A 121,896-nucleotide genomic window follows, 5' to 3' on the forward strand; every position below is an offset into this window, starting at 1 on the left:
TTCAGAGGTGGGTGGAAATTTGATCTTGTTTTTCTGGAGGCAGATCACTGACAACATCTTCATTCAAGTCGACAATCTCGCTCTTTGTTACTGGTTCCTTGGAGTCTTCTGGCTTCACTCTGCATGGACCACACTTGCGGAACAGACGACTGATGCTTAGCTGACCAAAATCTTCCCTTGGACCAATCACAGTGCAGATTGATAAGAATCCAAAGGTGGAATAAAGCCAGCTAAAAACCATGACCAACATCAGGAACTGACCAAGCTGAAAGTACGCCAATACTGTCGATGGCATCATCATCAATCCTGAATTAAACCAAAGTGATATTCATCAGATTATTGCATAAAATTTTTAGTTTGGATTTCACAATACACATGGAGTTGTGTGAGATGATTCTGTGTTGTCCTATTAAGCACTGCACTGTATGTGAAGAGCTTCTGATTGGCACACTCTTATGAAAAACAGTCAATTAGAAACACCACACATAAGGAATACTTTGATGGACTCTATTTGGTACCTGTAAGCTTCTTCCATGCATAAAAATTAATATCAGTTAAATTGTTCCTTAATTAAGATTGAAAAAAAATGCAATATTACTAAACAGTAAACCAGGGGGGGGGGGAAGCAACTTCCCATACATTCTCTTATATGAAATCTGAGCGATGCTCTCACAACTTGCAAAGCAATCATCGGGGCGGTAGTCAGCGGATGTCTCTAAGGCGCATGAGCAGCTCCTTTCTTTGTGAACTTGCCAAAACAATAACAACATGGGACCAGTGAGAGAGTTCGATTTTTTTATATATGTAGTAATAAAAAAGACTTTCTAAGTTTTGTCTTTAAAGCAGCGAAAATTTCTCAGGAAAGGTTTGGCGATGAATATTCCCGCTCTAGTCGGAGCTATTGTTCTTGCTCTATTGTTTCGAAGTTGTTTGTTGACTTGGTCTTTCTTTGTTTTACTTCATTTACAATCCCCATGTGGGCCAGTTGAAAATCGTGGTACAAACATTTGCATTTCAGCACTGAAAAGTAGCACGGCATCACAAAATTCTGCGTTCTTAAAACTACACGACGATGACGAAATTTTCGGATTTAAACAGATGCTTTTAGATTTTTAGTTAAGAGAATTGAACCCCTTTATAATAAGTGATTCCACGACATAGCAGCTTCCATTTCGCGGAAAAAGATTGCCTGTTGCATCATCGTCCAAAAACCGCTGACTACATCGTGAATTGATCGCTTTGCAAGTTGTGAGAGCATCGCTACTCGGTCCCAGACCTCGTTTCTTCCCCCCCCCCTGCAGTAAACTCTCTCTCAACAGACACCTATTAGATGGACACCTGGTGTTGGTCCCGTCCCTGCCATTTTTGAGTCATGTTACTGTAACTAAACACCCTATAAGACCGACACCTCTCTAAGATGGACTGTCGGTGTCCGTTTTAGAGAGAGTTGACTGTACACCCATTATTAACAATGTTGAAAAATTATTTTTTCCTTTTGCATTGCTCCGTGTTTCCACAGTTCAGACTCAAGATTACATGGATAAATAAACAAGTCCTTAATAGCTGATATTCCAAGGAAATACCAGTTAAACCTTCAGCATACCATAATAATTATTATCTTCTCTGCAAGAATGGTGACTTTTTATGTTAATCAGGTTTTAATGTCCCTGTTCCGTGATTGCTGTGTATCCTGACAGCTTGTTTGGTATGATATTAAAACGAATATTATTGCAGCCAAAAGACAAACAATAATAGAGAAAAGACGCACACATGTTTGGCGTAATGTGGGGGGACACATCCCTTCGGTTGGCATACCAAGCGACTTAGAGTTGCATGACCTTTTAAAGCCTCACTTATCTCCAGTGCAGCCCCGCACTGGAATCAGACAAGAGTATTGGCAGGTCAATATAAAAGCACGTGACCTCAAATACAATGACCTAATAAAGCCTCACTTATCTCCAGCACTACCGCACTGGCGACGGACAAGAGTATTGGCAGGTCAAATTGACGGTCAAACTGAACACGTGACCTTCTAAGCCTGACCTATCTCCCCGGCACTGGGTAAGCCAGCGCCGGATCGGACAAGATATTGGCAGGTGCACAAATGAAAGGGCAGAAACAATGCCCAAAGCTTGGGGGAAGTCGCTACCATTAGACTTAACCGCCAACCCCGAAGGAGGTGACCCCCAAGTTTATTGATAACCAAGCAACCTCCATAAAGGGAGGGAGGGTGGGAAAATTTTCTTTTCTACATTAAATGCTTACTGATTACAGCACACCATGAAGGGAAGTGCTTTTACATTGAATCATACTGCTTTTATAGCTAGACATGGCTATGGTTGCAACCAATAGAAAATTGCCATCTTGCAGATCATGCTGTGACAAGACTAGACAGTGTTGTGCAATATAGATTAAACAATAAGCTAATTCAAGGTACCCAACTAAACTAAGCAAGGAAACAAAGACATCGTGTTATTGCCGCCAAACATGTAACGTAATTAAATACAGTACCTAATAAACTGATTAATAGGGATTTGCACGTCATGCTCCATTAACTGCGTTTTACTGCTTGTGCCGTAAAACTTTCTTAATGTCCCTGTTCCGTGATTGCTGTGTATCCTGACAGCTTGTTTGGTATGATATTAAAACGAATATTATTGCAGCCAAAAGACAAACAATAATAGAGAAAAGACGCACACATGTTTGGCGTAATGTGGGGGGACACATCCCTGCGGTTGGCATACCAAGCGACTTAGAGTTGCATGACCTTTTAAAGCCTCACTTATCTCCAGTGCAGCCCCGCACTGGAATCAGACAAGAGTATTGGCAGGTCAATATAAAAGCACGTGACCTCAAATACAATGACCTAATAAAGCCTCACTTATCTCCAGCACTACCGCACTGGCGACGGACAAGAGTATTGGCAGGTCAAATTGACGGTCAAACTGAACACGTGACCTTCTAAGCCTCACCTATCTCCCCGGCACTGGGTAAGCCAGCGCCGGATCGGACAAGATATTGGCAGGTGCACAAATGAAAGGGCAGAAACAATGCCCAAAGCTTGGGGGAAGTCGCTACCATTAGACTTAACCGCCACAGATACATGCAAGGCATGTATCCCCCCAAGCAAACAACACACACTATAAAGCCCATACATATGTAGCTAGATAGATACCTTCGCGTAAATTATCTAGGAAATGTAACAAAGAGAAAATGGATATGGTTTCACTGTGAGACACTCAGTCACAGGAGTGCTCAATGCAACAATTTCTAGGTTAAATTTCAAAATAGTTTAAATATATGGCTATATCACCCCTATGAATACATGCAAGCAGGTTAACTCGAAGGAGTACAACATTGCTAGTAGCTAAAGTGGCTTAAAGGGGCTACATCACTAGGACTGTGCAGATAATTGTTTTCTAAACTGATGGCGGGACGCAAGACAAGTGAAAAACTTAAATCATTATCTTTAAACATCCAGTTCTAAGGAAAATCTTAATGTGGGGAAAGGAAGCGAACTACGGCTATAAATATAGTTTTGAAAATGCGCAGATACCACATGGAAGAAATAGCGTTGAAAAACTGTTAAGATCCGTGATGAAGCCCCTTTAGCAAATAAAACCTGCAGTGTGTTACAGCGGAAAATTACCCAGGGGTTGAAAGTAAGGTTTTTAACCGAGGCATCAATAGAAGCGGAATTAAACATTACTCTGTGTGACAGCAATACTGATGGGAGGACTTATTAACAAACCTCCAGATAGACAAAGTCCTTGATATAAAAACGATATTCCTCGCCCCAGGAATAGTAATCATATGGAAAAGGACCACAATAAAACGAAAGCCACGTTATAGCGAACAAATTTCGCCAGTCCCTTGGCCCTTTGTTATATGCCATGGAGAGATAAACGGATGAAAAACGGCACGTAAGAAACTGATATTGTTTTAAAGAACATGTGTGCTAAAGGTGCCGTTAGAAGCCTTGTTACGTTAGACTGGTTGTATCCTTAAAAACTTGCAGCAGGCTTTTATCTGTAGGATACATTTGAACTTAAATCGCAAAATGATCTGGCTAAGACATGTTTCATTGGCACACGAGCATCGAAAGAAAGAAAAATTACCTATAATTGGTTTGTTTTAGATAGAAAGCAGACATTTAGACTTTACTATAATCATCCTTTACATATGGTATAGCTGGTATAGGTTTGGTAATGACTGACGTGCGGCTGCCCGGTACGAAAACCCTTAAAAACCCTGTGGGAAAAATAGGGAACGTACTCTCCAAACCGAAGGCCGAGCGCACTACCCCTGGAGAAAGGGCCAGTCAAATACCAGATTATGTGTCAAGTCCACCATATGGTTTACGTGCGTATTAAAGTCCATAGAAGGTAATGTCCTCAGCTGCACTGCTGATTGAGCTACACCAAGGTGTGACAAAGGTAATCCAGTGACTGGTAGCAGGGTAGACAACTGAACATCTTCAAGATAGCTCACGCGTGCAAAACAGAAAATAACAAAACAATAGATAAGAAAAGGGGGAAGCAATGGTGTTGGGCCACTGGCACGGGAGATAGCCATATGACAAGAAACTTGAAATCTGTAACAACTTAATAGATATTACATGGCACTGAAAACACCTGTACAGTAAAATTGGTCACCCCTGTAAATCTAGCTGGAACGAGACGATCGCCATCTGATCAAACGTTAAATTAGTATTGCAGCCGACCCGTGTGAGAGTATGTGAAAGACAAATACTCCGGTTGTAAATGGAAGTCAAACGCAGTATAATAAAAAGAACTACCAAAGCGAAGAAAAACAACGTAACGCGAATGGAGACAAAATAAGGCGGCAATAACAAATAGGCACAATGTATAGCTGCGAGTATACATCGCTAAAATGCAGCGAAGCAAAGTTGATATCCATCTTTGCAAAAAGAGATAAGCTTGCTGAAAAAGGCATTTCTTGATTTGTTTACACAACTGTGCGCGAGAGTAATCTTTGTTAAAGTAACATTCGCATAAACAATTAACACGAGTGGAAAAAACAGTGACAAACAAGGGTAACTGACCGGGAGAAAAACGTCAATCCCGAACGGTAGAAATCGATACGACGTGACAAGAAAGCTGACGTCGAGTTGGGAAAATATGTAATGTACTTGTTCCAATACGGAAGTACGGACTAAAATAGGATAACAATTGGCAGCCTAAATAACAAGGAAACTCTTACAGACGGTTGTGCTGTGAGTCCCAATCACCTGATCTGAAGATGAGGCTAAAAACCCACGGTAAACAAACTCCCAGCCGAGCGGAGACAATTTCTTGGCATGACATGTGAGCTAAAGCTTTGATCTTTTGACACTGACCAAATAAGGTTAGACAAACACAACGAATGACAGGTTTTGACCGCGATTCCGGTGATCCGAGATAAACTCCTGCATAAACTATGTTGACGAGATCAAAATGGGAACGAAGCTTAACCCACACTGGACCGAAAAAAAGAAAGATAAAACGGGAACCGGGAAAAAGTATAATAGAGGACTGTAAAAACACAAGGGAGCAAAGCCACTTAATATTAAACTGTGAGGGCGGACGGGTCATGCACGTAAATGTGCGTGCGAAATACAAACGAAATAATAAGACAACTATTTCAAGAAAACAGGACAACTAAATATGTACTCGGACAATTTAAGCTAGACAACCTGAAATGTGTTATACAAACCTGCGATCGAGCGGACTAAACAATCCCCGAGACGAGAACAGCGGCGACGAGCCGTGGGGTCACGCGGGCTTGGAGAAGAAAGGCGTCTTTATCGGCGTACGTTGTTGTGGTCAAAGTTGCATGGAGGCTCATCCTCTTTACGCGATAGCAAAGGTGACTATTAAATAGCAGCCAGCTGCCGATGAAGATGTTCATTCTATTCTTAAAAACTTGTGATAGAAGACTCCAGAACTGTAGCTAAATATAAAATGTGCGTGATCGCTGATGGGTGACAAAACTTTCTTTTCGTTCGACCCCGTCGGGGTTTTAAAAGCGTTGTGTTCCTCACCGAACTATAGTTCCCTTCAACGGTGTACAACGGCGGAGGAAAAATGGCATCAAGTGGCAGCCTATTGAGACGAAGTTGAAAGAATCTCGCAGGAGAGAAAAGCACGTACTTGGCATGAACGAGGTAGACAAAGTTCTCTGTTGAGCAGCCACGAACGGCGACAAACATTCCTTGCGGGTGAAAAAATTTCCATCTTGCGTAGCGCTATAAAGGTGTTCTAACTAAAACTTGGATTATGACAATGTGCCAGTCAGTTCCAGCGAGGAAAATTTTCTTTTCTACATTAAATGCTTACTGATAACAGCACACCATGAAGGGAAGTGCTTTTACATTGAATCATACTGCTTTTATAGCTAGACATGGCTATGGTTGCAACCAATAGAAAATTGCCATCTTGCAGATCATGCTGTGACAAGACTAGACAGTGTTGTGCAATATAGATTAAACAATAAGCTAATTCAAGGTACCCAACTAAACTAAGCAAGGAAACAAAGACATCGTGTTATTGCCGCCAAACATGTAACGTAATTAAATACAGTACCTAATAAACTGATTAATAGGGATTTGCACGTCACGCTCCATTAACTGCGTTTTACTGCTTGTGCCGTAAAACTTTCTTAACATGCAACAAAGTTACCAAGCAGTGCCAAGTGTCATAGATATTTGCAGATTTCAAATTTAACCAGACATGTACAGGTACATTCAATAATGGTAAAATTTCAATTGAAGTTCCCTCACCTGTGAGAAATGTGGTTATTGCTGCCATGGTGATGGCAGATCCAATGTGCACCAGTGAGTAACGCACTCTGCTGACTCTCTGGCTTTTGTCTGGAGCAAGTCTGTAAGCCACACCATAATGCATGGTAAAGTCAATAGACAGCCCAACAGCCACAGACATCACAATAGACTCTAAAATATTCAGCTGCCATCCTGCTAGCACCAGAGATCCAATGGTTATCGCAATAATTCCAATGATGGTGATGATGGCATAGATACTTATGAAGATGTTCAGGGTTGTCAGTAACATGACTGCAAATGACACAACAACAGATATTCCCAAGGAAGAGTATGTTCCGTCAGACAGGCCAATTTGGAGAGCGTAGAAGTCAAGCCCCCAGCATCCTGCCCAGCCACTTTGCATTCCTTGTGGAGCCTTGGGCATTTCTGTGTCAACCCAAGAACTTACTTTCTTCCAGAAATCATCCATAGCATTAAAGCTAGTTGAGAATTGTTGATTCGTAATTATTACCATGCGAAAACCTTTTACATTCCCCAGACCATCAAATAAAACACCTGTTGTTACCAGTCTTGAAGCAAGTTTTACACAATTTTCAGTAACATTAGCTGGGAAAGGAAAGGTAGCATTGACTCCACAACAAGGAGTTTGTTCTGAGGTACATGTGTCAATGAATGTCTCTATGGGACATCGACCAAAACTGAAGGCTTGAAAAAAAGATTGTTTTTCAACAGATTGACACACAGAACGAAGAAATTTTTGGCTATCAGGAGTAAAAAGATCTTTAAAGTTGTTATCAAATTCAAGAGTTCCTTTGTCGTCTGGGTTTAAGTAGTTGCCATTATCTGTGGGTTTAATTCCCCAGATCAGCTCTACCCACAAGCCACGGGATTGTTGTTCAAATCTAAAATAGCTTTTGTAGTTTAAGTAGTAGTTTTCCAGTGGATGAGATGCAGCAAACACTTGGAAATCTTTGCTGTTCGGTAACTGCAGACCAGGTTTTACAAAATTAACACAAAGAAATCCAGCAGTAAGGCAAACTAACAAGGCTATCCACAGCCAGTACAACTTGATGACTGCTTTTGGTAACCAATCCTCGAAGATTTTTTTGCCAACTCTTCCGGTGAAGTTTGTTGCCGATTCTAAGAGAGAGCAAGGAAAGTCGATAACCTGCAGGATACAAAGGCTTGTTTCCTTTTGAGTGTTATCTCTCTTTACTGGTAAATCTGCTTCATTCCTGTTTTCTGACATGTCTTGCGCTGTTGGTGCAACCTGTTCAAGTTCGGTCCCCTCCTGATCAGCTTTCAATTCTGTTGGTGATACAACATCTAAGCTCTGACCACCGGTGTACTTCAAAACCCACTTCTCATGCAAAGCTACACAGGCTGGGAAATATGTTATCATTAGCAGGTAGTTAGTTAAGATGGATGTGCCAGCAAATATTCCAAACAGTCTGATGGGGGTTATAGTAGAAGAAACTCCTGCAAAGAATGCTGATGCTGTTGTCAAGCTTGTAACAAGCATGGAGACTGCAGCATAACGCAAGGTCTTCAATGTCAACTGCATGATGTTTGCATTAGGGTTAGCTGCCCGCGTCTGTCTCCATATGTCATAGTATACAAAGGCATCATCTGCCCCTATACCCACCAAAAACACCAATGTGGTAACATTCAGAAATGGAAAAAAGTCAAGTTGGAAAACTCTGGTGTAAAGAAAATATGACAGTCCAAAGGCATAAATAATGGTAAAAAGACCACAGAACGTAAGAATAAATGAACCCAAGAAAAACCACATAATGAAGAAAACAACAATCATGGCCAGAGCAGGATAGATAACCTCAGAAATAACCTTTTTGCCAAATAGGTCAAACTTGTAGCGAGAAAACTTGAAGGATGCAAACTCAACACCTTTTCTTGCAGGGATAGCTTCTTTTAACTGTGAATTATATAATTCATCGAATACAAAGTCTTCATCAAATGTACCTGCTGGAAGGGATGCCGCGTATTTCAAAAACATATCATTAGATGGGCTCATCTCGTTGTCTGTAAGATAATTGAATATGTTATACACTGCATTGTATTTGATACACTCTGCAGGGACATTGCTACAAGTGGAACTTGCATTCCCTCCTGAGGTTGACGGATCACAGTCACTTTTCAGAGATTGATCTAAAAAGTAGGATGAGCAGTTGAGTAACAAATTCTTCACCATTGAAACATCATCATCGGTTATATCCTGACATGATTTGTGGTTGTTTAGAAGTGCGACGTAATTTCCAAGAGAGGAGCTTGAGTAACATTGCTTTATTCCAGTAGTTCCATCAGTGATTCCATAGCAGAATTCTTTAAAAGCGGAACTAGCACTCAAAATGTCAGACTCCATGGCACAAGCTGTTTTAAGTTTGTCTGCATCAAACATGGTTTCCTCGGGATTAGATGATTCAAAAACAAATATCATGTTATTGTAGACTTGACCAGATAGGAGTGGAGGATCAAGAGAACCTTGAGTTGATCGGCGTTTCCGCTTGACAGAAGGCGACACTTGTTGCACTTGACCTCCTGATGAACCTTGGAATGGTTCGAACTGAAGAATGGTACCATCCTGAAGTTTGTCATAAAAGTTTTGCATCGTCACTATCTGATCACTTAGTTTTGTACCTCTTGGTTCAAAACCCTAGAAAAATATCAAGGGACAACATGAAGTGAGTTACCGGTATACTTGGTTCAACTTCACCTCCTGACCTGGTTAGGAGGTGAAATATAGGATCACCCTATTTCTGTGCTGTGATTTATCCCCCTCCTAGATTACTGCAAACACCTTAACAATTTAATGACCAGCTCCCAGTTGGCTTGTTAGCTCAATTGGTTAGAGTGCTACACCGGTATTGCAGAGGTCAGGGTTTGAGTCCCGGCAAGCTTGATTTTTTCAGGCTTGTGTTCATAACTGCGAAGATCTTCTCTTCATTCAACCTTCTCGACTTGTCTCTTGATGAACTGTCTTCTTAACCTCCTCCCCCTCTGCCAGATTTTAAATCAAAATTTATTCTTCTCCACAGAAAATGGCTACAATGGGCATTTATATCTGGAATAAGGAAGTTAAAACAAATCACTGTAAACAGTACCTGTCCAAAAGTAGCATTTCTTCAAGCAAGTTAGAAAAAGAGCCCTTTCATTTCATAAGCACTAAGAGCTTTGGTCATTAGTAAATGGATGACTCATTATGAGTGCATTACTAATATAATACCTTTACTGGATCTCCAAAGTCAGGCAATGGGGGTGCTCCTAATGACGGTAAAACCGAGACGAGTGTAAGGATGATAACAGTCACTGGAATAAGAATGGCCAGACACAGCGCTATCAGGTCATGCTTTGTAAACCTGCAGAAACACAAAAGAAAATCTTGTTAAACTAAAATACTGTGATGAGCACCTCACATCAGAAGCTAATAACCACTTGGACTTCGGACTCAAAACCCGAATCACGCCATGCAGTGATGACATCTGTACACTTCAACTGCAGGTCCTCTCATAGATCACCCCCAAGAAACCAATCACAGTTTCCAAAGTACATGGTATGGGGTGGGTTGCAGAAACTTTATTTAAAGCTTTGGAGAACAAACAAAACATCCCTAACAGGTTAAAGAATCTCGATGAGTAATTTCTTAGATATAGATTTTGTTATAAAACTTAACGCTATAAAATCACAACGTTTCGACCTCTCCGAGCTCATTTTCAAGTGCAAGTAAAATACAAAATTAGCATAAATATATTAAAATAGTAAAACAGGCAGAAATGTCACGAACGCTGAAATGTGATAAAATGTGTAAAAATAAGTGTCAAAATATTAATGAAGTAAAAAAAGTAAAAAAAAGGTTAAAAAGAAAGACTTAAAAATACGGAACAATTAGAGTAATTAAAACCAACCTAAACAAACCTAAAAAAGAAATATATAAAAATATAAATTTTGTTTTTTAAACGTGAAACATAATCGTCTTTTAATTTTTGCATGAACCTGAAAGAATTTGGCGATTGTATTTATCATGGTGAAAAGGCCTAATATTCAATTTTATATAATAACCTGAATTCTACGCGCATTTTGATTGGTTCTTACTTATGATCTATTAGAGTACAGACACATAGATGACGTCACGCGGTGGTGTGACTCGCGCGCGTGATCAGAGTTCATAGTCCAAATCAGAGTTGTCGGCAAAGAAACTTGCGGGGTCACAACAAAGCAAAAAAGTTCAGCTTAATTACAAATCTTCAGTGAGAAACAATATGCCAAGCATCGTTCACCTTTCGAAGCATTTAACTGGGCGAAACAAGCTTGAAGAAGACAGTGAATTATTCGAGAAATTATCCGAAATCTGTATGAAAGTTTGACCGATGTTGTACAGTTGGACAACGCCACAGGAAACAAACAAATTGCGGTTGAACGCTTCGGTTAATGCTTACAGATTTGAACAACTTTCCAAATCGGAATAAAGGTTAGTTTTTTCATTGACTTTCAATTGACCATTTTTCTGTTTATTCAATCGAATTAACAGTGCTTCGTGTTAACGAAAACTTAATAGTGAAATCAAAACAACTTAGCTCATCGGTACGGCAGCATTGCTCACACTGAAGTGTGCTTAAGTCTTGTGTTATTATATAAAACAAATAGATTCCATTTTGCCGTGGGTCTGTTCAGTTATAGATCACAGAAGACGTCAAAATGTGGTATGAACATCAGTGTCCCACTCGCCTTGGGCTCGTGGGCCACTTCTTTTGTTCATACCACATTTTGACGTCATCTGTGATCTATAACTGAACAGACGCACAGCAAAATGGAATCTATTTGTTAAATAGAAAGGGGACCCAATATACGTCTTCTCAAGTCACGAGTGAAGGAAGGCTAATTTACTGAGTTTAAAGACAAATTTTATTTGAGGGCTGATCGTCTTACTGAGGGCTATTAAACCGACTTCAAGTTGAGGGCTAACGGACTGAGGGATACGGTATCCGGTGGTTTAGCCCCAAGAAGATTACGCAATTTTAACCCATCGCAGGTTTGACATGTTATACAGTTGCTGAAGACAGCAGGATATTTATTGTATAAAAATAACATTTGTCAGCATTCACTGACTTATAATTACTGTCCACAAAGTCCACAGAAGAGGTTAAAAGATAACGCTATATGACTTAATGAATTCTGAATCTTACTTAAGCTTAAACGTAGCAACAAGATTAGAAACAGGAGTTGTTTTATTTTCTACGTCGTGATATCGGATTTCGTATATACAGCTCTTTTCAAAACTTTGTTAAAATATGCTTAGACTTGCCTTTTTATTTTAAAAGTGGATAGTACATTTTCAGTACAACATTTATATTAAATCCATAAACTAACTAAAAAAACTTTCGTGCAACAAACAAATCTCATTATACTGAACTCACAATGGCATGGAGAAGCAAGCTGTATCAACACAGATCAACAAGGTTTATATGTCGAAGTAAGATATCAACAAATTGAAGTAATTTACGTACCTTAAATTTGGCCAACAGTTGACGATTATTTTAGCCATTTTTCTTTCCCCTGGATCAAAATGTACGAGTAAATGTCACGTCGTATCTTGCCCACTTGTATATTTTTTCCGCATAGCTCAATTCAAATCACGTTCGCTAAATAAGCGATCCAATATCACAGTTTGCCTTGTCATGCAATGCGCGGCTGCAAAGGTCGACGGGAACCTCGCGAGGAGCACACAGGGCTACCATTCTGTAGACATGCCCAATTTCGGCGAATTTCGCCAAAAAGAACAGATTGACGACCACCTTTCGCAATTCTTTGAGTTAAACCAATATTCGAGATATGTTTGCAACCAAATGTTTGTTCTCGTGCAAATCAGTTTTACTTTTAAATAATGCGAAAACGATAAAGTGACATCTGTTTCGTCCTTTTTTAGAATCATCAGCGCGGTGTAGCAAATTAAAATAACGCCAGCGCAAGTGCCAGTGTAAATGAATTGCACATGACATTAGGGGGACAAGTGAGTTCAAAGTGCGGAACATGATATAGTGTAGAGGTCATATGCAATATATTTGCGATGGCACTTGCGCTGGCGTTTTATTTAAATTTACTACACCGTGCTGATGAGTCCATTAAAGGACGAAACAGCTGTCCTCGGTTGCAAACCTGCTCAGTTATCACTTTTACTTTCTTAAAACACTAATTTTTTTTTAAAAAAAAACCGTTTGGATGCAGGGAGCCACGCGACGAAGAAACAAACTGCTTGGCTTCTCTGCTGCCGGATCTCTTGTTCAAGAAATGCTCGTACCAAACGACACTCTAAGTGCTAATAAAACCAGATTGATTGCAAGGCCGGTACAACGGCAGGAGGGCAAGATTTATTGACCAATATTTCAAGTACTATATTATAGTACTGGCCCTAAAGAAGACTAGCTCTGCTAGTTGAAATATTGGTCAGAAGACTAGCTCTGCTAGTTGAAATATTGGCCAATAAATCTTGCCCTCCTGCCGTTGTACCAGCCTTGCAATAAACCTGGTTTTACTAAATTTTAACTTGCTTTTTCATGGGTAGGAGATTAATTTCAGCTTGTCATCTGAGTAGCTAAGTTAGGACCTGTTGGGCGGGGTACGAAATTGGATGGGTGATTTGGAACACCCCCACTCAGCAAGAGCAAGTGCAAGAATCGCAAAGATACTTGGAACCCAAATACGAAACTACAACTTTAATGCGTTCGAAAATGATCAAAACTACACAAGAAGTTTCCCATCTGGTAGACATCACTGGGTTAGGAAATATATTAAAAAACAGCATTTTATCTCAATGTCTGCCTCGTTCCCCAGCGAACCGTACGTATGACTGGCACTTGGTCAACAATTACAAAATTAAAGTGTTTTATTTTATTTTATGTAGAGATCTAGAGAATACGTGAATCAGTCTACAATACGTACGAAAAAGATTGCAGTACTCAAACTGATAGTGTTGTAGACATCGTCAGGTAATTGCTACAATGCATACACGGATTAGATTGTTAACAGCCATAGCACTAGTATGTAAAGCAGATCCAGTGGCTAAATTTATAAAACAATCATTCTTCCTCGTCCCTACCAAAGACCATTAATGAAATATTCATTTTACGTTTTACGGGTTTGACGTTATTTACTTTCCACGTGGTGTTCTTACATATCCAAGCCGGTGTTTGTATTCGTTACTTCACATTGAGAATTTTCGTGGTGGTTTAATAACTTCTTGAAGCAAAAAATCTTTTTGTATTCGCGTCGAAATGTTTGATTGAGGGCTCCGTATATAATAGGGTTCAGAGCGGAGCTTATTAGACCAATATTAGTGTAGAAGAAATAGACCCCGCGCGAAAGGGACCAATCACCAACACCCATTTCCACAAAATCAATTATAAGAACAGGAGTCCAGCAAATTAGATACGCAACAACAGTAACAAATAAAGTTCGTGTCAGTTTTATCTCTTCTGATGAGATCCTGCGTGTATTCTCATCTTTAGTGGCGAAAGACACTCGTAAATTTTTGACACGTCTTGCGTTCAGTCTCAGATGTCTGAAAACATTAAGATAACAAAATGAGAGAACAGCAAGGGAAATGCACATGCAAATATAAATAACATCAGCTGTAAAAGACGACTCTGCTTCGTAGAAGCAAAAAAACTTTCCCGGATGGAAGACGTATCTTCTTCCGCTGGCAAGGTAGGGGACTGGGTACATCATAGCCACGATCCAGACCAACGCGGTCATGAACCGTGCGCGTGGCATGGTGAACAAGATTCGATGTTTCATGGGACGAACAACGCGAAAATATCGATCAACAGACATGAGGGCCATGGTTTGCAATGCGGTGGCTACTGTTGTTATGACAACAAAGCCTTGAAACTGACATGCAGTGAAGCCCGAAGCCCAGCGTCCTGCGACGAGTGTTATTAAAGATGGCGGAGTCGCGAGAGAAGCCATGGCGATATCCGACAGAGCGAGGGATGCAACAAACAGCCCTGGTACGCTTCGAAGTCTCGGCGTTTTGTAAATGATGTATAGAACAAGGAGATTTCCGATAAATGCAGCAGCAGAGATGGAACCGTACGTCAAAAATTCCAGAACAACTTGAAATGTACTTCGAGCACGTAACGATTCCGCCAGACGAAGGGCGTGTCTGTCCACTGGGGAGTACTCGGAGACATTCATTTTAGTTCTATCTAAAAAGGGCAAAAGTAACGAAGCATTATTAAATTTGCTTAACTTTTTGTTGTTTTTCTTCTTACGTTTATCTGCCCTTATTTTCTAAAGGAATTTTTAACTGGGGCATCATTTTCAGCTTTCCTTATTTGTTTTATTAAATGGCCGTTTTTATACTAGAGACGTGTTACCCGTCCGGACGAGTTTCGGCAAGCATTTTCTTGTTCGTCTGGTTATTCGTCTTTAGTATAAAGACGGGTACAAGATGCGTAACACGTCTAGGCGAGCTTCTTTTTGTTATCCGTCTTTCAAGACGCATTTCCAAAAGAAGTTTGTCTAGACGGGTAACTCGTCTTGTGCCCGTCTTTATACTACAGACTAATAACCAGACGAACAACAAAATGTTTGCCGAAACTCGTCCGGACGGGTAACACGTCTTCAGTATAAAAACGTCCAATCAGTTACTATTGCATGTAAAGATAGATATTGGAAACTACCAATTTTCTTATTTCGGTTTATATACACATCTGCACAAAAAGCTAACAATATAAAGCCAAAAAAATTGTTTTCAGATCCATTATAATACATTAGGACGGACCATTATTTTTTTGGAGGGGGGGGGGGGGAGATGAAAAATATTGAAAAAAATTGTTTGCAGGGCCTGGAAAGACAAAACAAATTGTTTTCAAGCACGATATGTATAACAAAAAATAGTAAGAATTTCGAAAAAAAAAAAATGTTTGCAGAGGTGCATAAACTAAAAAAAAATTTGCAGAGTAAAATTTTTCATCCCCCCCCCCCCCTCCAAGAAAATAATGGTCCGTCCCTTACATGTCATTCATCTGAACAAGGGGAAAGAAAAAGAAAAGGAGGTTTCTACAGCAACACTGATTAAAAAATGATTGAGTTCTGGAAATAGAGTTATGATAATTTTTTTAATGGCTTCGATATTAAAAAAAAAATTGAAGTTTTAGTTGGGAAGTTATGATAATCTTTTAATACAATTTGTTTTGTTGTGATCAGTTTTCTTTTCTTTTTCTTGCACGGGGCATGTGTCAAAAAAAACAATTAAGGGCAACTGAGCTCCAGTCACCTGTGTACATTGAAATTTCAAAACTGCCGAGCATCAGCCATTTCACTCGTGCAATATCAACAGTAGCCTTTCTGTAGTGAATTGAATTTTGTCATTGTTGCTTCGTTTGAAGGCAAAACAAGGAAATTAAAAACCTGTATAAATTGTTATTGTTTTTGCCAAATTTGTTCCGGTTTAATATGAACATTATTTCTCAGCTGCCACACGTATTTACCAAGTCAACAAATGGGGTTTTTAATAAAATGTAAGTTATAAATTATAAATCAGTAATATTGACGCATAATTTTTGCTTAAAATCCTCAAAGACCCCAACTAAGCTTAGTGCCTGGTTACCGCTAAACAACATTAACTTCTTCGGTAACAAATACATTGTTATGATTCGCGGCAAGTTTAATATTGTTAAAGTTGTAAATCTTAGTTGTGAACTGTTATTTAAAGAACAGCTAAAAGAAATAATAGGCATCAAATTTTATTTTTTTAAGACTCTATGATAATGAAACTTGGTATTAAAACGCTACAAATCTGAAAATTTGGCAAGGAAACCTTCTTGTCGACATTCTGTGTAATCCTCTTCTCTATATTACTTGCATTCAAAATTAATTTAATTCGCTCAATATCTATCTGACCTAATTCTGAAGGTTTGCAAACAGTTGCCTTCGAATATTTACAATCGCGGCTTTACTTTAAGCTGACCGAAGACCTGATAAAATAGCACAGGCCGAGCATTAAAGTCACGTTTTCAACATGCTCCGATAATACATTGCCAAAAAAAGCTTGTAATTGAAGTCGAACTTTTAAATTGTAATTTACGTTAAGGTTAAACAATAAAACAGAAAAATAGAGAAATATATGAGACAAGTTTAACTAGGTTTCTTACCGAATTCTAAACTGTACACCTTACTTTCCGTAAGCTCTGGAAGGGTGGGCTAGTTGGTTCGAGTACAACTTTAACTTAAGCTCATAAAAATATAATTTTCGAAAGGTCCTTTCTCATTTAAACATATCAGTAAGTATCTTGATATCTCCCTTGTATAAAAAAAGCGAGCGTTTATACTTACGGATTAAGGAAATAATCAGCAAATCAAATGAGCCAGAATAAAACTGAGCTCAGATCGACGTTCGGAATCACCGCGGTTTTGTGGATTAAAAGTGGTTTTATCACGTTAAGACGTCGAACTAACGCAATAAAAAACACTTCAATCGACTCACGGCGGGCGAAATGAAATCCTGCTAATCAAAATGTCTAACAAAACAGACTGATTGGTCATCAGGTGGGTGATTATGCAGCAAAGAAAGGAAACCGACAGGACGTGTTTACACGGGCGGCTAACATTTCCAAGTGATTTGCAGTGGCGAAACAGGTGGAAAACTTGGGCTACGTTTACACGGGACCGGTCCGGAACCGTTCCGAACCGGACCGGACCGGATCGGCCTCTGTTTACACGGAACCGTTTGGAACCGATCCATGTGTTTACACGGGACCATTCTGGAACCGGTCCGGAAAGGATCCATAACTGGACCTGCAAAATATTGGATCCGTTCTGGACCGGTTCCAGAACGGTCCCGTGTAAACAGAAGGCCTATCCGGTCCGAAAATCGGACCCGATCCGTTCCGGACCGGTCCCGTGTAAACATAGCCTTGATCAGCAGGTTTTGATGAGTTTTATTGAAGGATGATTATTATTCGAAAACAGGACGGACGGGGCTACAATTCCAATTTGCGCAAATCATTATATTTTAATTATTTCAACTTAGAGTACTTCAAAATTAAATAATAATTGTGAGATATGGATTCAATATCGTCGTACTTAAAAAAAAGCCGCATTTGGTATGCTGCCTTTGCAATAACATCTGCAAATGGTTAGATATTCTAGTCTTCTCGGATAAGGACGATAAACCGTAGGCCCCGTCTCCTGCATCTTCAGTGTTATGGTCAGCAGAGGACGTAAAAGAACCCACACGCTTATCGTAAAGAGTAGGGCAAAGAGTTCCCGGTGTTGTGGTCTGGTCTTTGCCCCTTGTACTGTGCTTACTGTGAAATGCTCGGAGATATTAGCTGTATAAGCTACTCTTCAAATCCGAGGGTAAACAAAGTGATGATGATGATGATGATGATGGTCCTCATAACAGTGACCTCCAAATTGGCTTTACAATGCATTTCACTAAAACCTTTTTAATTTCTGGTGTTTGATTTACTAAAGCCCATGATATTAACCTCAGGGCAATTATGTTCGTAAATTTGCATTGCATAGAGTAACAAAGAAAAAACTATTTGAAATGTTGAAACAAAAGTACGTCGATAGGAAAGTCGACTGAAAAATCAAGTAATAGTTATATTGTCTTGTACAAAGGAAAGAACGTGACAATTGTATTTTTCTTTTATGGTTTGGCTTGCCATTTGTTTCGTTGTATCGCTTTGTCACACAGGCAGCCCAAGCGCTCGTTTGGAGCGGTCGGTAGGTATAAATTGGTGTTGCATAACACTAGACCGTTGAGAATATTATAAGGCTTTGTATGGGATTTGGGTCGATTTTGCCGTAATTATGCTTAAAATACTGTAAATATACAAAATAAACTTACTTTTGCCATTTGCTGTGTCCTCTTGCCTGTTTTGCGTCTAGAAGTGGTGTTTTAGTCGATTTTTCTCTTCCCTGTTCCTTCCTAAGACGGAGTCCGTCTGGGCTGCCTGTGTTTGTCATTGCCGCATTCTGCACTGGTTGGATGTTTGCAAGACCATTCGATGATGAAAAGTGGTATATTTGGCTGACTAACTGGGGCTTCCTCTTGCTTGTTCTTACATCAGTGTTCGACATCGTCTTTCAACGTGCTGTTTGAAATAAGCCAATTTAAACCGATACATGCCGTTGTTGGTGAAATGCAAGTGAGCAGACAAGGTCAGAAAGTCTGGTACCTTTGCTTAATTGTTGGTGACTTCTGAACAACTGTGCGAATCCTCTCGAAATGAGCAGCTCCGGTCAGAAGAGAACTGAGTCATGTTTGATCTGAGTGAGTTTCTCATAGCCGCGTGCGATCTCCAAAACCACCGTGTTTACGCTCAATTCTAATGCCTTGAGAATCATCTCTTGAAAATATTTTCGGCCCAGAAGCCTTGGTAGTCAACTTGAAAAATTCCCAATTTAGGTTGTCACATGATTTAGTGGTTTGCTTCACGTCAAAATCGAAATGCATCACAATCGATCTTTCAACAAGTGAGTTAACAACAAGAAAACAGAAAAGAGCATTTCAAACTGAAAAGTGAACTCATTTGACTTATTCTAAAGCCAAGTTATTATTATAATGTCAATTGTCTGGCCATATTGCATTCTGCACTACCCTTTTGAGTCTCTCAGTTCTTCTGTGCTAATTCTCGCTTCTTGTCAGTTTTCATCTTGGTTTGATAACTTCTTAAAGCAAAAAATCCTCTTGTATTCTCGGCGAAATGTTCGATTAAGAAGTCCATAGATAATGGGGTTAATAGAGGAGCTTATTAGGCCAATATTAGTGTAGAAGAAATAGACCCCGCGGGAAAGGGACCAATCACCAACACCCATTTCCACGAAATCAATTATAACAACAGGAGTCCAGCAAATCAGATATCCAAGAACAGTAACAAATAAAGTTCGTGTAAGCCTGATCTCTTCTACTGAGATATTAGCTGTATTGTCCTCTGTAGTGGCAAATGGTGCGCGCATTTTGTTAACACGTCTTGCGTTCAATCTCAGATGTCTGAAGACGTTAAGATAACAAAATGAGAGAATAAATAAGGAAATGCACAGACAAATATAAATAACGTCAGCTTCAAAAGACGACTCTGCTTCGTGGAAACAAAAAAATTTCCCCGGATGGAAAATATATTTTCTACCGCTGGCAACATAAGGGACTGGGTACAACAGAGATAATAACCAGACTGACGCGGTCATCAGCCGTGCGCGTTGCATGGTAAATAGGGTTCGATGTTTCGTGGGACGAACAACGCGAAAATATCGATCTATAGACATGACAGCCATGGTCTGGAGAGAAGCAGCTACCGTTGTTATGACGACATAGCCTTGAAGCTGACATAAAGCGAAACCCGAAATCCAGCGGCCTGCGATGAGTGCTGCAAATGACTGCGGAGTCACGAGGGTTGCCATGGCAATATCTGACAAGGCGAGTGAAACAACAAAGAGCCCTGGTACATTTCGAAGTCTCGGCGATTTGTAAACAACGTAGAGAACAAAGAGATTTCCAATTAATGCCGTTGATGAAATGGAGCCGTGGATTAAGCAATCCAGAACAACTTGAAATGTACTTCGAGAACGTAACGATTCCGCCAGACGAAGGGCGTGTCTGTCCACAGGGGAGAGGTCGGTGGCGTTCATGTTAGATGTCTCTAAAAATAAAGCAACAAAGAACATAAGGCACATAACAAGACGCCAACTTATTTAATAATAAAATGCTGGTGATGTAAATATTCGTCAGCTTTGTCCGTTCATGATCAGAACATAAAAAAAAATCTGAGGCTTATTTGTTGACAATTTTCTAAGATCTTAGTTTTTGGTAAGAAAAACATCATTGTCATCATGTTAAGGCTAAGATTATGTTCTGATTTCTTATTGCAGTACTCCGTAGAACTTTTTTAGCAGACAGGTGTGGCCATGTGGAAAATATAGAAATTCTTCAAGTAGAGAGGATTCTAGTTTGATATCAACAAATTCCCAGAAATAAACTATTGAAAAGCATGAAAATGAATAAAGAACAGTATTTTCTCAAAAAAATGTTTTCAGAAACATTTAAGAATAAAAATCAGCGATAAGAAAGTTGAACGACGTTTCAAAGTTGACACTTGACTTACTTGACTTATGGCCAAAGCCCTAAGTGGGCATAGGGCCGTATCAAAGTTGACACGGAGTCACCAAAACGTCGTTCAATTTTCTTATCGCTGATTTTTATTCTTAAATATTTACCGAAAGAAACAAAAAACCTTTTTTACTGTGATTTTATCGATTCATAGAAAACTCGTGAAAGTTTGGAGAACTCGAAAAAATCTCTGGAGCCAACCGCCATACGGCACGTGTTCCCACTGACAGCATTTCTCGAATCATTTCGCATTTCTGTTTCTATAGCTTCATAGCAACATTAGAAAAACAGAAAAAATTAAAAAAACAATTAAACAAACATGAACAATTTAAAATTAAAAGTTACCGAACGTCGAATTTTGGCTAGAAACGTCTGAAAACTTCCTCAGGGAAATATAAAATTTGACCATTCTTGAAGGAGCAACTAAATGCTTGAACAATGAAAGTAACGGGTTATCAATGAATCTTCCCCAACTCAATATGATTCAAATTAAGTCTTGTTGGGATATCACTGGCTGATGAGGTTTTGCTATTTTTTGTTTCGGCATATGTACGTGATAAAAGAAAATTAAAACCAATGTTTGCCTTCACCTGTGCAAACTAATATTATAAAATTGTCGAAGATAAGATTATGCAAAATGAAAAGTAGGCTTACTCAAATTTTTCCTCAATTGTTATTCAAATAACAGCTTAAAGAAAGCATAATTATCTATAAAGTTTCTAATTCACAGATGTCATTAAGGTAAAAAATTTGGCAAGGAAAGTTTTCCGCCGTTGACTGTCGTTCATGCGTCAATGTGATACAATTTCTATAACTAGTAGGACCGTTAGCTAACATTAAAAAACAGGATCATGATGTCTAGCTGTATTCCTGTTCTCATCATAAAACTATAGGAAACCTTTAACCATATTATCTTGATATCCTTCATTAAAAAAATGTTTATACTTACGGATTTTTGAAATAATCAGTGAAAAAAGGAGCGAGAATATCTGCTGAGATCGATCTCCAACTTCGTATAATCAATGGTTTGGTTGATTAAAATACTCTAATCATTTGAAGACACGCTGAACACACCTCGAACAAGCGGACGAATAAGTATCTTGTTATAGCTATGTCATATCGAGCAAATTGATTGGTCACAGGCACAGGTATCCAATAGGATGAACCATTATATCATTTTGATCATATAACGCGTACTCTGATTGGCTGTGAAGTCGTTTTGGCATAGGGCAATGTAAACACAGTTCTGAGGTGTCATTGCATTTTGTTTGGTTCGTTTCATATACACAGTGTGTAAAAGAATTAGGAAAAAGCGGCTTCTTGATGCCACATTTTTGTCCACAAATCGAGAAGAGTTCCCCCAAGGTTTCTCTCATGTCTCCCTCAGGCAATGTAAACACTCGCATTTTCTATTTGCTCAATGATGACACATTCACGGGGGCGGCTGACAGTTACGACAGTCCTTCCGTTAATGAAGTCATCGTTATAGACTTGTTTCAATATTTAAATACAAAGGGTTTTAAAAAACGACAATTCAAGTTTGTAAATTTTCAAAACATGTTTCGACAGAAACCTCTGTCATCTTCAGTTGAAGATATACAAAGCGTTGAAAGTTGAATAATAAGTAGACTGAAAATGCTTATAAAGAAAAATAGTGACAACAGAACGTGAAAATGCGAGAATTACAAAGGATTATTTTAGATTAACATGGTGTAATGGATGATTGAGGCAAGGTAGTTCTTTTTGTATATGAATAGCCTCCTTTATCTCTACCTGTACCAGCTTTTAACTCAGGATAAAGGAGGCTATTCATATTCAAAAAGAACTACCTTGCCTCAATACGTATGGTACAATTTAACACATTTAGTGTTTATCATCGTTATGTATTAAGTAACAGCTTAAAGAAAGCATAATTATCTATAAAGTTAATAATTCACAGATGACATTAGGACGAAATTTGGCATGGAAAGTTTTCGTTGACTGTCGTTCATGCGACATTGTGATACAATTTCTACATAACGTTAAAATGTGAGAAAAGGATACTTTTAGATTAACATGGTGTAATTGATGATTGAGTCAAGGTAGTTCTTTTTTAATACGAATAGCCTCCTTTATCTCTGCTAGCTTTCAATTCAAGATAAAGGAGGCTATTCATATTCAAAAAGAACTACCTTGCCTCAATAAGTTAGGTTAAATTTAACACTTTTAGTGTTAATCATCGTTATGTCTTTAGTAACAGCTTAACCCTGAGAAAGCATAATTATCTTTAAAGTTAATAATTCATAGATGACATTAACGCAGAAAATTTGGCATGGAAAGTTTTCGTTGTCGGATGAACGACTGCCAGTCGTTCATGCGACACTGCAATACAATTTCCCGGAAATCCCGTTAGCTAACATGAAAAACAGAATCTTGATGTCTAGCTGAGCTGTATTCTTCTTCCCATCGTAAAACTATAGGAAACCTTGAAAATGAAAAGTAGGCTTACTCAAATCGTTCCTCAATTGTTATTCAAATAACAGCTTTAAGAAAGCATAATTATCTTTTAAGTTATTCATTCACAGATGACATTAAGGTAGAAAATTTGGCAAGAAAAGTTTTCGGTGATAGTCGTTAATGCGACCTTTATATCAATGGCATTGCATCAATTTCTACTAGCTATCTAATAAAAATAAATTTTAAAAACAGTGACCTGTTATTTAGCTGAATTCTTTTTCTTATCATAAAGGTTATCTTGTAGGTAACCTTTAACCGTATTATCTTGATATCCTTTTTTATTAAAAAGAGTCATTAACTTTTAATACTTACGGATTTTTGAAATAATCAGTGAAAAAATGGAGCGAGAATATCTGCTGAGATCGATCTCCAACTTGGTATAATCAGTGGTGTGGTGATTATAAAAACTCTAATCAATTGAAAACGCTAAACACACCTCAAACAAGCGGACAAAGATGTACAGGTATCTTGTTATCGCTATGTCATATCGAGCAAATTGATTGGTTACATGCACGATCATTAAACCAATAAAGGTTTGATCATATAACGCGTACTCTGATTGGCTGTGAAGTCGTTTTGGCATAGGACCTTGTAAACACGGTTCTGACGTGTTGTTGCACTTTGTTGGCTTTGTTTCATAAAATATGAGGCAAGTTTATCGAGGTGTCAAGAACAAACTCTCCTATACTGCGCATAGTATAAGTAAAAGTTAAAAGTTATATATTTATAGTTTTTAAAAGTTGTAATTTACAATACGAACCAGGTAAAGTTGGTCTCCTGTACTTGTAATGTGCGTGTATTTCTGTACGTGTATGTAAACAATAGTGTGTATTGTAAGTTGTATTAAAGAAACTAAGAATATTAAAAAAAAAATATTAAAAAAAAAAATAGAAAATGGCCGCTTCTTGAATCCACAGTTTTTGTACAAGACGTCGAGAAAGCTTGGGCGTTCTTGAAAGCTCTCGTGTCTGCCTCAGGCAATGTAAACACTCGCATTTTCTATTTGCTCAATAATGACACATTCACGCGTTCGGCTGACAGTTACAACAGTCCTTGCACTAATGAAGTCGTTGGATTTTTATAGACTTGTTTCAATATTTAAATAAAAGAACGGTTTTAATTTTAAGGCGGCCAATAACACTTCAGATCTATCCTAATATTTGGTATTCTATCACAAACGGCACGAGGATGTTAACGAAGTACTTTAAATGTTAAGCTGTAAAGGATTTATTATTCGACACAATCAGAAGCGTATATAGTCAAACCAAAGCTTCTTTTCAAACACATTTGTATCTCGAAAACAGTCACTTTCCAAAGGTGCCCCCGAATTTTAAAGTAATAAGCAAAATGTGGGGGAGCAGGGATGGCGCAGAGCACTTGCCTTCCACCAGTGTGCCCAGGTTCAAATCCCGGACCCGGCGTCATATGTGGATTGAGTTCAGCCTAGTACCCAAGCGTTCCCTTCCCGCTTATCGATTTGGCGCGAAATTTCGTGACGTCACCGAATGACACTGAGTTCTCCGGCCGGCACGCCAACCCGTCCCCAGGCACTTACGTGGACCTCGCGCTCGCCCGAGAGAGGAGGAGAATGCCTAGGGACTAGGCTGGATTGAGTTTGTTGTTGGTTCTCATCCTTGCTCTGAGGATTTTTCTCAGACAAAAATATCACGATGGTGGCTTGTGTATGTTAGCAACAAATATTATAATGCGCACCGCAAAGAAAGATCAAAAGAAACGCACATACGCAGCACTTAGTTGTATATGAGCAACCTGCCAAGTTTCATCACTTTATCTGGTCGGCAAGGCCCTCAAACCCGACCAGAAGTAAGTGTGTACCTCTAGTTGTCACGCTTGGGCTAAATCTCGGCTTTTTGTAGGGCTTGGGGGCGTGGGGGGGGGGGGGGGGGGGGTGGACATTTGGATTTCTGGGCACCGCACAGAAATACCAAAAGAAACGCACACAAGCAGCACTTTATAGTGGATGTCTATGAGCAGCTGCATGCCAAGTTCATCACTCTATCTTGTCGGCAACGCTTTTAAACCCGACCAGTAAAGTTTAGTGATGGTAGATGATGCCCAGTGATAGTCATCATTTATTATATAGCCGCGAGTCTTTTACTGGAAAATAGACCACTCGTAAAATTCATACGAAACTGCATCCGGGACTGTAGTGGCGTATTTTCCATATCCTCACTAGTGAGGATATCGATGACGTCATTTCCCGCCTTTGCACGGTTGTTTGTGCAAAGCTGCCAACGCCGGTTAGAAATGGCGAGCTATCGAGATCGATTCGTGAAGTTCACTGAAGCCAAGTTTACTGAGGAGCGGGAAAATGCTAACACGAAGAAGAAAACTTCTTATGACTTGAAATTATTTAAAAGAGCTTTTTGCTTGTGGAAAGTCAGACGAAGAGAGGGAAAATCAAGAAATTCCAGCTGCCGAACTAAAAGACTTCGCAATCAGAAATCAGTAGAAAAGCGCGGTGAGTTTGAGCAGAAACAGATTTCAAAACGGCGAATTATTTATTGTCAGTGACATTGATGAAAGCTAATAAACAGACTGTTTTTACATTTACGTTATACATCTTCTGAAAGCTTCACCTTGCGAAATTTTGCCTTTCAGTTTCGCAATTTGCTCAATTTGGCCGTCGCTCGTGTTTAAGCTTTTGATTAATATAAATGTTTTAACTTTTACAGCAAGTATGTTTTTGGCTATATAATAAAAAGAAAATTACACGGTGGCTTAAAGATATGAATTTTATTTTCTCGTGGTAAAAGCAATATTTTACTCATTCGCTGCGCTCACTCCTAAATATTGCTTAACCACTCGAAAATAAAATTCTTATCTTCGCGCCGCCGTGTAATATCCTCTATTTATCGTATCCAGAGCCGCTTGTCCCTCTTAGCCGGTAGAGCATGTGGACGAGAAACAAGTGGCTCTGCATGGAGACACATCATTTGATTGGCTAGATTTTAACAAAGGAAGTTTCAAATTTCGCCAATCAAATAAACCGTGTTTAACTCTCCTATAACAAAGGGATTTTTATAAGGTTCATTTGATTTTCCTTTTGTTAAAATCCAGCCAATCAAATCGCGTGTCCCCGAGAGCCACTTGTTTCTCATGCACGGGCTCATTTTATCCTTGGATATAAACATTTGATACCAAAAAATTAAATATTCTGCAGCTAGACCTTGTTCTTTAATGGAAACAACAATAAAGAAATTTGGTTCTGGCAAACTTGCACTTAACTGAAAATATGAACGAATCATATTGACAGACGTAAGTTTGGGCAAACAAGTTCATGAAAATAGGCCTTATACAGTGGCGGATCCAAACCCTCAGGTAAATAGGGGGCCCGATCATCCAGACCCTGGAAAAAGAGGGGGGGGGAAGGGGGGGCGCTCTCGAAAATACTTTTTCTCCGCCTTACGGGCCTCAGTTTGGCCTAAAAATAAGGTGGGCCCCTCCCCCTAGATCCGCCACTCTTATAAATTGTATAGGTATGTCATTTGAAAAAAAATTCTCAGGTCTCTACCAGGCCTACTTGATATAAGTTTGCAAATAAAAGGCAAGGCATCGTATGAAATTAGCTGTTCTATTGTATGCTTCTTTGCAACTGAGATACTCCAACAAGGAGGATATCCAGTGACTAAGTCGATAAACCCTGTGTACCCTCTATAATAATTTCATTCAATACACTGACTTCATTGTAAGTTTTTAATATAATCATTTTTAATGTAATCATCACTGTAACATCAGACTTTTTGCCATGTAGTATTTTGTCACATTGAAAACCCGCGAGTAAGAACCTAATTTTAAAGAACCTGTTAGGCTAAAATTTGCCAGTTAGACACCGATTGTATAAGAACCTCTTTAGTCTCAAAATTTTAAACACCCAGGAACCTGTTTAGGCTAACTTGGGAAAATGCAGGTTCTTACTCGTGGATTTTTACTGTATAATACGTGAACATGTATTCATCACAGTAGAACATGATTTAAACAATACAAGATTCGTTCATGGACTGCCATGTCGTAATGGACCCATAATTATAACTTTTAATCATCCTTTATAAATTTTTATAATTCACTTTCAATTAAATTTTAGACATTTTAAATTTTAAACATTTTAGTGTATAATTTGCAGAGGTGAATATAAGAATCAAACATTCTTCATGTTCACCGCAGTATGTGGTAAATATACACTTAAAGGCTTGGTTCCTAAGTCATGACAGCTTTGTCATCCAGGCAAGTTATTATGGAGGACAACTGTTTAAGATTTTGGAATGAGATTTTTGCTCTTTAAGAAGAAATTAGTCCAAGACCAGATATTCGAAACATTGCCTGGAAGTTTGGAAAATGATGAAGAAGGCCTTTGGATCTAAAAGATCTTAAAGAATTAATGTAATATTTTAAGGGATCACAGACTAACCGGCAGTGGTTTCTTAGATCCCAGGACCATGACAAACTGTGTCAGACAAAGTGGCCAAAAATTTATTTGTCTTACGCCCGGAGCTAAAACAGTAAGTGCAATTGTCAGCTAGTCAACGATTAAACTTTCTTTTGTACATTAAGTTCTTGATATTCACCTCTGAAAATTTTCCGAAAACAGTTATTCACCTCAGGCTCAGTGAACATTATATACTTAATGCTGCTTAATGACTGGTCCTGAGGAAGACAGTTAATTTTGTTTCCCGAGAATGTCAACCTTTCCCGAGAGAAACAAAATTTACTAGTTTCCCAAGGGGCCAGTTATAAAGTGATTTGCTATATGGCACTGTTACCCCTGACTCACAGATTTTGCAACACATGTTGCAACGTTGCCCGCTCAGAGACTTTGGCGAGAAACGGTTTTATTGATAGATGTCATGTGTCCTCGAAGTAGCCAATATAAGCGCGTGCTTTTGGGGAAAATTTCCAGCTATATAACAATGGTGATTATTTGCTTCGGCCTCATCTCGGTAAATATTGACCAATGTTCACTGAGCCTTCGGCAATTGTCAAATAACGTGATTTTTTTTACCCATGCATTGTAAAATTGTTTTTTTTTCTTGAAGATTTAAATACTGATATCTGATCAGGTAAATATCCTTTAGTTTACCTTTATACTTATTTTAACTCCTGTTCTGTGATTTGATCAGAGTCTTAACATCACATCAGATAAATATTTTTATGTTCTGTCTTTCAACGTATTTATACTGGTTCGCTTTCTTAACACTTACTATATCGGCATTAATATCACCAACATATGTAAGGAACCTTTTAAGTTTATACAGTATATGGCCCTAATTTCATCCCAGCCACTTTTTCTTCCGCACTAAGTTTTCGATTGCAAAGCAAGTAACCATTCTTTTACCAAATTTACTGATATATGCTTTTTTATAGTTTTGGTGTGGGACATTATGATGCTACAATAACTATTCAAAGTGGCTATGAGCCACTAAACTCGGAAAATTTGTTATGAAACAAGAATCGAAAACAACAAACTGACAAATAGAGATTTGCTAAAACAAATGCTGTTAAACTTTCTAGCTGCTCATCGAGAGCAGGCCGAAAGGGCAAGAGATAGAGTTCCTAACGGTTGCAAATTGTTTTCTTTCTTTTTATTTTTCCTTTTTGTTTTTTGAAGGTTAGGCAAAATAATAATATCATTAGAGAAAGTACGTTTTGGTCTATTTCAAGAAAACTGACATTAATACAATATTTCGGCTGGTAGTTAAGCATGTATGTACCGTATTTATTCGGCTATAAGCCGAAACCCTAGTCTTTTAGTTTTTGGAACCAGTTAGACTCTGACAAAAAATAAACCCAAATCACTCGGCTATAAGCCGAGACCCAATTTTTCCTTCAAACTCAAAACAATCCACGTGCAGCGAATCAACATTTTCGTTAAATCACAACTATGTAATTGAAAAACAACAAATCACTGATAAAGAATGAATTTATTAATAGAACCGTACACAAGCGTGACAAAACATTCATCTGAGTTCAGAATCCCATCTCAAATCACGCATTCTTCTGCAGTTATCGATCATCATGCCAAAAGCTTCTGGTTTTCAAACAACGAAACCTTCAAATTAAAAGTTGTTGCCGAGGTAGAAACAGTTCAGAACAACTGCAAAATCGCCAGAGAATACGGGATGATTCCTGATGATTCAGTGAATCTTCAGTTCGTCGCAATTCGCCAAGTTGCTAGCGAAAAAATCAAGCAGATCAAGCGAGTGAACTTTAAATGTCATCAAAACGAAACATGTGCTGTTACCAGTATTTGTCGAGAATTCTCAATCCAATCAAACTCTTCTGAAGTGGTTTCTTTTAGCAGAGAAGTCGTGGTATTTTAAGTTTTCGCTTTTGAACAAAAATATTACATGCAGCCGATTTCTGTCAGATCGTGTTGCAATGTTTACCAAGCGCGTGGGAACAACTGCTTCTGATTGGCCAGTTTCTGGTGTCGCGACAACAAGTCAAATAGATCGCTTCCTTCTTGACCCTTCTTCTCTTGAAAAGTCACGTAAGCAGTGATTCTGCAAATTAACTAAACTTAAAGAAAGGAACAGAAGGAAAGGAACAGAAACAGACTCAGGCAGAAATAATTATTGTAGAAGAGATTGCGAGGAAATTGTTTAAGACATGCGGGATTTCGAATGCCTTCGTCAGTTCAAAAGACAATCACGTACGCCGACAAAACAAATAATACTCCAGAGCGAGCCGATGGAGGACGAGTTCCAGCCTAAATAGCGAAGAAAAGACGAATAAAACCTTCATTCCTAACGGTGTGTCATTAAACCAAATGGCTTTTTAGGAGCCGCCACTAAAATAAAAGGTAATGACCAAGAATAAATACAAACGCTTGTCAATTTTCGTTTGTTGATGACCGCTCGGCTTATAGGTGAATATTTCATTCAATTTGAACTATTTTCTAGTACCATCTAATTTTTTTTTGGAAATACTCGGCGGTAAATCGAACCCCCAATTTTGTTGAGTTTTAACCAGTTCTCGGTAAGATTTGGTGAAAATATATAGTCTTTGTGTACTTCATATATGCGCATGCGTTCAGCACAAAATTCCGTGTGCTTGGGTCTACGCCTGGAAGAATGCATACCACAAGGAGAACATTGGGTTTTCAGAAGCAAATATATAGCCTTTGTGTACTTCATATAAAGCAACACAGATAAAGCTGGCATTTTAGCCAACCCCCTACCCACTTCACAAGATTAATTAATTAATTCAATTTGATATTAATTAATTAATTCAATTAAAATGTTTACAGGAATCGAGGGAAGGAGTGAAGGAGGGAAGCAGTGAAATCGGCCCACTCACCAAAACTCGGAATTTTCCGAGTTAAAAAGGAGAATTTCAACCTACTGTCAAGGTAAGTGAAGTTTCTTTCATTGATACAAGTATATTTTGTACTTGATGAACGATTAGTACAATCTGATGCAATTTGATTGGTTGCTTCTGCAAGTTAACCCTTTCAAGTGGGCTTATCTGACTGCTGGATAGATATAAATTTCCAGTTGACCAATTAAGTTTCCTTCTTAAGCTCCGTTGACATTGGAGTCTGGTTGAAATTCGGGCCATATACTGTACATATAAATGGTGTTTAATTTTTTTCTTGCACAGTTCTGCTCAGGGAACCATCGCGTTCTGGTTGATAGTGTAGAACGTGATCGTGCGTTTTTTGTTTGTTTATCTGTTTGTTTTTTAAGCTCGTGAACAGAAAATGCGTTCGTCATGAGTATTAAGTCAAAGCATTAACAACGGGAAAAATTTAACTGTGATTCTGAAGTTTAAGCTTAATCTTGACTATGAAATGGTTTACTTTTCAGTATACTATTTGGATCTTGCGAAAAATTTCGGCTAGAGAAAATAGAACACCACTGTTTTTCTTTATGGCGGGATATTTTTTTTGCGATTTAAGGAATTAAAGATACTGTTAATTTTTTTAGGAATTATTCCATGTTTGGTTTGTTATGAAGTGATAACTGATCAACGAGCGCGTAAACGAGTTGGTTTTAATCATAATTCAACAAGCGCATATGGAATAATAAATAAACTCTCAGCTCTGTTATTGCCCTTCTAATGTTTTTAAAATGATGCAAACATCGCAGTTGTAATTTGAACGAAAGAGCTGTTTGAAAAGACGGTAGAATCTTTGGTCAGTTGATAGATTTTCCAATAAATTGCGTTTTCGATTTTTAACTTTAAACTATTTAGACTCTTCTGTGAAGTAGATGTGACTTTGATTTTGGCAGACAAAGTGTTCTATATAATTCAACAATTTGTTAAAAATACACCTCTCCCCACGAACAAAATTGTAAACGCACTGCCCTTCCAAATCTGATATTTAACAACTATTCACAAAGTGGAGGTGGCTAGGGGATATTTTTAATATCCTTCACTGGTCATCGACTCTGAGATGAATAGTTGTTTTAGTACATCCTAAAACAGTGAGATAATATAATCCGAAATGGGTGATTTTCAAGTCATTTATTTCTGTCAAACGATTTCAATTTTTGCCCCAAATGCTCGGGGTTGAATAGCAAAGGATATCTGGAGGTCGAGTTTCAAATCAGAGATTGCCATAAAAAACACTATGCACTGTCTTAGTATATACTAAAACGTGTAGTTCAGTTATTCGGCATTAAGTTTAAGTCAATGGCCGCTTTTATACTAGACATGTTACCCGTCTGGGCGAGCTTCGGCAAAAATTTTGTCGTTCGTCTGGTTATGCGTCTCCTGTATAAAGACGGGCATAAGGCGAGTTACCCGTCTAGTCGGGCTACTTTTCAAAATGCGTCTTGAAAGACGGATAAAGAAAGGAAGCTCGTCTAGACGCGTAACTCGTCTTATGCCTTTCTTTATGCCTTTCTTTATACTAGAGACGCATAACCAGACAAACAACGAATTTTTTGCCGAAGCTCGTCATGACGGGTAAAACGGCTCTAGTATAAAAACGGCCAAAAAGAAAATGCAACTACCGAAGTAGTATAGTAGGGGCCAGTTAGGCCGCTTTTTTGAGCAGAAATCTAATAAGTGTGAGCAGGAATTAATTAAGGACTTTTTATTATCGTATTGTCAGTTTATGAAATAGTTTGTTTAACTTTCCAAACCAAAACCGTTTTCATTTTTGTATCCTCCACCATTACCATCACCACCACCAAATTAATTTACTCCTGCTCGCGCTAATGAGATTCCTGCTCAAGAAAAAACGGCCTAACCGGTCCGTACTATACTACTAACCAATGTGAAGAATTAAAGACGGAATCTGCCAGGACTTTGAGTATTAATTGGACAAAATTGTGTACCAAAATAGTTTACATCTTATAGTTAACCTCTGTGTTACTCTTTCAGATATCTTATCAAAAAATATCTCTTACAACACCAATCATCGAAAACAAATTTCGAAATAACACTGAGTCGCAAGACGAGTTACCAAGCTACACGACAAATTTTACCCATTAGTTTGCATGGTTCTTGTGAATGTTGAATTCCATTTTCTTAGCCCCTGATAAGAAATTGTTGCTGGTGTTAGTACGGATAATTACTCACATCTTTAGCTTAAAAGATGATAGAAAATAACGCAATAGCATTTAAACTATTCTGGTACTCCATTTTGTCCAACTAGAATTAATATAATACGATTTCCTGATGGATTCCGTCTTAAATATTTATGTTAGTTAAACTCTTTATTGGAAGTTGCCTTCTTGGTTGTTTTGCGGTTGCCACTTGCTTCCTTGTGGTTTGAACGACATTTATCTAAAAAACAAGACAAGCTTCAGACTAAAAAACTCAAAATCGAGAAACACAGTACGTCATTTACTGATCAGTTGGTCAATGTCCAATTTTCTCGATACGACGTACTTGCAGGAAATCATGGTGGCTGGATTCAACACAACTTCCCCTTTACCATGCAACTGCAAGTAAAACTACAATGACTCCATGCAGGCATGTCTTACAAAGGGAACTGTGTACTCCACAATTCTCTTTATGTAAAGTTAGAGACTAAAGTTCGAGACTATTAAATTTATTGATCAGTTGGTTAATGGATTATTTCAATACTTTTTACTATTTGTGACTTCAATTACCCCCGTATTACCAGAAAAAGTAATAACACAAAATGCTATATGCACTTGTAGAGCAAAGGCTGCGTGTGCTCGTGCCTTTTACGAGGCTTTACACAAAGTTTAGTATAGGTAACAGTTACAAGTATGTGGATCTTAATAAATTGTTGGATTTAAGTTTTGAAAACGTTTAACGTTTGGGGAATTGGATAACGGAAGAAGAAAAGGGTAAAAGAGGGTAAAATACAGACAAATTCCTAATAAATAATACAAGTAAGTAAGTCGGGCAGTCAGTAAATAGAATGAATGAGAGCTGAAAGACTATTGCTCTTTAAAGTGGGCGATTTGTCACCAAGTTTTGTTCTCTGGACGTACGAATATTTTTTGTTGTATTTTCTTTCGATTATATTGTTTATTTTAGGGAGAAAAAGCTATCAAACGCACAGTATATTAACATTAAGACATTAAGAATCACCTTTTCGTTTGATAACATGGCGTAACCAAGCAGGACAAGCTGTAGAAAGAAGTAGAGAGGAAGAATTGATCATTTATTCAAGTTACTTTAAAATGCAATGCAGATAATGGAATTTGTTCATTTTTTAAGTGAATGTTTTACAATAAAAGTGCAAATTGAGCTTGTAATTTGTTCCGAATACGCTCTTTTATAGCAACAACGATCTCTCTTTTTTTTCATGATAAAACGGATAAGAAAAAACTCTTAGTTGCTTCACTCTTGCAAACGACTTAACGACTAAAAAGTCCCTTTTTGGTGTGTGTACAACTTATCCTTAACTTTAATACTATTTAACAAGAATTTTGTTGGGTGATTACAAATGTAAAAAGGACAAAATGCTGTTTATATACAACCGTTTCGATAAATAACAAAAGGCCAATCCATTATTATGACGTACGATGCAGTCCTAGTCTTATTGTTTTTAAGTCAAAATTGACGACATAGCTGTTTAAACCAGCATATTACTTGTTTTAATGTTTTTAATCTTTGACCGTTTTAATAACTATGTTAGTATTTTCAATAGTTAATCGTTTTAATATTTTATGACATTTTATCTTGTAAAGCGCTTTAGAATATTTTTATATAATTTTAGCGCTTTATAAGTTAAATTTTTATTATTATTATTACTATTATTATTAATATTATTATTAAAATGAGACTGGACAACGACCATGGAAGGTGTTTCTCCATTATTAAGAACTTATTTATTAAACGTACTTTTCTCTTCAATTTTCTCCAAATTTGGAACAAGGCTTTTGACGTCGTTTCCAGAATCCAGTCCATTTATCAATGCCTTCTTTAAAGCAGAGGGGAAAATGTGCGGATTTGAATGTATGATTCGCAATATATGATGCCTCGTTGTTGGGCACGTGCTGCAAGGATTTGCGGCACTATCCTTCCTGTGGAGTACAGAGGTGAAAAAGGTTATTTTTCATGGAATTAATTCACATCTCCCCTACTAAATGTGTAAAGTCTGGTTTCCAAAATATCGTGATTTAAATCCTTGGTAAGCAAAGCTTCGATTGCTAAGGACTCCACTTAAGCTCTGGACAAAAATTTTTGACCATATATTCTCAGTTCTTTTAATGATTTAAAGACAAGTAAATGCGAAGCTTGTTATATGTAATAACTAAAGGTTAGGAAGTACAGGCAAGATCGATGCAAGGTATCGGACACTTGTACGTGTCCCGTTGGTGTCCGTTGTTAACCCGGGTCCACTTAACAAAGTACAGTTCCGTCCGTCATTGGAATCCTATTGTAACTTAGGGTTTAACTCTAAGCCTAAGCCATAAGATATTAATAAATGAATAACTTACAAAAACCCATAGTAGTTGAAAAGGCCTTGGCCCCAAGTACACCATTGTCTCCATAAACTGCATTGCTGCCTCCTTTCTTCATCTGCTCTGACCTTCCCTCTTATCGCTTCGCTAATTAAAGCGATCAGACCAATCCCAATGACAATCAAAGCCCCTATACCAGTAGCTGCTGCTGCGGCACCTGCAACGCCAACAAAGGTGGCTATACCTGAAAACATACAAAAAAGAAAGTATTTATAAATTGTTTCAACATTATACAGGGTCGAAAAGGAGATGGGGAACGTTGGTTTGAATTTCTCTATATCGAAACGTGGGCTATTGAACAAATAAAGGAAATGAATAAGGAACATTTTTCACCACTTACCAAGAGCAGCTCCGATGCCAGCCGACGCCGCGAACAAAAAGTCGTCTGCTATTTTCCAATCATCCCTGGTGTCTGCTTTGAAATCCTGGTACAGGTCATAGATGCTTATACCAAAGAATATGCCGTCAGCAACAACTCCAAAAGCAGTAAAAATGCGTCCTATTGTTTTGGACGACGCCAAACGAGCCAGCCTGTTACTAGCTCTCTCCATGTTAGTCAGGTCCACACTAACTTCTGTTGCAAACTCTTGTTCAACTGTAACTAATTCCTGGGAATTTTTAACGTTGACGAAAGTCGAAGAAGGTTTGGGCGGCGCACGGAGTTTTTGTTTTATGATTTTCACTAAGTCGATGGCTGCCGAGACGGTGCCGTGAACAGATCCTATGCCACCGATAGCCGTTGCTACAACAGCCATGATATCTCTCGGGCTACCTTGACGAGCATTACTGTTTGGATCAATGACTTCTTTTAATACGCTGTACGTGGCACCAACTGTTCCCAGCACGTTAAACGTGTGTGACACACCAGCCACAAAACGGGGACTGTTGCGAATCCTGCGGCTGAGGAAATCGGATGAAAGCACTGCAAGGGAAGGGTCTGTGCTCTTCAGCTGGTCTGCGAATAGCTCACGTAGTCGATATATTTTAGGTTTCAACCCATTTATTATAGTAAATTCGTTCCAATTTCTCTCCCATGCTGCTAGGTTCGTTATTGGTTGCTTTGACAGCCTATTGAACAAAATGTTCCCTCTTGAACGATGTAGATATCTTGCTCTGTTAATTTCTCTAACGTCGTCTACATGTCCTTGAACAAAAATATCTAGAAACCTCTCCTTGAAATCGAGAGCGCGTTGGTCAACGGCCGCCAGGACGTCGAGCTTTCTCATGTCAAGGAAATTGGCAAAGATTCCAAGCTGCGTGCTTGTTATGGGGTAAAGAATGGCATTGAGTAGTTCCTTCATGAATTCTGTGAATGTAAGTTTGACTTCTTCTGCCACATCCGGTCCTTCATATATAGCCGAAATTGCCGCACTTAATGCCTCCCTTTGTTTTTCTATGTCCAGGGACTCTAGTATTGACCAAGGCTGTGTGAAAACAATACGAAATTTTAGTTTCAAAAATGCTTCTTTTCAAGAGCTCTGTAGTAACATCATTAAACCGCCTAATTAATCATAGCTACGCAAAACGTATTGGGTCATATATACAATGAGACGCCACATCAGCACAAGCTCGTTTTCATGCGGATCCTCGATCCATGTCCTATTGGAATTGAAAATGTTGGTTGTTTTTAAGAGGGAGAAAAACTGGAAAACCCGGAGAAAAACCATCGGAGCAAGGCGAGAACCAACAACAAACTCAATCCACATATGGTACCGACCCACATTAGTGGGAGGCGAGCGCTCTCGCCAGTGCGCCAACCCCGTTCCCCAACCCTTCCAGTGTCACAGAGAAAAGAAAAGGAAAAGTCTGACTTAAGAGCCTTGGATCCGTTTGTAATAGTGAAGGACTTTTACAGTAATAGTACAGTATAATACGAATGTGGTCTCTACTACTTGTCGCCTCGAGAAGTGAAATTTTGAAAAAATCGAATATTCTCAACTTGATGTGCTGGTTTAGTTGAACTATCTCAAAAAAAATTATTTAAGCTCGGTCAAATTTTAATCTTACGCGAACTGCGAAGATGTGTGTTTGAAAGCTCTTTGTAAGGCGTGAATGCAACACATGATTTAAATGTTTACCAAATATGAACAAAAAAGGCACAGTCAAAAAATTAGTATGTCATTGAAACGAGGATAAATTGCCAAACTGGTATATTGTTTTTTTTTGAATATTTTTGAGCTACCTAAGCGAAGAAACTCTTTACTGCGCTAAAAATCCTTACATTTAAAATCACGTGCCCCTTTTTTGAAACTATGGCCGATAAACTGAGCTCGTATGCATGTGCGTTTAGCGCTCTCAAATTTCGTTGTTTAAGTGGAAACGTTGCTTTTTGGTTGGGTTATATTTTGGTGCATCAGATAACAAGTCAAGTCGACTTTATCTAGGCAATGTGGCCCAATCAGCACTTGACTGGTATGAATAGGGGCCCTGCGTAAATTGTGACAACATTATAATTTCTTTTAAGAACTAATAAGGGACAAAAAGAGCGCTTAAAAATGCAAACGACTTGTAATTATTTAAACGTCCAAAGTGCGGTTTGAACTGTCAGTTTTGCCATCTTACGTATGGGAATACCGTTACACGGATTGGCGATATTTGAACTTGGTACAAAAGTTGCATCTCGCGCTGCCAGATTTTGATGTTTCAAGTAATATATCAAACACGAGAGACAGTGTTTCATAGGGATTACAAACACCGAGAAGAGAGTTGAAAATACGACGCGCAGCGGAGTGTTTTTGACGAAATTCGGGGTGTTTGGGTAGCTGATGAAACACTGTCTCGAGTGTTTGATATATCCTCTCAATCGAAAAAAAACTTCGGAGGAAACAGAGAAATAAAATCGTAGAAATCTATGCTAATTAAGATGGGGTGTCCAAACCTCCTTCACGGTTATGATTTTCTTTGTTTTAACTTGATGGATTATTAATGAGTTTGATAATGACCCCTCAACTGATTTAAGGAATGAGTCCCACTATTTTTTGGGGGGGGGGGTCTATTTTAATTTTTATCGAAGCTACTCTAAAAAATTTTTATGATATATTTTTTTTTTATATTATTTTTTTTTTTTTTTTTTTTTTTTTCCACTTTTTTTTTTTTTTTTTTTTTATATATAAATTTTTTTTTCTTTTTTTTTTTTTTTTTTTTTTTTTAAGAAGAAAAGGGAAAAAAAAAAAAAAAAAAAAAAAAAAAAAATATAAAAGAGGAAAGAAAGGAAAGAAATAAAAACCAGAAAGGTTTTCGAACAGATATGAAGAAGAGAGCAAATGGGCAAACTGCACAAACGAGAGCCAGTGGCGGATCTACGAGTCTAGGGTGAGGAAGAGCGAAAAACCTCTTCTCTTCGCTCCTCGATCTTATCCTCCCTAGGCCCGTCGGGGCTTCACCACTCTCTCGTACGCCTATGTTACCACAACTTAACCGCCAGCTACGCAGGCTAATAACGACGGGACGTGACCTAGAAGTTTTCTGCTCCCCCCCCCCCCAATTATGATTTTCACATACTCAAACCTTGATAAAACGTTATGGTAAATTTGCTGTTGTTAGCCTATAAACATAGAACTTTGTGGTCAGTATAGAACAAACCTTTGCAGTTATTTCTTTCGCCAGAAGGGCGCTCATGATGTCCTCTCTGACTGCTATTCCCAAGTCTGGTCGTATAAAGTCTAAAACTTTCAAATGTGAATCCAAAATAGGTTGTATAAACGTTTTGTCCTTGGTTAGTAGTTCTTCTAAAAATGCTCCACTTCTAAGTCTTGTGGCTATTAAGACAGCTATTCCACCGTATGCAGAATATCTATCGGACGCTTCCTCAAGAAAGCCTGGTGCCACCTCTTCACGTATATCAACAATTTGGTCATTCATCCACTTGGACTGCAAGACTCGAGTGAGTTTATCTTTAATTCTTTGAATACGGACTTTATCTTTCCAAAATGTTGTATTTGATAAGGCCACAGACGCTTCCAAATCGCCAAGTTGTTGCCAACTGGGTGTACCAAGCGATGGCCTAGTACGAGGACTTGCAGGTGGTGGCTCGGGGATGTATTCATTTATCTTGCGCACAATCGCTTCATGTATTTGTTGACCAATTTTGTTCAGTATGGTAACGTCAAAATGCACGGAAACGAATGGCTTAAACAATCCTTCTCCAAAACTGCCTGGGCCAACAGCCTTAATGATAACCTCTGTCAAAGATGCGAGCGAGTTAGGAGCTACATTTTTCACTGTGTCATCGTTAAACTGAAAGAGTGTTGATATTGCAGCACTCATCCCAGCTACTTTAAACGGCGGTGGAATCAGCCAAACAAATGAAGTCGGAGGATCGGGATATTCAAGACTTTCAAGACCACCAATTCGAGTAAGATTTTTGAACTCTCCTGAAGATGATGAGCCTGAAGGTGGAGTGTATGCAATACTGTAAAATAATCCTGAAGTCATTCTTCGTTGGGCATAGCTTCCCTCTTGATAAACGGTGCTAAATAAGACTTCAAGTCTGGCCCTTTGATCGTGTGGTAATCCCGCCAGAGGAAACGATCCCCCATTACCTCTGAAGACGAGTTTAGTTGAAGATGGGCTTCCGTTGTTTGATACAATAGCGGGTGTTACAGTAGTCTTAGCAAACTGAAGAAGGCCACCTCTCACTCCTGCCCGTGATGAGGGTGCTGCAAGCGAGATACCTTCGCCAAAATGAAGAAGGGAGTATTTGTTGCCTTGATAAACGTTTCTTGGTGAATTTGGAGGAGAGCTATCTGAAACTGGTATTGGACGCACTGGTGAAGGCTCCATGGTAATTATGAGACGCCAGGGGCCAAACCAGGATCCAAACCTTACTTTCGCATTCTCGATTTCTCTCTCTGTTGGAAGAGCAAGAATGGCTTGGTAATTACCAGGTTCAAATTCCTCTGTTTTAGGCCAAATTAAAATGCAGTCATTTGGGCCAATTTCACCAGACACAACTGAGAATCCACTGTTTCTCGGATCACAGGACCTTGTTTTGAATATCCAGAAGTTCAGTTGCTCAGCACGTTGATTTGCTTGTAGGGTTTGACAACTAAGCTTCACGTAGCTCCAGCCTTCCTCGTTTTGTGGATTGTTATCTGGCGTTTGAATGTTAATTCTCTCTCCACTCTGGATGGCAACTCCACTATTCAATGTAGTGATTCTAAATAAAAACCAAAACCAGTCATTGTCAGGCATGTTACTGCTGATGGGATTTGTTGCCACGAGACTGCTAGGGTTAACGTCTCTTACGTCTATGACGTAGCTATTCGAAGGCTGACCACTTTGTGGACGAAGTCGTCGTAAATATGGCTTTGCAGAGGCGTCAGTGTCCTTTCTAAGATATGCATAGTACGTAGCACCGTTATTCACTAGAACAGGACCAACAGGTTGCGCCGCTAATTCGTTGACCGAAATCGATGGTACACCGTTGGAACTGAGTGTAATATCAAGGAAAAGAATGGAAGCACCCGAAGTTGTACCGGCTGAAAGTAAGAGGTGGTTGTTCACAATCTTAGCAGAAAGTCGCGTATCGAGACTGCCGACGTCTTTCACAAGTAAAGAACCTGTACCCCCACTTTGAGTTGTAGCTGTTAATTGTCCTTGGGTACTAATTTCAAAGAAATGCCATTTAAAGCGTACGGCTCCCGAAGATTGGTCTTCCGGGAAACATTCTACTACGACCAGGCGATTTCGGCCTGAGTCCAGAGTTGCTGCTAAACAGCCCTTTTTTGCTTGACTCGATGCTATAATTCTTTGATTCCCTTGAAGCGGTGTAATGGTTCTTCTATCAGAACTAAGCGTAAACTTATTTGCTTCGACTTGACCTCCTCCTGTCGCACGAACTATGTAGATCTTTTGACCTCGAACAACTGCCTCCACAGGCAAGCCAGTCAATGGGGGATCATAATCCGCCAGAACCTTTAATTGGGATACAGACTGTGAATTTGAAATGACGTATAGAACTACGTTTATTTCGTCTGACTGTCTCAAGGACCAGAAACCAACAGAACCAGCAGCTGTAGGATTTGGTTGATTAATACTTCTATCGATTTGCGCCTTTGTTCTTTGAGTATTGAAGAGTTGAATATTGCTTATTTGGCCATTAAACCTCTCGAGTGTCCTTGAATGGGCATCGCTTTCGCCAAACACAAGTGTTCCGTCATGTGAGGCAGCTAGGACTGTAATACCATTCCATGTGGTTTTTTGACAAGCAGTATCTCCATTTACTTTTATTATTAGTGAGCTTCCGACCGTCCCAGTCACCGCTATGTGCTGAAATCTCAGAGCTCTTACTTTATTAGTTTCATCCGATACGTCTGTCGTGCAAGTCACTTTAGTTTCTCTATTTAGAATTATGGAGAATGCGAGAGAGCCATCTGAGTTCAAGTTTAAATTGATCGAACCAGATGATTCAGATGCTTTGTAAAACAAAGCCATCGGAGTTGTATCATCGTCAGGCAAACGCCGTGGCCTTACCCAGAATTCAATTGAAAAGCCAGGTGAACTGGTTGAACCGATTGTACTCATTTCTGAATAATGAGGAATTTCAATTTTGTCCCCAACTCCATCCAGATCAGCTACTCCGCTATAATCGTTATCTCCGTCGGGATTCAAAAGATCCAACTGCCCTGACGTCATCTGAACATATCGTCCGAACTTTAAGAGAGCGCCTTTTTGAACCTTGTCAGCTGTGGAAGAAAACTTGGTGTTTGGAGCGATATAGTGAAGACCAGTGAAGAAGGAGATTTTAATTGCCTGGCCACCCGCAGAAAGATCAACAATAGAGACTGCAGGATCATGCTCCTCTTTTACCTTGTTTAATAAAAAATACAAAGTAAAATTAATATCTATTATCATTTGTTACGTTTTATTTGAACACAACGAACTAAAGCAGGAGGAAACGAAACATTTTGCCTTAAAATAGCGACATTATTTATTGTTTTACTTTTGTATGTAGTTTTGTTAAATAGGCAATACCTGTCTTTCTATGGATGGAGAAGTCCCATAAGTCACCGTGTTTCCTAAGAAAAATAAGAGCCATGAATTACATCTCTGTTAAATTAAATGAATTACTGTCATTCAATTGTTGTACATGTATTATATGCCAGTGTTAAGTTTGCCTTCTTCACTTTCGCGTAAATGTATTTTAAGTTGCAAGATGATAACACGTTTGGTTCTGCGCATTGTGTAATTTGGTTTGATAACTCTCTGGCGGCTTGCATATTTACACGGACTTTACTTTTGGGTAGAGGTGCTTCGTAAGCTTGTAGCTTGGCCAAGTAAAGATTTTAGCAAGTGAGTAATAGTAATACCATGCTTGATCAGAATTCCCCACAAACCTTAAACCTTAACTGTAAAGAAGCTGTCAGAGGAAGTAAATGATAAACGAATGAAGTGTTCTGTTGTCCCTTTTTAACACGTCATACTTCTTCATAATACTTTTTCATGTAAAAGACCAGACATAATTTATACTCCTCTAAATTGAGGGTGAGAGAGTCATAATAGTCATTTCAAATTTGAAAAGGCAGGAAACGTATTTTAAGTGCATCGATCAATTCTTACCTGACGTTTTGCATGTAAATGCCCTCCTGTCAAATGGTGTGTCACTGTAAAGTCTTTGCTTTCTACAAGCCACGTCTATCCATTTTCCATCTGGTTTCATTGCACCACAGTCCTCATCTAGTGTAAACTGGTTTGGCTCTCCCACCGCCCAGTTCGTAAAATTTCCGTAAGGTGACCGATCGATCCATTTAAATGAATTTGATCGAACATTGTGATCAGTAAGTCCAATCCATTGTTCTTCTTGACTTGGGGATAGTGCCCTTATAAAGTCGTTTTCTCGCTGACTATGAATTGAAGTCAAATGAACAGTGTCTCCATGTTCTCGACAAACACCTTCGGCTGAATACCAGGAATTTGCGGCTGATTTCTCTAGATGGTTGTAGTAATGGCCGTTCCAGTAAGTCCAATTGCCTTTAAAATATAATAAAAATAGTAATAATAATATTATAAAGAATTGATGAGTTAATAATAAATGAATGTGCTATAATAAAATATATTACATAATGTAATAAAATTAATCTAATAAATATAATGAATATAATATGAATATGAATATAATGAATTAATAATATAATGAAATGATTAATAATGATAAGGTTCTATCTGCGCTTTTAAAATTTTCAATGCGCTTAAAACGCTTGAGAATACAAAATCACGCTTTTGAGTTTATTTACTTGTTGGACGTATTTCACATTTTCTGGTCAGTTATGAGCCATATTAAATCCATCCAACAAGAAGGAATGCTTTACTTTCCACTGGCGTTACATTTTATGACATTTTTGCTCAGGCATGCGCAAAAGTGAACTTCACAGGAGAAAAAAAATTTGGGGCAAGAAAGTCCCTGCTACTTAAGGCTTTTTGTTTTTATTTATTTATTTATTTACTTACTTATTAATTTAATTATTTATATTTATTTTTTTTTATTTTTATTCAACTTTCCACACGCTGTAGAGTCAAGCGTCTTGCAAACTGAACGTGCTTAGTCTGCTCTTGAAACTAAAATACGCCGTTGTCGAAAATATAAACATTTATCACCCCTTATATGGAAGGGGTCGTAGAAAATTTGCATGCAGGTTAGTTGTTACTAAAACGTTTATGGTTGTATGACAACAGTGCATGGGAATAGCCGGTGAAGGTTTCTTTTCATCCTGAATTCTCGTTTTTAAAGCTACTGTTATGTTTTGAATATGAGCTTTGGAATAGAAATTTTCATCTCACCTGGACCGGATGGCGTATCACTCTCTGGCGCTGAAAGAACAAGAGAGAAGATTACTGTAATTAGAAATGTCTACTTGATATTGGCATACAATCAAAACGCTGTTTCATTTTCAAAGGAAATTTACGAAGAAATGTGGGATTAGACGTGCAAGGCAGTTTTCTTCGTCCTATCGCTGTACAACTAATTAGCAACGCATTACAGTGCGGCTTCCTGAATCGAGCCCCTCAGAACAAGATTGATAATTAAACGACAAAGAAAGCAATCGCAAGCAAACGAACGAGCACTTTGACGAGTATAAATCATTATAATAATAACGATGATAATAATAATAATAATAATAATAATAATAATAATAATAATAATAATAATAATAATAATAATAATAATAATAATAATAATAATAATCTTCCAGTCCCAAGGGCCTGGATGAAGAGTGAAAAACAAGTCAAAAATGACATTACGTGATTTCATCCTACAGCATTTGAATTTTTCAATGCAGTAAAGTTCCTCGCAGCTGCTTTTGTAGATGCCGGTCATGTAATATCCCGCCCGTTGACATTCGCTCCAACCCCTATTGTCAAATGAAGTGGTAACATCTTCATCGTAACAGCCGTCATAACCATCTTCCGGTTGATTAAGTGGTCGGCAACACTGTCCTTCCTCAATGTTATACAACTTTTCTCCACCTGATTTATAGAGGCCGTTCAAGAAATAACCGTAAGGGCATAAAGCCCAGACGTGATTCCTGAAAAGAAAAAAAATCGCAAACGTACACGTAAGTGATCAATACAAAGAATTAAATCGGGGTTTTCCCTTAGAAACTCCCCATTCAAAGATGCGAATAAAATCATTTTATCTGACGTAGAAGTAGGGTATTCGTTTTGTCTGTTTTAGCAAAATAATCGTTGACAGCGAGCAGTCCCTCTTAACAGAGAGTGTAATTGTTTGAGCTTGTGTCTTGATACTCTTTGCTGACATTTAGATTCGAATGTGGGCGAACATACCCACCATAACGTAACAGAAGCGTCCCACACCCTCGGTTGGACGGTTGGATGGTTATTATTATTTTAACTGCTCACCCATCAAACGTACTCCACCATTGTGCATTTGTACAGGTTGCAGGCTGTTTAGCATAAGCTGGTTCGCTTGCGTGGCAGCATCTTCCATACTCGATACGTCCAACTCTTTCATCTCCCGATTTTCGGTCACTTCTGTACAGTCCCTTGAGGTACGTGTTGCTTTTGGGGCACACAGACCATCCTTGCCTGTCCAGGCTCGCCACCCAATCAGCTTGGTTACACTCTGGAAAGACGTTTACGAATGAAATGTTTTTAAGTGATGTTTTGTTTCTTTTTTCAGTTTTCGTGTTCTTATTCATTTCTTGGTACTATTTGTTTTCCTTTTCTGTACAAAACTTGAGGTGGGGCCCCTGCTCCATTACCTCCGCGGTCTCTGTCAGCTGGCAGAGTATTGAAATCTAAGGATGGGCCGATACTCGATACCAAATATACGATACATCGATATTTTGACAATTTTGAAAAGTATCGATACTTTCGAAAAATATTGCACTTTCGATACTACACACGTGACCTGAGCCTGCGGTCTTCTGGCCAGCACCTGAAGTTTAGAAATGCAATTTTGCTCTGACAAATATTGGTGTTCTTGTAAATATTTGATTTTTTCTTGCCTCGACATGATGTTCACACGTTGCTGTTGCAACAGTGAAACAAAAAGACCAAAAATCAACATTCATGTCTCAAATTTATAATGCCAGGACTATCGTTTGTATGGTCAGACAAATCACGTGGCATAACAATGACGTCAGGACGGAAATGACGTCATAATATCGATATCGATATCGAGAAAAAAGGCAAATATCGTATCGATATCGTATCGTTTTGAAAAACCTGTATCGGCCCATCCTTATCGAAATCGAATGTGTTTCAAATTCACCTTTTTCAGTCGCCGGCTTGGTTGCCAATGCCTGCGAGCCCACGTAAACAGCGGATTTTCGCCGAAGGCCAAAACCCAAAATGGCACAGAAAGCTGCAACCTCGTTCCCAGGGTCTCTCTCTCACCGCCCCCAAGAGCGCTCTTGGGGGCGGTGAGAGAGAGACCCTGGGAACGAGGTTGAGAAAGCTGTTAATTTTTAGTTCTGACATTTTTCCCAGAAGCTTTGGACGATGAATTTCTCCTATGAATTTTCCTCAATAAGGGTAAACAATAATAGTTGTATTTTAGTCTAGAATGATGTATGCTTTCAAAACGAGAATTCTAAGCTTGAAGTCCTGCTAGAAAGTCTAGAAAATGGTGATCAACAAGACCTGGTTCAAATATGCTCATTCCTTTACTCTGTCATGGTGAACTGATTTCTCCTCGGAACTTAAAGTTTGACATACAATCAAAAAACTAATATTAAATTTTAAAAGGAATTTCACTGTCACGTAAATGTTTTTGCCTTGTTTTTTGAAATCTCTTTGCTAAGCGTTCTTACACTAACTGAACGATGCCATGTCGGTTAAGATGTGTCTCGCATTTTTCTGTGTTCTGTCGCTGTACGTCAACTTATTTGCAATGCATTACAGGCGGGCCACGCAGAACAAAATTAAGAATTAAACGTTTATAGAAGGCAAGAACAGGAATCTCAAGCAAACGAACACTTAATAAAATAATACAAATAAAATAATAAAAATCCTACAATAAAGTTTTGGTTCACAACAGAGTTGCAGAAAGTTGGACCTCGCAGTAAACTTGATTCTGTTGATTGTTAGTTGCTATCTTATTACCGGGGCACAAGCACCGGTCATAAAATGCTGTCCGTTCCTTTCGTTTTTTCAACGTCTCGTTTCCAGGGCACCGCTTTCCGCTTTGACAAAATCGTTGTCATAGTAACTTTACTTGCTCAGATGTATCGCTGGCTCAGTTGAATTATTATTTGCCATTTTGCAAAAAGCAGGAGGGCATTCAAGACAAAGATTATAACTTTTGGGGGAACGGCAAGTTCCCCAATCTTAACGAGAGACTACTTCATGAGCGAAAACTTAAGAGTGGATATTCAATTGATTGAGCGCGCGCGAGTTAACAGATAGCACGAGAGCACATTGTGTTGACGTTTGTTGACGTAGTTAATGACTTAATTATCTCAAATTAGACTTGTTCCGTTTGTTCTACGTTAGCTCGGTTGTTTACTTCGGTTTACGAGGCAATAACGAGTGATTATCGATTACTATTACCCAGAGAAGAATACCGCAAAATACTTCGCGTACGCTGTCACGTATGAGAAACCTCAGTGTAAATTGGTTAGTATGACGTCATAATTTGCCTTATATGAAGCACTTACCCAAATTTTTTAACGTTATAGCATTGTGTCTGAGCTTCGCACTAGACACAAAAATCACGCCGGCCAAGGGCGCCTATGCTTTGTCGCATAAAAATTGGCATAAAATCTAAATTAAATCAAAAAGCTGATTCTTAACGATATCCAAAAGAAGTAAATTTAATTTTGTCATAGTTTACAATTTTTAAAAACGCGCGAATCAATGTAATGCAATTACGGTAAAAATCTTGCTTTGACTAATGATGCGACAAAACGGAATGTTTCAAATAACCTTTGTCGCGCAATATTTACGTTAGCCAGATTTTAAAATTCTCAACTGTTCAAAATGAGGGATTCCCTAACATTTTCTCTTTTCACATTATTCATTAACACGTTGTTTTTTTCTCTAAAGAATATTTGCGTTAAAATATATTTTCATATCGCGCGACAAACCTATTGATATAAACGACCCTTATGCATGCTAGTGTAAACGTGGGTTGCCAAGCCAAATGTGGCCCCGGTAAAATTCACGAAGTGATTCTAGTATTTTAAGAAGATTTCAACGATTTCGGTTTTTTGTAGAGAACAAAAAGAACATATTTGATCGAGAGTTGAACAATTTCAGCAAAAAAGATAGCTTTCCTTTGTACGTGATAAACGTTTTGATTCTCTAATTTTCTTCCAGCTACAAGTAAAAATAACATTACCTGATTTTATCAGGCAGCATTTAAATTTTTCAATGCAGTAAAGTTCCTCGCAGCTGCTTTTGTAGATGCCGGTCATGTAATATCCCGCCCGTTGACATTCGCTCCAACCCTTATTGTCGAATGAAATGGTAACATCTTCGTCGTAACAGTCGTCATAACTATTTTCCGGTCGATTTTGCGGTCGGCAACACTGTCCTTCTTCAATGTTGTACAGATTTTCTCCATCTGATTTCCTGAGGCCGTTCAAGAAATAACCACCGGGGCATAAAGCCCAGACATTATTCCTAGAAAGAAAAATAATCGGAAACGTTCACAAGCGATCATTACAAATGATCAAATCAGGTTTCTCCCACTAGAAACGCCTTTTTTGTTGTTCAAAAATTAACAAATGGTAAACGTCATAGCGTACACTATTGAGTTATGGATGTACGCGGGAGGCTGCTGAGCACGAAAGAAGCGTAAGAGTCGCACTCGGCTATCGCCTCGTGCGACTCTAGCTTCTTGAGTGCTTAGCAGGCCTCCCAAGTACATCCATAACTCAATAGTGTACGCTATGGCGTTTACTATTTGTTTTATAGCACAACGTTGAGCGATTTATTGCAGCTTTTTAAGGTAAAGTGCGCGCGCTTATTTAAATAATTGCGTGTAGTGCTCGCGTGAACGCTGACGAAAAGAAAAAAACAAGCAAACTTTTTGAGTATTTGATTTCAGACGTGCCTTATGCCTAAAAGTCTTTCAGCATTATGAAGAGATGGATTTTCTTATGTTTAGCTCTTCAAATTTACATGAAAATCGAGAAAATATGAATAACTCGTGAATTAGCAGCATTTTCTTCTGCTCTGTTGCATCAGATCAGCGCGAGCGCTCAGGTTGAAGGCATACGTCAGCGTACACCCATGCGCAAATAGTAGACGGTAAATTAACCAATCAGAGCGCGGGCTTTACATTAGTTGTGCTATAATACAGGTTAGGTCATCTTTATGGCGAAAAAGTATGGTATTTGTGTTCGTTTTCGCAATGCAATCATAGACCGCCAACAGTCTCTCTTTTGTTTTAAAATCTCTGGAGACAAATGCGAGCGTGGGCGAAGTACGAGTTGCGAAGCCGAGAGCATTGAGTAGTACACCCGTGCTACTCAACGTTTGTGGTTTTGCTTCTCGTGCGTCTCGCTCGCTCGCTTTCTTCCCCACGGATTTTAAAGCGGTGTTTTGTAATTCCGGTGCGATTTTTAGTTGGATTCTTGTAATCGCGGACAAAAAACGTAAAGCTTAGCTAAAAAGAAACGGCCTGTCATAAGTGAACTATTCTTTTAATTTTTCACCCTACAGGAATGAAATAAGAATGACTTGTTTAAAAAAATCTTAGCGTAGTTTTTCTTTAACATACAGTGTTATTGTTAGGACTTGGGCCTCGATTTTCTATCCTAGAATAGAGTAAGTTTTTACGAATGTTTCCGTCACATGCTTATCCTTAATTTACTTGACTTCCTCCCCCCCCCCCTAGAGGGAATGGATGGTGCGTTATTATTATTTTAACTGCTCACCCATCTAGCGTACTCCACCATTGTGCATTACTGCAGGTTGCAGGCTGATTAGCATAAGCTGGTTCACTTGCTGGGCAGCATCTTCCATTCTCGATACGTCCAACTCTGTCATCTCCCGAGGCTCGTTCACTTCTGTACAATCCCCTGAGGTAAGTGTTACGTTTTGGGCACACAGACCATCCTGCCCTGTCCAGACTTGTCACCCAATCAGCTTTGTCACACTGACTTTTGTCACTAGGAGCTAAAGGAAGATGTTATGAATGAACTATTTTCAGTGATTTTTTTCTTTATTTCAAATTTCGTGTCTTCTTGGTAAACTGGTGTCGCATAAGAACTTGAACTGGTTTGACATATAATCAAACAAATAATGAAACATTTTTAAAAGAAATTCACTATCATGTAAATGTTTTGGCAATGTTTAATGGAATCTCTTTAACAAGCATCCAAATAAACACTTAATGCACGAAGTAATGTCGAATAAGAAGTGTTGACAAGTTTTCTGTGTTCTGTCGCTATATAACAAATTTGAAATACATTACATTGCGGCTACCTCGACTGAGCCACTCAGAACAATATTAAGAATTGAATGTTTAAAGAAGACTGTGAGTGCAGCCGCAAGCAAACGAACGCTTTGAATAATATAATATGAAAACATCATGTAATAGAATTTTGGACCACAACAGAAACAGAGACAGTTGCGGACCTTGCATTTAACTTGATTGTTCAGTTGCTATCCTATGTCTCAAGAGATTTTCAAAGATTTAAGTTTAGCAGCCACAAAGATTTTTTGAGCCACATTTTGTTTTTGCCTTTAATCACTACAGATGCTTAAAAATTGTTGGAAAAAGGTTGGTTTAAGGGTTCAACAATGGCAGGAAAAGAAGTCGTTTTTCCAGCCCTTAAAGTGGCCTAATAAAGAGTTAACGATAATTGCAAATAATTACTTGTTCTCATCTTGCAGCATTTAAATTTTTCAATGCAGTAAAGTTCCTCGCAGCTGCTTTTGTAGATGCCGGTCATGTAATATCCCGTCCTTTGACAATCGCTCCAGCCGACATTGTCGAATTCAGTAGTAACATCTTCGTCGTAACAGCCGTCATAACCTTCTCCTGGTTCATTAACCGGTCGGCAACACTGTCCTTCTTCAATGTTATACAGTTTTTCTCCACCTGATTTATAGAGGCCGTTCAAGAAATAACCGTCGGGGCATAAAGCCCAGACATTATTCCTGTAAAGAACAAAAAATAATCGAAAACTTACACGTAAGTGATCAGTACAAAGGATCAATCAGGTTCTTCTCTCAGAAACTCCCTGTTCAAAAATTCAATTTACGTCATTTATTCCGATGTACAATTAAGTATTCGTTTTGATCCTTGACTGCGAGCAGTTTTTCTCAGCAAAGAGTATAATTTCAGGGTTAACAAATGTTTGAGGCACACGCCTATCCCTGAATTTACTGGAGTTCCTCCCCCACGAGAGTAGGGGGGCGGGGGGTGAGGAGGTTGGAGGGTTTATTACTATTTAGTTGCTCACCCATCTAGCGTGCTCCACCAGTTTGCATTAGTACAAACTGCAGGCTGGTTAGCAAAAACTCTTTCCCAGGGAGTGCAGCACCTTCCAAACTCGATGCGTCCAACTCTTTCATCTCCCGATTTTCGGACATTTCTCCACAATCCCTTAAGGTACGTGTTGTTTTGTGGGCACACAGACCATCCTTGCCTGTCCAGGCTCGCCTGCCAATCAGCTTCTTCACACAGGCTTTTGTCACCAGCTAATGGAAAGACATTCAGGAAAAATACGTTTTCAGTGCTCTGTTGTTTCTATATTTTACTTTTTGTGTCTGCAAAGTAACGAAGCCTAACCGAGAATTTTCCAAGTATTGTAAAGGTACGATGGGGTAGGTTGTTACATTTAGCGTCAGTTGTTGTTACATTTCGGTTGGTTTCACATTTAGCGGAAATACTAGGGTTTACTAGCTTCATTTAATTTTTCCCTTTAACCACTTGTGATGTTCATGATTTGCTGCAAAAGAAGCAGCTAGATTAAGAGTTGCAAAATTAAAGCAAAAAAAATCGTATTTCGTTTTACTTTCTTGAGGGAGCAGAGACGGTGCAGTGGTGAAAGCACTAGTCACTTGTAAGCAAGTCTACCATGAATGTGACCCGGGTTCGATTCCCAGACCGGGAGACATATGTGGGTTAAGTTTTTTGTTAGTTGTCGTCCTTGCTCCGAGGGTCTTCCTCTGGGCTTTCCGGTTTCCTTCCTCTTATTATTATTATTATTATTATTATTATTATTATTATTATTATTATTATTATTATTTTTGTTTTTATTATTATTATTATTTGATTATCTTTTTGATTAGCTAGTTTTCTTTTAACCCCTAAGTGGCCTAGTTAAAAAGTGAAAAACAAGTAAAATAACATTACGTGGTTTCATCCTGCAGCATTTGAGTTTTTCAATGCAGTAAATTTTATCGCAGTTGCTTTTGTAGAGGCCGGTCATGAAGTATCCTTCCCGTTGACATTGGTTCCAACCCCTATTGTCGAATGACATGGTAACATCTTCGTCGTAACAGTCGTAGTATTTGTTATCCGGTTGATTTACAGGTCGGCAACACTGTCCTTCTTCAATGTTATGTAGATCTCCTCCATCTGATTTCCTGAGGCCGTTCAAGTAAAAACCGGTGGGACATAAAGCCCAGACATTATTCCTGGAAAAATCATAATAATCGAAAACATTCACAAGTGATCAGCACAAAAGATCATATCAGGTATTTATAAACTCCTGATACAATACACGATATGCATACAAGTAGGCTATTCATTTTTTTGTTTTCACAGTGTAATTCTAGACTGCGAGTAGTCTTCGCTTGGTTTTCGAGTCTCTATATTGAAATAAGGTCAGGGGTAACTGCTTGTCCTGAATTTACGGAAGTGCCCCAATCCTCCCTCCCCCACCTCACGGGAGTGGGTAAAAGGGTTAAACGTAAACGCTGTAGAACAACAAGAATCGCCGACCTTTCACTTTATGTTACATTATATTGGACGGTTCTCAAATGTAGCACAACACAGGATACGCAAGCTTGTAAATAGATTTTGTTAGCCTATTGATATCAAACTTGTTTTTCAACTTTTAAAATTGAGACCCTTTTCAATGTAAAAGATTCTGTTCCTGATAGTCTCCGCACGCGTGTTGTATACAAATTTTCATGTGCAAGTTGTAATGCTTGTTACATCAATGAAACAAGCCGGCATTTTTTACGCGTGTGCGCGAGCACTTAACATTGGACAGATCTTCCTTTGTATTCAAACATCTACAGAGTTCAGAGACTTGTCTTGCCTCGTGTTCTACAGACTGCTTTGAGGTTTTAGACTCTGCATCAACTAGGTATCAAGTTAAGCTAAAAGACGCGATGTACATAAAATGGAAAAAGCCCGACCTGAATCAACAGGTCAAACACATTAACTTAACACTTTCTTTGTAGGCGCGCTGACCAAAGGTCTTTTGGCCAGGTGCACGCGCACTTTGTAGTTCCGTTGAAAGTGTAAATAAAATGTTTTCGCGTTAGTTATGAAACGTAATATAACGCTCACATTGTACGCTATATAATTCCACCTTGTAACAACAGCCGTTGCACTCGGTGAAGATGCCGAATGTAACCGTCGAAAACTCGACCATTTGAATCAGTTTTTATTATTATTATTATTATTATTATTATCATCATTATTATTATTATTATTATTATTATTATTATTATTATTATTATTATTATAACTGCTCACCCATCTAGCGTAGATACCCAGTTTGCATTACTACAGTATGAAGTCTCATTAGCATAAGCTGGTTCACTTGCTAGGCAGCATCTTCCATACTCAATACGTCCAACTCTTTCATCATCCGGGACTCGGTCACTTCTGTACAATCCCCTGAGGTACGTGTTGCTTTTTGGGCACCTTGACCAACCTGCCCTGTCCAGGCTCGCCTGCCAATCAGCTTGGGTACACTTACTGTTGTCAGCAAATTCTGCAAGGACGTTCAGGAATGAAATGTTTTCAGCGATGTTTTATTTCTTTATTTAATTTTCGAGTCGTTCTTATTTATCACTTGGTACCATGTCTTTTTCTTTCTACTGCGGGGGTGGGGGTGGGGTTTGTCTGACGAACTTAAGGCGGAAAAGCGAAGGAAAGTGAAAATAGATTTCGTTCGACCATTTTCAACTTCTCCTTTTTTTCTGTTTCGCGGTCGACAGCAAACGAAAAGCAATACTAGATGTAAAAGTAATTCTGCTTGTTATCTTCTCAATAAATAACAAAATGTACAGGAAATAACAAGAAGCCTAAACATAATACGCTTTAAGTGCCCTGTGCTATCCAATGTTCTCAAAACTTTCCTGAACCTAGCATTAAACCAGCCTTACGTACCGAACGGTTTGCACGGTGATGGCTTGAGAAGCTTTGTGCCTCCTTGGCGGAGGAAATCGGACCATTGATATACATTTGCTTCATTCCATTCATCCAGTACACACGATCTTGATGTCTCATTAATCGTTGTACTAGGAAGCACGCTATCCCAAACATTGACATCTGACAACATTCCTTGGAAGGAATCATCGGCCTGAAATCCACCACCGACCGAGTCTTGGTCTTGTCCCAACACCAGGGTACCGCTTTGGCTTATTGTGTGACCTCTCTTGAAAGTAGTGCCTTCCTTCACTTTTAAGCCGTCTTTGTAAAACTGCCATGATCCCGAACTGCTTGCCCACGATATACAGATCTGGTGCCATACACCGTCGTTTGCTGTTACGTAAATATCCCTATTAAAAGAAAATAGTTAGTCACATTTCAGCTCTGAAGTCTTTCGAATTCACCCTAAAAAGTTAAAAATAATTCAAGACTATTTTTAAAAAGGCACGCGGAAGAAAATTTAGTGGTGAACAATAAAGACGATTGAGTGTTTCTGTTACGGCACTATCGGTCTGATCATAGTTAGTATGGTCTGATTGAAAAATTTGCTAACTTGCTGTGCTAGCGCTTCTCGGTGTAATAGCGGAGCTCCAGTGCGCGAAGCGCCCAGCGGAGCACCAAAGGTAAGAAATTTTGGTAAACCCATGAAGTCGAGAAATTTTGGTAGTCACATGAGCATACGAGCGAGCGAGCGTCCGTACAGACTCTGGGGGAGGGTGGGGGGATTCACGGGGCAACTCGACACTGGGGAAAATATATGTCATCTTATGCCGCCTTACATCTTCCAGGATCGATATTGGACACCCATGCTGTGGTCAATATTGACAGCTGTCAAAACAAGGTACCGCTGACCAGTATCACATCATCAAATCACGGGCTCAGGTTTAGAGCTCATCGAGGTCACGTGTTATTTTGAAGTTGACCGCTGACCAGGTAGTGGTATGACCTTGAATTGCGGACTCAAGCCTTCCTTTTTTTGTCTTGGGTAACGACAGGAATTTGTCAGCGTAATTTCTGCCACTGGATTTGACGATTTATCTCGGCATGGAATATTTCTTGAGTAGTTGCGCATGCCAAGTGTATTCAATAGCCTTAATGACAGTATATATTTTCAATGAGAGAATTTTCACAAGTTATTAAAAGGCAGCAAAGCATGTATATGTGGAGCTCCGCTTTTAGGCTTGGCTTAATCTATATATTATCTGTTTTAGAAACATCAAATTTGCTTCTTCTTTTTTTCTTCTTCTTCTTCTTCTTCTTCTTATTATTATTATTATTATTATTATTAATTATATTATGTTTAATACCTGCTTTCGCCATTGATGTAGAATTGAAAACGTGTGTTGTAGGATATGAGAATCTCATTAGCCTGGCTTGATACAGCGTAACTGAAGAGACTCCCTTGACTGTTGGTAGAACTCATCCACAGACAAACCGTGAACGCAGTTAAACTGCGCTTGCCCGATAGCTTAACATAGTCATTTACTCCTTTGTTTGGAAAATTGAAAGCGTAGTCTGAAATGATAAAACAAATACAGATCAGCAAGAGAGTAACTCTTAAGGGTACATTTCTCTTCAGTTAATACCTTTTTGGGACACCTTTTCTTAACATCTCAAAGTACAGGTAGAAGCACTAGAGGGCGATTGGATGGTTCGTTCTTCCTATGCAAATTCCGCTTCCACTTTCAAACAGCCATACAAATATCTAGTTTTATAAACGCTCATTCTATTCTTAATGACTTTTCTTTTGCTTTAATGCCACTTCTGAGAAGTTGGTCACGCGTTCAAGTGTTTCAAAAGGCCTATTGTTAAGAGAGACACTATTCAGAAGAAGAAACAGCTGTTTCGAAAAAGATTGTCTAAAAAAATCACAAAAGTGCAATTGACAAGACCGAAAGGTAGTGTGGTAGATCAAGATCAGCCTTAACTTCCTTTACGAGGGTTTAGCGTACCCTTCTTCAGTCCTGTACTAAAAGCTAGAAGTGCAATAACAATATTATGCACTTAATGTATATATAATTTGTACTTTTTTTGGTTACTTAAGTAACATGAAGCTTAGAAACATGCATGTATAATAAACTGATCTGTTGAACCTGTATATAAAAATTATAACAGAGTCACCCACTCATTATCTGATACGGCTCACAGGGAGATGGCTTGAGTAGCTTTGCGCCCCCCTGACGGAGGAAATCGGTCCAATTGTAGACAGTAGCTTGATTCCATTCATCCACCTCACATGATACTGACATTTCTGTTATTTGTGCAACAGAAAGCACGCTATTCCATACGTTGACATTTGATAACATTCCTTGAAAGGAATCATCGGTCTGAAAGCCACCACCAACAGAGTCTTGGTCTTGTCCTAACACCAGGGTACCGCCTTGTTTTATCGAGTAACCTCTCTTGAAGTTTGTGCCTTCGTCGTTCAGGATGCAATCTTTGTAGAATTTCCATGCTCCCGAACTGTTTTCCCAGGTTACACAGATGTGGTGCCACACATCGTCGTTAGCTGTCACTGAGGTAACTCTTAAAAAAAAAAGAAATTGCACACAAATAATCAGGCTGCCGATTGCCGGCAGTAGTTTGTAATTATAAGGTGACCTCGGAAGATTTTTATGACAATGTCTCAGGGTCAGTTAAAGTGGTAGACATGTAAGAACCAACATCACGTTTGAAAGTAGGGTATGCTTGCCGTACAGTAATAGATATGGCGCCAAGTTTTCTGATTGGAAGCACAAAATAATACAGTAATAATCTAACGGTACTTTTATCTGCCACGATGAACAAAACTTGTTATTACAATTAACGTTACCTGAGTTACCTGACTATGCTGTCTATAAGCAACCTTAAATATCTGTTGTGCTCGTTTTTACTAATGAAGCACACAGAAATCATTACAGCACCACTACTTAACATTACTTCCAATAAAGTTCCATTTAATACTATTTCTATTACTAATGACACATTCACTTACAATGGCACAACTACTAAGACATCACACCTAGAGAATTGTCAACCATAGTGCCACTTAAGAGTGGTCTGTCCTAAGCCGAATTTAATTGGTAGTTTTAATGTAGTAAGCAAAGCAAAAGAATTCACTTCACTAACATAAAAATGCGAAAAATACTCGAAAACATTCAGTTAGGTGAATGACTGTCGGCGCTGACGAAGTAAATTTTAAAAGATGCACGATCAGCGCAGGCTGCCAAAGAGAAATTTGCAACGTCCACAAATTCCATGAATAACGTAAGTTGCAAGTTCTGGAACGTCTTGCTTGCCTCGAGAATATTTAATATTAGTATTTATACCATGCCATAGAAAATACAGCCAATCAGAATACAGGAAAGCCGTTGTATATTCGACGGTATTCAACTCAACCTTCCCATCGTGCGCTGCGATTGTATTCTCCGGACGAAATTTAGTAAGCGTATTTTCTATGGCATGGTATAAAATAGTTACGCAACACTTTCTCGTGGTATACTATGGAATATCCCACTTGTCACTTGTATTTTCTTGGTATACACACTCGCCTAAAGGCTCGTGTGCATACCGAGAAAATACAAGTGACTCGTGGGATATTCCATAGTATACCACTCGAAAGCGTTGCGTAACTAGTATATACCACACAAGTGAAAAGTGCTTGTCGCGCACGCTGATTGGTTAACTCGGAGGTGATTAGCAAAGTACTGTTCACCTCCGAGCAGCTAAAGAGAAACGAGCTCCCTTTTCGTGTTGCTTTGTTTACCAAAAGTGCTTTTAGGTCCTGCGAGTTATTCAACTTGTGTGGTATATACTAAAACAATTATTCACTTCAGTGTCGGTGAATGTGGTGCACTACATGTATTCACCTCCACTTTGGTGAATAATTGTTAATTATTTAAATGAACCGTTGAAAGCCAGCAATGAGTACGCAAAGAAATATCTATTTTTCCGATACCAGTCCACTCAAATGGATATGCCACTAAGGAGTAATTTAGAACAAGCTTAAAAATACTCAACGTAGTGATCATAACTAGCTCGTGTGTAACCTGATATTATGGCCTTCATCCGTACTTGTTTCAAAGGAAAGAAACGCCTGATCAAAGATTACTTCATACGTTATCTCCGTTACTTTCTTATATTTACAGTCATGTAATACCTGTTTTCGCCACCGATTTTTAACTGAAAATATCTGTTGTAGGATATGAGAAGCTCATCAGCCTGGCTTGATACAGCATAACTGACAAGACTCCCTTGACTATCAGTAGAACTCATCCACAGACACACCGTGAACGCAGTCAAACTGCGCATGCCTGAGACTTTTACAACTTCAGAGACTCCTTTTTGTGGAAAATTGAAAGCGTAGTCTGGAGAAGGAAGGAAAAAAGCATCAGTATGAAGAGCTCTAGTCACATCGATGTATACGTTAATAAGAAGCAGAATTCGAACTTTTCAGATTTATAAATACTTAATTAATTTTGTTTCCTATTAACAAATAATTTAAGTATAACTTAAGACTAATTAATTAATTCTTTTCTGTAATTATAATAAAACTTTGTTATTGATAGTTTGTGTAACGGAAAAACTTAATAACTAAGAAAGTAAAGTAAGAACAATCTCGTCCTCGACTGAATGATGGTTGTACTGTTTACCCAATAATACTACTATAGCTGGACTCAAGGAGATATAAAATATTGAGTTTTCATTCTTAAGAAAGTGAGGAACTGAAGCAAGACTCGCAGTTTCCTATGGCTTCAACACTTTGCTGTGTTACTGTTGATGTTTTTGTTGCTGTTGCATAGGGCTCCAATTTTATAAAGCAATGATCTTTTCATAACATCTGGTACACACAGAGGGCCAATGAAGTTTGAAGCTTGAGACAACTTTTACACTGATAAATTTTGCATCGTTTTTAAAAATGGTTCTGTTTAATAAAAAAAAAATTAATTCTGATTTGAAAGCGTTCCTTCTGGCCGTTTATTTATTTTTCAATAATATAGTAATGTTTCCTAACTTCCTCATTCAAGACGACGTGGCGCAGGGTTGAGTGGATGGATGGATGGATAATCTTTATTTAAAAACACGGTCAAATTCATCAGCTACAATACACAACAATCTAAATTCAATGTCGTCATTATCGTCGTGGTCGTAGTTGTAATAGTGGAACTAATGATTATATTTATCATACCTATTAGTTAGAAATTCTTTATTACCAGCAAATGGCGCGGATAATTTTATTTTAAAGAATAGCATGTTTGATGAGTTTTGCAATGTGTACATGTAGATGAATTAAAACTCATACCCTTTCCAAATGGTTCACACGAAGATGGTTCGATGAGCCTTGCCTCTCCCTCGCGAAGGAAATCGACCCATTTGTATACGTTTCCATAATCTACTCCATTTAGCAGGCATGATCCTGACATCTCCTTGATTTTTGCAGGGGTAAGCACTCGATCCCATACGTTGACATTTGATATCTGTCCTTGATAGGATTGAGCGGCCTGGTAGCCACCGCCGACCGAGTGTTGCCTTTGTCCTAGGACTAAAGTGCCACCTGCTCTTATCGTGTGACCCCTCTTAAAATTCGTGCCTTCATTAGTCGGTTCACCATCTTTATAGAATTTCCAAGATCCCGAACTCCTTTCCCACGATAAACAGATCTGGTGCCATTCGCTGTCATTGGCTACGACTAAAGTCGTCCTTAAAGAAAAACAATTCAAATTATTTAGCATCCGACTCTGGTATTTTGCGTTACTTGGGTGGCGGGAGCAGCCTGATGTAAGGCTTTCAAAGCTGAATAGGATAAATTTCGAGGAGAGGAGAGGGGGGGTGGAACGGGAAGGAAAGCGGATGAACGCGGTGACCATGACACCAGCGCGCCAAGAGAGCCGCACCGCACGGAGGAGACGTCGCCTGCCAACGAGGACAACCAGTGGAAGACAGAACACGAGCAGCCGACCGCCGACGAGAGAGCACAGTGCCGTCACGAGAGACAGCACGACACGCGCAGAGACGAGCGCCCGCGCCGCCGACGCGGGGCCGAGCCGACCCGCCCCGGCAAGGATCCGGGGACCACTGCACGGACTGGCCCGAGACCACACAACCGCAGACGAGACACCGAACACGGGAAGGTCACCCACACCACAGACGGAGAGCGACGACCGGAGCGGAGGACAGCCCCCGAGGAGAAGAGACGGAGGACACGACCGGGGGACGAACCGACCCCGGCCCGCGGGGACAGAGAGAGCGCAGGGAGCCGCAGCGGGGGCCGAGGGGACGCCATGCCGGCGCGGGAGAACGGGAGAACACGAGCCAGGAGGCACCACGAGTCCGATGGGAGCCGGACACGGCCCAGGCGCGCGAGGAGACCCGCGAACGCGGGCCGCCCCGCTTACCCTCACCGGATAAATTTCAGTAAAATTTATGTAGTTTAGAAATACCACTTACGAAACATTGCTGTTCTTATTACTGCTTCAGGCAGGTAAAAATCCCGTACGTCCCCCTGCAGCCGTCGCCCCCTTCTTTCCCCACTTAAAAAATTAGTAAGCTCAAAAGAACCCGTTGTATTTTGGACGCAAACGTACATATGACAGGAAGGATAAATACCTTCAAATACATCGATTAAATGTTTAAATGCTTTTGTTTTCCTACAGAAATTTAAACATTTTTTGCCCTCAAGAGGTTGCACGATGAATGAGAGAACTCCGAACACGCGTACATTAATTTGCAAAGAAATATATTTGTGAAAATTTGTTTACTAAATATTGTGCATTCTAAAATAAGAATAGAAGTTGATTAACTCATTGACAACGGTGCAGTGCGGATAGAAAGTTCATCAGTTGTCCGAAACTCATTGTCATTCGAACTCATCCACAGACACCCCGTAAACGCTATCAAAAGGGGCCTGCCAGTTGGTACACGCCTTTTTTGAAGAAAAAGAAAGAAAACAAAACGCCTTATCGCAGTTTAGTTCATGCGTTATCTCCGTTATTTACTTATCACTTATATATGCATTTAATACCTGCTTTCGCCATCGATGCTCAACGCAAAATACGTGTTGTAGGATATGAGAATCTCATTAGCCTGGCTTGATACAGCATAACTGAAGAGACTCCCTTGACTGTTAGAAGAATTCATCCACAGACACACTGTGAACGCCGTCAAACTGCGCATGCCCGAGAGGTCGACCACGTCACTGACTCCTTTGTTTGGAAAATTCAGGGCGTTGTCTGACGAAAAAACATTCCATCTCAAAGATTTTTATATATTTTGACAATACATTTTTTATTTTGACAAAATTGTTGATATTTTTTTGGTAAAACAAAAATTCTGTTTGGATTAGTTTACATACTAAATTAAGCCTTACACCGGAAATGCTTTTTAAGATACGTTGGATTGCGTTTAAGTTGCTTAAAGAAAAGTCTGCGTTTGAGCCTGGTGGCCCATCAGGCCGGAGCTTATCTTGGTTTCAGTAGCACGAAGCGACCAGGAGAATTTCTTAACCTCTCTGGATGGGACACAAGTCCATCGCAGGGTTACCCTAAGTAATCGTTTCGCCTGAGTGAAGAGTGACACTGTTAGAGTAAAGTGTCTTGCCCAAGAGCACAACGCTTTGAACTCAGCCAGGGCCCAAACATGGACTGCTTATTTTGGAGTCCAGCACACTTGTCAACCAGGCCTCCCAGACTGTGCATTACAACCCCACATAATGATAATACTTGTCATTGCATTACTTTTTAAATAAATTCCGACTTAATCGTAACTCAAAGGTAAAAAAGTAATAATTATATGACCGTTATAGCTTATTATGACGAATCAATAAATTTGGGAATTCGATTCAGGCTTAAATCGATATAGGCTGCGATCTGATTTTAAAAGAGCTGAATTCAATTTTCTTAAGTACGTGCTGAACTAAGTGCGAAATAACATGAAAAATATAAAGGCACTTGTGCTGAGGAAGTCAGATTGATACTGATCATGAGTTGTTATATTTAGTGATACTAAGAATATATAATTTACGCCTGTATTATATACCTTATTCAGCATAAAAAATGTATTTAAAAGCTTTTACTAACCAATCAACACAGGCTGACAGGGAGATGGATGGACAATTGTTACTCCAGGACCTCCTTGACGAAGAAAATCGAGCCATTTGTATACTTTGCTATCAGTAGCTTCATCTTGTAGACAGGTTTTTGAGAGCCTACTGATCTGTGTAGCATCTAAAGCGACATGCCATAGATTAACATTTGATAACATTCCTTGAAAGGACTCGACCGCCTCAAAACCACCACCGACGGAATCTTGATCCTGCCCAATAACCAGTGTGCCACCTTGTCTTATCGTGTGACTTCTCTTGAAGTTTGTCCCTTGCATTTTCAGGTCACCATCTTTATAGAATTTCCAAGATCCTGAACTGCTTTCCCACGATACACAAATTTGGTGCCATAAGCCATTAAAGGCGCGAACTGATATATCCCTGTGGATCATAAATGAACGTAAAACGAAGTAAATCGTATACACGTTCTAATAAATTACAACTAACCTTACTAAACTGCATAGTATTTGTTTTATCCGTTTTAAACGAGGTAATATGATACTGGTTGTTTTTGTGATAAAATTTGAGAAAAACAGCATCAATGTACGAAACTACCTTAGAACCTCCACAAACTAGACATTTAGTTGTCGACAACTATCTGATATCGATAACTAAATGTTATTGACAGCTAAACCTCATAGTGTGTGATATGTTTTGTCATCAAGTAAAATGCTTATATTTTAGTGGTCGACAACTAGACTGTTTTACTTTTCGAAAAGGAACACTGCTTTATAGTTGTAATTATAGAAATCATTGGTTTAGTTTCGATAACTATCGTAACTGCGTAATTATTCAGCGGTTGCGCATGCATAGTGAACGTTGGTTCCCAAGCTCTTGCGGTATGAACATGTTTCGTGAACGTTACTTTTCAAGCTTTTGCTGGCTTGAGTTAGTTATCGACAACTTACACTCCAGTGTGTGGAATCCTCGCATCGGACAGAATAAGTTGACGAAAACATTAATTTTCGATAACAAGTAGTTGTCGACAACTAAATGTGTAGCCTGTGGAGGCCTTTTAACTTGTTTAAACACACCTGTCAAAATATCCTTTGTTTACAACGACACATGGGCGAAATTAATGCACCTATCAATGGTTTGCCCCAGGATGGGGGGGGGGGGGGCAACCCACGGGAGTTTGACATCGTAAGTTCTCCCAGGGTAGGGATTTTGACATCTAAAATGGTCTGCTGGGTTAGAAATTTAAGAGGAGATATGTGAATTTTGACATTCACTACGTGCCCAGGGGTGGGGAATTCAACTCTTGATTCCAAAAAATTTCAAATTCCCCTGGGGTTGCCCGCCCCCCCCCCCCATCCTGGGGCAAATCATTGATAGGTGTATAATGAAAATCAACAGTGAGATTATTTACGTGAATAATTATTTATGTAAAAGTTATGACGAAATAAGGGTCTTTTTTTGTAAGTACTTCTTAGTATTACTGACCATAGGGGAAACTCGCCAGTTCTAATGTTTACGTAAGTCTTTTAATACTGAGCTATTCAAATCACCGTAGTTAACGATCATCTTATAATTCTTATTCCACTTGCTAGTTTAAATACAACTGACATTAACATACTGATAGGCATCCCAAAGTAATTGTTATATGTATTGTACTTATTCTATCCACGTTACATATCATGTTACTTATATTTACGTCTAATACCTTTTTTCGCCACCGATGTACAACTCAAAATTATTGTTATAGGATATGAACAGCTCATTACTCTGTCCTGATACAGCGTAACTGAAAAGACTTCCTCGAGTGTTACTTGAACTCATCCAAAGACACACGGTCAAGGCGGTTAAACTGCGCGGCATGTTGGCGATTTTGACAAAGTTAAGGATCTCTTTGTTTGGGAAATCGAAAGCATTGTCTGAAAAGTTAAGAAAAATGGAGGTATATTAGTTTAATGGATTTTTGCAGTATGTTTGTGATGACTCTAATTTCATGGAAGACATGGAACAAATATATTCTGTAAGCCTAATACTTTACTGTGACACCTGCCGTTAAATGTCGTTTTTCACTCCCCCACCCTCCCCTCGCCTTCTGATAAGAAGCACACCCTTTTATGGGCTAATCAATCCGCCAGCAAAAAGCTATTCTGGTAATTTATGACCACCCTCAACCTCCAAAAATACACCCTTCCCCATCCAGCTAATTGTCAAACATATTACATACACATTGCGCGCTATTCCGGTTCGAGCGATCTGGTTTGGAGTCCTGACCATGATCCTTACCTTGTCATGCTTCTTGGGAAAGACACTTGACTCTCACAGTGCCTCTCGCAATCCAGGTGTAGAAATGGGTACCATCGTATTTAATGCTGGGGGAAGGTAGGAGGGGAGAGGGGCGGGGCAGAACGTCCCATTTTAGAAGGGGAGGGAGAGTTAAAAAACAATAATCGCTTCATGCTAGTGAAATGGGATAAGCCCTGGCTCATGGGCCACTTAGCTTGATTGCAGTATTAACATACTTACTCACAAACGTCCTTACAGTAGACTGGTCTTCAAATAGAAATAGGCAGCAAATATGTTCCAATTTAATGCAGACTTAAAGGTTAATACCAACTGCCGAGCAAACAGTCCTCTTTTGGCAGCTTATTTCGAAACGGGGCTCTTATATTGGTTATAAGCGCCCCAGAATATAAGTACCCTTAGATTAAAGCGTTCAAAAATCTTCTTGCGAAGTAGTTAAACTAATATTCAGATAATTTAATATGGCTGTTTAGTAATCGATTGATAAAAAGTAAATATGTTCAGCCACATTTGCGAACAAGAAATGAGCTGTTGTAGTTAACCACATGGTGTTTCGGTAATGTAACGTTCTATTTCCTTTATTGCACTCCTTATACTATTTAAACATTTTTTCTAACAATCCTTAAAATAATTAAAAACAACTAAATAATTCCAACAGTCCTACGACTGAAAAAATGTGGCTCTTTGATTCCTAATGAGTTTAATCTTGCAATTTTTTGTTTTTATTGAAGGAGAAAAACCAGAAAACCCTCGGAGTAAGAACGAGAACAAACAGAAACTGAAGACGTGTGCTCTCACCCCTCTACTCCCTCATCCCTGCATCCCCACTCAACACCCCTTAAACCCATATTAAACTTTTGACTTAGCCCCAGCTGATTTGAATATAAATTAAGAGGGGGGAGGTACAGAATAGGGAGAAGGGAGAAATGGCCAAAAAAATTAGGGAGGAGGGAGAAATGTTTGCTCAAAAAGTAGGGAGGAGGGAGATTTACCCTCCTGTCCCTCCCCCCTCAATTAAACCTGGCTAACGTGTTATGTAACCTACCAGTGAGCAGCGGCTCACAGGTGGATTTTTGTAAGAGTTTTGTGTCGGATGCCCGGAGGAAATCGCGCCACTTGTATACATTTCCAGCATTCCACGGATCCAGCAGACATGACGTTGACATCTCTTCGATTTGTGAAGCAAGAAGCACTCTATTCCATAGGTTGACATTTGATAACATTCCTTTGAATGATGGATCAGCCTGAAAGCCACCACCGACAGAGCCCTGCTTTTGCCCCAGCACCAGCGTGCCACCTTGCCTTACCGTGAAACCTCTCTTGAAGTTATTGCCTTCCTTTTTTATCGCGCCATCTTTGTAGAATTTCCATGAACCCGAACTTCTTTCCCACGATACACAGATGTGGTGCCACACGCCGTCATTGGGGGATACTGAAATGTCCCTAGAAAAAAAGTTAAGATTGTTTCCACCGAACATTCGAGCAATACAGGCAAAAATAAAGTTACCAAAGAGATCTCATAGCATGGTAACAGTTTGAGCACAGCTAACAAAAACCTACCAAAACTTTAGCTCTCAAGTTGACCCCTTCAGAGAAAAATGGATTTGAAATTATTTACATTTCAGTTAAAACGGACGTTTCGCGCCAGTTTAAAACAAAATGGCGCGCGTTTTAAACATTTTTACAAGGTTTGACTTTAATTTTCTCGAGAACGCTTCAGAGTTTAATCATGGGGTCACTAACACAAATGAATTTTAGTGAGATGTTTCAAATAGTATATAAAATAAGTAGATTTTTGGTACTTAATTTATGCACTCATTGCTCGAACTTTCAGCGGAATCAATCTTAAATGTTCTGTGTTTGTGTTGTTCGTGTTTTGTTAGATTTAGTCAGGGAATAAGCCACTCGGTTCACATAGAGTGGCATATGAAATCTACGAGTGGTTAAGTTTCCAGAAAAACATTCTCCTTTACATAATTATTATTTATATTGACATTTAATACCTTTTTTCGCCACCAATGTAAAACTCAAAATTATTGTTGTAGAATATGAGAAGCTCATTAGCCTGACTTGATACAGCATAACTGAAAGGACTTCCTTGATTGTCACCCGAAATCATCCACAGACACACCGTGAAAGCCGTCAAACTACTACGCATGTTCGTTATTCTGACAAAGTCATCCACGCCTTTGTTTGGAAAAAGTAAAGCTTTTTCTGAAGTGACAAGAAGAAAACAAGAAATGCATCAGTTACAACTTTCCAGCGTGTTTTGAAGTTCGTATAATTGTAAAATGTACGCTCAATTTTCTGAACTCTCACAATTATAATATAATATCAGAAGTACATAATCACCTGGGCATGTATCTGCTGCGATAATAGACGCACTTTGACGAGTGTCAATCGTATCATCTGACAAGTGAAATACAGTACCGGTATGTAACCCAATGCAGTCCTTTCGTATCACATCAAAATCTGTTCTCTTTTCACTCCATATGTTTACATGAGAAATTTCTCCCACGAATGCTTTTGCCGCGACAAACTGTTTTTGGGGTTGTTGTCGTTGTCCAAGTACAAGGTATCCACCCCCCGCCAGTGATGATCGAGTGTAAGTCAAAGGACCAATAGTACGTGTTCCTTCACGAATGGTCAGGTGACCATTCGATGATTGCCATTCGATCCACAAGAAATGCCAGTTTCCGTCGTTTAAGTTCCAGGAACCTCCAGTGCCCTGTGAAGAACCCTTAAGGATCACACTCACTCTGGGGTGTGTCGTGATAACCAGTTCTTCTGCCTGACTTTGAGTTGCATAAGAAAGAGCTGTTCCTTCACTAGTCTGTTGAGTTTTCATCCAGAAAGAGACAGTCATTGCTGTCATCGCGGGAATGGCTGTCTCTACGGATACATTGGACGTTCTTCTGAGGAACAGCATGTAGTTGTGAATTTCTAAATTGGCAAAGAAAGGGCTTTACTACACCTCTTGAACAATGTTGGAGACAATCATTAATGTAATGCAAAGATCGCCTTTATCCCGCCTCCTTTATCATTACTAGCGGAGCTCCAGCACGCGATGCGCTCCAGCGGAGCACCATGGGTAAGGAAATTTGGTAAACCCAAGTTTTCAGTTTAAACTAGAAACTCATATGGTGCAGTAGCGCGAGAAACGTGCGAGTACAAATATCTCACGATCTTTGTACTCCACAAGGCCGGTTTAACAAGTTCCGTATTCTTCTTGACCACGCGCTTGATCAGTTCAAAACAAGTGGACAGTCAGTAGTTTGGGGGAAAAATATAGGGATGATAAATGAGTGTGATGTATTCCAGCACATTTTGCTCGTCTTTTGTTCGTTGACTCACCCTTTAAACTTGTGTCTGGCTGTTAGTTTTTAACTCAAAAGTAAAAAAAAATAATTATATTACCGTTACAGATTATTATGGCGAATCAATAAATCCGGGAATGTGATTGGCTAAAATCGATATAGGCTTAGTTTTTTGGGTAGCACACAGTGATAAGTTAAAACCAGCGTACAAGTTAATGTACAAACATTGTTAAGAGGAACTGTGTCACGGAATTTAGCCAAATTTAGGCATGGGAAATGACCATCAAATCGGGAGAAATATAAAAATAACCGCTTAAAACATTGAAGGAACATTTCAATAACATAGCAGATACAAAAGAAGGTACGGATGGCCAAAAGTGACGAAGATTGAAACGGATTGCAATATGGGTTTTTTCGAAATATTGTTGGGCTGAACAGTTTTCAAAGAAAGTCTTTCTTGCTTTTAACTTTAAATTATAACGCCCGGGAGACACATTTGGCCGCAATGAAGCTATGGTTTTGTCATTAGCTAGGAATCATAGAATTAATTTCTTTGCAAATATTTAGTTTCATAGCGAATATTTGACAAAATTTAATATCATAAAATTAACTTAGCCGTGACACAGTCTCTTCAAGATAAACTTGATGTCCACCACTTGGTTTGAATTACTTTGTGTAGAAGAAAAATCGGTTATAGTTTTGTCTCGTTGTTAACCTAACTATTTTAAAATAAATCATTTTGTCAATACAAATATTTTATCACTTACCACTATTTAAGCATTGGAAAACTGGACAACACTCATCATTTGCAGGGTAAAATGTACAATCGCTTGGTAGTGTAGACGGACAGGATGCAACCGAGTTACAAACGGATTCTCCATCGTTACAAGTGCAAAAACGGCAAGGCGTAGAGGATGGCCCATCTAAGAAGCGCTGTCCCGAAAGGTATTTGTTCTTCTTAAACAGACACTTGCCTGTAAAATGAGAAAGTATGTCATCGGGCTGTTGCAAACAGACAATTATAAGTTTAAGATCACAGTAGAAACTTTGTGAACACTACCAACTAGACTATCGTACACAAAAGAACAGTACAGTTTAAGAGAAGTCTTATGATGTCCATATTTTTCTCAAAAACTACATAACAGCTTATTTTGACATGATATTTCTCGCTTTTTATTTCATTTAAATTGTACGAAAGCCGAGGAGGGACATCACATTTCAGACTTCAATTTTCAGACTTCAGACTTCAGACTTCGGACTTCGGACTTCGGACTTCGGACTTCGGACTTCGGACTTCGGACTTCGGACTTCGGACTTCAGACTTCAGACTTCAGATTTCAGACTTCGGACTTCAGACTTCAGACTTCCGCCTTATTCAGAGACTTCCGCCTTTGCTTGATTTCCGACTTGACTTCCGAGTTGTTGAGTTGTTAGATCAGGCAGATCCACTATTTAAAGTCAGATTCGCTATCTATAAAAGGTTATAAAGTCAGATCCGGTTGTTAGTAATCGGCGGAACGCGGAACGGCAGAACGAGAATCGGCGAAACGAGATTTTTTTTATAACTTAATTAATTTATTGCTATGAACAAAATTAATTAATAAATTCTCACTTACCTGGAACCATTTTTTTTCTTTATTTCACACACAATAGGCCGCAATATCGTTATGGCTTATACATGATCTCTGGACTGTCACACGAGACAAAGGGTTATAAGAGTTATGCAAATAGAGAAAAAGAAATACCTGTTTTAAATGGATCTTTTGTACAATTTGGCACTTTCCTGCTAAAACTGGACTTAACTTTTATTAGCTGATTTACGCGCTCTTTCTGATACCACATGGAAAGCAACGGTTCTTGTCCGATCGCCGAAGTTAAGCCCTGTTGAGCGGAGTTAGTACTTGGATGGGTGACCAACTGAAAATACCCCTTGTTGTGGGCTTTTCATTTTCTTTCTTTCTTTTTCTTACGAAATCAGTAACTTTTCAGGCCGTTCTATTTTTTTCCAACGGCTTCATTGACTTGCTTCGACTTTGTACGTTTCATTGTCTCGATCGGGGCGAGGAAGTCCGAAGGGCAGTCGCGCTACTGAGCTTCTCCTTGAAATCCTCACTCGAAATAAAATCGAAATCCTGGCTCTAGATCGATCTAGAAGGATTAAGAAGATATGCATGCCCTTTATTTTGTGAAATATAAATACTGTATGTTTGTCCAGTTTTACGTAATTAAGTCAAGAGGTCATGTATAAGCCATAAACGATATTGCGGCCTATTGTGGGTGAAATAAAGAAAAAACTATGGTTCCAGGTACCGCTGTCTGCAGGTCTGCAAAGTGGGAATTTATTAATTTAATTTTGTTCATAGCAATAAATTAATTATGTTATTTAAAAAAAAAAAAAAAAAAAAAAAAAAATCTCGTTACGCCGATTCTCGTTTTGCCGTTACCCCGTTTCTCGTTACGCCATTACACCGTTTACTTACAACCGGATCTGACTTCATAGATCAGTAGCGGATCTGACTTTAAATAGTGGATCTGCAAAGCAATTTAACTTATTTTTATGAGAACACTAGTAATTATTTTAAACTTTTTAACTTTTTAGCTTTTTAGCGATATCTTTTTAAAGTAGTAAGTTTTTATAGATATATATATTTTATACATACTCTCTTTTATTTTTAATTTATTTTATTTTACACAGGGCCCCCGTTGATACCAGTCCTGCGACTGAAGGGGTCACCCTGTTAAAATATCGATTATATTATATGCCTGATCTAACAACTCAACAACTCGAAGGTCAGCGGAAACTGCAAGCGAAGGCAGAAGTCTGAAGTCTGAAGTTTGAAGTCTGAAGTCTGAAGTCTGAAGTCTGAAGTCTGAAGTTTGAAGTCTGAAATCTGATGTCCCTCCTCGGCTTTCGTAAAATTGTGATAAAAAATGAAAGTAAATAAATGTGCGAATTTGTCTTTATTTAAATGACCCAAGTCATTGTTGCTGTCATACCAGAAACGTTCAAACTTGTCAATGTAATATATTTTGCAGGGATAATGCAAAGTCGAAAACCTAGTTGAAGAGTTAGCTTAACAAAAAGTTGTAAATAAGCTGTAAACTTGGGCACCAACTGGTCTTAAAAATTGACAGAAAAACTCAAAATGAAATCACTAAAATCATGGCTTGTTATATTCACTTGTTAAGTTGTTGTACAGTAATTAGTTTGTTAAATTATCCTCCCCTCCCACCCTCATTTCTACGAGCTCAGTGGGTTGCAGTTATGATTTATCCAGGTGGGGGGAACCCCAAATGAAAGGGGCGGGGATGCTCGTCGGAACTTTGAAAAGAACCCCCTAAAAAGACCAATCTAGACGTGGCTCAAGCTTTTTTGGACCCCTAAAAGATACTAAAATACTAAGAAAATGGAATTTATATTTGTTTATTTCTTCGTGTGCAACCCTTAAAGAGACCTTGACGTCTAAAAATATTGGCATTTTGCCCAGAACACCCTAAGAGAGAGACCAAAATCTGAAATTTACACCCCTATAAAGCGAGACGATGAGCATCCCGTCTCTTGCATATGGGAGTCCCCCCGGTGATTCTTCAATGATTTGTTTGCAAATGGTTGCGGCCAAACGCGTTTTCCGAGTGAGTGTCTTTCTCTTGTTGTCAGAGTTGATCCATGATGTTTTGTTTTAATTTAAATGTTCTACTTATGCGGAATGAAACAATGATTAAATTGTCGATCTCGGTATAACATTTAATAAACTGAACTTACATTGTTTTCCTTTTTCCACGCCATATTCACAACACCTGGACTCTTCATCTTTGTATAGTTCCTTGTCTTTACAGCAGCTCCACGATTTTTTCTCGGTCAAAGGCAGAACATGTTTATTTTTACCACAAGAGTAACAAAAGCTTGTCCTGTTATTGAAACCTTGATCATCACAACATTCCAAAGCATCTTTGCTGTCCATCGCCAATGGGTAGAATGGTGTTAGAAAATCATTACAACAGATTCCGTGTGTTGATAAATAAGGTTCACTTCCACAACACTGCACTGTAGGATCGTCAGCATCCGTGTCTTGTCCAGGAAGGTCACGGACGTTTCCTAGAAGATATATCACACATTAACCTAGTAAATGGCCCAGCTCACCACGAGTCTCTCGTAGCTCAGTTGGTTAGAGCGCCCAACCGGTATCTGGGAGGCCATGGCTTCGATTCCCGTCGGGGACTCGTTTTTTTTCTTTGTCCCACCCTCGTGTCGTGTTGAAAAATTCATCTCCATTACAAAAAATCGTCTTAGGGAAATAAAATCAATCTGAACTCAGAATGGTTGAAATTATTAGAGATGTTCTGACGAATAACCTTTGGTTATCTTCGAAAATCCTCCTCCTTCTTTTTTCAACATTAAAATGAAATGTCGATCTCACTATTACACACACTCTTCAATTGTTTAACTGTTTATTCGTTTTCATTTGCCTGATAAATTTTTTAAAATGTAGAATGTTAGTTACAGTTACCTTGACAGCAAACATGCCTGTCAGGAAAGAAAGCAGCATTACTGCAACATCTGGCCTCCTTTGCACTTCTGCGCGTATTGTTGAAACCGCTGACACTACCACCGCAGCAAAGAGATGTTTCTGTATTGTAGGGCTTCTCTCCAGCACAACATTTCCATGTTTCGTGTTTAGGACGGATATAAGATTCAGAACCACATCTATCGCATACTTTATAACGGACATCATAATGCTTATTTCCACACTTGCCAATCATATCTGTAAATTAGAAATTTCCAGAAGTCATTTAAAGGTCGATTTAGACGGTACGATTTTGTAACATGTGACAAGCTTACGACAGCCTACGACAGTGGCAAGCAAGTTGTAAGTTTGATTGACAAGACACAATTCGTGTCGTAGGCCTGTCGTAAGCATGGTGCGACAAAATCGCACCGTGTAAATCAGCCTTAACACACTCACTATATCAAAATCTCTAAAGTCTTGTTACTTTCCGAATATAATTAATTTACTCTGTGACTTAAGATATTTTCGTTATGATATTTTTTTGCTCTCATTTTGATGAAATGTGTAATCTTTTTGACAAAGATCATTAGAAAGCTATCAACGACTCACCCTGACTTGGTAGAAATGTCTAACATTATTTATCGTGAGTCCAAAACGGTTTTCGTTAGTTTTTTACACCTACCTTTTTTGATCACCCAGTTCCCAGAGTAGTCAAGAAAAGGTGTTTCAGTGAGCATTGGAGAGTGTTCGCCCATATGTCTCTTTCCACTTCTAAGTGACGGATAGTTTGATTTCTTGACCAATTTTACTTGGTGTTCAATTCTAACGGGCTGTCCTGATGGAGTACCATTCTTAAGGCCCATAGTTCCAGTTACAACAAACTTGTTTTCATCGCATGAATGTTTGCTGTTCCACATCCAGTGGTTAAGATGTGGCAATCCCGGACAGGTTCCCAGTCCACAGCGCTTCCTTCCAGATTCACAACCCAACCACAAGCCGTCGCCATCGTCATTCAGCCTGTAAAAGAGAGCAACTTCGTCTCCGTAGTGGATAGGGTCACTTGTTGTCAACCTTCCCTTGCCGTAGATGTGAAACACTTTCTTGGCGTGGGTGTAAACATTTTCCGTTGTCTGACGTTTTGAGAAATTGCAGTCATTTTTGCTGCAAGCTAACCAAGATATTGGCGCAGTGCTTGCTTCGTTTACGGTGAAGAGGACAGCGTCGCCACTGAAAATGTGATCAGGATCTTCTTCTTGTTCTTCGATAAAAAAACAAAAACAAAAGAACTTGTATAAGCCTTTCTAGAACTTCAAAACAAAATTATATTCCAGTTATTTCTTTTAATGAGTTCCCATTTGTTTGTTTATTTTTCACCCTGTTTTGAAAACTACTTAACATAGTGCTAATCGATCATTTCATAGTTAAATATGATTCCATTAGAGGAAAAGCGCCCTGGGGACGAGGGGAGAATCTTTCCAAGAACTCCAATGAATAAGAATGCATAAGCTAAACTAAGCTGACAAAAAATAGACAATTAGTGCATCCTGGTGAGTTGTCACAAAATTTAAGAACATCATTTCGAAATAAGTAATATCGATGTGTAATGTTTAAGTTATTGTAAGGATTATACGTTTTGGGAATAAACGTAAAAGAACTAACCAAATTACCTGCATTCGTGTAACACAACAGCTCTGTAAATAAAAGGAGCGTCAGACATCCAAGGGATGCCAAATTCATCTTTGTTTCCAAACTAAGCTCTGCAACATTAATGAGGTACATTTTTAAAACTACTAAGCAGGCAGTGAGGAAGGCAGGCAGGCAGGCAGGTAGGTGGGTAGGTAGGTAAGTAGGTAGGTAGGTAGGTAGGTAGTGAGGTAGGTAGGTAGGTAGGTAAGTAGGTAGCTGGGTAGGAAGGTAGAAAGGTAGGTAGGTAGGTAGGTAGGTAGGTAGGTAGGTAGGCAGGAAGGTAGGTAGGTAAGTAGGTAGCTAGGTAGGTAGGTAGGTAGGAAGAAAGGAAGGAGTCTCTGAGTGACCTTGAAATTTGTTCTTTCAGTGTCAGCTTTAATCAAATATGCTTTTAGATAAAAAGGTAGTTTGCACTTTTATATGAGACGATTGAACTTAGAATGGCAAAATGTATCAAAAAGCATTGAAACGTATCGCACTTTTGACATAAGACAAACTTTTTAGCTTTACTTGTATCATGTTGTAAACGTACGCAGCACTTTTCTTCGCCATGATTACAGTAAAAACCCACCAGTAAGAACCTGCATTTTTCCATGTTAGCATAAACAGGTTTTTACATAAATGGTAACTGGCACAAATTTTGGCTATTTAGGTTCTTATTTTCTGACGAAGAATTTACCTTGTTGCTAATAGAATTTTTAGTTTTAGTGTATTCAGCCTTTTCCTTATATGAAATTTCCCTATACCAGATAACTGTTTATGTAAAAATGACTATAACAGAAAATAATTCAATTATTATTTCTAAAAGTAAACATTTTAAATTGATTTTTGAAAAAAAGATCCTGTTTTCATTCTAGGCTAAAGAGGTTCTTATATAAAGGGGGTCTAACTGACAAATTTTAGCCTAGAGGTTCTTAAATTTTAGGTTCTTACTTGCGGGTTTTTACTGTATCACCTAACCTTAAAAAATGCGTCAAAAATGATCGGAAAAATACAATGTACGTTACAAGTGCAAAACAGAGGTTTGGATTTTTGACAATCTACGGCAGGAACCAATGCACGCCGTCTCTTGCTTTAATTTTAAAAGAAAATTCTTTCTGGTTTTGATGTCAGGAAAACGCCTTCGTATTCCTAAAATCAGGGTAAGAATGTGAACAAACTTTAGGGCTGTGTTTAAATTAAAAAATTTGCCAAGCCTTGGTAGTCGAATTGCTAACAGAAGTAACGGGTGTTTGTTCACAAACTAGTGACCCAGGTTATGGTACCCGCCTAAGGTAAATGTCCCCTAACTGGTGCTCATCTTTAGTTCTTGCCTTTCGGCGGTGAAATCTCTTCCTTTTTAATTTACTTATATAAACTTATATTCTATCTTAAGCTTTTTAAATTACGGAAAGTTAGTAACAGAGGGACAGCAGAGTCACTTGGCCAATATGGTGGGTGCAGTGAATGGGAGTTTGATTTTTAATTTCTCTATTAAAGGGCCAAGACACCAGGCTTGAAACACAGGTCTTAATAGCACTTGCGACAATTACTCCTTGCTGATGGTTCATTTGTTCCGCCCAGTTATGGGAGTAACAAAGGGCAGTTAAGCCCAGTTATATACGTAGTTATACCGGCAACATTTTTATATTTTTTGGATTTAGGGGCGTGTCTACCAATTGTTGAAATCCTCACCAAAATATCTGACTCTTTCGGATGCCAGCTGATTGACATCCTAATTTACACCTCGGAAGTGATCTTTATACGCGATCTACCAAACCCAGTGACGAGTTTGATTGCCCCTTATATTTATGAACTGTTACATAAAGGGAGATGTAAGCATTAGCATAAGCATAGATGTTACATTAAGGGAGATGTAAGCATGTTAACAAGTATATCTTATTTTTTGAGAAAAAAGGTTAAATCTTATTGGCATATTTCGAACTGAAACTAAATAGGTTTAAAAAGTAACATCCTTGTGGGTTGGTAGATACCTAATAATGCAGCTTACATGATATGCGGTCGACGTTTTCCCTTTCGTCTTACCTTTAAAGACTTTCTTAGTCAAGAAACCCTCTTTTCAGATCAATAGTCATGGCAAGAATGCCAACTAAGTGAATAAGTCAAAAGGGTAACTACTAAATTTCAGCCTCGCCACGTCTCAGCAGTCAAACTTCTGACCGAAACAACAGGTGCTCGTTAACAAGCGATGTACTCAGGGCATAGTTAGCATCCTACGCAGACGTTCTTTGGGCTCGTCACCCGTTGTAGGGTATAGTACGCTCTTAAGATGTTTGAACAGGTGCTTGGCTAAAGTTCTACTTTTTGGGAGGCAAATCTGTGTTTACCGGCATAGCTTACATGGACATGTGTACATTCTTGTATCCAAACAAAAATGGACTTTCTTTCTTATCATTTTATTTGATGTAAAAAAGATGTAATATTGAGTCCATCTGTTATCATTTGTCGGGCACTTCATACCATGTGAATCTGTAGGCGGCATAAGTCCCGACAATACGGTTGATGGTTACATTGTTCGACAGAAATTTTTGTTTGCAATATATTATTTAAGTCCCTTATGGAATATATTATCGGTTCTACTGAGATGAAGAGGCAAAAGAAAACTACTATTACTCCCCTTTTCTTAAATGCGAGATAGCTTACACTTTATTGTTATTAGTATTAAAACAAAGATATTTGATAGAAAACCTGGATGGAAAAACTGAATCGTCTTTATTTTACGAGGGTAGCACTAACAATCTTTCGACTAACAAACCTGTGGCCCTCGGATTCCCGATCGAATTGGAATTTAGAAGTGTTGATTTTTGGGAGGGAGGAAAACCGGAGAACCCGGAGAAAAACCCTCGGAGCAAGGACGAGAACCAACAACAAACTCAACCCACATATGACGCCGGGACCGGGCCACATTGGTGGGAGTCGAGCGCTCTCATCACTGCGCAATCCCTGCTCCCCAAACGAGTTGGGTTGATCCTCTCTTGGTTGGACTGATGATTGTTTTCTTCTCTTTTCTTTTCCCCATCTCGGATCGGCCGATAAATCTTCTTTCTAGCGGAGTGAAGGTGTTGCTAAATATTTTGTTTAATCCTCAAATTTGGTTTCGGCACGCAAAATGTACTAACCTATTCTCTCTAATTATAATACAGTACTGTTTCAGTAATTAAGGCGGGGGTATACCCGAATTTGAATGGAATGTTAGGAGGTTTAGAGAAGGGGTTGAAGAAAGAATTTTTTTTTGAGACACCACCAGACAGTTGGCCCCCACGCAAGAGCACTCCAGGTTGTCAGGGGGACTGTCTGATGTCTGTCTACCAATTTTTAACTAAAAAATTCTAATTTTTAAATCACATTAAATCTCTAACTTTTCTTATTTCTCTGAATTTCCTCCCAAACATCCCCAAAAATTAACAAAACATCGCAAAAAAGCAAAGAGTTTTTGGATTGCTTGAAACGCAAACAAGATATTCGCATAAAACCCAAGTTAAGAGGTGGATAAACGGCCTTCAGGTGTTCTCACGCCACCGTTTAGAAAATAACATTTTCTAAACGGTGATTTAGACTACAACGCGTATCATGTCGTTTAAATCAATCTACGACATCATTACGACAGATGTAGGCTAGATTTCTACGAATCAATTCGTGTCGTAGGCCTGTCGTAAGCTTGTTGCATGCTAGGAAGTCGTACCGTGTAAATCGGCAGGCTCTGTCAACTAAACAAGTAATAATTATATAGTGTACGTTTATGTGTGGCATCTTTTGCTGCAGTGGATCTAAACTCCTTTCGAAATTTTCTTCAGTAAACCAGCATGAATCGCCCAGGATATTTATACAAACACAAGTGAATGTTGTTGAGGAATCAGGTACCATATCTTGCTTGGGTTTTTTATTTTCCTTTCACTTAGATTTCTTATTTTACAGCAGATTTACTTTAAGAAGCACTTTAGAAATAGCACTGACTTTCATAACAAAGCTGAAGTCATCTGTAAGATAATGTCTACAATTATCAGACCGCCGCCCGGTTAGCTCAGTTGATAGAGCGCCGGAGTGCTGTGCGGGAGGTCTTGGGTTGGAACCACAGACCGGACCAACACTCAGGGTCTTAAAATAACTGAGGAGAATGTGCTGCCTTTGTAATTACATCTGCAAATGGTTATACATTCTAGTCTTCTCCGAAAAGGCCGATAAACCGTACGTCCCGTCTCCTGTATCTTCAGTCTTATAACAGGGGACGTTAAAGAACCCACACACTATTTGCAAAGAGTAGGGCACGAAGCTCCCGGTGTTGTGGTCTGGCCTTTGTGTAGTAAATTACAGTATGTGTACAGCGCATTTGAACAAATACATATGAAAAATGCGCTATATAAATGCATTATCATTATCATTATCATTGTCATTATTTCAACTACGAGTAACAAATCTTCTCACAATCATTCCATTTCCTAAAAGAAGGGAGGTCAGATACTCTTGCTAGGGAAGATCACAATAATTGTTTCATCAGTAATTATCTATTTAACCAGTACATGATAAACAACATTGATTATCAATTACCACTGATTTGTCATCACTTGGCAAACACCTTATGTTTTCATTTAGCAACAGAGCAGTCGACAGCGATGATATGAGAAACCTGACCGAAGAAACACTTTGCAAGGAAGAAAAGGATATAATAATAGAGTCGGATAAACGTGTAGCCCTAAAGAGGTAAAAATAGTGTTACAGTTGCGCCTTCACGGTCAACAGGTGTTTAAATTGAAAAGCTTTTTCTTCCTTGGTGTCTTCTTTCAGTCTCGTGTACCCTTTGTTTCATGTTTTTAGTTGAAATCAGTTTCAATATTCTCCTCCTATAAAAGCTAAATTTATTCCAATTTACTTTTGTTACTTCTATTACTCATTTGAATAACGTAGTAGTATTCGTTTGTCATTACTCTATATCGCTCTATTCGTCCAAGGTTTTGAGAGGTTTTAACTTTAGCTTACTTACTTTTCACGAAGGATTCGAAAATTAAGAGCTAAGTCACGACCAGCGCATCTCGAGAGAACTGGCCATTTTTTCAAGTTCGTCAAGCCGTCAAGCGATCCTTAATTATTTGGTTATTCTCCATGTTTCTTTTGAGATTTGGATCCTTCAATTCAGTGTTTTTTTTTTACTGCCGGAAAAATGACTGAAAATATCGTGACATCGCTCTGTACTTTACTTCAACAAAACAGCCGGGTTTTATTTACAGATAATAAAGAAAATCTGAAAACTGAGATTGGGCAGAGGCAAACCTTTTGTCGTTCATCATTAATTACGTAGTGTAAAAAGCTGTAAATTAACGCAGTTTATACAAGGAAAAGCGATCTTAGTAACCAATGCAATGTTCAGCAAATCGCTTCACCATATGTGCACCCGCTATCAGTAGCCATTAATAAATTCACGAAACTACACCTTAAAAGAACTGCAGGGCATTTAGTCGACAAAATCATGATCCAAACTGACCTGAAGCGTAAGACAACTGGGTCACATTGAATCACTCCTGGATAGTTATGAACCAAACATCAAGGTGCTGTTTCTATGTTAAAAGGGTTACCCTCCTAGAAAGACTAAAATATTCACAGACGGGTGGAGTTACCCTTAAGCGGGGGTGGAAGTCATTCAAGGACAACCGACGATGGAAAAACGTTTCCAAAAAATCATTTTTTGATCTTTGCTCGCGTTTTTCCTGTCGATCTCAAACAAATTTCGCTCAGTTTCCAAAATTATGACCATTTGTCAATAGTTTCTTTTTGGTGTTTATTTGGTCTGGTTACAGGTCTAGATAGGTGCGTGGGACGTCCCACATGCAGACAATAAAACAACCGGTAAAGCAATGCGAGGACTATGTCTTCAACAGCCTATAAGTAAAAGTTGTTTTCTTATGTATTCTCATCAGTAGCAGATTATTAAGAAAGCACGTTTAAGCCAATTACAAATTAATCGTGTGCGTTCTGAAAGTTAAAAAGCAATTCAACCCATTAGCTTGTGAGATTACAGCATGTCCCATATAAATAGTTAATTTCCTCCCTAATCACTATTGTAAATATTTGAGCTTCCTAAAATCGGCTTTTTACTGCTGGGTATTTTAATGAAATTAAGTAGAAATATTTTTGCAATGTTTAAGTTTGTATTTATGCAGTTTTTTGGGCAATTTAAAGCACACGAGCACCGACTCGCGTATAGAATACATTCTGTCCTTTAAAGGTTGGCTCTCATATGATCGCCCCGATCGTTTCTATCGCATCGATCGTTTGCAAATACTGAGACGATCGTAGGCGATCGAAGCAATTGGAAGCGATCGGGGGTTAATCATATGATCGTCCCGATCACCTGGCATGAGCGAAGACCTACGAAAAACAATCATTTTAGCCCTATATCCAACACAATTGCAGCCTTCAATGAAAGAGCAAAACTCGTGGCCCTCTGTCCTCTCAGTTATTGTAGTTTTACGGCGAAGAAGGGAAAGAGGAGCTAGAAGAATAGAACACGGGCAATCCAATCAATCGCCCCAATCGCTGCAGTCGTTAGCGATCGTCTGTGTGATGTTCTCATATAATCGCCCCGATCGCAAGAAAACTTTTTGAAGTGACAGAGGCGATAGAAACGATCGGGGCGATTGAACCGGCTTTAAATGCTCATTGATACGCTGTTTAAGATCGCTGTTTGTTCTCTTTGCTGTTCTGTGGCTCGAGTAGAGCGAAGAACTAAAAATTTCTTGTCCTTATTTCCTCCCACGTTTCGAAAACTTGTTTTAATAACAATCTCATTACTGAACGACTTCCGCGAAACTTCACAGAGCGCTTCAACACGTCCACTGTGCGCATGGTTGGTGTAACTTGTTTACCGTGTTTCGGCGAATGAACCTCAATTCCCTTTTCGCCGCTTCGATTTCCTTTTCCGTTGAGGGAAGTTCCGTTGCAGGAAGCTCAGCCTGTTAATGTTCCTTTTCAAGCTCCTCATCGCGTAAAGCGAAGGCCATGTCCGTCACCAACACGTAGTTAAGTCCCAAGCCTGCAATAACAAACTAAGAGTGATTTGACTGTTTTATTTACTCGGGTTGACGGCCGATACCTAAGTGTTCGTCACATCACTGTGAACAGTGAACCTAGAATCAGTTCCTGATCGAAGGTTCTACAGCAAAAAGAAATAAATAAAGCGAAACTTACCCCTAGCTTCAAAGAGAAAATATAATCGACGGACGCAAGCGAACTTAGTACGTACAAGCACTATTCTTTAAACTATGAAAAAGAAACTACAGCGTAAATTTAGAATAAACTATATATTTATTTAATGGCGAGGCGTGTCCCTTAGGGCTGCACGAGGGCACGCCACAAATTACGTTAATTAAGTTCAAGTTCACCAAGCCAAGCCACGATCCAGATCGACGCGGTCATCAAGCGTGCGCGCGGCATGGTGAATAAGATTCGACGTTTTATGGGACGGACAACGCGAAAATATCGATTAACAGACATGAGGGCCATGGTCTGCAGGGACGCGGCAACTGTTGTTATGACAACAAAGCCTTGAAACTGACATGCAGCGATGCCCGAAGTCCAGTGCCCTGTGATGAGGGCTGCAAAAGATGGCGGAGTCGCGAGGGAAGCTATGCCGACATCTGAAAGAGCGAGCGAAGCAATAAACAATCCTGGCACGTTTCGAAGTCTCGGCGATTTGTAAATAATGTAGAGAACAAGGAGATTTTCCACAAATGCAGAAGCACAAATGGAACCATAGATCAATGTTTCCAGAACAATTTGAAATGTGCTTCTAGAACGGAACGATTCCGCCAGACGGAGGGCGTGTCTGTCCACAGGGGAGAGTTCGGTGGTGTTCATGTTGGTTTTCCCTGAAAAAAATAAAAAAACCCATAAACGCTATTTAACTAATCGATAATATATGGCATTTGATAATTCTGCTCGGATTCAGTGGCCTTTAAGAGAAGATCACACTTCATCTTCTTGTTTTTCTTTCTTAGCCATTTTCTTTGCCTTGACGTTCCGGATCAAAGCAACAACGTAAGGATCGCTTAACCTGTTAATTCCCCAAAACTACGAAGTTTGAATTTCTCATTACAATATTCAAAGGTGCCGAGAACAAGGAAAATTATCAACTAGAACCTAGATTCTGCATGCCTTGATATCTTTTAAAATCCTAGAAATAAACTACAGAAATGTATCTTAAAACTGCATGTAAAACTGAGAGGGTAAAGACATAAACATATAGATATACTTTATTTATTTATTGCAGCTAGCTTGGAAATTATATTGCACTTTTAAGGCTAGTCGCTGTTTAAATGCATTTGCACAATTCTCGGTAAATGCATGGCTACATCAGATTAAAATAAATGAATACTAAACTGCAATTAAGGAAGATTTAAAACAATTTAGCACCAAAATTGATATAAGAAATTTAAACTGAGCTAAATTTTTTTTCTGTACGTTGGATTTTGGGTGAAAATGTTTTAGTTAACGGTCTGGCATGAGAATGGATGATGTTAGGAAAAATACCATCTTCCTTCTTATTACTTGAAAAGAATTTAAAATTCGACCTCCCATAAAAGAGCAGCTTAATGACTGACCAATCAGGAGAGATTTTTGTTAGTCAAACTGACTCCATCCGCACTAAGTTGTATTTACATACCGTAAAATTCCGGTTATAAGCCCCCCCGCTTATAAGCCCTCCCAGTTATAGGCCCATCTACCTGGAAACAAAAAAATACATCCGATTATAAGCCCACCCGGATATAAGACCCCCCTCTACCAGATTGCAGTACTGAACAGGGCTAAATGTTGCTTTATTATGCGTTTTTAACATAACAGTATTTCGATCAACACTCCTTTGGCTCGTTTCGAAACGTTTATTTTATTCCACTTATAAGCCCTCCCGGATACAAGCCCCTCCGCTTATAAGCCCACCCAAAACCCCTTACAAAGTTGTATAAGCCCAGGGCTTATAACCAGAATTCTACGGTATTTTAATAACCACAAAACAATCAAAATGTCTATTACACTGTTCACTTATTTACGTTCAAACAACAAAGAAACTGTCACTTTTGCCTTGGTAATGATGTTAGCAACACCGAAACATCGGACAACATTTAGTTTTATTCTTCCTACTGAAGTTTTTTAGTAAACCTTTAATCATACGAAATCTTCCCTTAGCCCCCAAAAAATCAATTTCATATGGGGGAATAATTGGTTGATCAGGTTTTGCGATTTCGTGCCTTTTGCATTTTGTTGTTTACGTGACACAAGAAATTAAACCCAATATTGAACATCACCTGTGTAAATTGAATTACAAGACTTTTCCATTATGCATAATTGACCGTACGAAAGCTACCTTTGTTATTTCGTTTGAAAATACTCCAAGGAAAAGTTAAAACTGTAAAAATTGTTTCTGACTCCCAATTTTGCATAGTTTCCCAACTGTAAACATTATACTTTGTCATGTAAATGCTCGGAGATATTAGCTGTATAAGCTACTCTTCAAATCCGAGGGTAAACAAAGTGATGATGATGATGATACATAAGCAATATTGATAATGTGATAAACGATTTTCTTTTAAAACATGTACATTTTGTGTAATATATCAACTAAAGGCCTCACTTGAGATCGCTGAATGCTACGTGAGGTTATTGTTAGTTCAAGTCTTCTGTGCATCTCAGCTTGTAAACGTTTTGAAGTATTGTTTTTTTTGTTACTCAAACAGCAGCTGAAATAGACATAATAACGTTTTTAAAATTTTAGTTTTCCGGAGGACGCTAGCAAAGCCAAAAGTTGGCAAAGAAACTTTCTGGTGACTGTCATTAATCAAGCGTATTCTTTACTACTGGCCTTGAGATACAATTCCTACAACTGTTTAAACTTTGTCTAAAGTTTATAAGCAGAATTATTTGTGTTATTTACCATTTCATCCTTATAGAAACAAGCAGACCTTGCACTTAGGCACCACAGAAAAAACTTTTAATTTAAAAACTTTAAATTTTAAACTGCTTTTTTCCTTAAAAAAAAAAAATAAAACAAAATAGAGCTATAGTAGTTCGCCCTTCACTCCTCCTTAGGAGCATAGGCCATCAACAGTCTCTCACCATAGCCTCCTGTCCTGTGCTTCGAGCTATAGGTAGGTTTTAATCTCTCCTCTTATATAAAACAGACACTCATTTATCTTAATACTTACGGTGTGAAGAAGTCAATGAAAAACAGTAAGCGAGAATATCTGTGGAGTCTTGGCAAATCACACTGGTTTTGTTGATCAAAACTGCTTTAGTCTTTAAGGCTGGCTAAACACACCTCAAACGACTCATAAGCGCTAGCAGGCGGAGGAAAATCTTGTTCATTTTATTTCTACTCGACCAAGTTAATGGTCACGTGCATGATTATGCAACTAATAATGGTAACCAATTGGAAGAAGATATAACAACAACAACAACAACAACAACAAGCTTTATTTGCATGACTGTAAATTTGTTACAATATTGCAAAAGCGTAAACTTATTAAGTAATAATAATAATAAAAAAATAATAAAATAATAACATAGTAAAAAAACAAAAAAACAAAACAAAATGATTACATATAAAATTAATTACATTGATAGTATTTTGTTACGTAAATCAAAACAAGATGATATAAATTTAATCAATTGCATGGTCACAAATTAATCGGAAGAATTCATTATTCTACAATCAAGTCAGGCACTGGTAGCCGGCTGACATTTAAGATGATAGGCTCTATTTTCTTGTAAAAGTTATCTCTTATTGTTGTATATTTGGAACAATAAGAGAGAAAATGAATTTCATCTTCGGTTTTATTACAATCACAGACCGGGCAGAGCCTATTATGTCTGGGCGTATTGTTATATCTGCCTAGTTCGATCATTAACTTATGATTACTAATACGTAATTTAGCTAATGTTCTCCTACCAGAAACTCTCCTAGTTAACTCTAGATAATTGGAGGTAGCATATTCGTTCTTAAAAGATCTATAAAATTCTAGTTTTTGAGAATGCTGTAGAGTATGCTGCCAATACGAAATATATTCAACCACTAAGGAGGCAGGTGGATTTTGTATATGATCTAGTTTCAATATTTGAATTTTTGAAGTTCTTAATTTTTAGGCGGCTCGCAATTCTCTAAAATCTTTCCGTCTTTGGTATTATATCACAAATGGCCCTTTGCTGCCGACGTACGTTTTGTGTGAAGTTGTAAAGCATTTATCATTAGACACAATTACATGCTTATGTAATCGACAAAACAGCTACCAAACCTATTTTAAAATCTTGTCGAAGGGGTTCAGAGTGAATTCATTGAAAATGACCACTGTCTGTGTTATCAATTACGGTAAACAAAAACGTCACCATCGCGGCTTGTGCATGTTAGGAAATAAAATAGGAAATAAAGTGTTCCCTTGCGCTTGTGTTTGCGTCAGTTCACGTGATCGATTCCGCAGTGGCTTGAGCAATTTTTAAACTAATTCCTTATCTGCATGACGCCCTGTATGAAATCGGAAAAGATTAAATCGACAGGTTTTCGTCATCATATTAAATTGCAAATAAAAAACCTTTTTCTAAAAAATAAGTGGAACATGATTTCCAATTCTTTCTTCTTGTCATTTACACAAGTGTATACGAAAAAAAAGTGCTCTGGTGATCCCTTATTTTTATAGTCTTTGTAGCCCTGATGAAATAAGTAAGTTTATTTTTTACAGGTTTTGACTTAATTTGTAGTTTTATTTGGTTTAACCATTCCTTTTCGATTTAGTTTTGTATACGTGTAATTGGACAAGACATTCACCCAAACGTTTAAGTTATTCTGTCAAAGGGGTTCAGAGACAATGGCTCAGACAAAGATAACACGATGGTGGCTTGTGTATGTTAGCAACAAATTAAATATTATAATGCGCACCGCAAAGAAAGACCAAAAGAAATGCACACACGCAGCACTTAGTTGATGTATATGAGCAGCCTGCCAAGTTTCATCACTTTATCTGGTCGGCAAGGCCCTCAAACCCGACCAGAAGTAAATGTGTACCCCTAGTTGTCACGCTTGGGCTAAATCTCGGCTTTTGGTGGACTTGGGGTGGAACGTTTGGATGTCTATGAGCAGCCGCATGCCAAGTTTCATCACTCAAAGTAAATTAAGGCCTGGTTCTCAGACCTTTTTCATATTTTCTGACAACTTTTAGAAATCACATTTTGGTGCGCGGTAATGTAAATAAAAAATGCTCAAATGATTTAAGATAATCAAACAAGGATATTTTTAGTAAAAGATTTTGTTCACGTGATTGACCACGCCCTACAGTTCGAGAAAACCATTGTTAACGATTCCCACTACTTGTCGCACTAAAAGATAAAGTTTTATTGCATGAAAACAATTACCCTAAGAAGGGTTTAGGGAATCTGCTCGGAATGAAACGAAACGTTTTACTGGACAAAAGTTATTTCATATCTTTGACTAGTGCCAGTTCCTCTCAAATATTTAATAAATCTACTAACAAGACATTAAACAGTTTTCTCTCATTCCGACCGGCGTTTGAAAGTAAGTACTAGTAGCCATTACTCTGATATAACTTTGGCTCTTCATTTAATCTCTAAATAGTGGGAATTTCTTGTTGTGAAATTGTCACGCAATCATGCGTAGTTAGTCACGTGATTGAAATATGATATGCATTACACAAAAAAATTGGATGGTTTTTGGTCGTGATTAACTTTAAATTTCAATTTTACAGAAAGCTCTTATTGCTTTTAGTATAGACCACCCCCTCTCAAATATGACGAGAACCAGGCCTTAATCTACTTGAGATATGCACTTTATCTTGTCGGCAAGGCCCTGTAACCCGACCAATGATGTCTAGTGATAGTAGATGATGTCTAGTGATGGTAGATGATGTCTATTAACGGCAAATGATGACTAGTCATGGTGAATGATGTCTATTGATGGAAAATGATGTCAAGTGATGGAAAATGATGTCAAGTGATGGTAGATGATGTCTATTGATGGAAAATGATGTCAAGTGATGGTAGATGATGTCTGGGGATGGCAAATGATGAGGGTTGATTATGGGCAAGAATACAAAACGATGTATATTGATGTAAAGTGTCGTTTAGTAATTTAAGCTTACGTCTAATGATACTATATGTCGTTTAGTTTCATATATGGTGCTTAGATTTTTTATGAGGTTTCTCCATTTGGTGTATATAGAACACGAATTTATAGCCGGCATTATGGTAACCAAAGCCGCTTGTCCCTCTTAGCTGGTAGAGCATGTGGACGAGAAACAAGTGGCTCTGCATGGAGACACATGATTTGATTGGCTAGATTTTAACAAAGGAAGTTTTAAATTTCGCCAATCAAATCAACCGTGTTAAACTCTCCTATAACAAATGGATTTTTATAAGGTTCATTTGTCGTAAAGCTTTTCCTTTTGTTAAAATCCAGCCAATCAAATCACGTGTCCCCGAGAGCTACTTGTTTGCATTCACAGGCTCATTTTGTTCCTTGGAAGGAAACCTTATTCGGCAGAACCTGATTGATGAGTAAGAATAACAAGCATGGTGAATCGACTAAACACTGGTGTAATACAGTCAACACCATAAGTAAAAGAAAAGATAAAGGACGTACCCCTCAGCTCTCAAGAGTTAATAAATACTTTCAAAGAATTAACACTGATCCCAATTATACTGCTTCAGGTCTTACTGATGTTCCTGATGGGACAAAGCTCCCTGTAATCTACTAGTCTACCACTTTTAAATTCCTTTCCACCCAAAAAGGACTGCAGCAGGACCAGACGGTTTGCTACACTGGTTTTGGAGAGAACGAATCCTAATGACAGACGTAAAGTTAGACAAACAAGTTCATGAAAATAGGCCTTATTATTTAGAACAAGTGAAGAATCAAAAGCGTAGACGAGCTGTAGCTAAACTACGGTCGGGTAATCACAGTCTTCGAATCAAATCTGGGCGACATAGTATACCTAAATAACCCAAATCTCTTGGGATTTGTCAATATTGTCGCTCTAATCAAATAGAGAATGCAACCATTTCTTATTTCATTGTGATCGTTATAGAACTATTAGGCAACAAATAACAAGTGATATTGTACTTAAATATCCATCAGTTGATGTTTTGAACGATACTGATAAAATTATTTTCTTGTTAAATAATGTTGATTCTTTCATCTGTAAGAAACTAGGTTATTTTATCTATGAAGCACTACGTAAAACAGAAACTTGTAATCTTATTTAGTTTATTGTTAGAGCATGTAATTCCTTATATTGTTATCCTAGGTAATACCATTTTATATGGGAATACCAATAAACTGTTGTTGTTGTTGTTGACTTATAAATGGTATAGTTTGGTCATTTGAACAGAATTCTCAGGACACTACCAAGCCTACATGACGCCATTTCACATCAAAGGCAAGGCAGCGTGTGAAATGAGCTGTTCTATTGCATGCTTTTCTGCAACTGAGGTACTGCTAGCTACTTGTTTGTCACCTTGTTTGTCTGAAGATGATATAGAATTATATCGAAATATAACAAGTACAGCAACGTTTCCTTGCATTTGTTGTCCATATCATTGACACAATGCATTTACTCGGTATTACATTTATCCTTAATCTCTTAAAATTATCAGCGCGTAATGTTTTTTTGAGGTACTCCAACCAGAAGGATATCAGTCGATATAATGTGATGTGTAGCCTCTATCAATAGCGGATCCAGACCTTCAGCTAAGTGGGGGCCCGATCATCCAGGCCCTGGAATAAGGAGGGGCCCGCTCTCGAAAATAATTTTTCTCGGGCCCTGGGGCCTCTCTTTGGCCAAAAAAAAATGTGGGGGCCCGGAACCCAGGATCCCTCTCCTAGATCCGCCACTGTCTATAATAATTTCATTCAACACACTGACTACATTGTAACTTTTTAATATAATCACTTTTAATGTTTTCATCACTGTAACATCAGGCTTTTTGCCATGTAGTATTTTGTTACAGTAAAAACCCGCGAGTAAGTACCTAATTTTGAAGAACCTTTTAGGCTAAAATTTGCCAGTTAGACACCCTCTGTATTAGAACCTCTTTAGCCTTTAATTTTTAAACACCCAGGAGCCTAATCACTCCAGTTTCAATGTAAATGTCAATGTTGAAAGTCATAAAATATTGTTGATGTAGTCACATGAATATAAATAAAATGGTATGCAAATTCCGTTTAAGAGAAGAGCTAAATACTACCAAAAATTCTGTTAGCAACAATGTAAATTTTTCTACAGAGTATAAGAACCTATTAAGAACCTAATAGCCTAAATGTTTGCTAATTACCATTATGTAAGGACTTGGTTAGGTTAACTTGGGAAAATGCAGGTTCCTACGCGTGGATTTTTACTGTATAGCACATGAATATTTATGTATCACAGTATAACATGATTTAAACAATACAAGTTTCGTTCATGGACTGCCATGACGTATTGGGCTCATAATTAAAGCTTTTAATCATCCTTTATAATATTTTTTATAATTCATTTTCAATGAAATGTTATTACATTTAAGTGTATAATTTGCAGAGGTGAATATAAGAAACAAACATTCTTCATGTTCACCGCAGTATGTGGCGAATGTACACTTTAAGGCTTGGTTCCTACATCTTTGTCATCTAGGCAAGTAAATAGGGAGAACAATTGTTTAAGATTGTGGAATGAAATATTTGCTCTTTTGGAAGAAATTAGTCCAAGACCAGATATGCGAAATTGCCTGGAAGTTTGGAAATGATGAACAAGGCTTTTGGACCTAAAAGATCTTTAAGAATAATGTAATAAGAGATCGCAGACTCACTGGTAGTGGTTTCTTAGATCACGTGGCCATGACAAACTTTGTCAGACAAAGTAGCCAAAAATTTATTTTTCTTTAGCCCGGAGCTTAAACAGTAAGTGCAATTGTCTGCAAATCACCGACGATTTTAAAATTTTCTTTTGTACGTTAAGTTCTTGATATTCACCTCTGAAAATTTTCCGAAACAATTATTCACTTCAGGCTCAGTGAACATTATAATGTTCACATTAAGCAGCATTAAGTATATAAATATACTTAATGCTGCTTAATGACTGGTCCTGAGGTAGACAGTTAATTTTGTTTCCCGAGAATCTCAACGTTTTCCGAGGGAAACAAAATTATACCAGACCAGTTATAAAGTGATTTGTTATATGGCACTGTTACCCCTGACTCACAGATTTTGCAACACATGTTGCAACGTTGCCCGCTCAGAGACTTTGGCGAGAAGCGGTTTTATTGATAGATGTTATGTGTCCTCGAAGTAGCCAATATAGGCGCGTGCTTTTGGGGAAAATTTCCAGCTATATAACAATGGTGATTATTTGCTTTTGCCTCATCTCGGTAAATATTGACCAATGTTCACTGAGCCTTCGGAAATTGTCAAATAACGTGATTTTTTTACCCATGCATTGTAAATTTTTTTCTTGAAGATTTAAATACTGATATCTGATCAGGTAAATATCCTTGAGTTTACCTTTATACTTATTTTAACTCCTGTGCTGTGATTTGATCAGAGTCTTAACATCACATCAGATAAGTATTTTTATGTTTTGTCTTTCAACGTATTTGTACTGGTTCGCTTTCTTAACACTTACTATATCGGCATTAATATCACCAACATATGTAAGGAACCTTTTAAGTTTATACAGTATATGGCCCTAATTTCATCCCAGCTTCTTTTTGTTCCACCCTAAGTTTTCGTTTGCAAAGCAAGTAACCATTATTTTACCAAATTTACTGACATATCCTTTTTTATAGTTTTGGTGTGGGACATTATGATGCTACAAAAAGGAGAATTTCAACCTACTGTCAAGGTAAGTGAAGTTTCTTTCATTGATACAAGTATATTTTGTACTTGATAAACGATTAGTACAATCTGATGCAATTTGATTGGTTGCTTCTGCAAGTTAACCCTTTCAAGTGGGCTTATCTGACTGCTGGATAGATATAAATTTCCATTTGACCAATTAAGTTTCCTTCTTAAGCTTCGTTGACATTGGAGTCTGGTTAAAATTCGGGCCATATACTGTACATATAAATGGTGTTAAATTTGTTTTTTCTTGCACAGTTCTGCTCAGGCAACCTTCGCGTTCTGGTTGATAGTGTAGAACGTGATCGTGCGTTTTTTGTTTGTTTTTTAAGCTCGTGTTTGTTTTTTAAGCTAAGTCAAAGCATAACAACGGGAAAAATTTAACTGTGATTCTGAAGTTTAAGCTTAATCTTGACTATGAAATGGTTTACTTTTCAGTATGCTATTTGGATCTTGCGAAAAATTTCAGCTAGAGAAAATGGAACACTGTTTTTCTTTATGGCGGGATATTTTTTTTGCGATTTAAGGAATTAAGGATACTGTTAATTTTTTAGGAATTATTCCATGAGCGCGCTTTTGATATGAAGTGATAACTGGTTAACGAGCGCGTAAACGCGTTGGTTTTAATCATAATTCAACAAGCGCATATGGAATAATAAATAAACTCTCAGCTCTGTTATTGCCCTTCTTATGTTTTTAAAATGATGCAAACATCGCAGTTGTAATTTGAACGAAAGAGCTGTTTTAAAAGACGGTAGAATCTTTGGTCAGTTGATAGATTTTCCAATAAATTGCGTTTTCGATTTTTAGCTTTAAACTATTTAGACTCTTCTGTGAAGTAGATGTGACTTTGATTTTGGTAGGCAAGTGCTCTATATAGAGCGGTTTTCACTTGAGGGTCGAAAGTAATTTGCGTTTGCTTTGGTTTTGCATTACTACGCTCAGTGATTGGTTTAAAAATCTCGCGCCACTTTCTCGACCAATCAGAACTAAAACCAAAACCAATCGTGACTTGCTCGCGCACGCTCGCGCTCAATGTCGTTTCTGATTGGCCAGAGTAATTACTTTGGTTTTGGTTTTACGACACTCAATTGAAAACTGCTCTAATTCAACAATTTGTTAAAAATACACCTACAACACTGCACGACAAAATTTTATGGCGGCGGGGACGCGAAAACGGCCTTTTAACCTTTTGCCGATTTTCTCAAATATAAAAACCCTTTGAAAATTTTAAATGTCATTTTCGTAAATAGTTCACCAAAGGGTTTCTTTTGACTGAATATGAAGAAATGCGAATTAGGAGTTTTGAAAATTTTTTCTCGAAAATTCCAGTCGGTAGCTCTTAACCCCTGATAAGAAATTGTTGTTGGTGTTACAACGGATAATAACTTAAATCTTTAGCTTTTAGAATTGATAAAAAATAACGCAATAGCATTTAAACTATTCTGGTACTCGATTTTGTCCAACTAGAATTAATATAACACGATTTTCTGATGGATTCCGTCTTAAATATTTATGTTAGTTAAACTCTTTATTGAAAGTTGCCTTCTTGGTTGTTTTGCGGTTGCCACTTGCTTCCTTGTGGTTTGAACGACATTTATCTAAAAAACAAGACAAGCTTCAGACTAAAAAACTCAAAATCGAGAAACACAGTACGTCATTTACTGATCAGTTGGTCAATGCCCAATTTTCTCGATAAGACATACTTGCAGGAAATCATGGTGGCTAGATTCAACACAACTTCTCCTTTACCATGCAACTGCAAATAAAATTACAATGACTCCATGCAGGCATGTCTTATAGAGGGAACTGTGTACTCCACAATTCTCTTTATGTAAAGTAATAGACTAAAGCTCGAGACTATTAAATTTATTGATCAGTTGGTCAATTGATTATTTCAATACTTTTACTATTTGGGACTTCAATTACCCGCGTATTACCAGAAAAAGTAATAACACAAAATGCTGTCTGCACTTGTATAGCAAAGGCTACGTGTGCTCGTGCCTTTTTCGAGATTTTACATAAAGTTTAGTATAGGTAACAGTTACAAGTATGTGGATCTTAATAAATTGTTGCATTTATTATTATTAAAAGTTTTGAAAACGTGTTCCGTTTGGGAAATTGGATAACGGAAGAAGAAAAGGGTAAAAGAGGGTACAATACAGACAAATTCCTAATAAATAATACAAGTAAGTACAGTCGGGCAGTCAGTAAATAGAATGAATGGGACAACTGAAAGTCTATCGCTCTTTAAAGTGGGCGATTTGTCACCAAGTTTCGTTCTCTGGACGTACGAATATTTTTGTTGTATTTTCTTTCGATTATATCGTTTATTTAAGAGAAAAAAAGCTATCGAACGCGCAGTTTATTTACAGTAAGACATTAAGAATCACCTTTTCGTTTGATAACATGGCGTAACCAAGCAGGACAAGCTGTAGAAAGAAGTAGAGAGGAAGAATTAATCATTTATTCAAGTTACTTTAAAATGCAATGCAGATAATGGAATTTGTTTCCTTTTTCTAAGTGAATTTTTTGAAAAGTAAAAGTGCAAATTGAGCTTGTATATTGTTCCGAACACGCTCTTTTATAGCAACAACGTTCTGTCTTTTTTTATGATAAAACGGATAAGAAAAAACTCTTAGTTGCTTCACTCATGCAAACGACTTAAGGACTAGAAAATGCTTTTTTGGTGTGTGTACAACTTATCCTTCACTTTATAACTATTTAACGAGAATTTGGTTGGGTGACTACATATGTCAAAAGGACAAAATGGTGTTTCTTTTACAACCGTTTCGATAAATTACAAAACTCCAATTCATTGTTATGACATACGATGAGTCCGAGTCTTACTGTTTTTAAGTTAAAGTTGAAGACACCTTTTTTAACTAGCATATGACTTTTTTAATATTCAGTTGTCATCTTTGACCGTTTTGATGATTAGGTTAGTATTTTCAATAGTTAATCGTTTTAATATTTTATGACATTTTATCTTACTTGTAAAGCGCTTTAGAATATTTTTATATAATTTAAGCGCATTATAAGTTAAATTATTATTATTATTATTATTATTATTAAAATGAGACTGGACAACGACCATGGAAGGTGTTTCTCCATTATTAAGAACTAGTTTATTAAACTCACTTTTCTTTTCAATTTTCTCCAAATTTGGAACAAGGCTTTTGACGTCTTCTCCAGAATCCAGTCCATTCATCAATGCTTTCTTTAAGGCAGAGGGGAAAATGTGCGGATTTGAGTGTATGATTCGCATTATGTGATGCTTCGTTGTTGGGCACGTGCTGCAAGGATTTGCGGCACTATCCTTCCTGTAGAGTACAGAGGTGAAAAAGGTTAGGTTTAGGTAACAGTTGGAATTAATTTACATCTCGTCTAAATGACCTAAATGTGTGAAGTCTGGTTTCCAAAATATCACGATTTAAATCCTTGTAAGCAAAACTTTGATTGTTAAGGACTCCACTTAAGCTCTTGACAAAAATTTTGACCATTCTCAGTTCTTTTAATGATTTAAAGACAAGAAACCGTGAAGCTTGTAACAAGTAATAGTAAGGTTAGTAAGTGCAGACGAGATCGATGCAAGGTATCGGACACTTGAACGTGTCCCGTTGGTGTCCGTTATTAATCGGGGTCCACTTAACAAAGTATAGTTCCGTCCGTCATTGGAATCCTATTGTAACTTAGGGTTTAACTCTAAGCCTAAGCCATAAGACATTCATAAATGAATAACTTACAAAAACCCATAGTAGTTGAAAAGGCCTTTGCCCCAAGTACACCATTGTCTCCATAAACTGCATTGCTGTCTCCTTTCTTCATCTGCTCTGACCCGCCCTCTTATCGCTTCGCTAATTAAAGCAATCAAACCAATCCCAATGACAATCAATGCCCCTATACCAGTAGCTGCTGCTGCGGCACCTGCAACGCCAACAAAGGTGGCTATACCTGGAAGCATACAAAAAAGAAAGTATTTATAAATCGTATCAACATTATACAGGGTCGGAAAGGAGATGGGGAACGTTGGTTTAAATTTCTATATATCGAAACTTGGGCTTTTGAACATTACAAGGAAATGACTAAGAAGTATTTTTCTTCACTTACCAAGAGCAGCTCCAATGCCAGCAGACGCCGCGAACAAAAAGTCGTCTGCTATTTTCCAATCATCCCTGGTGTCTGCTTTGAAATCCTGGTACAGGTCATAGATGCTTATACCAAAGAATATGCCGTCAGCAACAACTCCAAAAGCAGTAAAAATGCGTCCTATTGTTTTGGACGACGCCAAACGAGCCAGCCTGTTACTAGCTCTCTCCATGTTAGTCAGGTCCACACTAACTTCTGTTGCAAACTCTTGTTCAACTGTAACTAATTCCTGGGAGCTTTTAGCGTTGACGAAAGTCGAAGAAGGTTTCGGCGGCGCACGGAGTTTTTGTTTTATGATTTTCACTAGGTCGATGGCTGCCGAGACGGTGCCATGAACAGATCCTATTCCACCGATAGCTGTTGCTACAACAGCCATGATATCTCTCGGGCTACCTTGACGAGCTTTACTGTTTGGATCGATGACTTCTTTTAATACGCTGTAGGTGGCACCAACTGTTCCCAGCACGTTAAACGTGTGTGACATACCAGCCACAAAACGGGGACTGTTGCGTATCCTGCGGCTGAGGAAATCAGATGAAAGCACTGCAAGGGAAGGGTCTGTGCTCTTCAGCTGCTCTGCGAATAGTTCGCGTAGTCGATATATTTTAGGTTTCAACCCATTTATTATAGTATATTCGTTCCAATTTCTCTCCCATGCTGCTAGGTTCGTTATTGGTTGCTTTGACAGCCTATTGATCAAAATGTTCCCTCTTGAACGATGTAGATATCTTGCTCTGTTAATTTCTCTAACGTCGTCTACATGTCCTTGAACGAAAATATCCAGAAACCTCTCCTTGAAATCGAGAGCGCGTTGGTCAACGGCCGCCAGGACGTCGAGCTTTCTCATGTCAAGGAAATTGGCAAAGATTCCAAGCTGAGTGCTTGTTATTGGATAAAGAATGGCATTGAGTAGTTCCTTCATGAATTCCGTGAATGTAAGTTTGACTTCTTCTGCTACATCCAGTCCTTCATATATAGCCGAAATTGCCGCACTTAATGCCTCCCTTTGTTTTTCTATGTCCAGGGACTCTAGTATTGACCAAGGCTGTGTGAAAACAATAATAATTATAGTTAAAAAATGCTTCTTTTCAAGAGCTTTTTAGTACCATGATTAAACCGCCTGATAAATCATAGCTACGCAAACCGTATTGGCCCATATATAAAATGAGACGCCACACCAGCACCAGCTGGTTTTCATGCGGTTCCTCTATCCATGTCCTATTGGAATTTGAAAATGTTGGTTGTTTTTAGGAGGGAGAAAGATCTAAAGAACTCGGAAAAAACCATCGGAGCAAGGTGAGAACCAACAACAAACTCAACCTACATATGGTACCGACCCACATTAGTGGGAGGCGAGCGCTCTCGCCAGTGCGCCAACCCTGTTCCCCAACCCTTCCAGTGTCACAGAGAAAAGAAAAGGAAAAGTCTGACTTAAAAGCCTTGGATCCGTTTGTAATAGTGAAGGACTTTTAAGTATACAGTAATAGTACAGTGTAATACGAATGTGGTCTCTACTACTTGTCGCCTCGAGAAGTGAAATTGTGAAAAAATCGAATATTCTCAACTTGATGTGCTGGTTTAGTTGAACTATCTCAAAAAAAAAATTATTTTAGCTCGGTCAAATTTTAATCTTACGCGAACTGCGAAGATGTGTGTTTGAAAGCTCTTTGTAAGGCGTGAATGCAACACATGATTTAAATATTTACCAAATATGAACAAAAAAAGGCACAGTCAAAAAATTAGTATGTCATTGAAACGAGGATAAATTGCCTAACTGGTATATTGTCTTTTTTGAATATTTTTTAGCTACCTAAGCGAAGAAACTCTTTACTGCGCTAAAAATCCTTACATTTAAAATCACGTGTCCCTTTTTCAAACGATGGCCGAGAAACTGAGCTCGTATGCATGTGCGTTTAGCGCTCTCAAATTTCGTTGTTTAAGTGGAAACGTTGCTTTTTGGTTGGGTATATTTTGGTTCATCAGATAACAAGTCGAGTCGACTTTATCTAGGCAATGTGGCCCAATCAGCACTTGACTGGTATGAATAGGGGCCCTGCGTAAATTGTGACTACATTATAATTTCTTTTAAGAACTAGAAAGGGACAAAAAGAGCGCTTAAAAATGCATACGACTTGTAATTATTGAAACGTCCAAAGTGCGATTTTGAACTGTCAGTTTTGCCATCTTACGTATGGGAATACCGTTACACGGATTGGCGATATTTGAACTTGGTACAAAAGTTGCATCTCGCGCTGCCAGATTTTGATGTTTCAAGTAATATATCAAACACGAGAGACAGTGTTTCATCGGGATTACAAACACCGAGAGGAGAGTTGAAAATACGACGCGCAGCGGAGTGTTTTTGACGAAACTCGGGAGGTTTGGGTAGCTGATGAAACACTGTCTCGAGTGTTTGATATATCCTCTCAATCGAAACAAAAACTTCGGAGGAAACAGAGAAATAAAATCGTAGAAATCTATGCTAATTAAGATGGGGTGTCCAAACCTCCTTCACGGTTATGATTTTCTCTGTTTTAACTTTATGGATTATTAATGAGTTTGATAATGACCCAGAAAGGTCTTTGAACAGATATGAAGAAGAGAGCAAATGGGCAAACTGCACAAACGAGAGCTAGTGGCGGATCTACGAGTCTAGGGTGAGGAAGAGCGAAAAACCTCTTCTCTTCGCTCCTTGATCTTCTCCTCCCTAGGCCCGTCGAGGCTTCACCACTCTCTCGTACGCCTATGTTACCACAACTTAACCGCCAGCTACGCAGGCTAATAACGACGGGATATGACCTAGAAGTGATTTTCACATACTCAAACCTTGATAAAACGTTATGGTAAATTTGCTGTTGTTAGCCTATAAACATAGAACTTTGTGATCAGTATAGAACAAACCTTCGCAGTTATTTCTTTCGCCAGAAGTGCGCTCATGATGTCCTCTCTGACTGCTATTCCCAAGTCTGGTCGTATAAAGTCTAAAACTTTCAAATGTGAATCCAAAATAGGTTGTATAAACGTTTTGTCCTTGGTTAGTAGTTCTTCTAAAAATGCTCCACTTCTAAGTCTTGTGGCTATTAAGACAGCTATTCCACCGTATGCAGAATACCTATCGGACGCTTCTTCAAGAAAGCCTGGTGCCACCTCTTCACGTATCTCAACAATTTGGTCATTCATCCACTTGGACTGCAAGACTCGAGTGAGTTTATCTTTAATTCTTTGTATTCGAACTTTATCTTTCCAAAATGTTGTATTTGATAAGGCCACAGACGCTTCCAAATCGCCAAGTTGTTGCCAACTGGGTGTACCAAGCGGTGGCCTAGTACGTGGACTTGCAGGTGGTGGCTCAGGAATGTATTCATTTATCTTGCGCGTAATCGCTTCATGTATTTGTTGACCAATTTTATTCAGTATGGTAACGTCAAAATGCACGGAAACGAATGGCTTAAACAATCCTTCTCCAAAACTGCCTGGGCCAACCGCCTTAATGATAACCTCTGTCAGAGATGCGAGCGAGTTAGGAGGTACATTTTTCACTGTGTCATCGTTAAACTGAAAGAGTGTTGATATTGCAGCACTCATCCCAGCTACTTTAAACGGCGGTGGAATCAGCCAAACAAATGAAGTCGGAGGATCGGGATATTCAAGACTTTCAAGACCACCAATTCGAGTAAGATTTTTGAACTCTCCTGAAGATGATGAGCCTGAAGGTGGAGTGTATGCAATACTGTAAAATAATCCTGAAGTCATTCTTCGTTGGGCATAGCTTCCCTCTCGATAAACGGTGCTAAATAAGACTTCAAGTCTGGCCCTTTGATCGTGTGGTAATCTTGCCAGAGGAAACGATCCCCCATTACCTCTGAAGATGAGTTTAGTTGAAGATGGGCTTCCGTTGTTTGATACAATAGCGGGTGTTACAGTAGTCTTAGCAAACTGAAGAAGGCCACCTCTCACTCCTGCCCGTGATGAGGGTGCTGCAAGCGAGATACCTTCACCAAAATGAAGAAGGGAGTATTTGTTGCCTTGATAAACGTTTCTTGGTGAATTTGGAGGAGAGCTATCTGAAACTGGTATTGGACGCACTGGTGAAGGCTCCATGGGAATTATGAGACGCCACGGGCCAAACCAGGATCCAAACCTTACTTTCGCATTCTCGATTTCTCTCTCTGTTGGAAGAGCAAGAATGGCTTGGTAATTACCAGGTTCAAATTCCTCTGTTTTTGGCCAAATTAAAATGCAGTCATTTGGGCCAATTTCACCAGACACAACTGAGAATCCACCGCTTCTCGGATCACAGGACCTTGTTTTGAATATCCAGAAGTTCAGTTGCTCAGCACGTTGATTTGCTTGTAGGGTTTGACAACTAAGCTTCACGTAACTCCAGCCTTCCTCGTTTTGTGGATTGTTATCTGGCGTTTGGATGTTAATTCTCTCTCCACTCTGGATGGCAACTCCACTATTTAATGTAGTGATTCTAAATAAAAACCAAAACCAGTCATTGTCAGGCATATTTCTGCTGATGGGATTTGTTGCCACGAGACTGCTAGGGTTAACGTCTCTTACGTCTATGACGTAGCTATTCGAAGGCTGACCACTTTGTGGACGAAGTCGTCGTAAAAAAGGCTTTGCAGAGGCGTCAGTATCCTTTCTTAGATATGCATAGTACGTAGCACCGTTATTAACTAGAACAGGACCAACAGCTTGCGCCGCTAATTCGTTGACTGATATCGATGGTACACCGTTGGAACTGAGTGTAATATCAAGGAAAAGAATGGAAGCACCCGAAGTTGTACCGGCTGAAAGTAAGAGGTGGTTGTTCGCAATCTTAGCAGAAAGTCGCGTATCGAGACTGCCGACGTCTTTCACAAGTAAAGAACCTGTACCCCCACTTTGAGTTGTAGCTGTTAATTGTCCTTGGGTACTAATTTCAAAGAAATGCCATTTAAAGCGTACGGCTCCGGGAGATTGGTCTTCCGGAAAGCATTCTACTACGATGAGGCGATTTCGGCCTGTGTCCAGAGTTGCTGCTAAACAGCCCTTTTTTGCTTGACTCGATGCAATAATTCTTTGATTCCCTGGAAGCGGTGTAATGGTTCTTCTATCAGAACTAAGTGTAAATTTATTTGCTTCGACTTGACCTCCTCCTGTCGCACGAACTATGTAGATCTTTTGGTTTCGAACAACTGCCGCCACTGGCAAGCCAGTCAATGGGGGATCATAATCCGCCAGAACCTTTAATTGGGATACAGATTGTGAATTTGAAATGACGTATAGAACTACGTTAATTTCGTCTGACTGTCTCAAGGACCAGAAACCAACAGAACCAGCAGCTGTTGGATTTGGTTGCCGAATGCTTCCATCGATTTGCGCCTTTGTTCTTTGAGTATTGAAGAGTTGAATATTGCTTATTTGGCCATTAAACCTCTCGAGTGTCCTTGAATGGGCATCGCTTTCGCCAAACACAAGTGTTCCGTCATGTGAGGCAGCTAGGACTGTAATACCATTCCATGTGGTTTTTTGACAGGCAGTATCTCCATTTACTTTTATTATTAGTGAGCTTCCGACAGTCCCAGTCACCGCTATGTGCTGAAATCGAAGAGCTCTTACTTTATTAGTTTCATCCGATACGTCTGTGGTGCAAGTCACTTTAGTTTCTCTATTTAGAATTATGGAGAATGTGAGAGAGCCATCTGAGTTCAAGTTTAAATTGATCGAACCAGATGATTCAGATGATTTGTAAAACAAAGCCATCGGAGTTGTATCATCGTCTGGCAAACGCCGTGGCCTTACCCAGAATTCAATTGAAAAGCCAGGTGATCTGGTTGAACCGATTGTGCTCATTTCTGAATAATGAGGAATTTCAATTTTGTCCCCAACTCCATCCAGATCAGCTACTCCGCTATAGTCGTTATCTCCGTCGGGATTCAAACGATCCAACTGCTCTGACGTCATCTGAACATATCGTCCGAATTTTAAGAGAGCGCCTTTTTGAACCTTGTCAGCTGTGGAAGAAAACTTGGTGTTTGGAGCGATATAGTGAAGACCAGTGAAGAAGGAGATTTTAATTGCCTGGCCACCCGCAGAAAGATCAACAACAGAGACTGCAGGATCATGCTCCTCTATTACCTTGTTTAATAAAAGATATAAAGTAAAATTAATATCTATTATCATTTCTCCCGTTTTATTTGAACACGACGAACTAAAGCAGGAGGTAACGAAACAGTTTGCCTTAAAACAGCGACATTATTTATTGTTTTATCTTGTATGTACTTTTGTTAAATAGACAATACCTCTCTTTTTGTCGATGGGGAGGTCCCATAAGTCACCGTGTTTCCTAAGAAAATAAGAGCAATTAATAACATCCCTACTAAATTAAATGAATTAACGTCATGCAGTTTTTGTACACGCATTATATGCCAGTGTTTAGATAGCATTCTTCACTCTCGCGTAAATGTATTTTAAGTTGCAAGATTATAACACCTTTTATTTCGGCGCATTGTGCAATACGGATTTATAAATTTCTGCATGGTGGCGTACATATTTAAAGCTGAGCTCCAGCGTGCGAAGCGCGCCAGCGGAGCACCATGGGTAAGAAATTTTGGTAAACCCAACAAGCCGACAAAATTTGGTAGTCACTTGAGCGTACGAGCGAGCGTCCGTACAGACTCTGGCGGGGGGGGGGGGGGGGGGGAGGAGGGGAGTCACTGTCAACACTGGGGAAGGGTAAGCTATCTTACTTGTTCCAGGATCGATATTGGACACCCATGTCGTGGCCAATTGACAGCTGTCAAAACAAGGTATCCGCTGACCAGTATCACATGGCCATATCGCGGGCTCAGGTTAAGAGCTCATCGAGGTCACGTGTTTTTTTGAAGTTGACCGCTGACCAAGTAGTGATTTTACCTTGGATCGCGGGCTCAAGTCTTATTTTTTCTGTCTTGGGTATACGGGTAACGAGAGGAATTTGTCAATGGAATTTTTGCGATTGGATTTGACGATTTATCTCGGCTATGGAATGTTTCTTGAGTAGCTGCGTACGCCATGTGCATTCAATAACTTCAGTGACAGTATATATTTTCAATACGAGTATTTTCACAAGTTATGTATATTAAGAAGCCGCAAAAGATGTATATGTCAAGCTCCGCATTTAGGCTTGACTAAATCTAAATATTATGGAATTTACTTTTGGGTGGAGGTGCTTCGTGTTGAATTCGAGCGCCGAAAAGTAGCTTGGCCGAGGAACGAGTTTAGCAAGTGAGTATTAGTAATACCATGCTCGATCGGAAATCCCTACAAACCTTGAACTTAAACTGTAAAGAAGCTATCAGAAGAAGTAAATGATAAATATCTGAAGTGTTCTGTTATCTTTTTTATACGACATTTATACTTCTTCATACTACTTTTTTATGTAAAACATCAGGCATAATTTATACTCCTCTAAATCGAGGATGTCATAAGAGTCATAATAGTCATTTCAAATTTGAAAAGACAGGAAACACGTTTTAGGTGTATCGATCAATCTTACCAGACGTTTTGCATGTAAATGCCCTCCTGTCAAACGGTGTATCACTGTAAAGTCTTTGCTTTCTACAAGCCACGTCTATCCATTTTCCATCTGGTTTCATTGCACCACAGTCCTCATCTAGTGTAAACTGGTTTGGCTCTCCCACCGCCCAGTTCGTATAATTTCCGTAAGGTGACCGATCGATCCATTTAAATGAATTCGATCGAACATTATGATCAGTAAGTCCAATCCATTGTTCTTCTTGACTTGGGGATAGTGCCCTTATAAAGTCGTTTTCTCGCTGACTATGAATTGAAGACAAATGAACAGAATCTCCATGTTCTCGACAAACACCTTCGGCTGAATACCAGGAATTTGCGACTGATTTCTCTAGATGGTTGTAGTAATGACCGTTCCAGTAAGTCCAGTTGCCTTTAAAATATAATAAAAATAGTAATAATAATAATATTATAAAGAATTGATGAGTTAATAATATAATGAATGTGATATAATAAAATATATCACGTAATATAATAAATATAATGAATATAATATGAATATGAATATAATGAATTAATAATATAATGAAATGATTAATAATGATAAGGTTCTATTTGCGCTTTTAAAATTTTCAATGCGCTTAAAACGCTTGAGAATACAAAATCACGCTTTTGAATTTATTTACTTGTTGGACATATTTCACAGTTTCTGGTCAGTTATGAGCCAAATTAAATCCATCCAACAAGAAGGAATGCTTTACTTTCCACTGGCGTTACATTTTATGACATTTTTGCTCAGGCATGTGAACTTCACAGGAGAAAAAAAAATTGGGGCAAGAAAGTCCCCTGCTACTTAAGGCTTTTTGTCTTTATTTATTTATTTATTTATTTATTTATTTATTTATTTATTTATTTATTTATATTTAACTTTCCACACGCTGTAGAGTCAAGCGTCTTGTAAACTGAACGTGCTTAGTCTGCTCATGAAACTAAAATACATCGTGACGAAAATATAAACATTTATCACCCCTTATACGGAAGGGCTCGTAGAAAATTTGCATGCAGGTTAGTTGGCACTAAAACGTTTATGGTTGTATGACAACAGTGCATGGGAATAGCCGGTGAAGGTTTCTTTTCATCCTGAATTCTCGTTTTTAAAGCTACTGTTATGTTTTGAATATGAGCTTTGGAATAGAAATTTTCATCTCACCTGGACCGGATGGCGTTTCACTCTCTGGAGCTGAAAGAACAAGAGAGAAGATTACTGTAATTAGAAATGTCTACTTGATATTGGCATACAATTAAAAGACTGTTACATTTTTAAAGGAAATTCACGAAGCAATGTCGGATAAGACGTGTTGGGCAGTTTGCTTCGTTCTCTAGTTGTACAACTAATTAGCAATGCATTGCAATGTGGCTATCTGAACCGAACCACTCAGAAGCAATCGCAAGCAAACGAACACTTTGAAGATAATAAAAACATCATACATAGTTATGGATTACAACAGAAGTGCAGAAAGTTGCAAACCTCGTAGTTAACTTGATTGGGAGTTGCTATCTTATATTTTAAGAAGATTTCAACAATTTAGAGTTGGTCACTACAAAGAGTTTTCAAGCTACAATTAATTTTGCCTTTCTTAAGTTGTGGTATAGACAACTTTTCAGAAAAAATGTTTGATTGACAGCTAAACAACAACAGTAAAAAGGCGCTTGCCTTCCCTTTTACTTGACTGACGTTTTGATTAGCTACTAGTAGTACTACCACTACTATTAATAACAATAATGGTCAAATAAAACCAAACAAAATAATGCCCCGATGTTTTGGCGACCTCATGTCGCCATTATCAAGGAATGACAGCTAATGTGTAGCTAACCCTCCATTTTGTAAATTTATAGGACTTGAACTCTTTTGAGCTCCCATTTAATTTTTTCTCATTCCTTGAATTGTTGGTAATGGCGTCATGAGGTCGCCGAAACGTCGGGACATTATTTTGTTTGTTTTTTTGTCCATGTTTCTCCAAATCATTACTAATATCAATGATAATAACAAATTCTCTTCCATCCTCGAAGTGGCCGAGATAAAGAGTGAAAAACAAGTCAAGTTAAAAATAACATTACGTGATTTCATCTTGCAGCATTTGAATTTTTCAATGCAGTAAAGTTTCTCGCAGCTGCTTTTGTAGAGGCCGGTCATGTAATATCTCGCCCGCTGACATTGGCTCCAACCCCTATTGTCGAATGAAATGGTAACATCTTCGTCGTAACAGTCATCATAACCATCCTCCTGTTGATTAAGTGGTCGGCAACACTGTGCTTCGTCAAGGTTATACAGATTTTGTCCATTTGATCTATAGAGGCCGTTCAAGAAATAACCGTAAGGGCATAAAGCCCAGACGTGATTCCTGAAAAGAAAAAAATACAAATGTACACGTAAGTGACGAGGCCCTATGCGCCAACTTGGCGCCAGGAGACAAGTGAAGTGAAGTGACACGTAAGTGACCAATACAAAGAATCAAATCTGGATTTTCCCTTAGAAACTCCCTGTTCAAAGATGCAATTTAAGTCATTTTTATCTGCAAACAAGTAGGGTATTCGTTTTGTCTTTTTGGCAGTGTAATCGTTGACAGCGAGCAGTCCCTCTTAACAGAAAGTGTATAATTGTTTGAGCTTGTGTCTTGATACTCTTTCCTGAAATATGTAAATTCGAATGTTTGGCGAACATACCCACCATAGCATAACGGAAGCGTCCCCACCCTTGGCTGTACGGTCGGATGGTTATTATTATTTTAACTGCTCACCCATCAAACGTGTTCCACCATTGTGCATTTGTACAGGTTGCAGGTTGATTAGCATAAGCTGGTTCACTTGCGTGGCAGCATCTTCCAAACTCGATGCGTCCAATTCTTTCATCTCCCAGTTTTCGGTCATGCCTCCACAGTCCCTTGAGGTACGTGTTGGTTTTGGGGCACCTAGACCATCCTTCCCTGTCCAGACTCGCCTGCCAATCAGCTTGGGTACACTCTGGCAAGACGTTTACGAATGAAATGTTTTCAGTGATGTTTTGTTTCTTTTTTCACTTTTCGTGTCCTTATCCATTACTTAGTATTATTTGTTTACCTTTTACTGTACAAAACTTCGGGTGGGGCTTAAGGCCCCAGCCCCTTCACCTGCGCGGTCCCTGTCAGCTAATAGACAATTGAGATCGAATGTGTTGTCGCCATATTTGATTTGAACTTCAGTAAGGGACCTGGGCGCCAGAGCCTGCGAGCCCACGTAAACAGTGGATTTTCGCCGAAGGCCAAAATCAAAATGGTACAGAAAGCTGCTAGTTTTTAGGTTTTTTAGGTTTTTAATTGTTAAGGGTCCACAATAATAGTCGTGTTTTATTCTAGAATGATATATGCTTTCAAAACGAGAATTCTAAGCTTGACGCCCTGCTGGAATATGGTGATCGACAAGACCTGGTTCAAATATGCTCATTTCTTTACTCTCTCATGGTGAACTGATGTCTCCTCGGAAGTTGAAGATGGTCATACAATCAAAAAACTAATATTTATTTTAAAAGGAATTTCACTGTCATGTAAATGTTCTTGCCTTGCTTTTTGAAATCTCTTTGCCAAGCGTTATTACACTAACTGAACGATGCCATGTCGGTTAAGATGTGTTTCGCAGTTTTCTGTGTTCTGTCGCTGTACGTCAACTTATTCGCAATACATTACAGGCGGGCCACGCAGAACAAAATTAAGAATTAAACGTTTTTAGAAGGCAAGGAGAGTAATCTCAAGCTAACGAACACTTAAAAAATACAATATCATCATACAATAAAATTTTGGTTCACAACAGAGTTGCAGAAAGTTGGACCTCTCAGCAAATTGGATTCTGTTGATTGTTAGTTGCTATCTTATATTTTAAGAAGATTTCAAACATGTTTTCAACGATTACGGTTTTGCCACCACACAGGGATCAAGCTACATTTTACTGGCTTTCTGCGACAAACAAAAAAACATCGTTGGATCGAGAGTTGAACAATTTTAGCAAATGAGATAGCCTTCCTTTGTACGTGATAAACGTTTTGATTCTCTATGTTCCTTTCAGCACCCAAGTGACCAAGTTAAAGTGTGAAAAACAAGTAAAAATAACATTACCTGATTTTATCAGGCAGCATTTAAATTTTTCAATGCAGTAAAGTTTCTCGCAGCTGCTTTTGTAGAGGCCGGTCATGTAATATCCCGCCCGTTGACATTCGCTCCAACCCTTATTGTCGAATGAAATGGTAACATCTTCGTCGTAACAGTCGTCATAACTATCTTCCGGTCGATTTTGTGGTCGGCAACACTGTCCTTCTTCAATGTTGTACAGATTTTCTCCATCTGATTTCCTGAGGCCGTTCAAGAAATAACCACCGGGGCATAAAGCCCAGACATTATTCCTAGAAAGAAAAATAATCGGAAACGTTCACAAGTGATCATTACAAATGATGAAATCAGGTTTTTCCCACTAGAAACGCCTTGTTTTTTGTTCAAAAACTAACAAATGATAAACGTCATAGCGTACACTATTGAGTTATGGATGTACGCGGGAGGCTGCTGAGCACGAAAGAAGCGTAAGAGTCGCACTCGGCTATCGCCTCGTGCGACTCTAGCTTCTTGAGTGCTTAGCAGGCCTCCCAAGTACATCCATAACTCAATAGTGTACGCTATGGCGTTTACTATTTGTTTTATAGCACAACTTTGGGCGATTTATTGCAGCTTTTTAAGGTAAAAGTGCGCGCGCTTATTTAAATAATTGCGTGTAGTGCTCACGTAAACGGTGACGAAAACTTAAAAGAAGAAACAAGCAAACTTTTTGAGTATTTGATTTCAGACGTGCCTTATGCCTAAAAGTCTTTCAGCATTATGAAAAGATAGATTTTCTTATGTTTAGCTCTTCAAATTCACAGGAAAATCGAGAAAATATGAATAAACTCGTGAATTAGCAGCATGTTGCATCAGATCAGCGCGAGCGGTCAGGTTGAAGGCATACGTCAGCGTACACCTAGTAGACGGTAAATTAAGGTGATTCCCTAGTATTGCATTGCGCATCCTTGCTGCGCAGAATTTTACGCGTAATTAGCGCGCATCATAAACAAAATGGCGGCTTTTTCCTACGCGGCTTGGCTCGCGTGAGAGAGAAATCATCGTTTTCTCGTAAACGAGTTCGGTGACCTATCATTTTTTTCTCTTAGTTCGAAAGTAGCGATCAAATTCTTTCTATAAAATGAATGCAGATCAATTTCTATGGCAGAATAATACATTATCACCGAAAATGTATACTGTCAGCGATACTCGCAAAGGAAATATAAGGAATTATATGGCAAATACAAGGTCTGCCTGCTCCTAAACGAATACGGTGATCCCCTTTTTTATTTCAAAATTTAACTTCCCTTGAGGTAAAAAACCAACTGGCAAAGTTTGGTTGGAAATCTATGAGCAGTTCTATTTCTAGGGAATTACCTTAACCAATCAGAGCGCGGGCTTTTCATTAGTTCTGCTACAATACAGGTTAGGTCATCTTTATGGCGTACAAGTAGGGTATTTGTGTTCGTTTTCGCAATGCAATCATAGACTGTGAACAGTCTCTCTTTTGTTTTAAAATCTCTGGAGACAAACGCGAGCGTGGGCAAAGTACACCCGCGCTACTCAACGTTTTTGGTCTTGCCTCTCGTGCATCTCGCTCGCTCGCTTTCGTCCCCACGGATTTTAAAGCGGTGTTTTGTAATTCCGGTGCTATTTTTAGTTGGATTCTTGTTAATCGCGGAGCAAAAACGTAAAGCTTAGCTAGAAAGATACGGCCTGTTATAAGTGAACTATTCTTTAAATTTTTCACCCTACAGGAATGAAATAAGAATGGCTTGCTCAAACAAATCTTAGCGTGGTTTTTCTTTAACATATAGTGTTATTGTTAGGACTTGGGCCTCGATTTTCTATCCTAAAATAGAGTAAGTTTTTACGAATGTCTCCGTCACATGCTTATCCTTAATTTACTTGACTTCCTTCCCCCCCCCCCTAGAGGGAATGAATGGTGAGTTGTTATTATTTTAACTGCTCACCCATCTAGCGTATTCCACCAGTTTGCATTACTGCAGGTTGAAGGCTGATTAGCATAAGCTGGTTCACTTGCTGGGCAGCATCTTCCATTCTCGATACGTCCAACTCTTTCATCTCCCGGGGTTCGGTCACTTCTGTACAATCCCCTGAGGTACGTGTTACGTTTTGGGCACACAGACCATCCTGCCCTGTCCAGACTTGTCACCCAATCAGCTTTGTCACACATACTTTTGTCACTAGGAGCTACAGGAAAATGTTTATGAATGAAATATTTTCAGTGATTTTTTTCTTTATTTCAAATTTCGTGTCTTCCTGGTAAACTGGTGTCGCCTAAGAACTTGAACTGGTTTGACATACAATCAAACAAATAATGAAACATTGTTAAAATAAATTCACTATCATGTAAACGTTTTGGCCATGTTTTATGGAATCTCTTTTACAAGCATCCAAATAATATGAAAACATCATGCAATAAAATTTTGGACCACAACAGAAACAGAAACAGATGCGGACCTTTCAATAAACTTGATTGTTCAGTTGCTATCCTATGTCTCAAGAGGTTTTCAAAGATTTAAGTTTTGCCGCCACAAAGAGTTTTTGAGCTACATTTTGTTTTTGCCTTAAATCACTACAGATGCTTACAAATTGTTGGAAAAAGGTTGGTTCAAGGGTTCAACAATGACAGGAAAAAAGTCGCTTTTCCAGCCTTCAAGTGGCCTAATAAAGAGTTAACGATAATTACAAATAATTACTTGTTCTCATCTTGCAGCATTTAAATTTTTCAATGCAGTAAAGTTCCTCGCAGCTGCTTTTGTAGATGCCGGTCATGTAATATCCCGTCCGTTGACAGTCGCTCCAACCCCTATTGTCGAATGAAGTGGTAACATCTTCGTCGTAACAGCCGTCATAACCTTCTCCCGGTTCATTAACCGGTCGGCAACACTGTCCTTCTTCAATGTTATACAGTTTTTCTCCACTCGTTTTATAGAGGCCGTTCAAGAAATAACCGGCGGGGCATAAAGCCCAGACATTATTCCTGTAAAGAACAAAAAAAGAATCGAAAACTTAAACGTAGCGATCAGTACCTGAAATAATTACCTGTTCAAAAATATAATTTACGTTTTTTATTCTGATGTACAAATTGGGTATTCGTTTTGTCCGTTTCTTTAATGTACGTAATCCTAGACTGCGAGCAGTTTGTCTTAACAAAGAGTATAATCAAAAATTAAACGAGCTTACCTGTAAGTGAAGTTTGATTGTGATTTTCCTGAGCCGTTGCGTAGGAACGAAGGGATCATGTGAGATGCAAGCTTGCTCGCGCAATCTCACGTGGTCCCGTAGTGACGTCAGCAACGGTGAGGGAGAATTCAGTGTTAGGGTTTGGGTCTCGATCCTCTATCCTGAAATAAGTTTCCTCCCCCAGGAGTGCCAATCCCCCTTCCGACGGGAGGGGAGTTGGAGGGTTTATTAATAGAGAGGTTAAGCATGACGTTTACGGCAAACAGCAAACGGCAAAAATGAAACTTTTGCCGTCTCTCTTCAGTTGTGTCTACAGTAGAGAACTCAAAATCAGAAGTTGTCTTTGCCGTTTTCCGTCTGCCGTGAACGTCATGCTTAACCTCTCCAAAATTTCAACTACTCACCCGTCTAGAGTAGTCCACCAGTTTGCACCAGTGCAAACTGAAGGCTGGTTAGCAAAAGCTCTTTCCCAGGGTGTGCAGCATCTTCCAAACTCGATGCGTCCAACTCTTTCATCTCCAATTTTTCGGTCATGTCTCCACAGTCCCTTGAGGTACGTGTTGTTTTGTGGGCACACAGACCATCCGCTCCTGTCCAGGCTTACCTGCCAATCAGCTGATTCACACAGGCTTTTGTCACCAGCTAATGGAAAGACATTCAGGAACAATACGTTTTCAGTGCTCTGTTGTTTCTTTATTTTACTTTTTGTGTCTGCAAAGTGACGAAGCCTAACCGAGAATTTCCCAAGTATTTTGAAGGTACGATGGAGTAGTTTGTTACATTTAGCGTCAGTTGTTATTACATTTACGGTTGGTATCACATTTAGCGGAAATACAAGGGTTTTCTAGCTTCATTTTATTTTTCCCTTTAACCATTTGTGATGTCCTCTGTCACTAAAGGGTAGCCAGTTTTTAGCTTGACAACACCCTCCTCAAAATATGCGCTGTACCCAGAAAGGTTATCTTTTGTAGTTGACTGATGCTTATTTGGCCCGGGAATCTTCCAAGATAACTCTCTAGTCCCTTTTTGATAGCTCCAATGATAACTGGTATCGTTTCCGTTCTCATGCCCCACATTCGGCTTGTTTCGATTTCCAAGTCCTTATATTTGGATAGTTTTTCAGTGACTTTCACGGATGTGTTTCTGTCTGATGGTACTGCCATGTCAATAAATTTACAGGTTTTCATTTTGTGGTCTTTATTATTATTATTATTATTATTATTATTATTATTATTATTATTGATCAGCTAGTTTTCGTTTAGTCCCTAAGTGGCCTAGTTAAAAAGTAAAAAAACAAGTAAAGTAACATTACGTGGTTTCATCCTGCAGCATTTGAGTTTTTCAATGCAGTAAATTTTATCGCAGTTGCTTTTGTAGAGACCGGTCATGAAGTATCCTTCACGTTGACATTGGTTCCAACCCTTATTATCGAATGACATGGTAACATCTTCGTCGTAACAGTCGTAGTATTTGTTATCCGGTTGATTTACAGGTCGGCAACACTGTCCTTCTTCAATGTTATGTAGATCTCCACCATCTGATTTCCTGAGGCCGTTCAAATAAAAACCGGTGGGACATAAAGCCCAGACATTATTCCTGGAAAAATCATAATAATCGAAAACATTCACAAGTGATCAGCACAAAAGATCATATCAGGTATTTAAAAACTCCTGATACAATACACGATATGCATACAAGTAGGCTATTCATTTTTCGACTTTTTTGCTTGTTTACAAGCAAAAGGAGGAGAATAGCGGTTAAGTGGGGTAATCTGAAACCACATTCTTGTTAACTCACAAGGGACTGTTTTAATTTCTCAAGGGAATACTTTCCGCTGTGGGTGTCACTCTATAGTTGTGCTTCAACACTTCCGTTTTTGTAGAAAAAACGTGACTTAATTGTCAAATTTACAAACGTTATATAACAATTAAAAACGTGAGTAGCCCACATCTTACGTGACATCACCAATTAAGAATGTGAGGGGTTCAGCGCTCGAAGGCAGCGAAGTTTAAAACGATTAAGAACGCAATTTGTACTGGTACAAGTCTTTAGGCGCTAATATTAATTTAACCTAAAACGATTAACAACGCAAATTTGTACTGGTACAAGTCTTTCACACACTAAAACGTTGCTAAAAGTTAACCAAAGGGAACTCATTTCGTGACAATTGATTATTTCTGCTGAGTTGCACAATTTAGAATTGCAACATTCAATGCAGGTGTGAAGTGATATTTACAAGTGTTTTTGTAGCCGGTTGTGAAATTACTTCCGGTGGAAGCAGTAAACACTAAAAGTTTTTGCTTCTGTTCAGAAGTTAATGCATCGCCATTAGAAAAAAAAACAGCAATTGTTTTACTGGAAATATAGTCGTTAGAAATGGCATGTGTAGCCGTAAGGTAAAGAATAACGCGAGGAGAATAGGCTTGTACCGAAAGTGCTCGTAAAAAAAGCATTAAATGCTAAAAGAAGTGCTCGTTTTTTTGCCAAAAAAGTGCTAAAATAATGCTAATTTTTTTAAAAAGTGCTCGTGGGTTACATAATAATGCTCACTTTTTCCGATTTTTTTAAACATAGAATATTACACTTTTCAGATTTTCAGTTAGATTTTTCAACAATAAAATATAACGATCAATGTTTGATGTCAGAGTACGCTCTCGAGCTATCTCTGCCTTGGCTGGTTGACTTCCATTGTTCCTTGATGACAACGTGGATGACGTCATCTTGGAAGGAGTGTGATGGACTGGGTTTCTAGAAGGCAATCACTGACGTATCAAACCGATCAAACCTATTCCCCAGGCCTCCTCGGCTCCTTTGACTAAAATGAGGGCATAATGCATCTTTGGACGCCATAAATGAAGTCAGATTGTGCTTTTTAACACAAAATTATACAAATAATCATTCGAAAATCCAAAATAATGCTTGCAGTGCTTTTTTGGATAAAATGTAAAAAAAAATGCTCGCGAAGCCAAATAATGCCAAAAAAAGTGCTAGCACTTTCGGTACAAGCCTAGAGGAGAAGCGGCTTTTGGTAATATCCAAACGAAAATTTACTTCTCAAAGTGGGGTTAAGATTGCGTGACGAGACAAAAGGTAACTCTGTCGTGCGTAACCTTTATCGGGAACCCTACATTAAGCCGAGTAGAAATCTTTCTAACTCGAAAGGAAACAACTATTTCGATTAAAGGCAAGCGTCAAAGTTTACCATTTTTAAACAAGCCAAAGTATATGAGTTGCAACGCGCCCAGCCGTCGCGACTGACAAATACAGCATTTCCTCCGCGAAAATAAAAAAAAAATGCTTGAACTGAAAGACGTTTGAATTCTTCCATGATATGTTCGAACAACAATGCCCAGGATAAACTTTCTACTCATACTAACTTCATGCAAAAAAGTCGATATCTCGAAGAGATCTTTGATTTTGTTTTCACAGTGTAATTCTAGACTGCGAGTAGTATTCGCTTGGTTTTCGAGTCTCTATATTGAAATAAGGTCAGGGGTAACTGCTTGTCCTGAATTTACGGGAGTGCTCCAATCCCCCTCCCCCACCTTACGGGAGTGGGTAAAAGGGTTAAACGTAAACGCTGTCGAACAACAAGAATCGCCGACCTTTCACTTGATGTTACATTATATTGGACGGTTCTCAAATGTAGCACAACACAGGATACGCAAGCTTGTAAATAGATTTTGTTAGCCTATTGATATCAAACTTGTTTTTCAACTTTTAAAATTGAGAACCTTTTCAATGTAAAAGATTCTGTTCCTGATAGTCTCCGCACGCGTGTTGTATACAAATTTTCATGTGCAAGTTGTAATGCTTGTTACATCAATGAAACAAGCCGGCATTTTTTACGCGTGTGCGCGAGCACTTAACATTGGACAGATCTTCCTTTGTATTCAAACATCTACAGAGTTCAGAGACTTGTCTTGCCTCGTGTTCTACAGACTGCTTTGAGGTTTTAGACTCTGCATCAACTAGGTATCAAGTTAAGCTAAAAGACGCGATGTACATAAAATGGAAAAAGCCCGACCTGAATCAACAGGTCAAACACATTAACTTAACACTTTCTTTGTAGGCGCGCTGACCAAAGGTCTTTTGGCCAGGTGCACGCGCACTTTGTAGTTCCGTTGAAAGTGTAAATAAAATGTTTTCGCGTTAGTTATGAAACGTAATATAACGCTCACATTGTACGCTAAATAATTCTACCTTGTAACAACAGCCGTTGCACTCGGTGAAGATGACGAATGTAACCGTCGAAAACTCGACCATTTGAATCAGTTATTACTATTATTATTATTATTATTATAACTGCTCACCCATCTAGCGTAGATACCCAGTTTGCATTACTACAGTATGAAGTCTCATTAGCATAAGCTGGTTCACTTGCTGGGCAGCATCTTCCATACTCAATACGTCCAACTCTTTCATCATCCGGGACTCGGACATTTCTGTACAATCCCCTGAGGTACGTGTTGCTTTTTGGGCACCTAGACCAACCTGCCCTGTCCAGGCTCGCCTCCCAATCAGCTCGGTCACACTTACTGTTGTCAGCAAATTCTGCAAGGACGTTCAGGAATGAAATGTTTTCAGCGATGTTTTATTTCTTTATTCAATTTTCGAGTCGTTCTTATTTATCACTTGGTACCATGTCTTTTTCTTTCTACTGCGGGGGTGGGGGTAGGGTTTGTCTGACGAACTTAAGGCGGAAAAACGAAGGAAAGTGAAAATAGATTTCGTTCGACCATTTTCAACTTCTCCTTTTTTTTTCTGTTTCGCGGTCGACAGCAAACGAAAAGCAATACTAGATGTAAAAGTAATTCTGCTTGTTATCTTGTCAATAAATAACAAAATGTACACGAAATAACAAGAAGCCTAAACATAATACGCTACAAGTGCCCTGTGCTATCCAATGTTCTCAAAACTTTTCTGAACCTAGCATTAAACCAGCCTTACGTACCGAACGGTTTACACGATGATGGCTTGAGAAGCTTTGTGCCTCCCTGGCGGAGGAAATCGGACCATTGATATACATTTGCTTCATTCCATTCATCCAGTACACACGATCTTGATGTCTCATTAATCGTTGTACCGGTTAGCACGCTATCCCAAACGTTGACATCTGACAACAATCCTTGAAAGGAATCATCGGCCTGAAATCCACCACCGACCGAGTCTTGGTCTTGTCCCAACACCAGGGTACCGCTTTGGCTTATTGTGTGACCTCTTTTGAAAGTACTGCCTTCCTTCACTTTTAAGCCGTCTTTGTAAAACTGCCATGATCCCGAACTGCTTGCCCACGATATACAGATCTGGTGCCACACACCGTCGTTTGCTGTTACGTAAATATCCCTATTAAAAGAAAATAGTTAGTCACATTTCAGCTCTCGAGTCTTTCGAATTCACCCTAAAAAGCTAAAAATAATTCAAGGCTGTGTTTAAAAAGGCACGCGGAAGAAAATTTAGTGGTGAACAATAAAGACGATAGAGTGTTTCTGTTACGGAACTATCGGTCTGATTGAAAAATTTGATGTTCTTTAAACTTGTTATGCTTCTCGGTATAATAGCGGAGCTCCAGTGCGCGAAGCGCGCCAGCGGAGCACCATGCGTGAGAAATTTTGGAAAACCCACGAGCCCGAGAAAATTCGGTAGTCACATGAGCGTACGAGCGAGCGAGCGTCTGTACAGACTTTGGGGGAGGGTGAGAGGATTCACAGAGCAACTCTACACTGGAGAAGAGTATGTCATCTTATGCCGTCTTACATCTTCCAGGATCGATATTGGACACCCATGCTGTGGTCAATTGACAGCCGTCAAAATAATGTATCCGCTGACCAGTATCACATGATCAAATCGCGGGCTCAGTTTTAGAGTGTGGTGTATTTAATACAGAAAACAGTGTGTAAACTCCGAGTTACAACACACACATGGCAAGAACTCAACTAACTCGATCGTACACGGCCTTCTTGTCACGTGACGACTCTACTAGTCCCAGGACTCCACATTCCTCCCCCCCCCAAGTTCTTAAACAAGCAAGAAAACAAATGTCAACGAGAAAAAAAAATTAACGCCTCTGCCCTAAAACTTAAAACTGTTCACGGGGGAGGGAATGAGTCCATTAGTAAAAACGCTGCGGGGGGTTTCTATTCCTCGCTGGGTATCGCCTGACAGGGGTAGTTGGCCCCGAGTCCCGAACCATTGTTGCACTGGGTGGTTCTCTGTCTCCATGGGCAACCTCGGGGTCATTTACATCAGGTACGGTTATCTCTGGATCCACACCTTCCTGCTGCAATGGGCTAGTAATTGGTAATGTGACACCAGGGTTGAAACTTTCTGTGGGTCGAGCTACTAGTTGATCGTGGTGTCTTCGAACCACAGTTCCATCTTCCAACTCAATTCTCGCAGACAAAGGACCAGTTTCCTGGATGATAGTTCCTGGAATCCACTTGGGGCCTCTGGAGTAGTTTTGAACATTCCCTGAATCGCCGACTTCCACTTGACGCATTCGGCTATGCTGATCATGCTGTATCTTCTGTCTTGACTGTGCTGCATGTACCCTTGCCGCTACATCTGGTCGCAGCAGATCGAGATGTGACCTCAGACTTCGTCCCCAGCGTAACTGAGCAGGAGACTCACCCATGGTGCTTTGGGGGGTAATACGATAACTTAATAGGAACCGAGCTAACTTGGTCTCGACAGCACCATCACCTTGCTTCTTCATCCCTTGCTTAAACGTCTGCACCGCTCGTTCTACGAGGCCATTTGATGATGGGTGATAAGGAGCAGAGGAAATGTGCTTGATGCCATTTTTCTGTAGAAATGACTTGAACTCGCTGCTAACAAAATTGGACCCATTGTCTGACACTACAATCTCTGGTAGGCCGTGTGAAGCGAAGGTTGTCCTCAGCTTTTCAATGGTTGCGCTGGAAGTGGCAGAATTCACACAATGGATATCCATCCATTTAGAATGCGCATCAATAATTAGGAGAAACATCTTGCCCATAAAAGGACCGGCATAATCTACATGTACTCGAGACCAAGGGCGGCCTGGCCATTCCCAAGGGTGCAACGGTGAACTGGGTGGCTTCTTTTGGTGGCTTTGGCAGGTAACACAGCTTTTCACCTTTTCCTCCAAACGTGAGTCCATTTTCGGCCACCACACATAGCTCCTAGCTAGGCTTTTCATTCTAACAATACCGGGGTGGGACTCATGAAGTATGTTCAACACTTCCTCTCTCCCCTGTGGGGGTATCACGACCCGAGATCCCCAAAGTAGGCAGCCAGCATGTACACTCAATTCCTCTCTTCTAGCAAAATAAGGCTTTAGGGCTTCTTCTTCGACTGCCATGGGCCATCCGTGAAGGACGAACTGCAGAACTTGAGAAAGTACTGGATCACGGGCTGTCCACAACTTCACTTTAGTGGCATCCACTGGGCTGGTGTTGATGGTCTCTAGAAGGTGTATAATTGTCCCCTGGGGTGGGCGTGGTCTCTGGAGCAACTGGAAGGGGTAGACGACTGAGGGCGTCTGCGTTTCCATTCTCTTCACCAGGGCGATAAATAAGCTCATACTCATACGCAAGCAAAGTCAATGCCCATCGCTGCATCCTACTTGAGGCCATTAGAGGTGTGGCTCGTTCAGGGTTAAGCAGCCCCAAAAGTGGTTTGTGATCTGTGTAGACCTTGAAATGACGTCCAAAAAGAAATTGATGGAACTTCTTCACGGCAAAAACTACAGCTAGTGCCTCTTTATCTAGGTGGCCATAGTTCCTCTCTGCTGTGGAGAGTGTTCGTGAGGCATATGCAACTGGTTTCTCTGAGCCATCTTTCATAACATGGGCCAGCACTGCCCCAATACCATAGGGTGAAGCATCACAAGATACCACCAACTCTTTCTCAGGATCATAATGTACGAGTACACCTGATGATTGAAGTCGATTCTTGGCCTTATCAAACGCCTCTTGTTGCTCTGTACCCCATTTCCAACAGATATCTTTCCTCAGAAGCTCGTGCAGTGGCTCCAAGGTGGACGATAGGTCGGGCATGAACTTGCCATAGAAGTTAAGCATCCCTAGAAAGGACTTCAGCTCAGAGGGATTGGTTGGGGTTGGAGCCTCCTTGATGGCCTTCACCTTTGCTTCAACTGGATGGAACCCTTCTGCGACAATGCGGTGCCCCAGGCACTCCAAAACGGGCTTCATAAATTGGCACTTTTCAGCTTTGAGCCGCAAGCCGGCATCAGAAAGGCGTCCCAAAACTTTCTCGATGTTGTCTAGGTGCTCTTTCGTGCTGGGCCCTGTGATAAGGATATTATCTAGCAAGACTCCTGTCGAAGGTATTCCTTGCAGCAAACCCTCCATGGTTCTCTGGAAGATGCCGGGCGCTGAAGAGACCCCATACGGAAGGCGGTTATATCTAAAAAGGCCTTTATGGGTGTTAATTGTCAAAAACTCCCTTGAGTTCTCATCCACAAGCATCTGCTCATAAGCATGGCTCAAGTCTAACTCAGTAAACGTTTGACCCCCAGCCAACTTTGTGTATAGATCATCGAGCTTGGGGAAAGGGTAGCCATCCAATTTCGAGACCTTATTGACGGTAAGCTTGTAATCTCCACAGACTCTTACTGTGCCATCACTTTTCATAACTGGGACAATGGGTGTGGCCCACTCGGAATATTGAACGGGTTCAATGGTTCCTGCCTTCTCAAGTCTTTCCAGGTCTTGCTCAATTTTCTCCCTGAGAGCATATGGCACTGGTCTGGCTTTATGGAAAATGGGGGTGGCTGTGGGGTCCACATGGATCTTGGCCTTTGTCCCCTGTAGGGTCCCCAGACCCTCCCCAAATAGCTGTGCATGTTTCTGCAAAATCTCTCCAAGTCGCTTGTCATGCGAAGTAAGTTGCTTAATCCTTGGCCAATTTAGCTTAATGTCTTCCAGCCAATTCCTCCCCAACAGAGCTGGGCCTTCTCCACTTACAACTAACAATGGCAAGGAGTATTCGCCCCTTTCATAATGTACATCAACTGTACACACCCCTTCGGGCTTGACCTCTTCCCCAGTGTATGTACGAAGGACAATTCCTGATTTCTCCAGTGGCGGTGCCCCGTTTTGTGAGACAAGGTGTTTGTAGGTGCCTTCACTTATCACTGACAATGAAGCCCCTGTGTCAACTTCCATTTCTAGTGCTTGCCCACCAACACTCAGCTGTACTTTGTATGGCAAAGGTCGTTTACCGCCAAGGGTAAACAAAGAATATGCACCCACACCCTGTTCTCTCCCCATTGCCTCCTCTCCCCCCTCTAGGAGATGGGTATCCTGTGGGGTGTCTGACTTCTTATTAGTACTAGGAGGTGGTAGTTTCCCTTTCTTTTTGTTCTGGCACACTCGAGATAGGTGACCCAACTTTCCACAAGCATAACATTTCGCATCCTTTAAATGACAGCTTTTGGGGTAGTGATTACCGCCACAGCGATAACAATTAACTTCGCCACCCTTTTCCACTTTAAAATCGACTTTGTTGAGCGAAGTATCCCCTTCCTGAGGGTCCCCCTTTTGTATCTCCGAGGCATCCTTATCCGCGGCCTCAATGGCGAGAGCCAGATCGAGCGCTCGCTTCAGGGTTAATTTCGGTTCGGCTAGTGAACGACGCTGTATTCTGATGTCGTGAACACCACACACAAGCCGATCACGTAGCATTTCATCTAATGTTGCCCCAAATTCACAGTGTTCGGTCAGGTGCCTCAACTCAGCTAAAAACATGGCAATTGTCTCACCTGGTTGTTGAGTGCGAGTGTTAAACTTGAATCGTTGTACAATAGCGGAAGGCTTTGGCATGAAATGTTCCTGGGCGAGTTTGGCTAAATCCTCATAGGTTTTGGTCTTCGGGTCCTCCGGAGCGACCAGACTTCGTATAAGCTTGTAGGTTTTTGCTCCCACGCTAACCAGGGAAATGGATCTTTTTTTGTCCGGATCGGTTATCTCGTTTGCTTCAAAAAAGTGATTTACACGCTCAGTGTAATGGCGCCAATCTTCCGTTTCGTTGTATTCGTCTAATTTCCCAAATGTAGGCATTTTCCGTGTAGACTTCGCTTCACTCTAGTCTACCTGGTCGTGGTATTCGATCACGTTCCTCGTCGCCAAAAATGTGGTGTATTTAATACAGAAAACAGTGTGTAAACTCCGAGTTACAACACACACATGGCAAGAACTCAACTAACTCGATCGTACACGGCCTTCTTGTCACGTGACGACTCTACTAGTCCCAGGACTCCACATAGAGCTCATCGAGGTCACGTGTTATTTTGATGTTGACCGCTGACCAGGTAGTGGTATGGCCTTGGATTCGATTGCAGGCTCAAGCCTTATTTTTTCTGTCTTGGGTAATAACAAGGAATTTGTTAGCGTAATTTCTGCCATTGGATTTGACGATTTATTTCGGCTATGGAATATTTCTTGAGTCGTTGACAGTGTATATTTTCAATGAGAGTATTTTTACAAGTTATTAAGAAGCAGCAAAGCATGAATATGTGGAGCTCCGCTTTTAGGCTTGGCTAAATCTTTATATTATCTTCTTCTTCTTCTTCTTCTTCTTCTTCTTCTTATAATTATTATATTATTATTATTATTACTAAAATTACGAGCAGTTCGTGCGTTATCCGACCTACGTGTCACATTAATTATATTTTGTGTAATACCTGCTTTCGCCATTGATGTACAATTGAAAACGTGTGTTGTAGGATATAAGAATCTCATTAGCCTGGCTTGATACGGCATAACTGAAGAGACTCCCTTGACTGTTGGTAGAACTCATCCACAGACAAACCGTGAACGCAGTCAAACTACGCTTTCCCGGTAGCTTAACATAGTTATTGACTCCTTTGTTTGGAAAATTGAAAGCGTAGTCTGAAATGACAAAACAAATACAGATCAGCAAGAGAGTAACTCTTGAGATCAGTTAATACCTTTTTGGAACAACATATCAAAGTACAGGGAGAAGCACTAGAGGACGATTGGATAGCTTGTTCTTCCTATGCAAATTCCGCTTCCACTTTCAAACGGCCATACAAATATCTAGTTTTATAAACGCTCTTTCTATTCTTAACGACTTTTCTTTCGCGTAAGTGACTTGCTTTTATGACACTTCTGAGAAGTTGGTCACGCGTTCAAGTGTTTCATTGTTGAGAGAGACACTATTCAGAAGAAGAAACAGGTGTTTCGAAAAAGATTGCCAAAAAAAATCACAAAAGTGCAAAAGTGGTAGATCAAGATCAGCCTTAAATTCCTTTCGAGGGCTAAGCGTACCCCACTTTTCCTGTACTAAAAGCTAGAAGTGCAATAACAATATTATGCACTTAATGTATATAATTTGTACTTTTTTGGCAATTTAGTAACCTGAAGCTTAGAAACATACGTGTATAATAAACTGTTCTGTTGAACCTGTATATAAAAATTATAACAGAGTCACCCACTCATTATCTGATACGGCTCACAGGGAGATGGCTTGACTAGCTTTGCGCCCCCCTGACGAAGGAAATCGGTCCAATTGTAAACAGTAGCTTGATTCCACTCATCCACGTCACATGATACTGAGATTTCTGTTATTTGTGCAACAGAAAGCACGCTATTCCATACGTTGACATTTGATAACATTCCTTGAAAGGAATCATCGGTCTGAAAGCCACCACCGACTGAGTCTTGGTCTTGTCCTAACACCAGGGTACCGCCTTGTCTTATTGAGTAATCTCTCTTGAAGTTTGTGCCTTGGTCGTTCAGGATGCAATCTTTGTAGAATTTCCATGCTCCTGAACTGTTTTCCCAGGTTACACAGATGTGGTGCCACACATCGTCGTTAGCTGTCACTGAGGTAGCTCTTTAAAAAAAGAAATCGCACACAAATCATCAGGCTGTCGATTGCCGGCAGCAGTTTATAATTTTAAGATGACCTCGGAAGATTAAGGTTGCTATGACAACCAGAGCCGTAACCAGACTTTTGGCATAGACGAGGCAAGATCTTGCTTGGAGGTTCTGGGGGTATTCCCTCCACAAACTTTGTAGAGCAAGAAGCTGTGAAACACTTTCTTTACCATTTTT

The 121,896-nt window shown here is 39.1% G+C and overlaps 6 protein-coding genes and 1 pseudogene across 9 annotated transcripts in view; all 7 read right to left on the minus strand.

Moving 5' to 3' along the window:
- The window catches only part of LOC144646735 (protein dispatched homolog 1-like), a 14,877-nt gene extending 2,411 nt beyond the window's left edge, over nt 1–12,466 (minus strand). For both annotated transcript variants that reach the window (XM_078506418.1, XM_078506417.1), the window contains exons 1-4: nt 12,301–12,466; nt 10,023–10,155; nt 6,782–9,452; nt 1–306 (exon numbers count right to left, since the gene is read on the minus strand). The exon at nt 1–306 is cut by the window's left edge. In XM_078506418.1, coding sequence (XP_078362544.1) covers nt 2–306; nt 6,782–9,452; nt 10,023–10,155; nt 12,301–12,338 — 3,147 coding nt within the window. In that variant the 5' untranslated portion in view covers nt 12,339–12,466 and the 3' untranslated portion in view covers nt 1. The remainder of the gene's footprint in view (nt 307–6,781; nt 9,453–10,022; nt 10,156–12,300) is intronic.
- Nucleotides 12,467–13,651: 1,185 nt separating this feature from the next.
- On the minus strand, nt 13,652–17,554 carry LOC144646771 (melatonin receptor type 1A-like). 2 transcript variants are annotated; one of them, XM_078506460.1, is made up of 2 exons: nt 16,948–17,554; nt 13,652–14,997 (listed from the first exon to the last, which is right to left on the minus strand). In XM_078506460.1, exon 2 carries the CDS (start codon nt 14,984–14,986, stop codon nt 13,961–13,963), a length of 1,026 nt encoding a protein of 341 aa, XP_078362586.1. In that variant the 5' UTR covers nt 14,987–14,997; nt 16,948–17,554; the 3' UTR covers nt 13,652–13,960. The 2 variants fall into 2 exon arrangements, with proteins under 2 accessions (XP_078362586.1, XP_078362584.1); XM_078506458.1 differs by having other exon boundaries at nt 17,129–17,399.
- A 1,213-nt stretch (nt 17,555–18,767) lies between these two features.
- LOC144646772 (neuromedin-K receptor-like) lies at nt 18,768–23,969 on the minus strand (annotated as a pseudogene). The gene is made up of 2 exons (XR_013569475.1): nt 23,718–23,969; nt 18,768–20,442 (listed from the first exon to the last, which is right to left on the minus strand). The product of XR_013569475.1 is annotated as a neuromedin-K receptor-like (transcript).
- A 9,053-nt stretch (nt 23,970–33,022) lies between these two features.
- LOC144646779 (uncharacterized) lies at nt 33,023–36,337 on the minus strand. Its single transcript, XM_078506465.1, has 5 exons — nt 35,661–36,337; nt 35,297–35,504; nt 34,698–34,879; nt 33,942–33,980; nt 33,023–33,161 (listed from the first exon to the last, which is right to left on the minus strand). The coding sequence occupies exons 1-5, from the start codon at nt 36,073–36,075 to the stop codon at nt 33,079–33,081; spliced, it is 927 nt and encodes a 308-aa protein (XP_078362591.1). The 5' UTR covers nt 36,076–36,337; the 3' UTR covers nt 33,023–33,078.
- On the minus strand, nt 36,305–121,343 carry LOC144647504 (uncharacterized). Its single transcript, XM_078507302.1, has 19 exons — nt 121,275–121,343; nt 120,501–120,708; nt 114,768–115,159; nt 114,127–114,367; nt 111,126–111,409; nt 110,218–110,455; nt 109,327–109,610; nt 51,199–51,436; nt 50,610–50,893; nt 49,666–49,906; nt 48,123–48,406; nt 45,179–45,401; nt 44,561–44,844; nt 44,099–44,128; nt 42,881–43,291; nt 42,296–42,339; nt 38,903–42,130; nt 36,451–36,744; nt 36,305–36,388 (listed from the first exon to the last, which is right to left on the minus strand). Exons 1-19 carry the CDS (start codon nt 121,276–121,278, stop codon nt 36,305–36,307), a joined length of 7,296 nt encoding a protein of 2,431 aa, XP_078363428.1. The 5' UTR covers nt 121,279–121,343.
- Nucleotides 51,644–66,991, minus strand: LOC144645854 (uncharacterized). The gene is made up of 14 exons (XM_078505388.1): nt 66,817–66,991; nt 66,468–66,678; nt 65,510–65,907; nt 63,872–64,082; nt 62,186–62,589; nt 61,132–61,339; nt 59,413–59,810; nt 58,270–58,477; nt 56,257–56,657; nt 55,439–55,646; nt 54,090–54,481; nt 53,451–53,691; nt 52,095–52,378; nt 51,644–51,702 (listed from the first exon to the last, which is right to left on the minus strand). The coding sequence occupies exons 2-14, from the start codon at nt 66,620–66,622 to the stop codon at nt 51,644–51,646; spliced, it is 3,567 nt and encodes a 1,188-aa protein (XP_078361514.1). The 5' UTR covers nt 66,623–66,678; nt 66,817–66,991.
- LOC144646789 (uncharacterized) lies at nt 92,199–95,206 on the minus strand. Its single transcript, XM_078506476.1, has 5 exons — nt 94,944–95,206; nt 94,580–94,787; nt 93,975–94,156; nt 93,227–93,265; nt 92,199–92,434 (listed from the first exon to the last, which is right to left on the minus strand). The coding sequence occupies exons 1-5, from the start codon at nt 95,152–95,154 to the stop codon at nt 92,352–92,354; spliced, it is 723 nt and encodes a 240-aa protein (XP_078362602.1). The 5' UTR covers nt 95,155–95,206; the 3' UTR covers nt 92,199–92,351.
- Nucleotides 121,344–121,896: the final 553 nt, after the last annotated feature.

Source organism: Oculina patagonica, chromosome 3 (assembly GCF_052425735.1).
Source record: "Oculina patagonica isolate OP01 chromosome 3, crgOcupat, whole genome shotgun sequence".
In the NCBI taxonomy this organism is placed as follows: Eukaryota; Metazoa; Cnidaria; class Anthozoa; order Scleractinia; family Oculinidae; genus Oculina; species Oculina patagonica.

What these genes read in the sequence shown, in the direction of transcription:
- LOC144647504 (XM_078507302.1), bottom strand. An exon ending in TGGTGGAGTACGCTAGATGG is followed by an intron (nt 48,407 to 49,665) that starts GTGAGCAGTTAA and finishes TTTTCTTTCTAG; the next exon opens with GAATAATGTCTGGGCTTTAT. An exon ending in ATGCTGCCTGATAAAATCAG is followed by an intron (nt 45,402 to 48,122) that starts GTAATGTTATTT and finishes ACGTCTTTCCAG; the next exon opens with AGTGTAACCAAGCTGATTGG.
- LOC144646779 (XM_078506465.1), bottom strand. Translation starts at nt 36,075, where the DNA reads ATGGCTGTTGTAGCAACGGCTATCGGTGGCATAGGATCTGTTCACGGC. An exon ending in TGGCATCGGAGCTGCTCTTG is followed by an intron (nt 35,505 to 35,660) that starts GTAAGTGGTGAA and finishes GTATGTTTTCAG; the next exon opens with GTATAGCCACCTTTGTTGGC. An exon ending in GGAGAAAATTGAAGAGAAAA is followed by an intron (nt 33,981 to 34,697) that starts GTACGTTTAATA and finishes TTCTTTCTACAG; the next exon opens with CTTGTCCTGCTTGGTTACGC.
- LOC144646789 (XM_078506476.1), bottom strand. Translation starts at nt 95,154, where the DNA reads ATGGAGAGAGCTAGTAACAGGCTGGCTCGTTTGGCGTCGTCCAAAACA. An exon ending in TGGCATTGGAGCTGCTCTTG is followed by an intron (nt 94,788 to 94,943) that starts GTAAGTGAAGAA and finishes GTATGCTTCCAG; the next exon opens with GTATAGCCACCTTTGTTGGC. An exon ending in GGAGAAAATTGAAAAGAAAA is followed by an intron (nt 93,266 to 93,974) that starts GTGAGTTTAATA and finishes TTCTTTCTACAG; the next exon opens with CTTGTCCTGCTTGGTTACGC.
- LOC144645854 (XM_078505388.1), bottom strand. Translation starts at nt 66,622, where the DNA reads ATGCGTAGTAGTTTGACGGCTTTCACGGTGTGTCTGTGGATGATTTCG. An exon ending in TACATCGGTGGCGAAAAAAG is followed by an intron (nt 62,590 to 63,871) that starts GTATTAGACGTA and finishes TATGATCCACAG; the next exon opens with GGATATATCAGTTCGCGCCT. An exon ending in AGCATCGATGGCGAAAGCAG is followed by an intron (nt 59,811 to 61,131) that starts GTATTAAATGCA and finishes TTTTTCTTTAAG; the next exon opens with GACGACTTTAGTCGTAGCCA.
- LOC144646771 (XM_078506460.1), bottom strand. Translation starts at nt 14,986, where the DNA reads ATGAATGTCTCCGAGTACTCCCCAGTGGACAGACACGCCCTTCGTCTG.